Below are 141,937 nucleotides of genomic sequence, written 5' to 3'. Positions count from 1 at the left end.
GTTCCAATAAAGTGCCAAACCAGTGGAAAAAAAAGAACAAAATCAACGTATATGAATTATGGTGAACTTAGTATGTTTGAAATTTGCTCGATTATTTTGTCCGGTGTAAGTCATTTTCTGACCATGTGGCGTTTCGATTGTTGCAAATTCGTTCATTTTGCACCCTCGTTTTTTGGCCTCACGTGCTTCCACACAGCACTGATGTGCATGTCCTCTTCTCGGTCATGTCTCTCCCATGATTCCACAGTGACCGCTGAGCAGGGTCCTGTCCCCTTGCCTTCAAACTGTTTGTATTTTAAGTCGACCTGAAAATAGACCATGTTTTTTTAAATGGCGATGACTGCTATCTAAACCTTCATAGGTGTTTGTAATTTTATAACCATGACAACAATGACGACAGCCTCCAGTGCTAACAGTCCTAGCAGAAAGGATGGAAATGTTTTCTTTTTCTTTGGCTTTTTGTTCTTGGTTTTTCTGCCATCGGCTTCCAACCTTTCTGAATGACCACTGTGAACATGAGCTTTGGAAGGCAAGCTTACATGACATTGCTGACAGTTTGATATTATTGTTTCATATTTTTCCGATAACTTTGTTCCTGATAAGCTGCCAAAGTTATATAAAGTATTTGTACAAAAGCAATCCATTACATGTATGAAGATATATATGTACATGTGATCTTTACTTTTTCAATGCTTAATATTTGATTGTTGATAGGGTGGTACTAAGATTTTATTTTTTTTATTTCATGTGAAGCTGTTAACCGATACGAAAGTTGCACATGTTACTTTACACATTAGTTTTATCAGCTTCTGTCATTGGAATTATTTTTCTTCATAAAGGAAAGAGTCTAACATTTGGTAAATATGCAACATTCCTATGTATTGCACTGATGGCGAATTGTATGTCATGTAAATATATTTAGTGAGATATTGTACAAAAGTCTACTTTTCTTCTATGTGCATAAAGTATGTGCAAATGTGTTAAAACATCCGGGTCCTTTTGGAAATTGTCCAGTAAGCTTCCCTTTTATCCATCATAACCACCATGGAAATTACATTACCCCTTAAAGGGCTTCTGCATGCATTTTATTTCGCAGTCAAAAAAGGAACAAACTTAATGGAGCTGGCTCTGAGATATTTTTATATCCATAACACACGTTTTTATAAAACTCATAACATGATGCCTACAGTATCCACAATGCAACTCAACTGCCAACTAAATCCATCCTTTCTAAAACAGCCAAGTGTGTGGCATAAAGGTCTGGTGGAACAGAGATGCCAAAGATTCTTTTTGCATAAAAAAGTTTAGAAATCATAATTCGTTACATCAGAATATGTCACCATATCTGTCACGGATAAAAGAAAAAGTAAGTGATAAACACAAATAGACCATTTAAAAATAACCATTTTTGTGTAAGTGAGGCCATAAACTAACCGTCTTGGTCATTTTATTCTAAATACTGACGCAGTTGCTACATTCAGTCTTTTCCTTGTCCAGCTTGTCATGTGTGTTTTGGCAGAGAACTAGGTATATTCATAAATTTAACATGCTGTTTAAAGGCACAGTCCTCAACTGAGTACTCAGACACAGTCACCAATGAGGGAGAGACAACTGCTACTAAACTGCTACAGTGGAAGCAGATCTTTTCTGAAGATTTGGTATAGCGCCTTATAGGAGAGGTATATTTTTAACTCCTCCTCATAGGTGCAGGCACAGCTGGAAGCATTATGTTTTAAAAGTCCAGCTCTAATGAATGTGATATTTACTGAAGGAACTTCTTCAAATTTGGCACAAATGGCAAATGTTCTGATATTAGCTGATTAGAACTTGGTGGTTAAAAATCAACTCCCAAATTCATTTAACAATTCATATACCAATTAAGGTCAATTTCACACAATTTTTTATAATAATATTGACGTCATGAAGTTATGACGCCGATACCAAAATATCAGAGGTCAGCATCCAGTGACGATAACATCAGCATGTACTGTCCCCATTTCAAGGAGTCATGAAGCACATTTATGGCAGCACTGATATCAGTCAGACTTGTAATACTGAAGTTCCATTTTACATTAATACCTTTTACTAAATTCCCTTTAACTGTTTAATACATAAAAATGGATCTGGACAGGAATGGATGTAATTGGAACCATGCAAAGGCATACAGCCATGAGGCATGGGTTCTAGTTTAAACAAATGGGAGGCCTAAAAGTATGATTTTCATGGTGAGGGGTTTCAAGGTGAGAGCTACACTTTGCTGCCAATTGAAAGTTTCAAGGCCTTCTTCACATTCTCCCTACCTACTATACAGACTTCGGATTGACGTTTGCACACGGCAGAGTTACAAAGCTGACACGTGATTAAAGATATACACCCTTCTCATCATTTTTCTTTAAAAACACCTTCAAATCCTCCCACACAGCATGAAGACTTTACTTTGTATTTCATGGTGCGTGACATGAGTGTTTTCAGATCTGTTATGCTCTACTTACTTGACACCCACAAGAAGAATCGTACATCTAGAGGAAATCATCTCACTAAAGCATGTCACTTGGCAAACCCATAATGCCATATTTATGCATTTATCTGTGGGCTATCTGTATTTCTGTCTTATATAACATGGGCAAGACGTAAAAGAAGCTACATACTGTATAACTGTCATTCAAAATGTCATTCAATTACACTTTTGAAAAACTACCTCTGATTATTCTTGACTAAACCGGTCCTTTGGTCTAAAGCCCACATAGTGCATCTAATCGCCTGGAACCAGAACATAAGAGGGCTACACAAAGTAAGTCCATTTGTCAGTGTCACACTTTTCTTGAAATCTGTAGTTCAGTTATACGGGAATGGCCAAAGAAAGAAATATGTAAGAGGTATCAAGGGACATACAAAGGATAGAGAAATAAAGATAAAGAGTGAAGAATGTCAGGAAATGGGAATATGCAGAGGTTATTTTTAGAGCTAGAGCATTTCTATTATACATTTAGAGGATCAATAAAATTCTTTCACATGGGTGTGGTGACACTTTGTGTTTGAAAAATAACATATACTTCCCCACTGGGAGTTCATTACTCATTAATAATGACACATTTATGATTTTTATGTCTTGTAGCATTCTTTATGGATACTATTTTTTAGCAAGCTAAATATTGCTAGTAAATTAAACACTGTGAGAAGCTGAGAATGTAGTTTTTACAAACTAAAATTGATCATATTCCCTAAAAACAACTATGACATGCCTTTTAATATACTGGAGCTAATAGTTTGATGTCACAAAGGTTTTGTTTTAAAAGTGTGTCTGAAATGTTGCAGGAAATTTCATCATTATCTTCTAAAATAAAGTGCAAATCATCCCATTCTCCACCTCACCTGAAACTATGTCTACATTTTTTACAGAAGACTTCCATCATTGAAACTATTCCAGTCATGCCAGATTATTTTCTCTCCATGTAACCAAAGAAACAAGAAGAAGAGGAAAGAAGAAAAACTAGAGGGGTAAAATGTGTCAGGGAAGGAAAACACTGCTGCTTTCACTTATGTGAAACACTAACCTCACTCATCCTACAGTGGAGCTATCAAGATGTAAAATACACATGCACAACTTTGACCACTCCTTTACATACTGCCAGCCCCTCCAGGGAATTTTGGATGATCTGCAGCTTGCTGCTAAACACGAACTGATGCTCCGTGAGAAAGTGGTAGATATAATTTATGGCAAGATCATGACTTTCTTGTTGGATTAAATCAGTGAAAATACAGGCTAAATGTATTCCAGGCACAACTAATTGAGCAGGTGACAGGTGGGTAAAACAGCAGTAAAGATCAGCAAGAGGAGGATACATTTTCCAGTTCACAGAAACAGGTCCATCTGTGGGATAATGTAATGCTGCCAGCTGTTATATATGAGTGACAGCCTGGCAGGCATGAAGAATCCAACCTGGACTTGTGTGTGTCCTTCAAAGCAATCTTCCCCAGTTTGTTCTTCAGGGGGAGATTGATACAGCTCCCCTTTAGGGAAGGATTGTTCACTCACTGCATGGATTTTGATTTTAAATCACACAGAAGATCCAAAATGAAGTGATTCTAACCTTTTGGCAAACTGTATACTAAAATAGTTAATTCATGATACAAACTTTCTAAAATGACTTTATATTGCTAGAAATACAACTTCACCATGATCTATAAAACATAAGGCAATACTGCACTACAGCACAAAATAAAAATATGAGTATATATAAAGTATAGTTAAACAGAAAAGGGAAGCAAATGAGTCCTCCCAGGGGAAATGCTTATTTAAATATTTATCAATCTAGTTTGTATGAATGCGAACTAAGCTCAATATGTTACTGAAGGCATGTCTGTGAATAAATTTAGCTATTTTGATCTTAATGGTCCAAACATTATGTAGCCCCCAGGGTAAATAATATTTGGATGTATTTTGTCATTAGTTCTGAGCTCACTGTTTGTTGCAAACCTATAAGGAATTCTGAGAAATACTTGATGCCCATCATATTCAGATATTAGATCTTTAATCAGGGAAACCTGTAAGAGCTTGGAATTTGTATGTACAGGGAAAACAATAGTAGCTATTAGTATATTTAATAAAGTCATCTATATTTTATCTTCATACCATGAACGATTGCAGGCCTTCAGGCACATGGGTCAAGATCTGCCCCCCTTAATGACCAGAAATAGTTACATGAAATTCTCAAGACTGAAAGACACATTTTAGCCACATTTTAGTGCTTTTGTCCAGAACTTGGTAAATATTGTTGAAGTACCGGAGCCTGCTCCTGATGCTTAGCGGCTAGCTCCACCTGCATTGTCGCCTCGCCAGCGTTTCCACTGACTGAACCAATGACATGAATGTTCATCATTTCAACAACTTGTAAAACACCCAGCCGCTCACAGCATTGCAAGCCATGCGAATTTATCCACAAATAGAATTTTAGCCATTAGAGAAAAAAATACTCAAAATCATCTCACAGACATAACATTATGTACAGCTACTTTCAGTACCACTGATATTTATTTGGAGTCTTTTTCTAAACCATTAATGCAGAGCTTCCCAAAGTGTGGGGCCTTTGGGGGGGGGGGGATGAAAAGAGAAAAAAAAAACGCTTGGACACTGCTAGCACGGGGCTCCCACACAAAGGCAAAGCAGGAGATGAAGCATAGCTGAAACCAACTTCCTTCCAAGCCAAAGACTAGGAAATATGGTGAAGCATATCTTCCCTTTGGTTTCACCTGCATAAGTGCCAAGGTAGGTCTCCCCTGCATAATTGGTTTTCCCTGCATGGTAGCACGAGCTGGGCTCTCCAAATCAGGGACAAACAGTATCCCACATTCTTGATTTTTAGTTCACAAACACGTCTTGTAATGACTAACTACTCCTGACATTTTGGAAATGTTAGCTCTTTATACATAATATTAGGTTGATCCTGCCCTAATTTGTTCCCCGTCTAAATCACGGACAGACAGTATCCCACAGCTGTTTATGTTTTTAAACCCATTTTGCACAGAGAGGCATTTTTTGAAAAATGTATTGATAGCAATGTTGAATATTATTACACAGAAAAAAAACAACTACACGTAAAATAATCACACCGTGACGCCTCTGCCTTTCTAAATGGAGGGACAGTAACTGCGTGTGTACATATAAGCATGTAAAACCTGAAGATATAGATTAACAACATTTTGTCTCTATTTGCAATTCATCTCATGTAAACAATAACGTGGCACACAGCGTGACGTGAAAAAAGGCACATACCTTTGACATTGCCTGACGAACTCTGTATTCCTCGTCCACACTTAAACGCAAAAAAGGAGTTTTAAAAAATCTCCGTTTTCGGTGATTCCAAACGCCGTTTAGGTGTGGACGAAACAGTTGCGTTTTCAGAAATACCCGTGTATGTGTGGATGTAGCGTAAAAGAGTTAGTAGTTTATTTTCTTACTACCTGTAACTTATTGCAGATTACTTGTATTTGCTTATTTTTTTACTAAATGTTTGAGGTTACTAAATGAGAGCCACATATGAGGATATTCATATAAAATTTCGATAGAACGGTAGCAGTATAATAGTATAATATCCTTGTAAGTGGATATCAGGCCCTTGTAGAGCAAAATTAAGTATTTTGGTCTAAATAACCCAAAATGTGCACATATGTGGACGCCAGGTCCTAGGAGGTTAAAACATGTGAAAAGAATGAATTCTGCATATTCTTCCCACACATTCTTCTTTATAAATCACAGTTCATGTGTACATCTAGCCTCTGTTCTTTATCTGACAAAAAGGTGAATACGGTGCAAGTAATTTTTGCATTAATTACATTTAAAACGTAGAGACTCATTTTGTAGTCTATTTTTTGAAAGCAGCATTTAGCGGTGGGATCCACGCTTAGCTCATCAAGTATCGGTGTGACAAGATGTCCAGATCTCTGCCCCACTTCTCCCTATGGTTTCCCTCTCTCCTTGACTGGTGCCTGGTGATTCTCCTTTACTCCTCTCATCGCTTTAATAAATCATCAGCAACATTTGTCCAGGGAGGTGCTTGTATCTGTTGTAAGAAAGGTAACATTGTGTGACCTGCATGTGGATGCACTGTTGCTGTGTTGTGTCCCCATGAACTATATATATATATATATATATATATATATATATATAAAATGCACCTAAATATGTGTTTTTGTATGTGTCCTATGGGTACACTCTGGCCATGCCCTTTCTCCCTAACCAATCTGGCAGAGTGTAATTACAACTCCATGTCTCAGTGGGCACAGGGAGCCTGCTCCTCCTTATGCCATTAAACAGAGGAAAACAAGTCTACAGCCACAATGGGGAATGAGAGTCTGCCACTGAGGCACTGAGGAGAACACTATACTCGTTGAACATTAAGTGACCACCATAGAGGCACAATGTAGGGTCTGATGGACATTAGACACAGCAAGGCATTGCTGCAGTGACCTCTGTAACATTATGCAGGATAACAGCTTTGATAGATCAGATGTTGACATGAACTATGACTCTGGGCAGTCAGCCGTTAGCATGTAGTCAGCTCAAACAATTCAGTAATTGCTTCTGCTGGTTGACAGCTTTATAGCAAACACATGTGACAGGAAAGGAGGGGGGAACATAATTTATTTCCTTCTGTGATACATTCATCTGGATGCAGTTTACAGTTCACTGCGCACAATTCATTTTGCAGCTTTTGATTAAAAAGAAGTGTCTGGATCTAGAATCTGGTCACCAGATCACTCAATGGCAAATATATAACTGTGATTTGACAAATCATTACACTTTTAAAGCTGGGAGCTGTCCTATCTCTATAAAACAGTTTCACAAATACCACAAATTGAAACTAGCTTAGTGGGGTCTCAGAACAGTAAATATCTACTGTCTGCTGTTTGTTCCAAAACCGCAGGGCCCCTGAATCATTTATGTGGTGGCCTTAAATACTTTGCAGGCTTTATTTAAAAGTTATATAAATTCTCTCCCTTTTTGTGGCTCATTTTTATCTTTTTTTTTTTTTTTGCCTGGCACATCCTAAACTGAGGAATATTTCTGCCTCTGTCTACACTGGGCCACTGAAAAAAAACAGCAAAACATTCCCTCCTCATAAATCACCTGCATGATTTCAAAGAGAGAACAAAGGACATGGCTTGCACAGCAAATATCTGTCCCACTCCATCTTTACCTCATGGGAGACCACGGAAAGCCTCTTGGCCTGCTACCCTACACACTATATAGTTTTTTTTCCCTTAGTGCTGCTTTCCTTTACTTGAGTGGATGCAGTAACCTTAAAGGGATGGTTTTCATTTTATAGGCCAATAGGAGTCTGTACCCACCAACAAGAGATTTAATGAAATGTTCAAACCTTATGGTTTAGGGCTTTCTTCTGTTAGTGAATTTGGATACCTTTGTGCACAGGATGAGGCTTGTGTGACAGCCCCTTACCATTTACTTTAATCTATGTGAAACAATGCTTTAAGGGTGCTGAGAGCTCAGTACGCTGCAGGTAGTAGGTCTGAATGAAAGAGGGATTGAGCAAGGCCATCTGTCTGTGTGTAATTACAGCTTTGGGCCTCAGTTGGATCCCACTCTCCTCAGTCTGAATGCTAGGCAGCCTGGCCAACCTGTAGCCTGGCTGAGAGGTAATGCTGGCTTTGTCCACTTAACTACAGCTTACATGGCTGCAGGTCAGGAAGCAGCTCTCTAGCTCACCTGATATGAGCATGGGGTTTATAATTTAAGACAAGCCAAGTGTCACAACAAGTTGATTTATGTGCCTTTTTCCCATGACAAATTAGTTATTTATGCTTGTTCTCCACCCATGATTTTTATAATGTATAATCCCACAAACATTTGTGTAGCATTAGGGCCTGGCATGTGAAATGGATATAGCATGCTACTTGTATGCATGTCCTGCCTCACAAATCCACCATCAGTGTGACATAGCTTCGTAGAGTTGAGCATAATCTTATATGCAAGCACTCAGCCTTAGCTGCTATACAGTGACAGTTTTGCTATTAATCATAATCACTCGAACAGCGCCACCTTTGACACTACACACTCTGTTGTATTTGCCAATTTGCCAAGTGACACATGTGAAATGTCTATGTATATTTATGTACAGGGTTAAATGTGTATTCATAATTGTATCTTTTTGCATGTGTGTGTGTGTGTGTGTGTTTGTGTGTGACATTTGGGATTTGGGCAAGTTGTCAGACTTGCTAATATCAGCAGTGACAGAATTTAAGATGGACAGCCTTCCTATTGCTTCAGCTCTGAAGATCAATAACCAGGGAGTGTTGCACTTCACAGTTGGAAGGCAGCTATGTTTCAATTTCAACATTAGGTCACCACAGTCTGGCCCTGTTTTTGTCCAGACTGCAGAGGGTGGAGGAAAGCCCTCTGGCAGATGGTCAGAGAGAGGGGTTTCATCCCTTTCCACCAAACTGCTTAAGTGTCTGTGCTTCTCTAAATGGACATGTGGCATTACTGCATCCCAGGCCATTCATTATACTCGACAACGTGTTTATTTCCACATGACAAAAACTAGCACCCTGAAGCAAAGTAGAAGCAACTGACAAGTTTGATTCTGTATAAAATTTTGTATGGTGTTTTTCTGCAAGTGTTCCATAAGAAAGTGTTTTTAAGTGTTTTACATGAATAGAATTAAACCACATATAAAAATATTTAGCTTGTTTTGTATTTGTAGCTGATGATTGGTTGCTCTGATTCTAATCGGTATAAATGGCATTTAACACCCTTATGAATGATTCACTCCCAATGGTAATTGCTCAATTTACAAGCTTAACTCGGGATCTGAGTTAAACACACAGTCCCATAGTCACGCCTGCTATTATGGAAGTAGAGACTGGGGAGGAGGTGATGACTTGCCCATCACTGGGGGTGATGTCACAGATGTACTTAAAGGTGGATGAGATTGACCCTGAGTCCCTGAAGACTCAGGGCCAACCTCATCTACCAATTACACGTGTTTTAATGTCACGAAGAAGGTATTTGACCAGGTCCCTTCCTGTGGAAGGTGCCAGTACATCCCGGTACAACCATAGCAAGTTGGTTCGTATTGTTAGCAATAAGTCTGGCTCATTTCTGGTGGGTGTTGCACTTGAAGGGCTGCCCTTTGTCACTGATTCAATTAATAGTTTTTATAGATATAATATCTAGGTGTAGGCAAATATAGAGGGTCTCCACTTTGGAAGCCTCAGGATTTCATCTATCTTTTTTGCAGATGATGTGGTTCTGCTGTTGTCAAGCAGCAGGTATGAAAATAACCTCCAAGTCTGAGACCATGATTTGCAGCCAGAAAGGAATGGAGTGCCCACTCCAGCTATGGGACAAGTTATTACCCCAAGTGGAAGAGTTGAAGTATCTCTTAGTTTCCTAAGCAGGTGAGGGGAGAGTGGAACGCAAGATTGACAGACAGATTGGCATGGTGTCTGCAGTGATGCAGAAGGTGTACCGATCTGTTGTAGTGAAGAGAGAGTTAAGCATAAAACCAAAGCTGTCAGTTTACCGGTTATTCTATGTCCCTACCCTCACTAAGCCAAGAGCTCTGGTTAGTGACCGAAAGAATGGGATTGCATATACAGGTGGTAGACATGAGTTTCCTTCAGAAGGACTTGGAGCAGAGCCGTTGTTGATCCATATTGAAAGGAGACGGTGGTTTGGGCATCTGACTATGATGCTTCCTGGATGCTAGATGAGGTATTCTGGGCATTTCCTTCCAGGAGGAGGCCCCAGGACAGTCCCAGGACTTTCTGGAGTGATTATATCTCTTGGCTGGCTTGGATATGTTTGGTGTCCCTCTCGGATGAGCTGGAGGAGGTTGCTGGGGAGAAGGAAGTCTGGGTTTCTTTGCAGACTGCTGTCCCCGTGACCCAAACCGGGATTAGTGGCAAAAATCAATGACTGCATTGATGGATGGAAGCAAATCAGGACCAGTCACCTTTGCATTGGTAACTCTTATTTGCTTGTCATCTCTAGAAGTTCATGGTTTCTGAATACCACTATGCAACTGCTCTCTATGTGTATGTCTATGGGAAACATAAAGTTAAAACGCATTCAATACAATTTTATTGATATAACAAACTTTATACTTGTATTGAAAAGCACATAAATTTCATAAAGTCGCAGACAGCAAGAGGTCAAGCTAGGTAAAGTTTACCAAGAATAAATATATGGAATCCACCAGCAGTTTTTACCCTGAAGAGACGAAAATGCAAACATAAATACATGTAACAGTATGTGAGGCATTTCTTGGTGAACTGAGAGGCACTATAATAAAAAGAAGGTATGAGTTAATGGAACTATCCATCCATTAGGTGCGACAATGATACTCACTTATAGACTTTCTGCTCTTGCTGCACTGTCAGTGATACACAGGCGCATAGCCTGAAGTCACACGCAGATAAGCACATGCAATCTGACTCTTTTTTCCTTTATTGTCACTCTATGCAAGACACAGAAATCTATCTGCCATACACATAATGTTAGGCAAAGCATGGGTATTCCAATTCCCTCCTATTGCCTAGGTAACCTTCTATTATATTTACTACCAGGTCATGTGTTAATCAACAGTACACTCTCATTGATAGGCACTTTAGTTGAGAAAAGTTTTTCTCTGGTCCCACCCTATTCCCCTTATCTGCAGTTGTTTTGTCTGTGCTTGAATATCATTTAATTTCATTATGTTGTTATTATGTTGCTTCTAGTGTGGACTCAGCTTTAGGCTCCTTTTATTGCAGCTTGCAATTTAATTCAATATCTGTGTGAAGTTTCATGATTTGTGTGCTTAATGTTTAAATATGAAGATAATTATTTGACAGATTATGCTAAATCTGTATCTAATTTTCTGTCATTAGCTACTGACATTAGTTAACTATGCAGACTGATTTGTTTTAAAGTTTGCCCAAAAACGCTCAATGTGGTTTTCAGATCGCAACCGTGTGCAACACTGTGCATGAATCTTGAATCTTAAAATTATACATAGACAAAGTTAGTGTAAGCCATTTAATGAGCAGGAGTATTGACATTTTATCATTAAAGAAGTAACCCAGATGGATCAGCTGGTATTAGCTATACCTGGCATTGTTTAACATGAAGTGGTGCTAGATATTATGGTGCAACATGGTTGAGAGGGAAATTGGGCAGTTTTCTAATATGTGGAAATTGTCTCAGCTGTGGAGAGCATGTGCTGCAGACAGATGGATGCTTAAACTGTAATGCCACTGGCCTGCATTGACAGCATTACTATTGATACCACACATGTTGATGTTAGTATCAATACTTTAAAATAAGGGGATAAAGTGTCTGAATTCCTACCGGGAGCATGCAACACAGTTTCTCTAAAACAGTGCAGTTATGATTAAATAGATATACCATATCAATACTACAAACTAAAATAGTTTATAAAATGATAAAACCAATAATGAAAACAATAAGTGTATTCTAACGTTTATGAATTGTACTTAAGACAATAAGATAGTTACAGTTAACCCAGTGCCCTTCAATCTCAAAACACAAGCCTGGAAATCAATATTTTTATGTGGATTTAAGTGGACCTATTTCAAATTAGAAAACAAAACTGAAACTGAAATTCTTAGTTAAGAAAATAAACTGATAAAAATGCAATTGAATATTTTTAGAAAAAATCTTCAATTACCTATTTTAATCTGAATTTCTACAGAACTAATGCATTCATTTCAGCCTGCAAATTTGCAGATTAGCAGGGAGAAATTAAGGATCTGGATCATTAATCTTTATAAGAAGAAGAGAGTGCAAGGGAAAACAGGACATGATAAGAAGCTCTTCTCCTGGGATGATGCATCACTATCCACAACTTTCCGCTTCTTTACTCACTCATTTTGTTTCTACCTCTGACAGAAAGCCAGAGACCATTATAATCACTATCACTCTATGGCTGGATAATCAACTCTTGTTATCACAGATATTATAATCAAAGTTTCTCTACGGAAACGTTAGCGACAAAGACAAAGTCTGTCATGCTGGACAGATGACTCAAAGACTGACATGATATAAAACATAACAAGACAGATAACTCATCTCTCGTCTCATGAACTGTTTTTGGTCAGCTTCTGGTAGTAGCTTCATATTTAGTATAGAGACACTAGAGTGCTAACAGCTAAGTATGAAACAGGCTACTTAAGTCAGCAAGTGCTCTCACTAGCTCGGTTGAGCCATTTGATGCAGCTGCCAGTATCTCCCATCCTTTCCATCATAGTATTCATCCCATCATCAAGCTATACTTGATTTTGTGTTTTTGCCTCAGGTGTTCGTTCAGTTTGTGGTTTTCATCTTTAGTGGGATGGATGGATGGATGGATGGATGAATAGATAGTTTTGCTGGAGGGCAAAATTCAGGACACTTTACAAAATTGCAGTACAAGCTAAATGTCAACTACATACTAGTGTTGACTGCTTTTGCGTGGCAGTTGTTCAGCAAAGTAGGACAGTAATATTTTATTTAACACAGCATGTTATGACATGAATGTAATCTAAGCATATTTTCAATGTCAGGAAAATGACTGCTAAAGTTAAAACGCCCACCATTGAAAACCTTTCTGTGGACAAGAAAGGTTGCGTGCAATTTGGCCGATGTATTAGAACTGCATACAAGCACACCCTGAATAAAAATCTGGGAAAACAAACCTGGTGAAATAACTTGTAGACAGTGAAAGACAGCTTAGCCCTCCTAACGGGTGTCCCTGAAGGTTGTGACATTTAAAACCAATGCAAAGACCTACATAAAAAAAAAGAGTCAGTGAAGTCTTATAGATAAAACAGATAAACAGCGGTATACTCTAGGAAGGATGCTTTGATATTAAGGGAAAAAACTATCTCATGGCAGCTAAGACTTGACACACTGCAGCTCACTCAGTCTTAACAGATGGTAGTAATTATCTTTCCTTGTTAAAGGGCCTCTGATACATTGTGACCAAAATGAGGGTGCTAATAGCCAACAACCTTAACTGTTTCTGCTGCAGTAACGGGCAACCAGGGAAGTTAGCTCTGGTCCAGTTGTTAAACTCGCTACTATACCTAGTGCTTATCAATTCTGTAAATATATAAACAGCTTGGGCAATAAAGGGAGTAAACCTTCACCATTTGTGTTTATAGTATCTAGCTGAATTACATATCAGATGAACTACACACACAAATATCTATTTTAAGGCATAAAGAAATGATCTTTAATTCACAGTGAAAATGAAGTAGAGCAGGCCTCATTTCCATATACAGCTTACTCAACAGGAAATGTTCTGGTGAATTGTTAATGACGACAAGGCTGGTTTGTTTGTTTCAGCTGGTGAAATGATGGCACATTAGAAGGTCGTTAGAGATATTGGTTGTATTCAGCCTAGGCTGCTGCTGCTGCAGACTAATAAAATGCTTTGGAATGAAGCCATAATGTGTTGAAAAGGGGTAGCCAGAGGCAGGACAGCTGTAATATCTCACACTATTGTTGTATTTTTGGAAGAGCGGCTGTGAAAATAAATCTCGCTGATGGCCGCCTAGCTATTGATTATCCACCACAGTTATCGGTAATGTATTGATCTAGCAATACGGGATATTCTAGACTGAAAAGGATTTGTCTGCAGTGATTTATTCTTTTTTTCCATAGTCATATATTTCTCTTTTAAGTCAATTTTAATAATGGGATAAAAGGTAAAAAGGAAAAAGTATCAGATTCTTACAGTGAAGAACTGAGAAAAAATCTTGAACCCTCTATCTTGTGTGTTCCCTTTAAGTAGATAAATGGAGCACATACAGTAATCATACAGGATTAACATGATACAGGATTTTCTTTTGATTGTCTGATCATTTTACGTATTGTAGAAAATATTGACAAATGTTAGCTTCACTAAATTTTTCAGTAAAATGCTCAGACAAAAACAAGCCATTGGGTATACCTTTAGCAATCTCATTTATGCTGATCCACCTTCCTAGTAAATATCCTCGGTTCACAAAAAACGTACATGGTGAAGAAACTGACTGCATACATACTGCATTAAGCACAAACAAATATTGCCAGCACCATATTGATTTTTCTTCACTCCGGGGGTGATGGAAACAGTCCTTTAGAAAGCGTTGGTTCTAGGTTCATGGTGGGAACCACTGTGCTGCACTGTGCAGTGAAAAGCACAAGCTCAACTTTAGATTTAAAACTTGTCTAAAAGAAAGAGAAATTGTTTGTTCTGTAGTGAATTCTGCTGACCAGCTGTATAGAAGTGATCTCAAATTGCTTTGAGGGATTAGATCCACAATGCAGCAGTTAAAGGTTCATCCTGTCCATGGTCTCTCCATGTGGCTAGATGTAGAGTAGGGGAGCACCTCTAATAACCTTTATGATGTTTCTCAGGACCCAGGGAGCTGGCTGCATAATAGAATAGAAAAGAATAGAATAATCCTTTAATTGTCCCACAAGGGGAAATTTGGTTGTAAAAGCAGCCAGAAAAACACATAAACAAACAAACAGTACACAGGACACAGAACAGAAACATACACAATTTTTCTTACATATTTACACAAGGACCATGGTTACTATAAACAGAGTACAGTTATTAAATTAAATAAATATAACTACAGATAAGAGGCAAACCAGGTTGCAGTTTGAATCGGTTGATTAACTTATTGCAGTTACAGTGCAGATGTAAACATCTATGTTTGTTGGGAGCAGTTCTGATTGTACAGTCTGACAGCTGCAGGGAGGAAGGACCTGCAGAAACGCTCCCTCATGCATCTAGGATGCAGCAGTGTCTCACTGAAGGAGCTCTGCAGTTCAGCAACATTCCAGGCAGTGCTGAAACCATAAATCAGCCGAGCATGCACAGAATGGGCTAGTGCCATCATGGCCTCGTGGCACAAGGTATCTGCTTGTCATGAAGGATCTCAGAGTCATCTGCAGGACTGTGGTACTCTTAATGTCCCTTCTTGAAAAATCAGTCTGACATGTGATGCAAAACGATTAGAGCCTTTCAATATGTACTGTGTCCTTATTGTGTCAACTGATCTTAAATTATGCTAAAGTCACTCGAGAGGTTTATTTATAAACTATGTTATTCATATTCTATAGGCAAGATCATCATTATCATCATCATCATTAATGAGCTCACAACGACTCACAACAAGATCACCAATCAACTTCAAATTGCATCAGTTTGGGCAACCACCAATACACAAATCCTGTCTGGAGTGGATTTGATTAGCCCTTCCGAAGGAAAAAGGAAGGACTGAGACATGAGCACTTGCACAAAGATGAATTTATGCAAGATTGTTGAAATACAGAAATAATTAAGTAACATCTACTTCTGGAGATCCTGATTCGACATTCACATTGGATATGCAATCGTTAGTGACACCAATTTGTATGATAAAAAAAATCTGCATTGTTTGCCTTTTCAAAAAAAAAACCCCAAACAAACAAACACATAAAAAAAACAAAGATTATATGATTGTGTTTGAGTACAAACTAAATACCTTCATCGTTCATCCACTCTAACCTAGGATGGACTGAATTTTTCACACTGCCTCCCTGGAAAATTTGTTGAAAACAAGGAGTAGTATATTTCTCCAGGGTGTTGGGCAGGAGCCAGATCTTAGCTTTAGGATAGCTACAGAAAATGAGGGCCGGGCCTTTGCCAATTCTGCCTCAAGTCTCAGTGAGATTGCCAGCAGATGAAAACTGATTAATAGAAAACCACTGCCAACATTCATGATTCAGATCACCCAGCTTTTCAGCTCTTTTGTTTTAATTGTCTTGCATTGCAGATGCCCAGTAGCAGTCCTCCCTCTGAATTAGAATGAAGCAAAGGAACTGACATAATTCAGAATGCCCTCATTTGCTGACTCTCCTGAAAATTCTTTGAGATCACTTAATTCAAAACCAAAATCAGAGTGTTGAATGAATAATGCAGAACAGGCAGTACATCTAAAATATATCATTAGATGTCAACAGTTCTATGTTTTATTTTTCAAGCATGTGAAAAGAATCGTCTCATTTTCAGTATTTAAAGCTTTTTATGGATATCTGTTGTTTATCTTTGGTATCTCAATGCTGAGACATGTACCTATTCTATAGGTCTCCTTATCTATTGAGCATACTGCAGTGGTGTCAAAATCTAAGCTCTGCTGTTGAAATGTAGCACCTATGGTGCTCAGAGGGTAAAACAATGTAAAGCATCTAATTGCTGTCATTTTGAGATAGTTGTGTAAACTACCTAAGGCAGGGGCTAAGCTTGGATAGCCTTTAGAATAAATAACCTTCTACGTTGACAGTCCTTTTGCAGTAACATTTAAATACCAGATTACATAGACACACTGTTTATTGTATTAAGGATATTTCTCCACAGCACCGCTTTATATCTCATACATTAAATAGGGAACTAAGCTTTATTTTTTTTAAGTCATGGCATTCATATTTGCCATTACCCCTAATGACTACAATGACACATAAAGGTTGCCAAATAACACCACCATTATTCCTATCACTCCTATCTCCACACTTTATCACCTATGTGTGAATGATATGTCTATAATAATAATAAAAGGGTAGATACTGCTGCAATTCCATAACACATGTTACGAACACGTGGCCCTAGAAGCATCTCATGAGCATCTACAGCAAATACACCCAGCAATAAGCAAGCCATGCATAAACTGCTTAGCCCTCGGGCCATTTTTTTCCCTGCTAGTTCAGCGTAGCTTGAAAAAACTCATGGAAATCCAAGATTTATTGTGTTTTCGTATTGTCCACTATGGCCTGAGAAACGGTACCTAGCGTGAATTCTTCCAAGTGAATTCTTCCAAGTGAATTCTTCAGTCTCAGCTGACTGCAGGTTTCCTCAGTCTTATAAACAGTACATTTGCATAAGTGGGCTGGTTTCAGTCGTTATGCAAATATACTGTTTATAAGATTGAGGAAACCTGCAGTCAGCTGAGACTGAAGAAGTCACTTGGATGAGTGACGAAACGTTTCTCCCACAAAACGCTACGTCCAGATGAACAGAATCAACTTTTGAAGATTTACTTTCCTGGATGATTGAGAATGCATCAAGACAATATAAAAGGTTTTGTTTTGGTGCACATTTGCAGGGACCATGAGTTAAGTGTTACAGAGCAAAAAACTCCCTGTGTTTAAGGAAGCTTAAAAGCAGTATTGGCACTGTCACTGACTGCACTGCCCATACACAAAAGTATACTGCACATCCTGTGTCATGCAGGCTTTATATATATATGTAATGTGAATATTTGTATGGTGCCATTTCTTAAATATCTTCAGACTGCTGATTCTGACAAGTGAGATCTATGATTGCTGTACGTTGAAGTGCTACAGCGTATTCTTCTACAGAGCAGATATAATATATAGCTGTACTGTTTTTGTGTCTTGTGCATGCATGCATGTATGAAAATATACGTATATGGAGATATAACACAGTTCTGAAAAAAGAACCGTGTGTCCGTCCTAATAAAGGTGTGCTCCAGTATTGTTGGAGCATGTTGGCACATGCATACATTTTTGGTAGCTGTTACGTGTTGCATAACAGCAGTAACCAAACAGCTTGCTCAGTGACATCGGTGGCTCTAATCTTCTTGCTCACTGTCCTGATTCTAAATTCTAATTCTGTATTCTTTGAGAACTAGTATGTTTTATCAAAATCAGACACAAATCCAGGACACTGGAAGCAGTCTGTTATGCTGAAAACCAAAAGAGTGTCTTTAACAGTTGCTGAGCTGTAATTTCTGTCCTGACAACAAAACAGGCCAAACAAAGGAATCCAGATTCTTTGAATGGCATTAGAAAAAGGAGAAAAAACTAGACACATCCATGTGGGCAGCTAGGACAGGACCTACACAGGCAAACAGATGGACCAATTCTTGGACATGCTGTTTTATTATTATTATTATTATTATTATTATTATTATTATTATTATTATTATCATACATTGTCATGTTCCTCAAATACAAGTTTGCAATATTGCACCAAATCACAATGACTATCACCTCTAGGAACTTTACAGTGTATTGTAAGTTTTGTATTGTAAGTATTGTAAGAAGACCCACTCCACAGTAAATCTGCAGGACCAGATGGGGTAAGTCTTCAAGGCCTGTGCCCCCCAGCTTTGTGGAGTCTTCCATAAACTCTTCATGATGAGCCTGAGCCTGTAAAGGTCCCAGTGCTGTGGAAGACATCATGTTTTGTTCCTGCACCAAAGATGCCACGTCTCAGTGGGCCCCAGGATTACAGAGCTGTGGCACTGATTTACTGACTGAATGACACTGACCGCATCACGAAGACCCTGGAAAGACTCATCATATTGAGGGTCGTGGATGCCAACAGACTCAATAAACTAATCTGCAAGGCCAGTAATGTTTCGGGGTCAAGCTGGAGCTACAGTGTTAAATAGATGAACTCCCGCATTCAGACAATTACCTAAGCCACTTCCCACCAATAGTCGATGGTGGGAAAGGAAAAACTCCCTTTCAAAAGGAAGAAACTGTTGGTAGAGCCAGGCTCAGTGAGGGGCTGTCATCCACCACAACCATTTGGGGGTTTGGACAAACTTTATTTTCATGTCCCTGAACATGGATTTTTTTCATGTTTTTCAAAGTGTCTACTTCCATTTTAAGCTTTAAAAGCCTCAATGGGTTAGTGGTAATAAGGTGAAATGATTTATGCAAACTAAATCATTTTTAGCGCTTATACCAGAGACCACAGTTTGAGATGAAAGTTTAATTTAGGCAATAAAGGCTAGTTGGTCAGATTAAGGCTTCAAAAGCTTCTCTTTTAGGTTTCAGTTTCCACTGTCTTCAAAAGTGTAAATGCTGAAGACTATTGAGCTTATAAATGTTCAACTTGTTAACTTTTTTCTCTTTCCACTGAACTCCTGTGTCTGCTTTTGTAAATTACCACAAAGTAACAGTCCCCTTTGCCAGTTTTGTTTTCTGTCACAGGGAGGTCATGTTGGATACATGGGAGGCCTTATTTTTTCCACCAATGTTTCTTGTATTGACATGCGCTGCTTTTTCTTCAGCAGAAGCTGCCAAACAGACGTCCATCTTTTTTAAAGCTTTCTCTATCTCTGCTGCAGAAGGAACTGGTATTGGAGGCGCATCATTTTTTGTCATCAGAAAAAAATGAACTCTTTAAAAAACTATTTGAGAAAACACAACACTCACACACCTTATTGTGTATAGCAGAAGTATTCACAAAGTTTCACTTGTTCCACATTTTGTCATGTTTCGGCTTTATTCCTAAATCGATCTAATTCATTTTTAATCTTAAGATTCTGCACATAATACCCTAAAATAAAAGTGAAAAGAATTAGATTGAAATTGCTTCAAATTTTGCTTTTTTTAATTCTAAAATTAAAAAAGCAAATATCATATCATATATCGTGTAAATTATGACTCAGTACTTTGTTGCAGCATCTTTGGCAGTAACCATAGCCTCAAGTCTTTTTGAGTTTGGTGTTACAAGCATGGCCCACTTATTTTTTTTTTTTGGCAGTGTCTCTCATTCTTCTTTCTTCATAGGTGCATGGCCATTTTCAGATCTCTCGAGATGTTCTGTCGAGTTTAAGTATGGTCTCTAGTGGAGCCTCTCAAGGACATTCACAGAGTGGTCCCAAGGTCTCTGCTTGTTATCATGGCTGTCTGGTTAGGGTCATTATCCTGGTGAAAGATGAACCTTTGCCCCAGTCCAAGATCCAGAGCAGGAGCAGGTTATTATCAAAGATGTCTCTTTACATTGCTGCATTCATTTTCCCCTCTACTCTGACTAGTCTCCCAATTCCTGCTGCCAAAATACATCCTCACAGCATGATGCTGCCACCGCCATGCTTTACCGTAGGGATGGTATTGGCAAGGTGTTAAATGGTGCCTGGATTCCACCATACATAAAATTTGGCATTTAGGCCAAAGAGTTCAGGTTTTTGTTTTGTTTCTTATGGTCTAAGATGGTGTGTTTTGGCAAATTCTAGGTGGGATGTCATGTGCCTTTTACTGAGGAATTGCTTCCATTTGGCCACTCTATGATACAGACTTGTTTATTAATGTTTGTCCATCTAGAAGGCTCCCCTTTCTCCCACAGAGCAAAACTGGAGCTCTGTGAGAGTGACTTTTGGGTTCTGGGTTACCTCCTTGACTAAGGTCCTTCTACCCCAATAGCACAGATTTGTCATGAAACTGTCAAAGTGTATATTTTTTGCCACAACCAATTTGGCAGTGACTGAGGATACACTTTCTGGACAGGAACTTCATTCAATTTTTTTTAAAAAATTTTTTATGTGTGTGTGTGTGTTCCTTAACATGGCATGTATTTAGACCACTTACAGCAAAGACCACAGTTTGAGTCAATCAATTAAAGTTTTGTCATTAGAAATTTGCTTATGCACCTTGTAAAAACATAATTTCAATTTGAAAATGACAAATTTTCACATTTTTAGTTTAGTATTTTTGATAGCTCAAAATTGATTGTAAGTTTTGCAGGTTTGTAGTATATTAAAATATGTAGTGACACATTAATGTATAAAGTCAGGTTTACTGTATTTAGGGTCTATATCAACAGTTGAATGTCACATACTTAAATGTACTCAAGGCAATGGGATTTTAAGCCATTTTATTTAGAACAACTTACAGAATGATGTTTCTTCTATTCTCTAATTTAATGTGTTTGGTCAGGTGCACGTTATTTAAATATATAGGTAAACCAAAATACATGTAAAATATGCGACCGTAATAAAAGTTATACCATATGAGTGTAATATTTGATTAAATAGAATCTTACATACAAATTGTTCATTATATACTTAAAGGGATGGATGGTGTCTCAATGTAGTATTACACTTTTTTATAGATGGTTGACTTGGCATCTAAATGTAAATCCATTTTGGTCTAACAGTGTGATAAAGTAAATCAGTCTGCCAACAGATAGCATGTTAGATAATACTGTTGCATGTAAATCCAATATATTATATTTAGGTTTTTTTTTTTTTTTTTGGTTTAGCAGAAACCTATATATTAGATTTAAAAAGCTGTCTGATAATGGATTTTATCTTCCTACATTCAGATCATCATCTGCAGTGCATCTCTCCTTTTACCCACATCTGTAAATCTCTGGACAAGAAAGGACCTGGCCCTGTTCATTTACTGAGATTAGCAGTAAACTTTCACTTTGAGAGTCAATAGATATGTGAGAAAATATTTGGCTCTGCAACGTGTTCTACAGCATCATGACCCAGAGGTTCCATATTGTGAATGATGCTGAGCGTGATAGTCAGCTTGGGGCTGATCTTTTCACATAGGAGTGTACCTACTGCATTAGTTCCAAAACCTACAAACTTTGTGTGTAACAGTTTTCCTGAGACACCTTCCATAAAAAGACTTTCTGACTACGGCATGTCACAGACAGCAGCTCTGGTCATCTAGATGAAAAGGTAAGCATTTGGGACTCTAGGATTTCAATATTTCTAGGATTTCATTGCAAAATCTGAATTTTTTATTTTTTATTTTTTTTAAATAAAGTTAAACAAGATATCAGTGATCCCTATAGTGTCATCTCTGTCACAAGGATTGAAAGTCAGTTTCTGACTTTGTGTTTGTTTTAGCTGCAGACTGTTTCAAGATGCAATGCTAAAAGTCTCACTGGGTCCGGGGATCCTGATTATACTGTACATCCTTGCCTTGCAAAGAAATTTGACATGGCTTGTGGATGTTGTTATACTAGACATTTAGTAGTTGGTACCAGTGCCAGCAGCATTATACAATTCTACCACACTCTTCCACTACCACTTTTACATTTGTTGTATCAAACTGTTGTGTAACTATCAGTTCTGATGAGGCTTCTGGCATAGTTGCCAGAACCAACAAAGGAAGAAATAATTTGTTATCAATAATCAACAAGAACACACAAAGTACTCTTTCTTTTAGTACCGTACTTAGAGTGCTTAGAGTCCATACTATTATCATATTCCATCACAAAGGTTCAAAAGTTCAACATTGCATATTAAGGCATCACCCCTGATCTTACTTATTCTTAGTTAGTGTTGCATAGCAACAGTAGCAATAATTAGGTCTTATTCTGTGACATAGTCTCACATTTATAATTGCCTAGAAGCAAGGAGAGGAAATTTAGCTGCAAGTTTTGAAGTGAATCAGAGGAAGAATTGTTGAGATGGAAGTGGACCAGACAGGTTTGCATAGATTAATGCATTTGTTATGTTATGTTATGTTATGTTATGTTATAATTGTGATTTAAATATAGCAAAGTAGTAGTGTGTTTTCATTTATCAATTGAAACACCAGTGAGACAGCATATGTTCTTGGTCATGTAGCTCAGTTGCTGCAGAAAGACACAAGGTACTAAGCAAGACAAGTTTAAAGATTTCTTGCTTCAGCCACATCTGTTCCTAAGAAAGTTTCTTCTCTAGGGCTGTGATGGTTGGACTGCGTGACAGTCCATGTAAGATGTAGAGGAAATTATTTTTAATGGTGTTTCTGATGCTCTCTGGGTTGTGACGTTAATGGTGGGCCTGCCTGCTATCGAACTCGCCTTTTGCTACAAGAGTGAGTGAATCTAGATAACGGCCGAGTGCTATGTGATTTGCAGTACACAACGCTTACACGTACTTGGAGAGCTGTAAAACTGGGTCACCCAGCCCACTGAGAGTTAGCCTGTACCATTCACTGATGTGGAAATAAGTCTTCTGCAATGGGCCCAGCAAGGCTGCACTACCAAACGCTGCCACAATCAGCACCCAGCTTTAAAGGCTTCTGCACAAACAATCAGTCATTTTCATGTCTTTGTTTTTATGGCAGGGCTGTGCATGCTACTCTAAACTGCGTTGAGCTAAAAATGCCATGTTGGTAATTAATGATTGATTTAATCATGATCAAAGGTATAAATGTTAAGAAGTAACCAAAATATGTAATTTTGGTTTTAAGACTCAGAATTTGAATCAGAATGTGACTGTTTTCATTGTGATTAATTAGCAATGAAGTTTTTATCACAACATGCACTGCTTGCACATAAATTGTATTTTTTATCTGAGGAACAGCTTTGTGACTTTTTTCTTTGGGTTTTTTTTGTTGTTTTTTTTTTTTTTTTTTTTTGGAAATGTGAGCGTTTTCATTATATTCTCACTGTGTTCCAGTGCCTTAGTCATAGATATAAAAGAAAATATTTAGGTTTGCATTCAAGTCAAAAAAAATTTTATATAGAGTTAGCCACATGAAATTGGCTTTCTCTTTTACTGATAAGAAGATAGTTGAAATACCTAACATTTTATTGTTATCAGTCATAAACACTGTGAGAAGAAGTCACATTTAAGGACTGTGTGTCTTTATATAACCCCATCAGATCTGCTGTAATCTATGGAGAGATTTTAATTCCTGCAGCTTTGACATCGGGTCAGAGTTGGATATAATGTAAGGGCGAGTAAAACCCTTGTCAGATTACTGATGGCCGGGAGCCAGCACTGCTCTCAGCAAGCTCTCACTGGCAGGCAGAATGCAGGTTTTAATCTGCATGCACCTCGCAAAGCTGGAGGTTCTCCTCACTGTGTTTGGCTCTCACCTATAGCTTGGCTATTGTAAATCCAGTGTGACAGGCTTATGTAAGGAACTTTCCTACAAGGCTGTGGAAGTGCATGGTTTGGACTGTAAGCAGGATGGGAAAATAAGCATAAGGCTGGTAAAAGCGAAAAAGAAGCAAATAACAAAAATAACTGAACCATAACCCAGCACTGTCACTTTTTACTGATACATTTTCACAGAGTGTTAAAACCTTTCCACCCAGTCTTATCACTTGTCTTAGAAGAAAGCCAAGGATGTGCTCTCTTTTCTAAACTTGAAAGGAGAGTATACAATCTTGCCTCTGCTTGTAGTGTAGAAAATTGGCAAACACTGCGTTTTATAACGGCTCCTCCTTGGGGTCCAGCTGGGGGCAGCCAACAGTGAATGGATAGTGGCACATAGAACGCAAAAACAGAAGAACCTGGGGCAAAACAGTCCATACCTATTACTGATAGCTCACCACGTCTTCTTTGGTTATAACATGCCCTGTGGAGTTACCTTTGACAGCTACTTTATAGTGTCTTTTAAAGCTTACTGCAAAGTGTACAGGACCGACTATCATTTCAGATATATGTAGTCCAAATAATCTATGTTGCTCTCGTCCTCTTATATTCACCCCTCCCTGACTTCATTCAGAAATCTTCCACTTCATCGTTCTTCATTCTCTTTCTCCTCGTCATCCTCTGTTTAGTTAGGGGAATATTTGATTGGCAGGTGATATCCTCTCAAGATGGCTCACATTGAGAAAATGTCCTGTCTGCAAGTAGTGTTAATTCTTATGTACAGTTTCAGTGCTGGATGATTACAATAATATGTTACTGAAATCACATTACCTTTTTGTGTAACACAGTATACCACTCCCTAATTCCCTAATTCCATTATATTTATATTTACTTGTGTGACAAAGGTTTTTCTTATTTTTATGTTATTATTATTTATTATTGGAATAAAAGTGTGTTAGTGGTATTTTTATTGCACAAAATTGAGAGAAATGATGATGAAAAAGTGCAAAGTGCATCGAGGACAGAAACAACTATTCTCTGCTACTAACGCAGTGTTGGCTCTTTGCAAGAATTTGCAGAGATCATGCTAACACAAAACTTATGGAAATCTCTTTAAAACTGAGTAAGTGCAAATCAAAAACAAAGCAACCAAAGGTTGATCTTCAGCAGTATGTAGTGATGAGCAGTGAGACTCGTCGATCTGTAACCTCTCTGTATCGTTTTCTGCAGTGAAATTGATGTGAAATACTCTTTGGGCTGGTTTGCAGCTTTGTGGTCAGCTTTATGTTTTTACTTAAATACTAGAAGAAAGATCTTACATGTATCCTCATCCACAGGAATTTTTGCAGAACTGAAGAAATAACTATTTAGTATACACCGCAACATATGTAATCCTATGCACAATGTGGGATTTATTTCAAGACTCCTGTTGCCTCCAGTCTATTTATTGGTGAATGCCAAGAAAGACAGCAGACATAGAGTGACATTCAGCTGAAGTCATGGGGCCATATCTTTGGAGGATGAATTGATTCATGTTGTTTACAGAAAATTCTGACCCTAAATGTTCCAGATGAACTCGAGACTCATCAGATCAGAAATATTTTTGTCAAAAAGTTGAGCATTCAGAGTTGTCTTCCTACCAGCTTGAAGCAGTCTGGTCATTCTCCTCTCTTCTGATCTATGGCATCGTCAAGACATTTTTTCCAAAGAACTGCCACTAACTGCATCTTTTTGCTTTTTCAGACCATTCTCCGCTTGATGGTTGTGCAAGAAAATCCCAGTTGGTCCACAGTTTCTAAAATACCCAGACCACCTCATCCGACACTAACCATGCCCAACTATGCCACATTCAAATTCACTTAAAGCACCTTTTTTTCCTCACTATGATGCTTTGTTTGAACTTCAATAGGTCATCTTGAACATGTCTACATGCTTAAATGTACTGAGTTGCTACTGTGTGATTAAATAGTTGTGTTAACAAGCAGGTGAAGAAGTGTACCTACAAAGAGTCCAGTGAGTGCCTGTACTGACTAGATGCTACTGGTAGTTATTCAATTGACAGAGCTATTAACAACACAATAAAAACAGCTGATTTGTTATCATAGCTGAAATGACATGTAATAAATAAATAAACATTTGGTATTTGTTTCTTATAAAAAGGTATTTTGTAGTTTGTGTTATGGTCTTAGTGTCTGAAGCTGTTTTTCTTGTATTCCCAGTGTCTGCAAACAAAAAGATTACTTTGCAAATGCTTGCCAACCCAGGATGCCTTCTGTTGTATACTTTGAACTGGCAGAGCCCACACAATTTAGAGGTGAACTGAGCTGGAGTGGTGCTGAAATACAGTGTAGTAGTCTTAGAACTTGTAGTAGAACAGTAGCAGGGGCAAGAAGAGGCAGAATGAATGGGCTGATTCAAGAACTTCACACAGGTATTTCCCCACAGGCACTGAGCTTTACCTCGTTAGTAAAGCCCTCACCTGACTCTCTGCGCTCCACTTGCCTGACTCGCTGATGATATGAGGTATGCTGAAGTAGCCTGGAGACTATGCCACTGCTGGAGGACAGAAACACAATATGCTGCATTGATAAGTACAACATAGAATGAAAATGCATCCACATATGTTTGCCTATACACATGGCAGTGTGATCTATTGTGTTCATATGTGTCTCCATGTTTATTTGAACCTTCCCACCTTTCAGACCTCTGCAAAGGAGCCCAGCCCTCTGATTAGCAGTGATGAGTGGCTGGAGAGATAGTGAGACCAGACCCCTCTGTCACTAAGTGAAGGCTTTTATCTAACCCTTCAGGGGATTCTGCCACGTGATGTTGCCTCAGTGCTCCTGTCTTAACTCTCGTGCCCTCATCTCACCCTATTATCTCTATCACCTCCATCTTTGCCTTTTTATTGTTTAACTCTTTCTCTGCTGTGCACACACACACAAACGCACTCTCATTATCCATCCACACAGATATATGTGCAAATGTAGAGACACAGATTTCCTCCACCTTTGGTTATTTAAATATCTACCTTTTTGTACAGTATCCAAAACCAGTTTTTCTTCTTTTCCTTTTCTTCTTCTCCATGTATAAAGATAAAATCAAACAGTAGGAACACACAATAATGTTTACATTATATATAGCATATATAAATAGCCAAACCAGGTATGAAGTCACAGCAGCATATGTGCTCAGGCAGCAGTCCATGGTGATGGGAGTGGCACACACTTTAGTGCTTTTCAAGAACTATCAGGAATGACCACACTGCCCTCCAGTGGCTAATCTAAAAATTGCAACTTTAAATCAGAACAATACAAATTCCTGAGTCTGTGATGGGGTGGGGCAATTGATCTGGTTCTAATCTGGCTTAAATTTATTAACAGTATTAATTTAAGAGACCAATTGTCACTTTGTAAACTATAGATTCAGAGAAATGTTTTTATATATATACTAGGTTTTTCTTTAATTAGGCTCAGGCAATAGCGAGATCCTTGTATTTTTCAGCACTGTTACTCATGTACAGATGGATAACAGTGCTGCACTATGCCATCAAATAAGTTTCCAAATGACTGACAGGCGCATGCCATTTTATCGCATTAATTTGTACTACCATAGTCAGCTCTGTTTCTCCGGTAATTCGATTTTGTTCAGAGCTTAATTTTCACTAGAAATAGTTATAACCCACCTTAATATTACAGTGAATAATAAATGCATCGTACTATCAGAGTAAGTTAAGTGATGCTTGTATGAGCCAATGTCTCTCCAGATATACCCTTTTGCCCAAATGTCTGCCTAAAAAATAGATGAAAAAAGGAGGTGGCAGCCTGTACGACAAACTCAGTGATATGAAGTCTAAAAACAAATGGGTGACAATAGTTACATTTTATATTGTAAATATTACAATAGATAATGCCATTTGTTGTTTTACTTGATCTAAGTGGAGCATTTAATACAATAGGTCATAAGCTGGTTTTGGTTGATGACACTTCTGTATGTACTGAGAGTGAATACCTTAAAATTCACTCTCAGTATAAAAATCACTCTGGGTGGAAAGAAAACATCCCACACTTGATGGTGACTTCCTGAATTCAGTCCACACTTGTATAGTTTTAAGCATTCCAGGATCCATGTGTGAGGTATTGAGCTATAGGCTGTCTTGTTGTCAATCCAGGTGGTGGGACTACCTTAGTCTACCAGTAGCTGGTGTGTTTCCCCAGTGGCATTTTTAACTGTTCATTTGTGGGATGGACTGAGCTTTGTGCCTGTTCATCTTAGCCGCTATGATGCCTAACAGGACCTTCCATGTGGTGCCAAGGGAGATGATTGGTTGGATGGGACTTGTCCCTTCTGGGGATCGTTGTGGATCAGGACTACCCAGCCTTCAATTAGCCAAGAAGGCAAGCCAACAGAGGCAGTGTGATGCTACAGGCCATGTTCTCCTGGGAAAACATCCATGTGGATCTTCCTTGGACATACACCGGTTCATGGAATTGGTATTCTCTGATGGCTGACTTGGCCTCCAAATTGACTAGATCTCAGTCAATCCAATCGAGCATCTGTGGGATGTGCTACACAAACAGTATTTGTGTTTCTGACTCTGTAATTATATTTTTTGATTATTGTTGTTCATAGTTTTGGTTTTCTTTAGTTCTTAGTGATTGTAGTCTTTCCTCCCTTAGTAGTTATCTTAGCCTGTGTTTAGTCTCTGTCTACTCTATGCTTTTACTGTATTCCATGTTTCATGTCTAGTCACCCTTGTCGCTATGTTCCCTATGTCTCCCCAGTTACTGTGTTAAGTTTGGGTGTCTTGAGTCTGAGTTTCGGTCTGTGTGTTTCCTGTTTTATTTTGATGGTCCTCGTCCTACATCAGTGTATCTAGTTTTGCTTTCCCTCATCTCATTATTTCTGATTAGTCCCAGCTGTGTTTCCTCCTGGTCCCCATCCTCTCGTGATCCTACCTGTGTATCTTAGCTTATCTTTCCAAGATGGCGGCGCGTGCACACGCAGCGGCTTCTCTCTCTCCCAAACAAACTACTTTTTCGTGTTTTTCGTCCTGTAAGTTGCAGTGTTTTTGTAAGACTTTGTCGCGTCTATCTCCCTTATATTGTATATTGTATAGCTTTCTTGTTATATGTAAAATTGTATTATATTATTTAATTTTAGTTTAATTATTTTTTACTTTAAAATATGTTACTTGCATTTTAATCACTCTATATTTAAATGTTCATTGGTCTATTGTATCTAGGGATTGAGAGGAACGAAGTTTTGCTATTAGCTGGATGTCCTGTACATGTGGCAGAATTGACAATAAAGTTGACTTTGACTTTGACTTGACTTAGTCCTCAGTCTTTCCCCTGTCGTTTCGTACACTCTCCGTGCTGTGTTTTGTCCCCTTAGTGTTCTAGATTCATTCTAGTTCATGTTTCTTAGTTTCTTGAGTCTAGTTTAATTCTAGTTTCCATGTTCAAGGTTTTGGTTTGTTTTTGTGAGTTTATTTTGTGGAAACTTCTCCCAGCAATAAAGGCTGTTGCTTTAAGTTAATCCTTCAGTCTCTGAGTCCTGTGTTTGAGTCCTACATTCTGCCTGCCACAGCACACAACATGACAGACATATGTCTATAAGTTTAACTCCATTTTAATGTGTTACATTATGTTAATTTTACATTTTTCATTAAAATTTGGAATCGCATTGTCTTACATGTCTTAGTTTAATTGAAGATCCTTAAAACTGCATACTGTGCATTTAAATACTAAGCTAAATCCAAAAGGTTTCTTGATAGATTAGCATAAAGAATTACAGGTGGGCCACCTGCTTCATGTCAAGATTTTAAAAAAAAATCCACTCTATTACAGCACCTCATAATTATTGAATGTTAAAACTCTTTAGGGGGTGGACTTTAAAAAAAAAAAAGGAAAAAAAAAGGATATGTCCTGTCAGCTAAACAAATTGGCAGTAGCAGTAGCTTTGAAAGTGTTGCTTTCAGATTTCTTTTGCTGTTATACGTGTACTACTGTACCTACTATAAAAAAAGTAATGTTTTTTCAATGCATTTGTTCTGAACAGACATTTTAATATTGTTAATTAGCTACATCCTTATTCACATAGTCATCTGCTGAGCTTATTTTTTACATCTCTCAAACATTAGGAGATAGGATAAATTTTAACCTCTGAGTGTAACACATGCTCACATGCAGCGAGCTTCCCTAATTTCTTAAAAGTCATTTTACAGAATGCAAATGCCAGAAATAGAAATCAGACAGAGTGAAATTGACTGACAAAAGTTATAGGAAAAAAAATCCTTATGCATACACAATTTGGCATAGACACAGAATCACACCGAGTGTTGTTTATATATGTATTTTTTTAAATGTTTATTTACAGAAGAGAAGTGCTCACAGTTGCTGTGAGTTTCGACATTTTCACATATGGTAACACAGCGGAAATATTTCTACAAACCACAAGTAATACCTATTCTGTGACTGATTCCTTTGAAATAGCAATGCATCTATCACATGGCCAGCATCACCATGACTAACACTGAGTAATCCATCTCTTGTTTTACACACTAAGAAAATTGCACTTCTAGAAATGTAAAGATGACAGACCAGATTTGCTTGTGGCCAAAGATGAAATGCTAATCTATTAAGTGCTCCTACAATTTGCTTCTACATTAGCATATGCGATTAATGACATTTTGCTCGGCACGCAATGATTACAAAGGTGTCTGAGTAGCTGCAGAGCATCGCTGGTGGCACATGACTATAGTCTGTGCATACATAATAAAAGAGGCAGAACTGGGTGGGTACACACAAAACTAGAGATAATGTACCACAAAAAAGTACAACATTGTGACATCACTGGACAAAGCAGCTCACCACAAAGCACCAGAACGTACAAAGAAAAGCTAGAGATAGAAATGCACTGAGTGATTTGTACAAAACAACGTATCATCTGTGCATAAGATTTTCCTTGATTTAATTCCCAAAAAGACAAAATGAGGCTTTGTTTGACAACACATGACACGTATCTGAATTGAATATGCAGGCATGATCCTTTTATGCAAAGATGGGAGACCTGAGTTGAGAAGAGACTTTTATTTCTATAGAAATCTATCTGCACTGAGAGGTATAACCTGCCTCAGGAGGGGTTCTCTTTAGCCCTTCTCCCTAGGAAAAAAAATACTTTAGTTTACAGTTTAGCAGATTTAGATATTTTTATGATTTTTGCCTTTAAACTTTTAGAAATTCTTGGTAATTACTCATATTGCCAAATAATAAACAACATTTGAATGGTTTCCTTTAATCCCTCCTCTCATGTGTTGAACTCCTCAGTGCAGGACTAGACAATCCAAGTCACTATAATGAGTAAAAACTCACACTGAGGTAAAATGAAACACCAGTCCCATCCTCTGTGAAAACACTTGGCTAACAAAACAACAGCATTCTTACCTTTAATGTTCTACTTGTTTACAAAATGTGCAGTATCAAGAGACTGATCAGAATCAAATGAAGTTACCAACATGAGGTATAGTGTTTTAATTAACCCTTACAAAAAGAAGACGAAATCAACATAATTATCAAAGTAATTATCTTCTCTACAAAATGAGAGAATGAGTCAATTTTTCTCTAGAAATGTGATTGTTCTAGCCAACAAAAAGGTGTACAAAGAAAGCAAGGTTTTATACATATATTCAAAAGAGTGGTTAATAGTGTTAACAGAGCTCCTATTAGGAGAGTATACATCATTTATGCTGCAGGCAGGGTTATGCTAATCGCCATTTCATATCCTCTGTCACCTCCACACACCATAATAATTCACTACTGCATCAAGACTTAATACATAAGTGAAACAACCTGATAGAAGTGAAATATCAGTTGGGGGGGGAAGCATTAAACTATGTCTACCTAAGATTTTACATTAGATTTTGGCAACTGCAACATCATGAAATTAAATTCCTTCATGGTGGATGTGATGGTGTCTTTACTTGATTAACTCCCAAGCACAAACTAACTAATTTTCAATTGTTTTAAATTGTCCATGACAAAAAATGGTGCATTGGTATAGAGAATATACCATCTCTATGTTTACACTTTATGTGCAGTGACAATAGAGTCTGAAAGAACAGCACCTATGTTCAGTGCAGTGTTTTGGAAATGAAAATGATAGTTGTGAGACAACTTCACAACTTCATTAAATCTTTGCTCATTTAACTCATTTAAAAGTTTTTTTTTTTTTTGTCATTGTACATTTTCACTGTGATTTTCTAACATTGCCTTGATTCAGTGATTTCCATCCAAACACAAAGCTTATCCAAACAGAAGTTGCACATTATGAGTGAATTAGTACTTTTTTTCTGAGCATGGCTCATCGTGGCTGACTTGGACTGAGAGAGGTATGTTGAAGATATCAAACTGGAATGCTAGAATGTTTCTGCCAGTACTCAGGACATACATGCCTTTTAAGGATACCTACTTAGAGTAGGCGCTAAGTAGAGAACAGTAACAGTGAATATCGCGTGTAAAATTAAAAAAAAAAAAAAAAGTCGGTGCTTTGCTTTAACTTTTATAAAAGGCAAATCTTAAAGCACGAGTCAGGAAGCTGTGGCTGCATTGTTCACTAAACCTTTAAATTGTATATCATAGCAGGTATGCTACTTTACTAGCAAAAGGAAACCTGCTTTGAAATCACTGTTTGGAAAATGGTCACATGTAAAACATGCTTACCAGTTTAGACTTATGTGCACAATAGTGCAGCAGCAATTTTTTTTACCATGTGAGCATTTGGTTGATTTGCCTTCTATGGACCACTTAAGTGGGTTAGACAAACCTTAAACTGAGTGCCAGACATTTTTATGGTGGCATTTTGAAGATGTGTAATAATAATTTCTGTAACTGGCAGTGAATCATCCAGATGTAACGAATATCACTTTCTTTCTTAATGAATTTCCAATCAATGTTTCACACAGGTTTTCCACACATTCATTTCTGTCTGTAAATGACTGCTATTGTATGTGAAAAATAAATAAATAAATGGCAGTCATACTTTGATGTTGGGTAGATAAAGGTCAAGGAAAAAAATTTTGTTGAGAAATTTTGGCAAGGAAAGCATTTTTAGCGGGAACACTGAACACACTGAGCTTTTTTCATTAATGTCAACAAACAACAATTTCCATTTCTGCTGCTGAAGTATTTGAGCTCCTTTATCACTGCTGGAAAAACAACCTGAGAGAAGATGAGACATCATAAACAGGGCTTGACTCAATGCTAAGATTATATTTTGAGATAGATGACATTATTATTACTGCTCACAAGCTCTGCGGACCTGCTATTGTTTTAGAGTTGAATCTACAGAAAAGAAAAAAAAGAAAAGAAAGAAAAGTCCCCCCAGAACAGTATTATCATTTTAAAAACTCTCTTTTTGAAGTGAAGCACCTGATAAAGCCTTTTGAAAATGTAAGTTGTAAAAGGTATGCAAAGACTTGAGCCATCTGTAGCTATGAATTACTTTGTCTAATGAGTAATGAGTGTCGCACGTCCTTGTCATCATGCACTAAGTATCCAGGCCAGAACTCTTATCATACATTAGTGACCTGAAGCAGGCAAGAACAAAAATAATTTGATAGCCTGCTTCAAGTATTTTCACAATTTTACCTTATATTTAGGGCAACTTGAATTCAAAAAAGTCATATTCCAACATTTTGTTTATCATTAGAACCCAATAAAAACCCTAACATTGGATTGAATGACCGGATTACAGAAACTGGTAGAACGTTCTTATATTTGGTTCTACTTTGACTGGAAGTATAGTTCTGAAACCACATGCCACTGGGTGGACGAGTTTCAGATGCATCACATCAAAGCCATAGGGTTATGTATTTTTTTGCAGTAGCGCAATGTTGCAGGAAAGGGTAACTTTACACTGACAGACACAATCTATTAGAAATCTGAGAGGAAGCTGCAATGCACTAAAGAGACATAATTTCCAGTTTGACATAACACATACAGTCACTGCAGGACGATTATTCCTTCAAATATTAAATGCTGTAAAATCAGACAAGTTAAGAATAAGATCTCAAAAGGTGCTAGTTACATAAAACTACTTAAATCACACTGGAAACCGTCCTGAAAATAAATGAGGTAGTGCTGTTGATAAGAAGTAGGGATGCACCAGTCTCTACCCTCCTTGAACTGATGCTGAATCACTGCTTGTAATATGAACGTTTTAATTTTGAAAATGACTGATTGAATATATAAGGAACAATTTCAAAGATAAAAAAAAAACAACATTAAAAAATGGATCACATATAGTGCTGAACAAATTTATTAGATGACCTGTCATAAAAACAAGAAAACAGAAATATTTTAGAAGTCTGTTAAATACACATTGAAAACTAAATATATAATTTTTGTATTTTTATACCCAAATGTCGACCAGCTCACTGAACATCTCTGAGAAATCAGAAATTTATAAAGCATATTGTAACATCCAGCCCCTAAAACTACTTTTTTGTGTTCATGAAGGCTAGATAGCTGTAATTTGGCTTTACTATTCTTCAGCTTTTTTTTTGTATAATAGTAAATTTGAAAATTCATTGCTAAAAACTATATTTATAATTTAACATAAGAAATATGATTTCAATTAGAGACTGTACATACTGACCGTTACAGAAAAAAAAAAGATTTGGGTAGGTATCAGTACTGTTAGTCAGGTTCAGCAATGGCATAAACTACACTTTTGGCTGACTAATAAATTTGTTAAGCACTGTATATTTTTTCCTTCCTTTCTAGCTGATCTTGTTGAAGTCTGTCAAAATCAATGCAAAGAGTTGTGGACATTTCGAGTCAGGCAGAATCAAGTCAAATACACTATATACTTTGGATTGTGGCAAGTATTTCATATTAAAAATACGTTTACAGAGGGGAAAAAAGTATCTTGACACAATGGCACAGTATCTTGACAATAGTAGGGACAATGGTGCATCCCCATTTAGGAGCTAAAGAAAGGAGAGTGGTCTACAGATGTACAGTTGTAACACCTCCTCTAGTACTCCCATCAACACAAACCAATACCAAAATAAACATCTAAATACTATAATTCCATAAATGACATATAAAAACCAAAAGAAAACATGTTTTACTTTTCAATTGTCCCTGGATTACAAAACCACACCACAGGGATATATGGCATTTTGGAAAAGAATACTTCACGTTCCACATCTGTATACTTCATATGTTTCCAATTGACATTTTTTGTACTTGGACTCATTGTAATATTTAGAAATATACAGAGGTTATAAATGCACCTAGAATAATTAGGCACCTGAGACCCCCACATTCCAGTCATGAAATGTATCTAAATGTGTGTTTACACATGACTGTTTGAATTTTACATGCAATATCAAGGAATTAGCGAGGTTTTTAGCTTTCTGTGTGTTTGTATGTGTGTGTGTGTGTGTGTGTGTGTGGCTGTGGACCCTGAGACAGCAGGTGGCTGGAGAGAGGCACAGGTGTTCTGCACTTGCAGAGTGTGAAGATACTCTTTAAGGCTTATTCCTAAGTGCCACACTGAAGTAGCATCCACACTACCAAACCCAGGGAGACCCTGTGCTTCCAATCCATTCATCAGTGATTATAACCTGTCCAAGCACTCACTCACGGAAAATTCCTGGCCTTTTCTCATTCCTGAGTGGAACAGAGCCATTTACGACACAGTGAGAAATGCCTTCTCCAATTCATGTCCGTCTGCTTGGTTAAATCTTTTTCCTTCCTATGGATAGGAAAGACCCAGAGGAAACTGTGGTTGCAATGATAGAGAATGCATACCCATATACAGTACTCTACCACTAAAAATATACCGTATATGTTTACTCTATATACACAAGTATGAAACAATGGATTCAAAGTACCTATAAAACTTTGCAAGGAAGAGAAAGAAAGCTAATAATGAGGTGCATAAAAATAATCCTTGGGGTTTTTTTTCCTGGGTACATAAAAGAAAATCCATATGGGGTTGATGCCCTGCATGCAGAGGCTATGGGCACAGATAACTGTGTGCTGCTGAGGTAGAGTGGACAAGTCCGGTGCTGACAAAGGGGGAAGGGGACAGGCCAGGAGAGATGGCTTTCCCTGCTGCAGATGGACAGTGTCTAGAGTCCCCATTTTCCAGACGCTCTGACCTCAGCACAATCTTAGGAGAATGGAAACCATTGGTTAGACCCATTTCCTGATGTGGTGCTGTGTCTGCAGTCAGCTGGTGTCCTGTATCTTCAATTTCCCCATTGTAAGTAGCCACCAGCTTTACTGAGGGAAGATTTGAGGAGCTTTGGGATAGTGACAGTTTTTCTAGATGTTCCTCTTCTTCTTGCGAACTCGGCTGGCTCAAAGAGGAATACTTTTCCTCTGACAATGAGGGTCCCAAGGTGGTGTTAGAAACCGTGTTTTGATAGCCCTCCTCTTCTTTCTCCCTCCCTGTGTCCAAAAGCTCAGAATGAACAATGACTTCTGCCTCAACCTGGTTACTGCACATGGATGTACTCAAATTATCTTCTTCCTGCAATGAAACAGTGTCACTGTTACATGAGATTTTCTTTTTATTAGTTTATCACCCCGAACAAATGAATTCTCTGACAGTTCCTCATTTGTTCATTTACCCACAATGCCTGTGCTAATGTAGGATGTTACTTTTCTTAGCATACCCAGCTAACTAGCTTCATCAGCTAAAAACAAAGTACTTAACTAACTACATTTAATAAACAAATTATTAATGTTGGAATTAACTAGCGCTGAGATTAAATGCAAAAAATATGCTTTTTTTTCCCCCTTTTTTTTATAGCTCAAAGAGGTGAATATGCTGCCCTTTAACTGGTGATGTGCAACTTGGGACATAGTCTTTGAAAACAATATTTTACTTTATAAAAACAATATTATCTACTGTTTAAAGCCATCCAATGCACATTAAAGTCCTCATTTAGAGACTGGATGCATTAAAAAGTCAATTGTCGCAGCTAAATTTAGCTTAATTAGCCTGATGTTTATGATAGCATCTGGCAGTGAAAATAATGATTTCAGGTGGTAAAATCAATCACCAGTCACAAATTTTGTTAACCTCATTCTGAAATGTATTATTCATTGATTTAAAAGTTTAATAGGGTGTAAGCATGAAAGATTTAGCAACATGTGACGTGCGGCTGGGTTTACTAAACTGTAAATTAGAAATACAGTTGGAGAAAGTCTTTGAGAGAACAGTTGTTGCCTAATATAGACAATGTAAGTCATATTTTGTTCAATAAATTACCATGCCATTATCAGTGATTAGCATGTTGAGAGCTCCATTCACGAGTGTTGGAGAATCTTCTATTAGGGTGTCTTTGTATCTTGTGATTCTGTTGGCCCAGTTATGGCTTACAGAGCCGTTCCAGGCAGCCTATAAAATGAACAACATAGTTGAAACACCAGAATCAGTATTTTCCCTCAACAAAATGTGAGAGTTATAAAGAAAAAAAAAGAAAAAAGGGGAAAGTTTCTATATATACAACACATAGAGAGAAAATATCCAATGCCCATCTAAAAATAAACTTTCCCCTTGAAGATGTAGACCTTGGGTTCAGGTGCAGGGGCATCACCTTCCCCATTCAATGGATTATCACTTGCCATCAGACTCTGCTCTTCTGGGGCCTCTGCTGGCGGTTGACCAGACTCTTGGCTACCTGCCGGCATCAATGTCTCCAACTCATAGCTGTTGCTGCACTCTGGTATGTTGGAGGGAATGGGGCAGCCTCCTCTCTTATACTGAGGTATCACAGCTGTAGAGTCCAGAGCCCCAGATAGCTCCCTATTTAGAGCAAACATTAACACACAGATACATTCTATTTTACGTGTCCTTTTGTTCATAAGCAGTAAAACAAGTAAGCCACTGTATGAGTGCTAAAACTCTAGAGTAATCATACCTGGATTTGCTGTTACGAAAGCTGAAACACATGCAAAGGAGGATGCATATCAGTCCTAGGCACACACCCACTATAATGCCTGTCACTGCATGGATGTCCAGCTCTGTTAAAAATTGAGATAACATGGAAAAAGAAAAAAATCTATTAGTATAAACAACAGGGCTTTTTTGCCCTTCCAGATATACTGACTATAACTTTTGATATTTGATCTGCTACCTGAGATTCATGAATTGTACAAAAAAGCCAGTCTTAAAAATACTATTATTTGTAAAACTTGTGCAGGTCTGTTATATAAGGCCTGCTAAAATGCACTGATTTCTTCAGGTAAGTCAAGCTTATAGCACCAAAGCGATGGGCAACATTTAAGAGCAGACCTTCATTAAAATGAATTTATGCTGGGTGTTTTTGGCAGTTTAGATTAGAAGAGGAGAGGAAACAGATGGCAGGAGTTCTCTTTCCCAGCCGACTAGCTACCTGAGTCCCACTTCCACTGCTATCTGCAAACACTATTAAAGCCCATATGAACATAAAAAACCCTGTTACTCTACCTTTTTTATTAGGACAATTGCCTGAAAAGAAAAAACAAAACAAAAAAGCATTTTGTTGCTTCTAGCACTGATAAAAATATTCCAGATAGCATGTCCTCAGCATAACTCCTAACTCTTGCTTTAATCCTTAATAGTTCTTGGGGAAGTTAATGGCTCTGTGTTTAAAGAAAAGCAGGGCATTTAATAATTACGAAAGCTAAAACGCTGACTGATGGAATTAAAAAGTATGTAGTGAGACTGCACGCCTAATCACAAATTGACATGAGAGTAAAGAAAGTACATTCATAGCAAATTCTGTTATGTACACAAAGCAGTAATTGAAAATTAACCCTGGGGTCACTGATGAAGCCACCCTTTGATATCTGACATTTTAATATATTTAAGATGCAGACTAGGAGAAGAGAAATAACAAGCTTATGGAAAGCTAGTCTTTCTCTGCCAGCTGAGACAAATTACTTACTTTAATTAGAAGGACTATGTGCATATACAGGAAGTGTGAGACTATCATTAAGAGTGTATGTGTGCTTGTAACACAGCGAGAAAGATTAGAAAACAAAACAGAGGAAACCGGTATGCGACAATGAAAAACACCCACAGAAATGCCCAGAACTTCTGCTTTCCCACAGGACTATATAAAACGACATTAAATCTTTTACAGTAACAGTGCAATGAAAATAATGCATTTTCATGGTTTGCAAAACTGCAGTTTTATATAACCCATATAACCTCTGCTTGACACATACCTTGATGGCTTGTGTGAACTTCCTTTATAGGTGAGTAAGGCCCTGGCCCCACCTCAGTAGATGCCCCCACCTTAAAAAAATATCGAGTGCCACTGGCCAATCCCTGGACCTCTACACTGGTAATACTCCCTGTGAGAGAGAAAACAAATCTTAAAATAGGCAAAATAATGTGTATCATAGAGAGAGCAAATATTATTGTAAATATAAAAATAAAATATACATTTAATGCTGTTAATGTGTCGTGAAAAGAAACACCCACCATCCTGGGAGACGTTCTTCCATAAATGCTCTGGCTCACTGAGGTTGCCACTGTACAAAATCCAGTAGCTGATGATGATACCATTAGGCTCCAGTGGAGGGTGCCAGCTCACCAGCACCGACGAGGAGTCCAGCGTAGTCAGCTGCAGCTCCTCGGGAGGTGTGGAAGGCCCTGAAGGGGAAGGGAGGGTCAGGTCAGTAATTAGAGCCCAGAAATGAGGCCTCACAGCTGGAGAATGTATATTGTCATTGTGGGGGATTTGATATTTGTGTGACAACCATCTGTGTCCTCATGTCCCTCCCACCTGGGTACAGGAGAGAGGGACGTGCAGGGCAATAGGAGAAAGGACAAGGGGCCCAGGTGATCACACACAGTAGTGGAGAGCATGATGGGGTTACTGGTGTCAATGTTATTATTAAAAGTGGCCCACTCAGCACTTATCACTCACATCTGGGAGAGAAGTTGTTGGCCAGAGTGAGAGCTACTACTACACTTGGGTGTTTTATTAGAGCTGGTTGTCAGTCATTATCACCGCCTGCTTATTTCTATGTTTGCAAACCACTAGCCAGCCAACATGCTGATTTTTACATGAATGAGCACACACTCACTTGCATCCACAAACGCACACCTTCATACCCATAAGCTGCACCATCTGAGGATGAACTGCATACAATTACCTTGCTAGCTGGAGAAGAACATTGACACAATTTAATAAAACTGGCATAATAATCATAAGTTAATCCAACAAAAAGTTCAACTTTTATAAAGGGGTGTGTTGTTACAGTCATATGAAAAAAGTGCACTATTTTTCAGTTCTGTGGTTTTGTTTATCAGGACACAGAAAAAAAAAACATCTGGTCCTTAGCAGGTTCTAAAATTATTTAAACATGACCTGAAAGATGAACGACAACACGTAACATAATACACCAAGGCAATATCATCATTATGCTATAATGATCGGAGCATATATGTTTGTATGTTCCCCATCTCCTCCAAGATAGGTGGATCAGTCTTGATGAAACTTTGCATAAGCCTTCCCTAGGACATGTTATATACAAATATTTTAAACAAATACTGCAATTGTACATATTTGTACATTTGAAGGCTCAATAAAACACTAAATGGAATGTAATAATATATAATAGTATGGCACAATATAAACATATCGGCATCAAACAATAATGATCGTAGGGTATGTATGTTTGTTTGTATAGGTTTGCTAGCAGAAGCAGTGTGTGAGGTGCACCCTTGCTGCTAATCAAGTGTGTTTGATTAGCAGCACCTGGTTGCTACTGATGATCAGTCAGCAAGTGTAAGTATAAAAGCAGGGGTTTTAGTAGTTTCCTACTAAGATAGTGCCTTTTGGAATATGTTTAAATCAAAAGGTTAAATCTTGCACATTTTCATTATGTTATTTTCTTTAGATGCAATTTTTAAATTATTATTATTTAGAGGTAATTCTGAATATTTGTTGACTTTTGCTGCTGTAGCAAACAGTAAATAATGTCCAAAAAGGGTAAAAGAAAAATATGAACAGATTTCTGTTTATGCACAGCAAATAATGCACACCATTATATCTATAGAACACCAAACTGAGCATATCTTCACAAAACCTTTGTCAAATGTTAAGCCGTCTGCCAGCTAAAACTTGGCTGAAAAGGGACATCACAGGTCAATCTGCAAATCTACAACAGGATTGCAAAAACATAAGGTGCAGCAAGTTTCTGTTAAAGTCATGACCTCAATCGGATTGAAATGCTGTGGCAAGACCTTAAGCCGTGCATAAATATATTCTCACAAACCTTAAAGAACTGAAGCAACAGTGTAAAGAAGAGTGGGCCAAAATTCCTCCGCAACAATGTGAGAGACAGATTAGTTTAAACAGAAAATAATTACTTCAAGTTACTTGAATTTATTGTTGCTAAAGGTGGTTTTAAACGTTACTGAACCATGGAGTGTACTTAGTTTATCATACACTGCTTCTGCATTTTGGCTGACATCATGTAGTATGTCATGTGTTGTTCATCTGAGGTTGTGTTTAAATCATTTTAAAGGGCTAGATTTTTGTTTTAAATTCTGCTCTCATGTGTAAAACCTTAGAAATGAATGAGAGTGAACTTCGTCTGCCACCTGTTAAAGGGTAGGAAGGAGATTTTATAACTCTATTATGAGATGAAATTATTACGGAGGGCTTAAAATATACACAATTCCTTTTTTTATTTGCCCACTTAAAAGAAAGAAAGAAATATTGTAGTTTCCTTGTCATGTACTCTCTATTTTTCTGCAGGAAACAGGGTCCCACATATCGATATGCATTTAAAAGCACATTTTCTTTTTTGGCTCAGAGTAGTTCTTCATGAGATGTTAAGGTTAAGTGACTTACTCAAGTGGACCGCAAACAATATGAAAGAAAGGATTTTTCATTTCTCTGCTTCACATACATGAAAGAAGACCTGATGGCTGGAGGATTCACTTGAAGTGCATATTTAATATGAGTTCTTGAACCAAATATGTGTCAAGAACCATCTACAGTAGATTTAGTGCTTGTTTTTTTTTTCATCAACAGCATACAGAAAACCAACTCTGAAATATCCAGGTTGAAGCTGAAAACTTACGGTCAGTGAGAGTGGACTCTTCCACAGTGCCGCTAAAGGGTCCTACCACATTTGCTCCATTAGACTGCACTGCCAGCTCATAGCGAGTGAAGGGTTTCAGTGCCCCAAGCAAAATCTCTTGTGCAGAGCTGGAATATACAAAGATGAGAGTCCTGAATGGGTAGTAGTATAGGTTATGTCAAAATCACATGGAAAAACACACATGTGCTGTCTTAAATGACAGTGGTCTTCTGCTACAACAGCAGAAGACCACACCAGGTGTCACTCCTGCCTAAGAAGAGGAAACTGAGGATATAATTTGCACAGTCTCACCAAAATTGGACAATAGAAGATTGGACATCTATTGTCTGGTGTGATGAGTTTTTATTTCTGCTGCAACAGAAGATGGTAGGGTCAAAATCTGAAGTAAACAAAAAGATAGTTTGACAATGTCGATAGTTCAGCCTGGCGGAGGCGTAATGGCTTCAATCTCATAGTCTACCCGAGTATTGTTGCAGATACTGTTTGTCAATTATTGACCTCAGTGTGCTCATCTTTCGATGGCTACTTCCAGCAGGATAACGTGCCATGCCACAAAGCTCAAATCATTCTGGTCCTGAACATAAGCTCGCTGTACTCAAATGGCCTTCATAGTTACCAACAGACAACCTTTGATATGTGATAGAATGAGAGAGTCTCATCTCACATGTGCACCTGACAAATCTTCAGCAACGATGTGCTGCTATCATGTCAATATAGACGAAAACTTGTAGAAATACGTCTAAGAACTTTTAGAATTAAATGTCATATTATTTTTAATATGACATTTAATTATATACTCTGAAGACTGATAATGAAAATGTCTGCTAGTGAATAGAAAACAGTTTCTTTTAAGAAATGAATCCAAGCTGCTCTTAGAAAAGAAAGCAAGCAAACAGGTGTTTTTAAAGCGTTTTTCAATTGGAGAGGGTTAATCAGTTCAAATACCAAGAGTGTACAAAAAAACACAGGAATCTGTAATTCTTAGGGCCAATTTCATTCTAACAATATTACATCTCTTGAGGTTATACGTTATTTCTAAAGATGTTTATCTGAGTATTAGAGTTCTTATTAAAGTCCTTTTTATAGTTACTAAGACCACTTTTAAATAGGCTTAGTCAAAGTGACTTTATCAGGATTTGCGCCATTCAGGTGCAATATCGCTTACATATTGCAAACATCATTGAATTTCACATGTGTAGCCTGGTATTCTGACCTGGTGTAATAGGAAACCATGGATGCGTTGGTGGTTCCTGCTGGGCTGCAGCGCACTGTGTAGTCGATGATGTGTACATTGTTGAACCGCGGTTTCTCCCATCGCAGCCAGATGGAAGTAGAGCTGTTGGCTGTGGCTTGGATATTGCTCGGGGGCAATGGAGGTGGTGGCCCAGGTGTTGTTGGTGCTTTAACATGGAAGTGAGCTTTACTTTCTTTGATTCTTGGAAAGTGTAATTTTTGTTTTCTTTTTCATCACACCATAGAGGTGATGAAGGTCAAGACATAAATGTGTTGCATTCATTCATTTATTTGTGCATGTACAGATTCAAAAAGAAGGCTTACGTGCATGAGGCTTTTCTGTCTTTCCCTTCCACACTGCAGCTGCTCCATCTGTCTGTTTATTGAATGCCCATAGCCTCACCTCAAACTGTCGGTCAGGGCCTGATACCAATATACAGGAACAGAAGGAGACACAATGATATTCCTATTATGCACAACTAGAGATCTCTAAGGATGGTGCATGCTAACAACAATGGGCATTTGTGGTGGTACCTGTAGCCAAATGCTCTAACGTGAATGATATTTTTCAAAGAAATGTTGAATTTGTTTTTTGTTTTTTACTTTTCATTTTACTTTTCTGCCAAGGACAGGGGTAAATAAAAAACCCAGCAGTCATCTGCCTTGAATCAAACATTCCAAAAACGTACCCAGCCCAGTGAGGAGATGATATCTAGCCTTCTTACGGAGCCTGATGGTGTGTGTCTGTGTTGTCCTTTCCCCATTGGCCGTCTCTTCAGCCTCGACTTCTCGACAGGACAGCTTGTAACCAGAGACCAACGTGTGATTTGGTGAGGGCTGCCATGTGACATTAAGTGTGTTCACACTGGCTCTAACTTTCAGCTCATTAGGAGCAAAGATCACTTGAAAAAACAAAAAATGGAAAAAAATGAATTAATTCCCGATACATGTATTATTTAAATGAACCATCAGACTTTCATGACAGCTATAATTTCATAAGATGCTTATAGTGCTGCTACCTGATATCCCATGAGTACAGTAGGCAGTTCATCTATTCTGTGTTTTATAGTATAGTGTGAAGTTATGTGAGTTCCAAAACTAGGAGAAAGGAGAGTGAAGGGTGTGCCCATGCATGGATCTAATTACTTAGAGTTGTTAATGTTGTGAGACATGTTACAGAGGGATTTTTCAGTCCAATATTATTTTTCAGGCATCTAATATTATCTATCTGGGACTGTTGTTGATGGCTTATTGGTGCGGCTCTCCAACACAGTCCCAGTTTCTTATTTAGCTCCATTGGAAAATTAATTTCCCATCATTGATCTGGATTATTTAGGTGTGATTTACTTGATTTTGGAGCTATTGTCTGTATTGAGATGTCTGTCCTCTCTCTATTATGATGGAATTAAATGGCTCAGCTTGAAAAATTCAGCAGCCTCGGCTCTTTCATGAAATGATGACCAAACTAAAAAAAAAACTAAAAAAACCCAAAAAACATCCTTGTTGTGAGCAATTTTGTGCAAGAATTGTTTTGTGGTGAACTAAACCTGCCAATGATGTCAGAATGTGCAGAATTAAGCTTGTATCTATCTGTGATGAGAGGCTTGTGACAGTATGACAGGATATAAATATTTAATGGCATCGTCCTTTGCAAAGCTTCAGTGTTAGCTAACACATTGGTAGGTGAGCTAGCACACTAGATATAACTTATATTGTATTTGAAGATGGTGTTAAAAGTAGTTAATATGAAGATATCCTGGCAGTTTGCCCTGAAAATCAACCCATCATTTTGTACTGATAGTGAGCCAGTTCAAATTGCACCAGAACAATCTGGATAAAGAGTTCTACTGGTAAGAGAAGAAATTCAAGATGAACTGTGCCTTCAAGAAGAAAGATGCAGTTTATTGCCTTACTTTAGGGAAGTTTATTTCAGTTTATTTTAATCATGTAGAAAATATTTAACATTTCACTTTAAACTATGTTTGTTAAGCAAACTATTATCTAATGTCTTTCTTACCCATGCTGTCATCGCTATCAATGGGAGGTGTCTTGTGCTGAACCCACTCGGAAGGAACCCCAAAGCCAATGGCAGTTCCAGCAGCTATTCTCAGTAGGTAAGTCTGGCTGGGTTGCAGCCCTCTCAGTGTAAAATGTGTCTCATTCCCCCCCACCTCCATGGAAAACACAGAGTCCGCTGTGGGAACACATACCAATGATGTGAGCCATGAATAGAGCACGACTATTATAGGAATTTTAAGACTGATAAAGATATTTGATGATTAAAAAATATTCTTCTATGAGCAGACTGTTAGACATATGAAAATGTATAAGTTCCCTTTATGTTCTGTGGGATGTGGGCTCTATTTTTCATAAATATGATTAACATTACTCCTATTAAGTTGTTTTGATAATTATTTGAACTATTCTGCATTTAATAACTTACACACTAAAATAATTTACATTAATAACATGCTTTGTTTACAAAGAATAAGAGGTGCGTCAAAGGTTTTCGCATTTTGTTTTGGCAACTTACACTGTCATTCAAGAACTGAGTAAATGCAACCTAAAGAAACTTTAATGTATAAATCAATGGAAAATGAAAAGTATTGAGAAACAAAAAGGTATTATATTAAAAGTCATTAAAGTGGCAAACAAGAAAGCAACAGAAATGTAAGAACATTAACCAAAGTGCTATTGGGCAACAGGTGCGACGAGTCAGCTGCTAGTATTTCTTGTTTTCTCTGTGCAGCTTATGTTAGGACACTTACGCTGATCTAAAATGCTGTACTCAATGCGGTAGTGGGTAACAACTCCACGACTCTGCTCTGAGGACAACGGATGCCACTTCACCTTGACGTCTGTGCGGGAAGTGCTAGCTATATACAGCTGAGGAGGGGCACTTGGCACTTCAAGAAGGAAAAAAAGAATCAAGTGAGATTTCTGACACATATAAGAAACCTATGCTATAGATGTGCATGGTTACTGGACAGAAGAAAAACACAAGTTGTCCAATTCATATTTTGTCAAACTTTAAGCATCACAAGATTTTTTTTAATGTTTAAATGTGTACTGCATTTATGTGGCAATGGTATGGAAATTTGAATTGCACTTTGAATAACAGATGAAAGGAAAATGCTCAATTGAGTTTACATACTACGTCTTTTTCAGTGATACCACTAATAGTAATGACTCATGAGCGTTTAAATGTCCTGAGTAGTTGCAAGGTTGACAAGCTTATAATATATCTTCTTTGAGTGACTGAAGCAACTCAGGCTGTTCTTACTTTACCTTTGCAGCTCTATTTTATCTGTATATCAGTGTGATTACTCACCATCCTCCAGCATCTCTACAGTGATAGGCAGAGACGGGCTGCTAGCACCCATGGGAGAGTAAGCCACCACAAATAATGTGTAGGTAGTATGGGGCAGAAGCTCTCTGAAGAGATATTCAGTGGTGTCATTGTTCATTGCAAATTCATATTCCCCGTTATCAGAGCCTGAAAGATGAAAACGTTCAAATCAAATGTAAGCATGCTTGCCATGTGGCCTCACATACACAGATTTGTGACACAGAGACAGACCTGCAGTGCTGTGGCAGTGCACCGAGTAGCCAATGATTTGATCTGAGTTGTACTCAGGTTTCTCCCAGCTGAGCAGGGCAGTTGTGCTGGAGTATGGTGTAGCAGAAAGGTGGCGAGGAGGGCTGGGCAGACCTTCCCTCACAATGACCGTCAGCCTGGCAGTCGCACAGGCTGTGCCAAGCCAGTTCTCTGCTATGCATTGGTAGTAGCCTGCATCTTCCAGAGCCAGCTGGTTAATTAGCAGGACTCCGGGGCTTTGGGTCTTTACTCGTCTGAATGACTTTATAGGCTGGCCATTCTTCAACCAGTGCAACACTGGAGGAGGTTCTCCAGAGCTGTTACACAAAAACCTGGCTGTGTTTCCCCGGGAGAGGGACACTGTCTCTGGGCCCTGAAGAATCACTGGGGGGGCTGGAGAATTAGAAGAAAAAGTCTGAGGTCATTCCATGTCAGTTCATGAAGTGACTACCATCTGAACACCTCAGCTTTGCCTGAAAAAATTGAAAGATACACTTCGTAACCCTTTTAATCCCACCGGCAACAATTGTTGCCGTTTTAACCCCCCTATTACAATTGCACATATTGTGTGTAGTGCATGTAAAGTGCATGTAAAATGCATGCACTTATTTTGCAAGGAAAATTTTGGGATTAAGTGGGTTAATAGGAACTATGGAACATTTCAGGTCCCTACTGTCAAGTATTTCAACAGATGTAGGTAGGCTTGTTTATAGGCATTTTTATAGCCTTGTTTCCTTAAGAAGCTTTCTCTAAAAATGCTCATTTGGATTTGGTACATGTTGTCATACTTGAGGAAAAGCATACTTTAATGAAAATTCATAGAGCCAGAGTACCAGATCTTCACCATGAAAAAACTGGAGGGACCTAGCGCTTGTACTTTTTTCATGATAATGAGATTTTAATGTGGACCCTTAGAAAAAGAAGAGAAAACATCTAATAAAACATTTTTGAGAAAACTAATAACAGTAGGTGCATGGGATTTGCAAGAAGTGCATCTTTCAGTTTTATTATAGACATGTTTTTTAAAGTAACATGAAGCTATCACAACTCTAAGTTTTAGCCTACACTTCCCAATATGCAATGCAGCAGTCTTTTTGCCTCCTTTACTTGCATTGTGAATGACATGTCTTACAAAACAATATACTGCTAATCCTACTACTACTACAACTACTATTAGTAATAATAATATTAATAATAACTACTTAATTATTGTCAAAAAATGAGAAGAAGCATGAACCAGAGAGTGAAGAACTTCCTGTACCAAAAATCAAACCGAATGTCAGTTTATAGATATTCACCAGCAAGTGAGAAGGCCAGACACATTTATGTTAAATGTTTCAAGCCAAAGTTAAAATTGCTAAGTAAAACACATTTTCAATTTAAAATCAAAATGAGCTTTGCTAGTTTTGGTTTTTAATAGTCCATCTTTAATATAATATATTAATTTATCTAATTTAACAGACACCAGCTAGGCATGCCCGTCTTTTTTAAAAGAGCTCTTTGACATTAACATTAGCAGTTAGACGAACAATTCCATAACGGAGAGTGTTATATTTATTGAAGATTTAAGAGACTGTAGGTTTATGTATGATTCCTTATTTTCTTTCTCCTCCTCCTGATTAATGAACAGAGGTCTATGTGAAAGCCAGTGCTCCTTCAGAAATGCCTTAAATTGAGAACCAACCTTTTGACATTGGTGTCTCCAAGAAAAAGCTTTAATCTTAACATATAGAGAACATAACACAACTCCTACCGGGTACTTGCAGCTCAGCAGCAGCAATGACAAACTCTCTGGTCCTGGGCTTGTTGGCTCGGCAGACATAAACACCAGCATGGTGACGCCTTGTGTCTCTAATCACCAGGTTTGTTGCAAGGACGACCACATCAGTAGACATGGGCTTTCCGTCTGATCAAAGAAGAAAGCAAGAGAGAACAAAGGAGATCGTGCTGATGGGAGAAAAAGGACACTGGCCTTGAGAAAAATTGAGCTCATTTCGCAGGCTTTCAGTTGCCTGAGAAACAGCACAAAAGACAGAGATGTTGCTTTGAGCATGGAGGGATTTGACCTGTAATCACAAAAACTGACCAACAGGTGGCTCTGTGACTTTTCAGTCTGGGATCACTGAGCTCTCTGCATTGGCACACTCCTAGGCTCTGTGTGAAATCATTCCCTATTCACTATATAGACCCTTATTTACTTTGTCCGCCATTTTGAGGAGGATTTATGGCCACCAACTAAAAAATACGAGGTGAAAAAGAAATGGTCAGTATTTAAGCTCCAACCGCCACGTTGCAAATGATAACCAGAATGACCAATGCATATATAGTCTTCTAAGAATTGATTCTAACAATGATTCTTTGCAAATTCAAATGTTGCTGAGTCACAGGATGTGAAAGGATTTTTTCCCCATTAACATTTCATGTGTGTGTATGGGTGGGTGTGGACAAATGGTGGAGGTGTGAATGAATTGATGTGACAAATCACCTTATGTAAAGCATGACTCAATGCAGGATAAAGCAGTTGAAAAGAGACAGCTAACTTTACACCTGCAGCTACTGCAAATCTGATCCTCACTTGCTGATGTTTGTTCTTTGCGTGTGTTTGGCAGATAAACGGCGAGTGAGGCACTGATAATGACAGACAGATGCAGTAGAGTACAAAAACAATAGGCTAAGAGGCACAGAGAGAAAAGTGTAAGATAATTTGCCAGTATTACCTTGTCTGCTCCAGGACACCAGTGGTTTCGGCTGGCCTTGAGCCATACACTCCATCACGGCAGGATGTCCAAGCACAACTGAAGCATTCTGAGGTGGTGCCACAATCACAACTCTGTTCAGGGCTTCGGTGGAGCCTATGTCAGCGAAAGAAATGTAAGCTTTGGCAGTCTGGACCAGTAAATATCACATTAGACAGTGGTGAACCCATTGATCCTGATCTCGTTCTTCAGGGTTGCTGCCAAGATTTACAGCTCTGTTAGCAATTCAAATACACACTTTTTAAACCAAGTAGCTGTCACAGCAGTTTTGCATCAGTCAGATTTGCATATATACAAATAAAATCATTATCAAGTATTTAGAAAAATTGTGTTCTGTATTTCATTTAAATCCTACCCTGCATTCAGGCTAAACTGCAGAGAGGTTTGAAGCTGTATTCAGAGAAATTCATACAGCTTGCATTGAAACGGCTTGATGCATTCTCAATCATCCAGGTAAGTAAATCTCCAAAGGTTGATTCTGTTCATCTGGATGTTTCTCCCACTGAAAATGCTACGTCCAGATGAACAGAATCAACCTTTAGAGGCTTGCATTGAAACATTTGAGTCCTCCAGACTCATTAAAATGGTGGATGTAGATATGACCAGAAAGTGTTTGACATTAAGCATTTGGTAGGATGGACACTGGAATGTTATTATTTACATGGAGCAATGTGAACCTTCACTAACAGATTTTGGACATACACCAGAAATCAAGCCTACACAGAACGCTTGACTGAGGGGAGAACATAAGTGATGCTTCTACAAACCAATTTCTGAAAAGGTTGGGCGCAAATCTCATAAACCCGCATTTAATTCCCAAAAGCACGTAAAAACATATTGAATGATAAAACAGAGGCGGTTTCTTACTTTATGAAATATATTTGAAGAGCTCATTTGCTTTGCAACAGATCGGTAATGCAATTGGGTATGAAAAGAACATCTTGGGAGAGGAAAATTCTCCCAGAACTAAAGATGGCAGACATTCAGCAATCTGCGAAAATCTTTCTATGAATTATGGAACAATTTCAGAATTATGGTTCTCAGGGTAAAATTTTTAAGACTCATGCCTTATTATTTACAGCATATAATATCATCATAAAAAGAATCTGAAGAAATATCTAGGACGAGGCAAAAAAGGAATACTGGTTGCCCATGATCTTCGGGCCCTGAGGGGGCATTCCATTAAAAACAGACATGATTCTGTTATGGCCTCACACCCACATTTTCTAAACTAGAGGAGAGTGACAATCCAGCATGTTATCAATGCTCTGTTCAGAAGCCTGCATGTCTGCTGGCATGATGGTGCATCACTGCCAAAGGAACTGGAAGTTTGCACATGTGGAAAGGCACCATCTGTGCTGAAAGGTGTGGTTTTTATAGCAACATAATCAGACAATAATAAACCACATTCCTCTCCCAGAAGTCCAGTAACTGGTCTCCTCAGTTACCAGATGTTTATGGGCTGTGGTTAAAAGAAGAGGAGATGCTACACAATGATAAAGATGACCCTCTCCCAACTTTTTTGACATGGGTTGCTCTCCTGCCTGGGGCGTCTGTATCCAGTAAGGGTCCTAAGGCTAGACCCCCTATGCTAAGCGAGCCTACCGCAGACATGAGCGAGACAGATAAATATGAAGGCATGCCGGCTCGGACGTCGCCCGGATCAACAAGGTCCGCGTCAGGTGTTGAGGAACCAGGGCACCCTGACGAAAAGTGGGCTACTGGAACAAGAAGGCATCGGTGGGCAAGAGACGAAAACAGGGCGTTGTTGGAATGCTACTACGCAAGTAACCCCAGCGGAAGGGGCTACATGAATAGGATGAGGGACCTATGGATTCTTCGATACCCAACATCCACAATGACGGCGAAACAACTAGTAGCTCAGTGTTCCAACATTGGAAAGAAGGGACTGCTCTCACAGCTAGAGATTGACGAGGTACAACACAAATGCTACGGCAAGGAGGAGTCAGGACGCCAGGTCAGGGGGGAGATATCATCACCCCCACCCGAGATTGGGTACATAGCCCCAAGTGCGATAGGAGAAGGACCGTTGAGTGCGAGAGGAACTGACCTGAAAAATAGGATCATGGCCAAGCTTGAAACCTGGATCCCCCGTAGCCGCTTACCAAGATTACGTGAAGTACCCTCAGAAGGTCTGCTAGATGATGTTAATGCAGCACTACGGACAATACCTACAACCACGATTACCGACACTAACAAGCTGATCTACAATACGGCAGCAGTGATCAGCGAGATGCTTGGCTACAAGTTGAACAGCAACAAGGGGCAGTACCCTCCATGGAGAAGGAGGCTAGAGGGCAAGATCAAAGTAGCACGGAGGGAGGTTAGCCAACTAACGGAGTTGCAGAAAGGTGCGACAAAGAAGGTGAATAAGAAATACAGCAAGCTGTCCATACCTGAGGCCTTGGAAACTGCCAAGCAAAGACTCACAGCCTTGGCCAGCCGCTTGAGGAGGTACACCAGAGAGATAGAAGGCAGGAGAATAAACCAGCTGTTCTCCACAGAACCAGCAAAGGTGTACTCTCAGTGGCAGGGGAACAATAAGAGAACAGCACCACCAAGGCTGGAGACCGAGCAATACTGGAAGAGCATATGGGAGAAGGACGCAACCCATAACGGCAATGCTCAGTGGCTAGTGGATCTGAGGGCAGACCACAGCGACCTCCCTGAACAGGGTCCAGTAACCATCACAGTGGCAGATATCCAAGAAAGGGTCTCCAGTATGAAGAGTTGGACAGCACCAGGGCCCGACATGGTTCACGCCTACTGGCTAAAGAAGCTGACTGCACTCCACGAGCGTCTGGCAGCACAAATGAACCAGCTGCTAGTTAACGAGAGACACCCGGAATGGCTAACCGAAGGTCGGACGGTCCTGATCCCCAAGGACCCCAAGAAGGGACCGGTCCCCTCCAACTACCGACCAATAACCTGCCTCAGTACTACATGGAAGCTCCTGTCAGGCATCATATCGGCTAAGATGAACAGGCACATGGGTCAATACATGAGCGGGACACAGAAAGGAATTGGCAAGAATACCAGAGGCGCAAAACACCAGCTACTGGTAGACAGAACAGTCAGCCGAGACTGCAAGACCAGACTGACCAACCTGTGCACGGCCTGGATTGATTACAAGAAGGCCTATGACTCAATGCCCCACAGCTGGATACTGGAATGCCTAGAATTGTACAAGATCAATGGGACCCTAAGAGCCTTCATCAGGAACTCAATGGGGATGTGGCGTACAACACTAGAGGCCAACTCCAAGCCCATAGCACAAGTCACCATCAAGTGCGGGATCTACCAAGGAGATGCTCTGTCCCCACTGCTGTTCTGCATAGGCCTGAACCCCCTCAGTGAGATCATTAACAAGACTGGCTACGGATACCGACTACGGAACGGAGCAGTTGTCAGCCACCTCCTGTACATGGATGACATCAAGCTGTATGCCAAGAGTGAACGAGACATCGATTCACTGATCCACACTACCAGGCTATACAGCAATGACATTGGAATGTCGTTCGGACTGGAGAAGTGTAGTCGGATGGTAACAAAGAGAGGGAAGGTAGTCAGAACTGAGGGGATTGAACTACCAGAAGGCAACATTGCAGACATAGAGGACAGTTACAAGTACCTGGGGATCCCGCAGGCAAATGGGAACCATGAAGAGGCCGCTAGAAAGGCTGCAACCACCAAGTACCTGCAGAGGGTCAGGCAAGTCCTGAGGAGTCAGCTGAATGGTAAGAACAAGATCCGGGCCATCAACACGTACGCCCTGCCCGTGATCAGGTACCCTGCTGGGGTAATAGGCTGGCCAAAGGAGGAGATAGAAGCCACTGACATAAAGACAAGAAAGCTCCTTACCATGCATGGAGGGTTTCACCCCAAGTCCAGCACCCTGAGGCTGTACGCTAAGCGGAAGGAAGGGGGCCGGGGACTGGTGAGTGTCAGCACCACAGTCCAGGATGAGACAACGAACATCCAAGAATACATTGGGAAGATGGCCCCAACTGACCGAGTGCTCAGTGAATACCTCAGGCAGCAGAAACCCAAGAAAGAGGAGGGAGACGAGGAACCATCATGGAAGGACAGGCCCCTGCACGGTATGTACCACCGGCAGATAGAGGAGGTGGCTGATATCAAGAAATCCTACCAGTGGCTGGACAAAGCTGGACTGAAAGATAGCACAGAGGCACTAATCATGGCAGCACAAGAACAAGCTCTGAGTACAAGATCCATAGAGGCTGGGGTCTATCACACCAGGCAAGACCCCAGGTGCAGGCTGTGTAAAGATGCCCCAGAGACAATCCAGCACATAACAGCAGGGTGCAAGATGCTAGCAGGCAAGGCATACATGGAACGCCACAACCAAGTGGCCGGCATAGTGTACAGGAACATCTGTGCTGAGTATAACCTGGAAGTCCCGAGGTCAAAATGGGAGATGCCCCCAAGGGTGGTGGAGAATGACCGAGCTAAGATCCTGTGGGACTTCCAGATACAGACGGACAAAATGGTGGTGGCTAACCAACCGGACATAGTGGTGGTAGACAAACAGAAGAAGACGGCCGTAGTGATCGATGTAGCGGTTCCGAATGACAGCAATATCAGGAAGAAGGAACACGAGAAGCTGGAGAAATACCAAGGGCTCAGAGAAGAGCTCGAGAGGATGTGGAGGGTGAAGGTAACGGTGGTCCCCGTGGTAATCGGAGCACTAGGTGCGGTGACTCCCAAGCTAGGCGAGTGGCTCCAGCAGATCCCGGGAATAACATCGGAGATCTCTGTCCAGAAGAGCGCAGTCCTGGGAACAGCTAAGATACTGCGCAGGACCCTCAAGCTCCCAGGCCTCTGGTAGAGGACCCGAGCTTGTAGGATAAACCGCCCGCAGGGGCGTGCTGGGTGTTTATATATATATATATAATTTTTCTTAAATGGTACATACTCTCAGTTTAAGCATTTAATGTGTTTTCTACATTATTATGTGAATAAAATATGGCTTTATAAAATTTGTAAATCATTGCATTCTGTTTTTTTATTTACATTTTACACAACACCCAAACTTGTTAGGAATTGGGTTTGTAAACGGTAAAGAGACTTACTATCCAAAGAAAAAGGAGAACACACAGTAAATGGGTCAGGCAATAGGATGGTTAAACTCACAGACCTAAGATATACCCATCTTCACCTTAACAGACCTTTACGTTATTATTCAAAGTGTATTGTCTATGGGTTGAAGAGACACAAATTGCTTCAATGTTTTTGCTCAAGGTACATCTGATGTGAGTGGGCCTTTCCACTCACTCACTCATCAGCTGCTCATAATGGTAATGTTCAGGACAGATGCCTGCCATTCTGCAAACACATTATAAATTAATAATCAGGACTACAAGGTTATGCCTTGGTTATGCTTAAAGCTTAAGTGGGTCATATTGCTTTTGTAAGGACTGCACTGGATGGTGTACCTTCATATAGGGCCTGTGTGGGTGCGGTAAAAAATAAATAAATAAAGACTATAAAGAAAATAGAGGAAACTAGAAATTGTTGGTTTAAAGCAGCTAAATGTCCTCTATCCTCTATGTGAATTAAGTATATGAAGTGATGACCTCAACATCAAGCTGTAAAAACTCCATTATGGGTGTTGAACTGTTCTATTCATAGATGTGAAAACAAATTAAGTGATGGCATTAGACCTGATATCTGTTTCATGTAATGAATTGCAATAAGGACTTAAGTAGTCCCCTCCTGCGACAGAAGGCCACAGGAAGAAAGTATCTATGCATCTATGTCATTTTAAATGTGAGCATTCATTCATTTCTACAGCAAATTTTCAAAATGATCCCTACCTACTCAGTAAGGAGAGAAAATTGATTCTGTTCATCTGGACATATCATCTTCAGTTGGTGAAATGTTTCATCACTCATCACAGTGACTTCTTGACTCACTTTTAAGCTGTCTGCAAGTTTCTGTTACCTTATTAACAGTACATTTGACCAAAACTAGCACCACTGACTAAGTTTTAGTCAATGGTGCCGTGCCTGACCTTCAGTGGTGCTAGTTTCAGTCATTATGCAAATGTAATATTTTAAAGGTTGGGGAAGCCTGCAGTCAGATGAGACAGAAGAAGTCACTTGGATGAATGAAAAAATCTTTCAAGGACTAAAAACGTTACCTCCAGATGAACAGAATCAACATTATGGGGTAGCCTTCTGACAGTTTTTGCTGTGGAGCATACAAACTTCCCAACAGATTAGCAGTGATTTAAGTTTAAACTTTGTTGTAATTATTCAATAACTTACAATATGTTTTATCAGATAGGGAGAATGAGCCTTGATCAGCGACTGACATTATGAACAAAACATAGTGCCAGACACTTGGGAGACCAAGACCAATGCCAGGAGCCATATAGAAGTATATTATAGTCTGCAAACGATCACAGCATGAAAGCTTCTTTTTACTGTATGTACTGGAAAATATGTATTGTGAAGGTCAGGCAAGGCAAATGCATGCAATTTCATATACAACATAAGCTTAAAGTGCTTGACATTATACACAAAAGCTTAGTCTTAGACATCAGTTCAGAACAACCATTTTGCCTTGACCCACTGAAGATTATCTTCATTATTTTCAGTAACTAAAGTAAAAAAAACAAAAAAACAAAAAACAAGAATCATAAAACAGCATTTATCTTCACATTTAAACATGCTTTTTGATTAGACTGTGCCAGTGCAGTAATGTTCTTTTCAACAAACATCACAGTGTTTTTTTCCCAGACTTCCTTGATTAGAGTTGTATAATTCAACAGAATTATACCAGACGCTGTGTTGGAGCGACAGGGTTGTTTTGAACGTCACTTGGAGGTTATTTGAAAGAGGCATACGGAGTTACTACTGTACATGTCAGATGGATGAGCAGAGGTCAGTTTTTGGCAATGATTTAGCCAAGAACTGAGCTCTTGCCTTAAATCCAAGAATTCTTAATCTTTCAACACATGCGTAATATGCACTTCTAGGCAGATACTAGTTGCTTTTGAATATAGCGTTCCTGCAAGATCTTATTGACCTTACTCAGTGAGTTCAAGTTAGAGTGGCAGGGTGAGGATAAATATGTAATCAGCATGATCACCTCAGTAAACAAATCTGAAAGCAAGCTACAATTGATGTCAAGTGGGCTGCAGTGCTCTTGCCTGTGTAGCTTTAATATCAGGACAAAATACATAATATGAAGAGTCAAGTTCAGAACATTTTACCTGAATCTAAGAAGTAATTTACTGACTATGCACCAAGCCTAGTTGGTTTGAAAACAGTTATTTGCCTTTTCAGAGTGGTGCAAGTTCTGATGTTGCATTACCTGCAAAGCAGTATCACCCTTCTAACTGGGTAATTCTGCTGAGAATGAGATTCTCACACTGCAAAATAACACTCGGGTCAGCTGGTATTAATGGAAAGTTCTAGAATCTACTTCAAGAGCAAAAGTATTCCAACCTTAGAAGATGTGCCTTGAATTTGAAATCGGTTTTGATCAACATATTGGTGTGAAAATATGCTGTATCTTCCAAGAAGATCATCAACTCAGTTTCACAATGATGGAAGAGCACCTTGAGGTTTAAAACAGACTCTTTCTATCCAGACTACAAGTGAGTAGTTGCCTCCTCTCAGTACCGGGGATTCAAGTAAGACAGAGAAATATATTTACATTCCATTTAGAGAACTTAGAGAACAAGCATTTAAGAAAACATTAATGGTAAATGGTAAAGGGCCTGTATTTGTATAGCGCTTTACTAGTCCCTAAGGACCCCAAAGCACAACCAGTCATCCACCCATTCACACACTGGTGATGGCAAGCTACATTGTAGCCACAGCCACCCTGGGGCGCACTGACCACTCCACTCAAAAAATGACCTCAATTATTTCAGAACTACAGCCATTTTATACAATTTTATGCAATTATCCATTTTCAGAGGCTCAAAATAGCTTCGGTGTAAACCGAAAAGTTTCTTTTTAAAAGCTTTTCCAGTCAACGACCACCTGAAGATTACGACACATGAACATCACCAAATACTGTGTTTCTTCACTTGAGATGGTCTGCTTGGCCTTTACTGGAGCCACCTTCAGTTACTGCTTATTTGTGGGTCTTTCTGCATTAAGTCTCATATTTAATGACGGAGAAACCCCTGAGTTGCTTTGGCATTATGCTTTGGGTCATTATCCATTGTGAAGCACTGTTCTATCAGTTTGGCTTAATCTGAGCAGAGAGTATAGCCCTGTGCACTTCAGAATTCATCCTACTTCTTCCTTCAGCAGTCACATCATTAATAAACACTAATGACCCAATTCCACTGGCAGCCATACATCCCCATGCTATAGCATTACCTACCACATATTTGGCAGATCCTGCGGTATGCTTCGGATCATTGGCTGCTCCTTTCCTTCTGCATACTTTTCCTTTCCCATCATTCTGGCACAGGTTATTTTTTTTCTGTCCAACCATAGTTTTGACTCTTTTAGATGTTTTTTTATGGCAAAGTCTAATCTGGCCATTATGTGCTTGAGTGTAATCAGTAGTTTGCACCTTGTTGTGAATCCAGTTTCATATCAACTCATTGTGAAACTGAGTTCTGGTCTGAAAGACCAGAACTGGGCTTTGCATTCCTCCAGATCATTGATTCGGCCTCTCTAGAGTTTTTAGAATCTTTCTGATAGGTTGATTTTGTTTGTTTTTACAATAGCGTTCCTCACTTGCACATCTCTCTGGACCTCATATTAGAATTACTGCTTCATTTCTCATGAAATAACAAAGTAACAGGATACACCTGGCCATGAAATTGCTTGTCGGCATTAATTTTGAGCCTCTGAAAATGGAGGACTCTCTGCAATCAAATAATGATTATGACTCAAGTGAAGCTGTTCTTGTCCAACATATTATAGACTTAACTGTATCTGTGCTGCTTTCAAATTTACTGTGTGCATGTTAAACATGTTGGTAGGCAATCAGTATTGGTTAGGGCTCTCTAATTGGATTGACATATCTTGGCAGATTGGTAATTTTAAAAGTAGATCATGGTTCGAAAATAGGTTGGAAACATCTTGTAAAAAATTAATGCACAGAGCTATATGATGTGCAGTCTCTATTCACTGACATTAGTTGGTTTACTGTATATGTATAGTATCAGCTGTTCCTAGAGTTAAAGTGACCACAGTCCTGAAATAATCAGAGTAAAAATATCATTTAGAAATGTATTTTCAACACCAACAGATGCACTGTACTTTCTTGTAATGCATTCCATTACAGTGTAAAGCTGCTGCCATAGAAAGTGCATCACTTGGATGTGTGACCTTCACTCTACAGATTGATGTTGGTGCAGTTTGAAACTAGAAGGCTGTTTGCTAATTCATCTGCTGAAGGTGACAAGTTTCTCTGTGATCACCTTGAGACATCAGCATGATGTACCATTATGATTTCTGAGCCTGTCATGTCAGAAGCCAATCATGTCCCAATATGCATATCCATTTCACACAAGCGTAAGCTGAAGACTTTAAATACATCAAATTGACTTTTGGGCAGAAAAAAGAAATGTAAAAAAAATAATTATAATTAATATAATAATTCAAAATGTGCTTTAAAACTCACTACAGCTATAAACTCACATGACATGAAAACTCCACAAGTAAAAAAGTGTCATTTTGTTAGCTGTAAATATATCCAATGAATTTTAAGCCAAAACTCATAAGAATGGAAAGATAGGAGTTCTCAGTGGTACCTGCCTGTCAATTCAAACACTATAAAGGACTGCAACAGGCCTTACCTGTGGTGACAGAGAGTCTGGCTTCATGACTGATGTCCTTCCCGGCAGAATTGGATGCAACACAGCGGTAGACACCCTCATCATCCTTGGTCACCTCCAGAATCTGGAGCACCCCATTAGGAAGGGAAATGAATCTGTTGCACACAATAAAAAATAGAGACAGACATAGAAAGAAGGATTTAGAAGGAATAGCAGAGAGAATGAAAGATAAGGTTATATAAATGGCTTAGTGCCCCATAGGATGAAGCATTCAGGTGATCAGCTTTGTAGGTTGCTGCTCCTGAGTCCCCATAAGACACCATCTTTGTTCAGGAGAAGGTACCTTTGTGTACAACCACTTTAGAGATGAGTCAGACAACACAAAATAACTGCAATTCTAGAACTTTGGGATGTAAGTTTTTCATAGTATCACAAAATACCCCAAATGAAGGCTGTTTTAATGGCTACACTGTAATATGTGTAATATGTGTTTTGCATACAGAATCTCTCTGCACTGTTAATACTTCCCATATTTTATATCATTGCCTCTCCCTCCCCTACAGAGGTCATTACTTCAGACAGGCAAACCAGACCAGTGGAACCCAGGCAATATAAAGCCATCACACCACCTCTTATAGCTGTTATCATAGGCTATTAATCTGACCATAATGTGACCAGCGGTAGTCTGTTCATGAAGGATAAAAGAGCAGGCGAGTGTAAAGGCGATAAGAAGAGGAGACAAGGAGAATAATAAGAGGTACCAGAAAACAAAGGATCCAAAAAGAAAGCGGTAATAAGAGAAAGCATCATTTATAATGAGAAAATTTGGATAGATAAATAACATTAAACACACATATTATGAAAGAGAAAAGCTAGTGATGCTTGAACCATTTTTTGGTTGATTTTAGTTTAACGACATTATTAGAGCCTGAGGTGGAAGAGCCATGTCCCACCAATAAGACCTTATGAGGAGCAAGCTGGTTGTGGGTCAAGCAAGGCTACAGCAGCCATTAACACTTTGCCTGTCGTAATAAGGCTGGAAACAAATTCCAGGGTCAGGAGAAATGTCGATATTGTTAAGTGATCCATTAAATGGGAATATATGCGTGAGAAAACTGAGAGAGAGACTGTTCAAGGATGTGGCTATCATGATGTGGCTGTTCCTTTATGAGAGATTACCATACCATTCTGCATTTCCATTAAAAACTGAAGCAGCTACATTCAGGGACAAACAAAATTCACATTCTTGTTTTGAACAAAAGACTGACATGTCTTTAGTAACTAGCAGCAACATCCAAACTCAAAGAATTCAAATGGAGGGCAACAACCAAACACTCTTGGACACAGTTATAGTGAGTTTGCATAAATTTTTCACTAAAATAAAATCAATATGAAATCATATACAAAATGCAGATCATTGGGAATATTTAACATACAATAAAAAGCCAAAGCAGAACTCCATAGTTACCTTGTTCCCTCAGGAATCGCTACTTCATCTTTTTCCCAGGTAATAACAGGGGTTGGTATTCCTTCAATTTGGCATTCAAAGCGGGCAGCCCCTCCTGTGGGCACTTTTTGGGGAGAGGGCTCCAGACGGAACTTCGACAGACCTGCAGGTACAGTAATGATATAGTTCAGAGGGTTATCGATCAAAGCGTCTGCCCACATCTGGTATTACACCTGGCCATGGTCCACAATTTCTCCAGCATATCTTCAGCATACCTAGTGCACTTATCCATGGCTGCAAAACCAGTGCAAGGGATCTACACACTCGAAAGCTCACACTTGATAGCTCAAGTCGTAACTTAATACAAACAGTACTAACCTTATCATTTATTCTATTTACAGCTTTGTTCAGACAACCCAGTGAATGTGAATTGTACGTGAATGTCACTTCTGCAGTCTGTATTTAAGACTTCCAGTGTTTGTATTACACCCATTGTAGGGCTTTCAGTGGTGCTGTTTTAATTTTTGTAATTTGATTAAAGACTTGTTGAGGCAGTTTAAATGCCCTTGAATGTCCTGATTAGGAGAAATTTAGGGACTTAATCAGGCTTGGCTCTATTTGTCTGTCCAGGTCGACTCTTGGCAGGACTCCAGTTTTCAGTCTTTATACAATCACAGACACGGGAATGCTTCCCTCTGAATGTAAAGCTGAGCACCAGGGGGCAGCAGTGAGTACCGTCTGAGGGCCTCTAACCTCTGACCCCAACAGGCTGTTGGAAGAGAGAACAAAACAGGCTGGCTGTCCCAGCCTCTTAGTTTGTAGCCCTGACTGAGAAGTAGGGGAGTGGGGGTGGATCAAAGGAAAGTGCAGAGAAAGAAGTTGGGGAAGGCAACTCTAAGAGGAGAAAAGTAAGAAACAAAGAAATAAGCACAAGGGACAATAAAAATGCCCAAAACATAAAATGGCTAGAAAATCCAGTGTGTAATTACATTAACCACATAATAGGCTGTAAAAATTTACTGTAATATCATAATAATATCATATGTGTTTCTTTGAATGTTAAATAAGCAGAGGCATCTAATCAGCCAGTCTTTCTGGTTTATGTAAAACACTTTCTCCTTGTGGAACTAATCGCCAAACTGGATTTGCACAGCCTCAAAACATGTAAACATCACCCAAAAGTGTTACAAACATAAATGTGTGAATGTGTGAAACAGCAGCTATTTATAAAGTTTTCTGAAACATTCTGAAGATAGACGTCCTACATTTATCCCCTCCACTGTGTATTTAAAAATAGAATTTCTGCTACTTATCACATGAAAGGCAAATGCCAGGCCATCTAATAAATATTAAGAAATTAAATTCAAACCCCAAAATTTCGACATGACAGGTCTATTGTTGTGTTCAGTAGATTCATTAAATTATCTAGGAATAACAAAGGTCTTCGTACAAACCCAAATTAAACTATTTAGTAGACTAGATGGATATTAGCATTGTAACCTTTCCAGTATCAGTTGAGAAACGTAAGTTAACATAAGTCTGCAAAATAAATGTAGAGAAATGACCAAAATCACTAAGCTTAAACCATAGCCATAGCTGCAGCCAATCACATGGTAGGCTCAAGATTTGTAAACTCACACCATCCTGATTTTTTGTACAAGATTTTCTCCAAACCACTGTAAGCTGAGGAGGAGACACTGGACAGGCTATCCAAAATCACCCTAGGCCCTATCACTCCAACTGTTAGTCATGTCAACAAACTGTCCATCTGTGTTTTCCCACTGTGCTGAGGGAACAAAGTTTCTCAATGAGTACACACAGGCTGACAGAGATGCTTGGTCATAGTAGCAAAATGGATTTGATTCATTTCAGAAAATCTCACACTGACTGTTGCGTAGCAAGTCATGGAAGAGCCGTTGATGATTAACCTCTGCCACTTCCAGCCATTACAGCATGATTCTCTCATGTAAACACACACAACCTGTAACACTGCCAGACAGCCTGATAGGATGACACGCTCAATGAGCGTGCGTGGGTGTGTGTACATTTGTAAATTTAAGTGCCGGTGTGCCCTGCTACTTGTTCTCTAATGCCTGCACACGGACAGCTTATGATTACATTTCTGAAGCACTGTATGCAGCCATGTTCACAAGTGTATGTGTGCACAGGAGGGTTTCTGCAGAGCGGTGAACAACAGCTGATAAGCGAGTGTGCATTAGCCATTCAACATTAATGCAAGGCGGGGGGAGACGAGTGTTTAGAGACGACACTTTACTCATGCTGGGATCGAACAATGGCGACTTGCTGGGCTTCTACGTCCATTGTGTCAGAGTATATTCATATTAGCCTTTTTTCCCCAGAGCTCCATGAGTGTCCTGACACCTGTGATGAAATTCCATGGCAGATCCATCCAGTTACATACAGATCACAGAGTCAGATGCTGCGGAGTTAACACTGAAAGGACTTGTCCTGACACACTGGGAAATTTTTCATTGTAACGTTCCCAGCTAAAGGTGGTATACCAAATCATAGGGTCGAAATATGACCAATTGTTTCCTAGCAACAAAGTCTTTCTATATAAGGAACATTTTCAGGCAAATCCTTGGGCATTGCTCTATGCAAACTTTAACCCCTCAATGTGCGTGGTAAAAATAGAGAAAAAAAATCTCACATTTCTTTGCTCTCTCACTCTCATTTATCTCATCTCAGTACTTGGCTTTTTTTTTTTTTTTTGTCACTGCTGCTGGTGATTTTACCCCAACTCTGTCTTTGTCCATCCCTCTATCCCTGCCCTACCCTTTGGCCCCAGAGCTATCAGATTGCAGTATTTTCCTCCTCCCCTTGTGAAACCAGATAATTCAACCTGTGACCTGTGTGCTTCCCAACTTTAAATCTGATTACCACAACTCAACAAGCATGCCACCCTTCCAGCTTCAACAGATATTTGCAATAGCTGCTGTAAAATATGTGCATTTCTGTCTGTTTTAACAAATAGGCAGAAATGTCCTTCAACCTCTCTGATAAATGAAGAACTCTGTGTAATTGTACGTGTGAGTATTCTTTGTCCGTTGCAACAACTGTCCATCTGATCCACTTCAGACTTGGTGGGTGCATTGAGGGACAATAGTAAGTGCTGTGTTGTGTTTGAAGTCGTTTGGGGCTTTTCCTGTTCTGCAACATCATCTATGAAATGGCCATAGATAGGTCACCTGACATGTGGTCTCAGAGATGAGATGATGTCAGACTTCTCTTTGACGCCTTTTGAAGTTTAGATAGCATTATATGCTCCAAAGAAAACTCAAATGACGGTGTTATCTACTTTTGCTGATTCTAACATGCCTTTGAAAGCAGGTACTGCACTAGTAGTGACAAAAGGAAACCTTTTACAGTATTTCTGCAATGACTTTCATTAAGTAGAAGCCTTTCAATGTAGAGTTCTTGTTGTAATGCTAGATGTCTTTGAACTAGTATTTCTTATCGAGCTTTGAAAAGCTATTCTCCACATTCTCTTTCACTGCTCGTATTGGCATGGGGTGTCTGCATTAATACCGAGTCGACTTATGATAAGACACCTTTTAAAATCATGTAATTACAGGCAGGAAAAATACTAAATACGAAAAACATTCATTGACATTATCCACAACTGAAGCCTGCAACAAGACATAAAATTGTGTGTTTTTTTTTTTCCTTGTTAAGACATCAACTGTTTGTTTGAAATGGGTTGCAGAAGCTAGAGTTAGAAAATATTGACATTCCCCGCAGCAGTCTCATAATAAGAAAGGTTAATTGCTCTAATTAAAACAAAAAGCAGCTTTTTTAACCATCATCATAATTTACCTGTGAATGGATTTGAAAAATGTGATTTGCACTCAGTATGCTGCCTCTGTCATTTAAAGAAGACGGAATTAGAGGCTGATTTGTATGTGACATTGATTTGTATGTACAGAGAAGGAAATCTCTTTCACTGTGTCTGCCTTAACAACACACATCATATATTTCGGCAGGAACGCCGAAGCAGTTGGTTTTCTTAATGTTTTGTCACAGATGCAATCTCAGCTACAGTCAGTTTTTCAGTGTCATTCCTACCAGTGCAGGCCCGTACTGTAAGATCTAAGAATATCCACTCAATATTAGTGCTGAGGCATTTCGGCTTCATCCTCCTTCCCAGTGGTCACATCTATCTCATAGCCTCTCGCAAGTAATTTAATAAAGACACCACACACCTATACACACATGCGTGCAAACTGAAGGTCATTCTTAATGGTCTCAGAAGCCTTTCCTTTCACCATCATCACAAACTCTCTTCAGCCTTGTCTGCCTTCCCACCATTCATCCAACATACCCCCTCCCTTCCCTTTAGTCCTCATTGTCTGTCAAACAAGAGATCCTTATAAATAGGCATGTGACAGCTGACAAAAGAAGGGGCATCCACAGAGGATACTGTCTCATTTTACACAAAGCTAATGGCTAAATAAAGACTACCACTTAGGAGAGTGAGAGAAAGAGGCCTCTTTGGAGGGGCGATTAAAAACTACAGCCTGTACTCTCATTTTTCATACCCCCATATTTCTCTTCTTCCTTTTTTTATTTCCATCCTTTCCCCCTCATTTACTCTGTTGCAGAGTATACCTCATCCCAAGACACTTGTTACTTCCTATCTGAGGCCGAAGAGAAGCAAGTCAATGCCCATCCATGCAAAAGAAATTCCCTTGATAAAACAGAAAAATTCAGTTGCTATTCTTCAATATACATGTGTATCCATGTATTCTACAGCAAGCAGATGCATAAAGGATACCAATATTCTTATTTTGTTTTATTGAATATACTGCAGCATTAAACATGTTGACCATTCAAACACTCGCAGACAAACAACAACACTTGTGTAATCATTTCACCATTTCTCAGGTATAGTCAGAAGTGGTCAGACTTGTGCATGCCTTTGTGAGACTGTGCTGTCACATAATTAGGATGATTTTGAAGCTACAATATGTCATGTTGGTTTAGAATAAAGACTGGAAACAGATGTCACTACAATTCACTAATTAATACTCAGGTAGGAAGTAAATCTTGGCATAAATGAGCAAAATTTCACAAGAGTCTTTTTTTTAGCACGCTGCAGTGTGTCATTAAATCAGTCTGAGAAGAAACTCGTCTTCTGCATCTTTGCTTGTCTCTGATTTCAGTCTTTAGAATATCTAGGATGTGACAGACACTATGGCTAATATATTTTTTTAAATCAAAATAGTCTTACTGGTAAGAAAAAGTAAACTATTAACAAACTTTCTACAAAATTTACAGACACAGAGATCACAATTCTCTCACAATGTACCAAATGAAAATTCTGAGTCTTCAGCAAACTTAACTATCTTAACTAACTTGACCATAGCCCTTAAAAGTAACCAGGGATACCTACTTGCTAGGAGCACATTCACAGTCCGGCTCATCAGCGCTCCAAGGCTGCTGCCAGTCACACAGCTGTAAGCCCCCGCCACACCATGGGGAGACTGGCCATCCCTAGACGTTGGCATCAGGAGAACGGATCCATTGACCAAATACTGAAGGTAGTCATTCCCCTCTGGAAGTAGTGGCTGTCCATCCTTTAGCCAGGAGACATTGAAGGGTGTATCACTGGCCCCCAGATTGCAGTCCAGCAAGAGGGGCAAACCTGGTTCCAACACTACATGGCTGGGTCCAGCGCCGCAGCTCAGCTCCACGGAAACCAGCTTTTCTATGCAGAACAAAAGAAGACAAGGTTGTTAACTTTGCTCTGTACTTTTAGTAAACCTCAATGTGTTTTTATTCTAATAAATAAATGGCATTCTTGTATTTATATTGCTCTGTGAACATCATCACAGCTATGCTATAAACAACATTAACTATGCTCACTGATCTGATTAGTTTTACTTTCTAAAAAGGCAAAGTCGTTTTATAGCATAGTCCCTCACCATAACTTCAAAAGAGTTGATAGCACTGGCAGCACAGATGGAGTAGGGTAGTGCATACCAGAAGTAGGGTGTTTTGGGGACAGAGAGAAGCCCAGAGGAGGAGGGGGAGAAACTCTGCAAATGAAATGGGCGCATAGGGCATGAAGGGATTTGTATGTCAGCAGCAGGACATTAAAGTCAGTGAGAGAGGGGAAGTCCTGGAGTGAGAGGTCAGAGTGAGCAGCTGAATGCTGTATAAACTGTAGTCAAAGGAATGTTAAATGATGATAAATTTTCCATGCAAAACAAATTGTCATGAAACAATGATTTAATGTGAAACACTACATACTTATCAGAGAAAAGCTTCAGATAACGGTGAAAGTAAATAAATATTCTCATAGAACATTTTTCACCCTCCATTGTGCATCAGCATGGTTTACTTTATGGCCTTTCTTTATTGCCTCACCCCACCACCTCCAGCACCATCCACTCACCCAACACACCCCCTCATTATAGAGAAAGGAGGGGAGAGGGTAGGCACAAAAACCTGTCCTTTGAAATACTTGTATAAATAACAAGATCAAGACAAAAAAAAAAAAAACCCAGAAAAGCTATCTAAGGAGAAAAAGAATTAAAGAGACGAAGGTCAAGAGATCTGGAGATGGAAGATTCAAGGAATATCTGCTTTTGCAAGACATTATAGCACATAATTATCATTTATGAGGTAGACGGAGTGCATTAGAAACGTACAGAGAAAACCAAAAAATGCAAGGGTCAATAATGCTGAAACACATTGCTTCCGTGAAGAAGTAGCAAGATGACATTTATGTCTTCAGTAGAGCAATACTGCACAGCATTTAGTGGAGCAAGTGAAACTTCCATAGTAGTATAAGTATCTAAAATGGTCACATTTAAACATGTTTTGTTCTTTTTTTTAATTGCTTGTTTTTAATAATTGAAAAGAAAAGAGAACATACATATTCACAAACCAACCACAAAAAAGCCTAATAAAATTAAACAGCATTCATCATCTTACTACAGGAGCACCTGTCAGGCTGTATTGGAAGTCAATGAGTTGGAAGCAGGAAAAATGGACAAGCAGAAGGATCTGAGAGATTTCGATAAGGACTAGATTGTGATGGCTAGGTCACTAAGTTGACTGTTGCATACTAGTTTACTAGGGCAGCAGTAGTTGTTGATCACTAAAAATGTGACCGACATTTTAAGTTTAACGATTTTATTGCTGCATGTAATTACATTTTTCATGTCAAGCCAGTGTTCCATCCTTACAGTCGATATCACATAACCCTATGAAGGAAGATGTATATACAGCTGAGAGACAAAGGGACCAAACGCCACAAGTGCATACAGGTCTTTGTCTGGGTGTTAGGTAAAATGTTGGCAAATTAAACATTTTTCCATTTAACAAAAATAAAGACTTAAGAGTCAGTAACTGACAAATATGACAAATTTGCGAGATGTCATATTTTGAACAATATCAATATATAAAATGAAGAATAAATAAATAAATATCGAAACATCAATTTTGAATCATGGCTATAAATAATTTAATATCCAATGGGTTGCTTGATGAAGTGTCTCCATGACATGATGGTGCTCACCCGTGCTCACTTAGTCTTTTTATCACTGGAAGAGTGTTGTCTGCATGTCTATTTTCTAAACTTTCTGGACTGTAAGCATTTTTATAGTGGTTTTTATGGTTATTTCAGTAACTTGATCGATAATCAGCAGACACTCCGTCACTTGGGAAGAGTAAAAAAAATTGCCTGACTGTTAAAGTACACAACATTCCCAAAAATGCATAAATAAAACAAAAGTAGCATGCGCACTCTAAACATCAACAAATGTGTGCACTGTGAACACAGTGCCTTAGGCAATGTTAATGCAAAGTTTGATCAAGACTGATCCACTTTTCTATCAGAAGGTGGGGACCATACAAACATAAATACATATACTGTGATCATTACAGTACGATGGCTACTTTTATTTGAGTCATTCTCTTTTGAATGACAAATGGTAAATGAACTGGTTCTTATATAGCGCTTTCCTACTCTATCTCAGCACTCAAAGCATTTTGCTCAACTTGCCGCATTCACTGATTCACACAAGCATTTTTTCTAAGCTCTGTCTATGTAAGTGGTTTCAAACTAGCAAATGAATATATAAATGAATGCTATAAATAAATATTTATGTTTACATTTTCATCCAGACACATGACTTAATGTATGTCTTGATGTAATTTCATATAATTTAAACATCTTCTCTGCAGATCTTATTACCACGCTTTGTGAATTCATCTTAAAAGACTCTCTCTACCTCACTCACACACAGTCAGGTTTCTTTCAGCTTGTCTTTCTCTGCTGTTGGATTAATTAAGTTAATGGGAGATGGAATTTTTCTTTGATTAAATGAGGCCTGACCCCCCACAGACACTTCCTGATGAAGAGGCTGGGTAATGCTGAGAAAGGTTGTTGCACAGCACTCTGATACACACACATCTGCCATTGAGACGACATTAACATGCATGCACAACCATGCACCTAAAACACATGCAGGAACCACATGCAAACAACTCGAAAAGATCAACATATTGTTGTGTGTCGTGCACTCACATGTGTGCAAGTCAGCATGCACAGTCACAGATCACCTCCGTGGCCCCTTGCTTTCCCTCTCCCATTTCAACTAATTAGGTCTCATTAAGTCATTAAAATGTTAGCAACCATTTCCCAGCTCACTGCCAATGGTTTCACTTGGTGCAAGGTGAGGATGTTTCAGATATAGATGTTCAGATATTATCCCACTGGTCCCTAAAAATGGATTTGAGGTATGATGAGGAATATGCAAGAAAGAATGGAAATTCATTTTAAAAAGGTTTAGCTATCTTTAACATTTTAAAACATTTTGTATCATAAAATTATTTCAATAGCTGCCTAATCTCGAAAGGTAGCTGTAGCAATTGCATAACAAAGAATTAGCATGACCTACTATCCTTTAAAGAAGTAGGCACAGTAAACAGTTATTCTATATTTCAAAAAAATGATATTTCATATGGGAATAAAACAACACAGTTGCACTAGAAACCTCATCATGTCCTAGATATGTGCCCATGTGTCATAAACACAGACAAACTAACATGTATTTGCCCCACAACACACTCACACATGTATGCGCTTCTGCTCAGTAACTCAGTAACTGTGTGTGTCTCATGAGGACACAATGTAGTGAGGAGGGGGGGGGGGGGGGGAATCTGTGAAGTGGCCATTCTGCCATTTTACTGTACAAGTGGGAGCTGTTGGAAAGAACAGGGTGCACTCTGGGATATAGTAGCGGCTGTGCAGTCTCGCTGAGCTGTAGTGAATGGATTGTGATGGCAACAAGCCAAGATGTTCATAGCTAAATGGAGAGAGGACAACAGTTTGAGAGGGAATGAAACTGAGACAGATAAATGAGACAAACACGGTGAAAAGAAATAGTGATGCAAACTATTGACCATAAATGATACACTGCCCTTTTGACACCACGCCTGAATTTTGTATGCCTTTTTAATTGCAACAGCAAGATACTGTAATTTAGATAATGTGACATAAAGTTAGATGTGTCACTACGATAAACAGAGAAATTGCTAGGCTAAAGGCTGATTTGTAATCCTGTTAAGAATCAGATGCACAAAGAAGAAAGAAGAGAAACGAGAGACACACTGACAAAGACTATCATTCAGTGAGAGAAAAGAAATAAAAGGCAGAGGAAATGGAGACGTTAGAAGGGCAGTCCACAGTATTTATCCCATTGGCCCATTTCTGTTAATGGATCACCTATTCACAAAATGTTTGGAAGAACAGAAGGAGAAAGCATGAAAGCAGCAGGGGGAGGAGAGTGACCCAACACTCCGAATATTTCACTCAGCCCAGCTCACTGTCAACAGAGACTGGACACCCAATGACCCTGAGGCCACAGCTCAGGTTTCCACAGCTTCTAAATTCAAGCTACACAATACCCAAGGCTGTTCAGGAACTCAGAGATACCAACAAAGAGACTGGAATGAAAATGAACAAAATAATGCTGCGTGTATAATGCTGCCCATATCCAAACACCTGTTATATTACACTTGTCTTTATGGAATAGTAACAAACCCTAAGCTCTATGTACAGGTCTTTGCTTTGGTGTTAAGCCAATAAACAATAACTGTCAGGAAAATTATAATTACATGATTATTAAATAAATAAATAAATATGCATTGTAACATTAATTTATTCATTCTTTTACTTGTAAGATGTGATCAGGCTTAATGTAAACAGATTTTCTGATTTTGTCCAGCCATCCATTCATTTTCTTTTGCTTATCTGGGGCTGCGTATCAGGGGCAGGAGCCTATGCAAGGATCCCCAGGCTTCTCTCTACCCAACCGCCTCCTCCAGCTTATACAGCGGAACACAGAGGCAATCCCAGGCCAGTGAGAGATATAATCTCTCCAGCGTGTCCTCGGTTTTCATCTGGAGGGACATCCCCAAAACACCTCACACAGGAGGCATCTTTGCCAGATGCCCAAACTGGCTCATTTCCATGTGGAGGAGTAGTGGCTCTATGCTGAGCCCTTCTCACTTGGCTGAACTCCTCACCCTATATCCAAAGGCCAGACAGCCTTTGGAGAAAGCCCATTTCCACCACTTGTATCTGCAAGTCACACGGACTATAAGTCTTTAGTAACCATAGATAGTAACCGTAACCAGCTTTAGAATGAAGTCATTGATCATGTGTCCATATGGACTGAGGCACTTGCTGGAGTGCATTTCCAGAGTTTTGCAAAGTCTTTCCCTGAAACTAACCCCGAAAATCTTTTGTTCCACTTCCAAAGTGCAACTTTCATAGCCTTTTTTAATTTTTAATCAGATCGATCAGTATTTTCCCATACTTATGTGCCTGACATTTTAGAATCTGGTATAAAAAATCTTCTTTAGATTGCATGAATCTTTCAGTGAACATCTGAATATTTTAAATATCTGCATTTACTGTTTTCAAACACATTCTCAGCCCAATAATGCCTTATTTCAATATAATAGAAAATGAAAAAGTAAAGCTTCTTCTTCATCATCAATCAAACACAACAAAAAATGTTATTTCAATGTTGGTTTTAAAAATAAGTCTAACGTGAAGTTATCAGGAATAAAGACAATATTAGGGCATCACTTAAAATAATAAAACTTTACTATTCTTACTACTCATGATTTATATTTGGGTAAATTGTCTGGTGTACTAACGTTATATTTTCTCAAATGGTCTTCTTACAGAGACCAATTTTTTCAGAGGCAAGACGTGGATGACAGAGACAAATGATGTGCTTCCAGCACAGGTTCCATCTGAAGCAGGGAGCTTTAAAAAAGATGCTTTCCCATTTGGCGCCTTCCACTGAAGAAAAAGTGGTCAGAAAAAGTCAAAAGAAATGTGTCTGTGAAGGTTCTCAGGCATCCAGGTCATCGTAGTCAAAGGAGCTTGCAAAGAAAAGCGTCTGGACTTCTTTAAGTTGCTTGAAGACGTTTCACCTCTCATCCGAGAAGCTTCTTCAGTTCTAAGGTCAAATGGTGGAGAGTCCCAGATTTAAACCCAGTGGGAGTTTCCCCCCAAAGAGGGACAAAAGGACCCCCTGATGATCCTCTACCTAATCACATGAGCCAAGGTGTGAAAACGGGTGTGGGTCACAATCAGCCAGGGTTTCGGGTGAGCTCATTGTGAAACCTGGCCCCACCTTATCATGCGATTTCCCGAGGTCAGATGGCCCAGGATGTGAGTGGGCGTTAAGGCGTCTGGGGAGGGAACTCAAAACTGGATTATAGATGGCAGAGAGTTGGTGTCGTAAACCACCGCCTCTGTTCAAAGATGGTCGTTCACAGTGGACATAGATGGCTTCTTTCACTCCTCTTTCAAACCATCTGTCCTCTCTGTCCAAAATGTGAACATTGGCATCCTCGAAAGTGTGAACTTTGTCCTTTAGATGCAGATGAACTGCTGAGTCTTGTCCTGTGGAGGTGGCTCTTCTATGTTGTGCCATGCGCTTGAAAAGTGGCTGTTTGGTCTCTCCAATGTAGAGGTCTGGGCATTCCTCGCTGCACTGTACAGCATACACCACATTGTTAAGTCTGTGTTTTGGAGTTTTGTCTTTCCGGTGAACCAGTTTTTGTCTGAGTGTGTTGCTGGGTCTGAAGTAAACTGGGATGTCATGCTTGGAGAAAACTCTCCTGAGTTTCTCTGATACACCGGCTACATAGGGGATGACAATGTTGTTGCGTCTGTCTTTCTTATCCTCCCTCGCTGGTGTCTGATCTTCTTTTCTGTGCCTCTTTGCTGACTTTATAAACGCCCAATTAGGATAACCGCATGTTTTGAGTGCTTCCTTTACACGCGTGTGTTCCTTCTTTTTTCCTTCAGGCTTAGAGGGAACATGTTCTGCCCGGTGGTGTAGGGTCCTGATTACCCCAAGTTTGTGTTCCAGAGGGTGATGGGAGTCAAAGAGGAGGTACTGGTCCGTGTGTGTGGGCTTCCGGTAAACTTCGATGTTGAGTTTGCCGTTCTCTTCAATGTTCACAGCGCAGTCCAGGAAAGGCAAACAGTTTGTGTCTTTGTGTCTTCCCTGGTGAACTTGATGTTTTTATCCACAGCGTCAATGTGCGCAGTGAAAGATTCCACTTCTTGTCTTTTGATTTTGACCCAGGTGTCGTCTACATATCTGTACCAGTGGCTGAGTACTCTCCCTTTGAAAGAGCCAAGAGCCTTCCTTTCCACTTCCTCTATGTAAAGGTTGGCTACAATAGGTGACACGGGGGAGCCCATGGCACAGCCATGTTTTTGTCTGTAGAAGCCTTCGTTGTATTTGAAATATGTAGTGGTGAGGCAGAGGTTTAACAGTGTGCAAATCTGATCGGGTGTGAAGTTGGTCCTGTCTTCTAAGGAGCTGTCTTCTTGTAGTCGTTTTCTGACAGTCTCCACTGCCTCCGTGGTGGGTATGCAAGTGAAGAGGGAGACTACATCAAAGGACACCATGGTTTCATCTGGATCCAGGGTAAGTTTCTGGACCTTGTCAGTGAAGTCGGTGGAATTCTTGATGTGAAATGTGCCAGTAAAAGAAACATCAGCAGAAGGATATCCTCCCATGCATCCAACACCACCAGTGTTGGGGAGTAACGGAATACATGTACCGCCGTTACGTATTTAAAATACAAAATATGAGTAACTGTATTCCGTTACAGTTACCGTTTAAAAAGGTGGTATTCAGAATACAGTTACTTTGTTGAAATAAATGGATTACACTGCGGTACTTTCCTGTTTCATATTGTGGCGGGTCAGGACTGTTTGGGTTTTGTTTGACAGCTACGTTCTGTTGTTCCAGGCGGCAGCGTTACGGTTGCCATGGTTACAGGGCGACGCTCTCTCTCTCTCTCTGCGACTGTGTGTTTCCTGGGTGAGAGAGCGCCTTTTCGTTGTTGTTGTTGTTGTTGTGCTAAGCTAACAGGCAGAATGCTACAAGCATAGCTCTAAAGAATGTAGCATCATGGGCAGTGTAGTCCGTGTTGCAGGGAGAATGGACTGCCATACACGTTATGGGTCTGTGAGCGCGAGGAGGGAGAAAAAGGGGAGTGGAAAGGTACGAGCTGTCATCGAGGAAAAACGGGAGCTGGAAGCATGTAAATATAATAATAACCACTGCAGCCAAGAAGAGTGCCTGACGAGCCCAGTTGTAAGTAAGCTATTAAGACTCGACTGTACACCGTGTTCGTGTTTTCCTCCGAAAACAATAAGTTCCGTTGGAGCAGCCTTTCAACGCCTCTCTCTGTCTCTCGCAAGAAAAGTTGACCCACACAACAAAGTAAAGCTATTTTTCGGCTACGAGCCGACAGGGACCCCGCCGTATTAGCCAGAGGTCCCTTTACTACAGTTCGGAGTCGCGGACCTTCAGTAATAGTAATAAATCACACAGCAATAGTACATTCACGTTGTTGTAAAAAGCATGATAATATATTAAGTAATCCAAAGTATTCAGAATACGTTACTGTCATTGAGTAACGTAACGGAATACGTTACAGAATACATTTTGGGGCATGTATTCTGTAATGGAATACATTTTAAAAGTAACCTTCCCAACACTGAACACCACCTCCCAGTGATGCAAGACAAACTGGGAAGGCCATCCAAACACGCAGGGTGTCAGCAGTGAGGGCTCAGAAATGCAGTAATGTGACCACTAATGAAGTCAAGATAATACCAGAAATCCGTCAGCCGATACCACCACCAAAAAAAGAAACTGGAGAAAGGCAGAAAGGGGAGTATTACCTGTTAACACTGAAAAAAAACACAGACATAAAAAGGTTCTATAGAAAGACAGAGTAAAATGACAACAAACCGCTCAGGGTACAGCCTTGAGCAGGTCAGTTTTTGGAGCACCAGATATACCTGCTGAAAACCTATACCAACATTTTTCACATCCTGTCCATAGCATAAGATATAGACATTTGTGCGTTAAATCCTCAGAACTAAGGCCGTACTGTTCAGGCTGTTATCGTCACTAGCATCAAGGGCTCTGCTAAAAGAAAGTTTTAGAAGATTAAAATGCAACTAAGCTCTGCAGTTTCTTGAGAAATACAGTTTATTGTGGTAAGATTATTGGTACTGCCATTATCTGCTGTATTGTATGGTGCAGTTTGGGGTTAAAATTTGCCCTTCTTAAAAACATGCTTTGTGTCTTTGTAATGTTATGTAATGTAATGTTAGCTGACGTCCATCCATGGATGTGCGTGAGAAAGAGGCAGACAGGAGCAGCTAGGATTTAGCTTAAATACTTGAAATTATGTTGATTTATCTTAATTTTCCTGTAAACTGTAGCTTGATCTTAGCTAGAATTACTTAGCTTACTTTAATTCTGAAACTGTGTAGAAGTCCATTTCAGGCACTGCCTAACCATTTGTCTCAGACAGAGAGAAGCTGAAATTTGTGGCATTTATTAAGAATACTAAAAATAAAAAGTTTAAAAAAAAAAAAAAATAAAATAAAAAGTTAAAAAAAAAAAAAAAAAAAAAAAAAAGAATACTTTCATTGCGTTAGTTGCTCTCAGAAAACCCTTGTTGGTATTTTTATAGAGCTGTTGTGTTTCAGTTAAACCCACCAGACACGACTGAACTGAAAACAAGGGCAAACTTTACATCAGAAGATGTGCGGCTCTGCAACTTTCTTTCACACATTAGACTGACTTAGAATTATTGTTTTAAAACACCAGTCACACAAACAAAACAATGCACTGAGGCAGCAACATGTTGTTGTTTTTTTCAGTGGAGTCTGGTGGCTTTGATCAAAAGAATTGCTTCAGTTTCTCTTCACAAAATCTGTTCAACAGCAGACCTGAAAACAATTGAAATACACCCTACAGTTAAACATGATTTTGTTAGCCAAAATATATTTTACTGCTGGTCATTCACAGCAGTACACTTAGGACAGTGTTAGCAAGTTGTTATGATGCTCTGTTAAGCAATGTCACAGGACAAATAGTGCAGGGAGGGAGCTGGACTACGGTTTCTAACTGAAAGAGACAGAGAGAGCAGATTCAAGCAAATCAAATGATAATATTCAAATGAATCAGATCATCAACTGTCACTGGTTTGCACCTGTGTCAGGGGAGCAGCAGTTAAAGTTTCCATGGTGATGGCATTCAGTGTGTGCACTGTAACCGACTGTCTCGAAAATGGGCTTGGCACTCACAAAATGCCTTATAAAATCCAAACTGTCTATTGTATCCACCTGCTTTAAAGCTGCTCTATTTAGCTGTGATTTAAAAAAAATGTGCTCAGGTGTGCTATGAAAAAAATAGATTGTTTCTTCTTTTCTCCAAAAGTTATTGCTCAAATTATTACGTAAGTATATGGAGAACTTAAATTGCCCTCCTCCTACTCAAATCTTCTATATCCCAAAGTGTACATCTATTGGCTTCCAGAGAAACCACGTCTGAAAGAAAACAATTTTTTCCAATGATTTGTGGGTAAAATTATTGTCATAGAGTATAAATTTTCACCTCACCGACAGGTTAAAGAGAATTTTTCCATTAGAATTTTTCTGCTTCTGCCATTCTGTTTATTAATTAGTCCACAAATAGCTCTCTCATCCACTTGAATGGAGAGGGATTTATTTTTTTGGCAGCAATTTGAAAATAATTTACATGTGTCTGAAAAAGTAAGTCATCCCACCCCCGAGCTAATCAGTTTGGTGCAAGAATGATGTCTCTGTGTCAAGCAATGTGGGAGGATAATAATAATATTAATAATGCCTTATATATGTTTGTATGTTCCCTGTCTCCTCCAAGATGAGTGCACCATCTTGATGAAACTTTGTATAAACATTGCCTATGGCACTGTGATGGTCAACATCTAAACTTTGTATACAAATATTTTATCCAAACTCCATAATCATAAATATTTCTTCATTTGAAATTTCAGTTGAGCACAGAGTGGAATGTCACATTACAAGGTGTGTCACAACATAATGAATTGTAGCCTCACACTATAATGTTTCTATGGTTGTATGTTCCCTGTTTCCCACGTGTAGCATGGGGGTTTTCTAGTATTAACAAGAAATTTAACCAACACCAGAAAAGTTGCAGAAAAGGCATTCATGATTTAAAAGTCACAAAAATGACAGAAATCTCTTCAAATGTACTTTCAAAGTATGACTGGAGAACTTGTTGAACACCACATTCCCAGCTGTCACTATGCATGTTATTAATGTGTGCTTTTTGGGCACCATGCAGTTGAAATGCTAGTGGATTGTGGTTATATAGCAAAATTGCCTGACTTTTGCAGAAGTGTGACAGTTAATGTTGATTTGTGACAAACTCCCTTTTTGTCAGACTACAAAACAAACTGTACCTTGAGCCTCAGGAGCTGTGAGTTGTAGAAAACATGGAATCTGCAGTTTGTTGAGCAAAGAGATCTTACGGATTTTTATGCTCTGGCTGTCTACATTCTAGTAGGAAGAACGCTGGAAACCTTGAGGCACCCCATGTGCCTCCCCTCTTAGATAACACAAGGTTAAAGTTGTTGTGCTGTGCTGCAGAATATATTTCAAGTTGCAAAATTCCTCATGCCTGTATTTCTCATGCCACTTACACTTTTGTGGTGAATACCCCAACAGAGCAAAAGTTTATTTTAAGAGATTACGACACTCACAAACTGGTTCTACCTTCAAGGATCCCCAGTACATTTCAGGAATTTAAAAGATGTTTTGAATTTCAGGAGTGTTTGAAGGATAAATTTGTGGAGTTTTCCACTTGGAGCTCCGTTGAAGAAGTACAAGACAAACCCACACTAAAAGTTCTGATAACCACTTATGAGGACTTCAAGAAGAAAAATAATGACATGTTCATTTGTGTGCTCATGTGGTTCACAAGAAACCATTGGTGGTTAAAAGCTGTTGTCTTCTTTAAAAAAAAAAAACTGTTGGAATTATTTAAAGTAGTAAATGACCGCCTAAAATTGTAAAAAAAAAAAACCAAAACAATTTTTTTAAAAAATCCTTGTATGTTATTGTAGTACTTACAATTTTTAATTTCCATTAATGTCCACTTTTAAAAGACCTTTACTGGCATTTTGTTGTTGTTTTATCCCTGCCTTTAATGTGCTTTGAGATTAAGAGATCAGCAAGGTCAAATTTTTTTTGACATTTTTATTTTTACTCAGAAAACGACTAATAAAATTTGTTCTTTACATTTTTAGGGCAATGCTTATTTATAAATCACTTAAAGGTTTCAGGATTCAGAATCCTTTCACTGCAATGTCTCTCTCTTACATCACTGCTACAACCTAACCTAGCAATGATACATAACCTCTGAATAATCTGTAATTATTATCTTTTAGTGTTCTGTCACACACAGACACACACACACACACACACAGAGAGAGAGAGAGAGAGAGAGAGAGTTTCACAATACCAAAAAACCCACAGCAAGCCAAGTCAACAAAATATAATTTCACTGTGTTATTTAATTCATGACATCAAAGCCGTGATGATGGGAAGCAATAAAAAATCCAGCATATGAAGAATGAGATACGAAGAATGAGAGTATATGAAACCCACAATTTCAAAATGAAATGAAGGACTAAATTAGTGCCCATAAAGGCGCATGTTAGGAAGTCACTCACTGCTTTCTCACTGAAGATCAGTCACTGTCATCTCAGAGTCCTGTTGCCTAGGTAACTCTCTAAAGTACTTGCCACACTCTTATATGTCAGTCAGCGGCGTCTTTGGCTCTCATTGGTAGTTGCTTCAGTTGCCTGCCTCGAAGTTGAGAGAAGTTTTACCCACTTTTGTTCACCAGACGTTATTTCAGCTTTGAGAGTAAAGTGACACAGAGCAGCTAAATAGGATTTAAGACACTTTCTGTGAAGACAGACAACCACAGCACAAAAAACAACGATAGCCACTTTTCTTTGTACCAAACCAGTAGATAATTGATACGATTGGTTAGTGATGTTTATATGTAATGTGCAACTGGGTAGTACTTGTGTTGGAAACCCAATACATGGTAATGATTTGTAGGACATTACTGTGCACTGAATAATAAATACAGGCTGAGTGCACTGGGAACCTGGTGTAATAACAATAACACTGAGCAGGCTTCAGTGAGTAGAACTAAGTATGTGTGTTTGTGTGGTAAGCCTGGATGGCTGAACCCAAACCTCAAACCAAGTTGGTTTTCCTTTATACTAGTGTTTAGTTTCAGTGGTACCTTATTTTGCCAATTCAATTAACTTCCATCAATAGATACGAGGTACAAACAATACCCCCACCACTTGCTTTGTTTGTGGCGAAAAAATATCCAGCATATGAAGAAATCAATATTTTGAAGCCGCAGCTTGAGAGATCATCTGAGCGGAGAAGCAGCCAGTGATAAACCCTGCAGGGAGACAGACATTCTCAGGTTTCAGTGTGCAAGTAGAAATGCTTGTGTAATAGCAAAAACAGAAAATCTCACTGACAGATGCACTTTAGCGCTGTCTAAATATTTAGGCTTTTATTTTGGTATAGTGTAATTCGAAAAAACTGCTTTGGCTATATTAGGTTTGTACTGTGAGAACAGACTGCATCTGGATCATGGTATACAATCCATTGTCGTTGAGACCGCTGATCTGCTTGTTTCTCAAATTGATACTATTTATTAGGTAAGCAATTGTACGTATAGAGGGCTCAGTATTTCACTGAACCCATAGTGAGGTCACGAGTCATTCAGCAATGTGAACAGCTGCCGTGTCAAGTGTTAACTGTTCCAGCTGTGTTTCCTCCCAAGACGATACACTAAAGTTCTTCTCACACCCAATCATGGGCACAGATACATGGTCACTTCACTGTTGAAAAGCAGATACAGTGAATTAAAGAATTAAGACAAGCAGATACACAAATCTAACTCAGTAAAGTATATTCTGATGCTCCATAGGGAACTCTGGATTTCTGCTCAGTTTGAATTGTATAATTATTTAACTCAAAGCCAACTATCTAAGTGGAAGACACGTTAAATGGCCTCGGGGCCAATTCAAACCCAGGTTTCTTCATTACTTTAATTGCATATGTGCCACCTGTTAAACCAAGTGAGCTAAACCAGCACCTGGAAGTTGGTATGTTATGTAATGACTAATGAGTTTCTATTCAGTTAATAAGATTAGTTGTTTGTGCTAAAAAAAACAAACACCAAGCAATGTCCTTCAGAACGTCCTAATCAAAATAGAGACTTTCTTAGTGCTTTTCTCCAATTTTATTAAAAAAAAAAAAACACATTAAATATAATCAAAAACTTAAAAGCTGATGAGATTTTGTGATTTTTTTAAACAAAAATCACAAAACCATCATTTGGCTTAGTAATTAATCACCTAATCATTTCAACTCTAAATGGTTTCAAAACTTCTAAGTTAACACCTCTTTCTCTATTTGTCAACTTCTTTGCACCTCATGCGGTAACTGAGGAGCACTGAAATTTTTATAAAGTGATGAGCTATGAAGCTTAACATGTATACTTTTTAAAAATAGTTTGCTGTGCACATATTCTCACAACCAGCGTAACGACAATTGGCTTGAAAGGGAAAAGAGACGAACATGGGAGCAGAACAGAGAATAAAGGATAAAGAATGAGAGAGGGGGCGTATCGTTGCAGTCCCTCATGCCTCCTGCTCTATGTACAGTGCTCATTCATCCCATTCTGGCTTCCTCCAATCACAAAGCAGCTTTCTTGCATGTGGGGCCTCCCAGCAGCGTGGGGCCTCCACATGGCTATGTCAAGTGCCAGACCCTCTTGCATGAGTCAACAAAGCAAGCAATAAAACCAACATGGGAGTAACACGGGAGATCCAAGTCGGAATCTATTTATTCACACAGCAGACAGTGAACTTACAGGAGAGGACTTCATGGTAACATCCGTGGTGATGGTATGAAAACAGACTAAATGCAGACAGGAGATGATACTCCTGCAAGGTAGTTAAAAAAAAACACAACCACGAGAAAACTAACTCTTTCTTTGATGCTTCTTTTTCAAGTGAAGCACATGTTACATTAAAATGCTCATGCACAAGGATCAGGGTTGAGCATCTCACACTATGTCATGATGATGAATGAGACTGTTATGTGGCACTACCTGGTACACGCACTGAAGAAGGACAGACTGCACTGAGCAAGCTTCACGGATTACGCTCGCACCAGGATTCTCAGTAATGACATCTCCATCACAGAAGAGATGTGCTGTGATCTTTAAATAATATAGTGCATTTGAATGAGAACTAAAGGGTGTGAATACTCAGTATGAATTCACAAATGACTGTTCAAGAGATTCCTAAATGTATGCTCTCTATTGCGTGATGGCAGAATATATTATTGAGTAATCTAGGAACTAAAGTTCAGCCCTGCTTTGAATTTCTAGTGGAGCTTTTCCCACCGTGGTATGCACTCAGTATCACTATAACTCTACAGATAAACCAGCATCTTCCCACCTACATGGCCACCTTTAGTGTAACTCCTCCGCTCTCATGTGACCAAGCATACAGCCGGGAGGAATGGAAGGAATGTGAATGCAGGTTGGTTAATCAAGTGAGCACAACGCGACCACTGACACTGTCATAAAAATGAGCACAGGAATGAAAAGAAGCTTGCCAGTGTGATAAGTAGAACTACGATCTAGTGGTCATCATTTAGTGTGGCTAAAGGTTCAAGTTTGCACAACACCTTAAGTCACTTACTTTGACCTGAGTAGCTCATATTCCATTATGTATATCAATTACACTATGAGGTAAACCTCACTGACCTAGTAAGCTAACAGGATAAAATTACCAGTTCTATATAGCATTGCAGTAAAGTCTCTATAATAACAGGTAGTAGTGTTGCTGGACAACAAATCAGAAAGAGCCTGATTCACTTAGATTTGATTTCCATATGTAACGGAGGTAAAACTCACTGGAAAAGCTTATATAAGAGAAAATTACTTTGAGCTCTTCACAATATATGTTTTACTGTAAGTTGTGAATTTTTTTACATGACTAAATATAATAAAACAAATACTGTATGTTCTTTTTCAGATGATGAAAGAAAATATTCTATAACCTAAATGGTTACTATCTAAAATTAGGTTTAACCATATTGTAACGTAAGCCAGAAATTGAAAAAGACAGAGAAACTATGGACACTTAAAGTAAAATCATATAATTTCATCTCACACATTGATGTCTGTTGCAGGCTCAAGATAGAGAAAGCAAATATTATATGATCTATAAACTGTTCTTTTATAATACACATATGTATTCTTGGTGAAATTAACACCTCATTAGTTTACAAGGTCTTGTTATTAGATGTTTTAAGAGGTCACGCTATTCATAACTGAGCAAAAGCAAAAACAAAATACAGTCTCACAACAACAACCCAACCCAAAAGAGCAAATCATTTGAATGCATAGCAGACAAAATCAAGCTCAAGGCTTCCTTTCCTTTCATGCAAAGATTTCTGTGCTTAAGATTGCTTTTCTGGCAGCATGAATAGGCACACACAGGGCAGCACAAATAAAAAAAAATCAACATATTCACTACACAAATATACCCAGCTGAAACCCAGCCCAGGGCATCTTTAAATAATATGCATCCTAATTTAGCATGTGCTCTCTGGGGACGGGATCAGGATGCACACACAAATCGCAGCTGACACACCCACGCTTACACACAAGTGAGCGAAGCAGGCACACCGGGTGCACTTTATGTACCTTTAGCAAACACACACACACGCAGATACTTAATTTAACGCTAATGTATAATTAGGTAGTCTCAGCAAGCACTGCTGTCCAACATGCTTAGATTTGTACCTCTCAAGAGATCTGCATACATATATTCACAGAAATATTGAAAGACAAAACCAGAACATTTGTCCTTAAAAGTACTATTTTACATAATTTACAATTAAATCAGAAATTGCAACTTCATGCAATTACATGAAGGCACAACAGTGATGTTTTAAGAAAGATTGTATATACAAGATTGTTTATGCACAGACATTTATAATAATGTTAAAGCTGTTCCACCCATAGCAGTAACAGTGCAGCAAATTGCTAAAGTCCTTCTCCAGATGGCTTGCATCCATCTCCAAAACCAGTGCTTAATATTTTGTAGGTGCCATTATACTGCAGGTTTAACAACTGTCTCTAAGGTGTCCTTACAACAAAACAGAGGTGAATGCACTCTATACATTAAAGATGATGCTAGAGTTCAGGAGAGGCATAGGTGAACATCCCTAGGAGACCTAAAAGTGCAGGTCAGCATCGACTCCATCATAAAACAACCTTGCAGGAAATAAATCATAGGGTTTCTTAAAGTTTTATGTTTTTTTGGAGTACGTACGTTAAATCAGCGGACCCCAACCTTTTTTGCGCCACGGACCGGTTTATGCCCGACAATATTTTCACGGACCGGCCTTTAAGGTGTCGCGGATAAATACAACAACATAAAACTAGTACCGGTACCGAAAAAAAGAAGATTTATTCATAACACACGTGAAAAGACCCAGGGAAACCGAGTTAACGATAAAAACAATAACAAAATAACGCTGAAAAACGATAAAAACCTTGAAAACCATACATTTCACACCTGAGCCTCAACTCTCGCGGCCCGGTACCAAACGACTCACGGACCGGTACCAGTCCGAGGCCCGGGGGTTGGGGACCGCTGCGTTAAATCATCCACTTCAGCTAAAGTTGTGATAGAAGTTCGATACAAAAAAACTCCAGATTCAACTCAAAAGTGCGACAAATAGTGCAGTGACAAATAAAAAATGACCTAGAACTGAAGAAAGACCTAGAGATCCTGTGTTTGTGTGTGTCTGACAGCCAAATCTTTGTGAGCTGCTCAACCTAACAGCAAACTCAGGATAATCTTTTAAAGAAATAATGAAACTGTCCCCTTTTTTAATCTGAGTTGGCAAGAATTTTGTGTGTTGTTTCATGATACCCGGACTGTCATGAAAAATGTCATTCAACTTCATCACAGTCAGTGATGCAACATCTGTGACGGTGATGACTTCCCTGTGCAGGAAATGGAACTTTGTGATTGGAGTTATAATGTGAATTTTATATCTAAAAAAAACCCCAATCTGTACTCTGCAAACTTCATAACAGACTTCTTACTGTGAGTCAGTGCCAAACTGAAAATCTCGCCCCTTTGTGTAACTTTACATCACCATGACATTTAAGCTAGACAATGGACTTTGCACCACAGTACCCTGTTGCAGTGTGTGAAATAAACTGTTGACTTAAAAAAAAAAAATCCCTCCCACCACTATTCTTAGCACCGCAAACTCATTTAAGCAATAAGAGTTTTGCAGTAAAATTTCTATCGTGAAAATATTAACTTTGTAACAAGCTGCTGAGATGACTCTGTCTGACCTGAGCATATTGGTGGAATAAATCTGTTATTTGTTTTGGGGGGTTTTGAAACTGTGAAACTGACAATTCAAATGATTCCTAGAGAAATAAATCCATCCTCTGCTTCAGCATACGAGGTTCTTCTAAAGATTGCTCATTCAGGTAGTCTACAGAGATTTTTGAACTAAGCCAAAAATAAGACATCTACAATGAGGAAATGCTGGTGGGCTGGCTTGGAGCCTTCAAAGGTATGCCAAGAGCATATCAGAGATGTTTGCTTATTTGTGCAGTTTTCCTTACACGACTCCTTACACGGTTGTTTTGGGGGCTCCTTTATGAGCACTAGTAAGGTCAATATTACTACTTTAGCTTTCTATATAAGGTAACATTAGGTTAATACAGGGATGAGAAAGCTGTGGTAACTATAAAATAACCACACACATTAATTACTGCCAGTTTTGGCAAAGTCTAATAAGTGGAGAAGACTGCAGCTTTTCACTGTAAACTTTAGGTCAGTGGTTCCGTAACCTCAGGGTTCATATTTCTTAGTCAGTCATAAATAACCTAGGCTCTTTTATCTTCTTTGATTGAACTTATTTGTAATAAAAAATCAGGTTGTTTTAAAATAAAACAAAGAGTCTATACAAGCCTCATCAGGTTAAATGTTAACTTTCATGATGGTATAATTAGAAAAACACTGAACAAGTATGACTTGCTTTCAATATTTGCCTCTAAAAATAAGAAAAGCACAGCTTAGGTCTGAAAAGCTGCATCTGAACAAACCACAAGACTTCTGGAAATGTGTTCTTTAGACAGATGAGACCAAAGTGGAGACCAAAGTTTCACCATAATGCAGAATGCTATGTATGATAAAAACCAAGCACAGTTTATCAACACAAACACCTCATACCATCTGTCAAGCATGGTGCCGGTGATCATTTGAGCTTGTTCTGCAGCCACAGGACCTGGGGGCACCTAACATTCATTGAGTTAACCACAAACTTCTCTGTATACCAAAGTAATATAGAGTTAAATGTGGGACCGTTTGCCCAACAACTATAGCTTGGCCAACTTGTTTGTTGAAAAAAATTACTCTAACCAATCATTTTTTAAATGTATTAATTGACATTATAGGGTGCCGAGCTGTCATAGGAGCTATGCAGTCAGTAGGAATTAACAGCTGAAACTACAGCTCCCCTCAGCTTCAATTTACAGGCTTTACAGCAAGTTTAACTTTATTGTTTAGCTGTCGAGTCAACATTTCTATTGCTTAACTTTGTTTCTACTGCTCTCACAGCATTGTTTTCAGCTGAAGCACATTCTTGGATTTGACAAGAAAGCACTAAAAACCTTGTCAGCACCAAACAGCAGACACGTGGTTTGGTGAACAAAGAGGAACATTTTCTTCTTGAGCGAGTGGAAACTAAAAACTAAACTAAAAGAGACTAAAAGTTGGGCTTACATTCACCAGATGATGCAACTTCAAATGATAAAGTTGCTCCATAAATTATGTCAAATGAATTAAATCATTAAATTAATCTGACTGGGTAGTTTAATGGGTATGATACAGTACATGATGTAAATACTGATTGATATAAGAAGAGAACATGTAAAAAAAAAACAAAAAAAAACTTTCCTGCCTAATCAAGGCTTATGCTACTCTGTAACAAGTGCAGGGGACTGATGTAGGATGTCTAACTCCATATGACAAAGTGGAGAAGCATTACAAAACTTCCTAGTGCAAAGATTTCCATTTAGTAGGACCTGTAAAATGGTAAATTAACTCAAGTGTCATTCTTAGTCAGTGCCTAGGCTTCATTATACCCTTTTCACTGTGTTTATATTCATCAAGTGCTTATAAAAAAAGGGTAAATGCATTACAATAGTCAGATTCATTTGCTCATAAAGTCTTTCAGGACTGTGGATGTTGTTTAATTGTGTCTATTAATAACTGTGCAGTATTCTATGACTGTGAACACACAGACACATGGGCAATCTGGCTTCATTCATTTGCTTCTGATGTGTTAAGTGAAGCTGACAGATTTGCCTTTGATCTTTAGAAAGTACAAAACAATTAATTTGTACATGCAGACATGGCCCTTGGCCTCAAACATACCCCTTTAGCTTCTGTCATTCTATCCATGGCCCAGAATTAACACTAACCTCTATTCAGGAACAACCTCAGGTCCCATAAACACCATCATCCACAACAGTAATGTATACAGTAATGTACTTCCTAAACATAGCAAAATTCACACAGAGGGGAAAATGACTGAGTTGTTTACTTATCTTGATGACAAAAAGTATAATTATTTGGTAATAACACATAATAAGAAACCTTTTAAAGCAGCGGTCCCCAACCTTTTTTGCGCTACGGACCGGTTTATGCCCGACAATATTTTCACGGACCGGCCTTTAAGGTGTCGCGGATAAATACAACAAAATAAAACTAGTACCGGTACCGAAAAAAAGAAAATTTATTCATAACACACGTGAAAAGACCAAGGAAAACCGAGTAAACGATAAAAACGATAACAAAATAACGCTGAAAACCGATAAAAACCCTGAAAACCATACATTTCACACCTGAATCTCAACTCTCGCGGCCCAGTACCAAACGACTCACAGACCAGTACCGGTCCGAGGCCCGGGGGTTGGGGACCGCTGTTTTAAAGCATGTTGCTATCAGCAGTGCTGATAATTACAATTGTGGGATTTGATGACAAATGTTAAATATCACAATGGATCTTTAAATGTGAGGTTTTTGTTGATGCAATTGATGCAAAAAACTTACAAATGTATGATTTTATTGAAATGTTTGAACTGCAGCACGGTGGCACGGTGGTTAGCACTGTTGCCGCACAGCAAGAAGGTCCTGAGTTCAATTCCATCATCAGGCCGGGGTCTTTCTGTGTGGAGTTTGCATGTTCTCCCCGTGTTTGCGTGGGTTCACTCCGGGTATTCCGGCTTCCTCCCACCGTCCAAAGACATGCAACTTGTGGGGATAGGTTAACTGGATAATCCAAATTGCCACTAAGTTTGAATGTGCGAGTGAATGTGAGTGCGAATGGTTGTCTGTCCCTGTGTGTTGGCCCTGCGACAGACTGGCGACCTGTCCAGGGTGTACCCCGCCTCTCGCCCTATGACAGCTGGGATAGGCTCCAGCGCCCCCCGCGACCCTGAAAAGGATAAGCGGGAAGCGAATGGATGTTTGAACTGCCTAATCCCAAAATGTCCAAACTCAAAACTTTGCTGATCTCACTGTACAAATAAATCAACCTTTTCCCAACTCTTATCATGCATAACCTCCACACCAATCAGTATTTACTTGCAAAAGATTTCATCATCTCACTGTGACTGCCCACAAGTGTGGCACTCACTCTCTTGTCAAGAAGATCTCAACAGAAGTTATTCCTTATTCTGTATATTCTGGAATCTTCAAGGCTTGGTAATCTAGCTCTATAGCATTTGTACCCTCTGACCTCTTACTGCTATATCAGATGGAAGTCAAGGAGGCACACCTCTAAGTGGCCTGCTTCTTAAGGCCATCGTGTACATAATTGAAGAATGAGTAATGGAGCTTATGTGTTGAAACTACAGCATCTCAGAGGTAAGTGATGTCTGCCTGGATACAAGCATGGTTCTCATATACATGCATTCCATTACACTTGACTTTTCGCTGCCACACCAATCCACCAAGCACCAAACTGCCTTATTTCTCATCACTGTTGGTAGCAATCACTGCAGGCCATAACATACCACAGCAGCAGCAGGAAACCTTTCTGCAACTCCCACCAAAGGATAAACTACACAAGCTGTTCAATGAGACTAAAGTAAAGAAAGAGGCATAGTTTTCATGTAAGTTTACGGTGATATTAATAGCTTGTGTATTAGTGCCAGTTTCCAGATGGAACTTTATGGTGGATCAAAATACCCCAACATGGAGACTGAATGCAGCCTCAAAGCATAACAGAGCCTCCACTGTGTTTTGCACAGTGATGATTGTAGACACTTACTGCTACACCTCTCTCCTGACCTCTTCTGTACATATTCATGATGATGACTCGAACCAAAGTTTTTCCTCCCTAACACCTGTTACCAACAATTTTCATATGAGTTCTTCTGTAATTTGGGATGGTTCAGCCTCTTCTCCTTTTTTTCTCTTTCACAGCATCCACAATATGCTGAGATATGCCTATTTTGTGGCAAATAACACTTTCAGAACCACTTTGGTGTTGCAAAAATACAATTTTCTGCCTATCAATCTGTGTTGTCTTTGGCATTTTTATAGATTTGACTAATTGTAAAAAAAACTTTCACATGCCACTCTAACCTGCTCCCAAAATGTTTAATCTGTCCACACTGCCACGCACATACATACATGGCAGGAGTTACATACTTTCTCATGTCTGACTAGGAGTTACAGTACCCACTGATTTCCAATCCTCTGCAAGAATTTCAGTTTCTAGTTTCTGCTCCATGTGTTTATCTTATAATCCAAACTCTCTGATGAACAAGATGGAAACAGATTATGAAATTCTGATATGATGCTCTTCTTGAGCTGAATGTTGCCTCAGTGATTTCATACAGAAATGTTCTGACATGTTAGACAGTCATTAGACAAAAATCAGAAAGTTGGGCTTTGGAATAAAAGGTTTTAAGGAAATCAAACGTTCTATCTTTTTTGTTTCCTGACCACTGGTAAGCATTTTACTTTATAAGAGCCATTCGTGTTCTGCGCTGGTCTTTTGTCATGTAAATCCGGTGACCAGACAGTCTCTCACCGGCTCATCGCCACCACTGTTAGCATTTTCCTCTTCAACCAGCCACAGCAGTTATTAGGAAATAAACTTTTTGCTGTACAGCTATCATATTCATCATGATGCATCCATCTTTAAATTTCTATAGATCATACGGCAATCTATAAATATGTAGAATACTTTTGATGATGTTACACTGTCTTCAAAAACCTCTCCCTCAACTTTTCTGAGCCATGCAGAGGGGAAAACCATAACGTCCCTTGCGCACATCAGTGCACCGTAACAGAAAAAGTTATCCCCCCCAGCAGCAGAACATGGAATAGTGGTGTGCTGCAGGACATATTTCTATTTCTGAACGCACAAGCCCATCACACATGTTATTACTGTGAGTCCGATTCCCTGGTTTGGATCCCAAACTTCCCACGGTCGCTTCAAAGCCCCTGGCCGCCCTGTGGCAACATTCAACAACACTGTGGCTACTCCTTGGGCAATGTGCTGCAACTTCCCATCGCCAAAGCTTTCCAGCGCGTCCTGAGAGAGATACCAATGAAGTACCCTAACAAAACACCCCTACATCGTGGGGATTAGAGAGGCCAAATGAGGTGAACACTGAATATATTGCACAAACTGTGCAAGGTGCAGATTCACCCAGTAGCTCATATCTGTTATCGCAGTCTACTTATGTTCTGAGTAACTGCACTTCAGAGTAATACGAGAGGTCCGCTGGCTCACACATGCACCATACAAGAAAAAAAAAAAGAAGAAGAAGAAGAAGATTTAAGTGAGCGCTTTACCTTGCTTGGATGGACCACAAAACAGCGAAAGAAGACAGAACAGCCAAATTGTACTCTCCACCGCCATGTACAGCCTTTGATTTCCACCAGTGGGGTAGCAGCTTGAGTCTATACAACAGCTATACCGTTATAGCGACATTCATATGCTGGAATCCGCTATTGTCTCCGCCGGTGCGTAAAGGAGTCTCTGAGAATGTTTAGGGTTCTTTGGTTAACAGTCTCCCTGGTTTTCCTAACAATAAGGTTGCATTAGTCGGGGGAGAGCCGTCGTGTCTCTCGGCGCTTCAACGCCATGTTGCGAACGAATGTTAAGTGTGTGTTGGCTGCGGGTCCTAACACAGCACACACACACACACGTGCGCGCACTTTCACGGACACGCACGTTCACCAGACACTGGCTGGCTGGTCGTCGCTGGAGTCCTGAAAAGCTGTCGGTGATTCTAGCACACCCTTACTTCGTCCTTTTTTCAGCCCCATGCTTTCCACTAAGACTTTATTGGTCCGGAGCGAATGCGTTGTGAAAAGCACCTGAAACATCAAATATTTCGAAATACATGTTTATTCCAGGCGTCCTCTCTCTCGCTCTCTCTCTCTCTCTCTCTCTCTCTCTCTCTCTCTCTTTCTGTCTAAAATGATGAATTCGTTAGAGTTATGCCACAGTCTCTGCAAGAGAAACACCAAGTGTGGAGAATGGTCTGGCTAAGTGGTTATCTGTAATGACTGCTAATGCGTTGCCCTGAATGAACCCGATGTCGGAGGCACTTGGGATGTTTATGTGCGCTCATACATCAAAATAACATCAAACGTTAACCTTAATCATGCAACATCTACACTCAGTCATCCATGCACGCAGTATTTCTTCGTTTTTAATTATTTTTCTCCATTTCTTGTGTGTGTGTGTGTGTGTGTGTGTGTGTGTGTGTGTGTGTGTGTGTGTGTGTGTGTGTGTGTGTGTGTGTGTGCGCGCGCGCGTGCACCTTTGTTAACTACTGAATGAACGCCCGTGTGTGATAAAGCTGGTCAGTGTAAAGAAAAAATGGAGAGCTGGAGAGACACATGTGCACCCAAAGCAAGTGCAGCCAAGAGGAGGAGGAGGTGAGGAGGAGGAGGGGGCGTCGGTGGTGTGCATCCCAATCAATCAAACAGCTCGCCTCCTGCTCCGGGTACTGGGGGAACCACTGACTTCTGCATGCAAACACATAGCAGGAGCCAGCTGGAGCCCAGCCTTCCCGGAGCAGACAAAGACTCGCCTCGTGCAGCGCGCTCAGCATCACTGACACCAGCAGTATCCGCACATACACTACCATACAGAGAAGCGCTGAAGGAAAAACATAAATAAAAAGCACATGCTTTACCTGTTACATGTGGTTATACAGCAGTCCGAGTTGATGTGGCATAAACTGCTAAATTGCTTGCTTGAATGAAAAAGAAATACGACTGTGATTCATTGTGGGCTCAGCTTATTCCATAATGTGTGCTTTCAAAGATATAGTTGACTCTCAAACAGGATCTACAATATGTATACAGAGGATTCTTTCTATAGAGGAAAGACAAGCAATCATAAAAGGCTGTAATGAAGGACTTCCCTTTGGTAATAATATCTTGCCCAGCCAGATTTCTGCTCTCAGTGTATTCATTTAATACTGATGGGAGATTGATTTGAGCTGATGAAATGAAATGGGATGGATGTATTTCCCAGGTGTCTGATTAAAGCAAATGTCTGGGCCATCGGATTATGTGATTGCACTGGAAAACTAATAGCACCGCTGTGTCCTCTGTGATTGTGGTCAAGCTGCAATTTCCCTGCTTTTCCCTTTTCCTTCCCAGCTGCTCTGAAATGATGAACACAAACTACCAGCTTCTTGCTAATTAAGAGTTTTGGATATGTGCCTCCATCAGTGACACTGTGTATGTGCAGTGTGTGTGTGCTTAGCAAAACATGATTATACAATACACCTATTTGTTGCATAATTCAACATTCATAAGTCTTACCCGGTGGAAGGGATGATCCCCTTTGCTTTAACCTATGTTTTTGCTTTTTGTTTTTCCTTAAGTTTAACCTGATTCCCTTACGCCACAAAACCAAAAGAACATGCAGCAGCAACAACCGAAACATCATCTGCAACTTGTTACCCCCAACAGACACAGCTGGTCACGCACTCAGACTGAGACTAGTTACTCTGTGATTGAACGTCATCCTCTCATTAAGTAGTTTTATCTGATGCGAAAATTGTGTGCTCTGGGAATTATTACAGAATGTCGTTCCAGCAGGCACAAGTTAGTTTTCACTATGAAATAAAAGCCAGGATACCAAAAGACAGAGCAGGCCAGCTGCTGATGAAATTATTTACACTTTTGATGCGTTGCCCACTGAGACCAATTAGGACAGTAAATTTGTCTGGCTTAAGTCAACAACAAGAGGTTTCAGTAGTTTATCTTGGCAGTAGAGGTAGGCTGCCTTTGCTGTGTTTCTTCGAAAGCAAATTAGGTTTTTCTACTACAGACAATGTTGTAATTGGTTGGTGAGGAGCTGAGCAACTGCGCTGAACTCCACAATATGTTCATCTTGTTAACTGCTCTTTTTACATTATTGGAAAACTTTTTTGTTTTTAATAGGTAGTCCGCTCACACTGCCTCCAGGTTGGCAGTTTTTTTAATCAAACTACCTCAATGCTGTTTGTTTGGGTTTTTTTTTTTTTGTAATATTAACATTAGTATTGTAGTCACCATTAAAATAAGGTTCTATATATATGCTTATACTTTATGTATGGTATATTTAGGATTTCTTTTTAATTTGCTTTCTACCAGTATATTAATGTTGCCTGATAAATATACTAAATATATCATCCTAAATATGTATTAGAGCAAAAGTCAAAATAAAACAATGGGGGCTTTCTCTTTTCTGTCTATGAGCTACAGGCTTATTTATGCAGCCTGCCTCATGATGACAACCTGTTTATTATTTATTAAGAAATAAATACTGCTCAATTTACCGCTGTTGCATGTCCATTATAGGTACCCATATCCAGTCTGTGTGAACATAAGATAAGTGTATTTTTTACTTTAGGGAAAAAAATACACTTCCTTCAGTGTTTTTCAAAGAAATGTATACTGATATCATCACAAGGTTCATTAGCTACTCTGTGGTCCAGAGTAGCTAATGTGGTTGTAAACTATTCATATGCCAAGATGATGTATGCACCATTACAAGTAATTATTGTGTGATAAATATGTATTTTGGTCTTTATGATAATGCATTTATATGACCAAGTAAAAGATTTGGAAAATACTATTTCAGTTATTTCAAATGCTTATTTTATTACTGTCATTTTTTTTACCAGGGTGAACTATGCTGTTTTGTGGTTCATTATATACAGCAATCAATAAGACTGTGTAGCAGTCAGTTACCGCCAAAATTGCTTTTTTGCTTTTATTATTATTATTATTATTATTATTATTATTATTATTATTAATTAGGAGTCATTTGATCAAAGAAGTATTTAAAAAGGCCAGAAAATGATCCTGTTTTCTACAGCAAGGCTCTGTTTAGTTTTATTTAACCATGCCAGTATTAAAGAAAGTAGTAAGGAAATGAAAGCAGTTTTAATTAAGTTAGAACAATTATGACAAAAACATTACTTTGCTTCTTTCCCACATTGTTCATGTCCTTGTCTCTAGACCACTATGGCTGGAGTCTTGAGGCTGTGTGGTTTGTGTATTTAAATGCTGAGTACAGTTGCCCCCACAGTGACTGTCTGTCATCGTCTTCAAGGTCAGAAACACTCAGTTCCATCTGACAGCAGAGAGTCTCCTGAATAGGTAAGGAAATACCAGAGAAAGATTGACAGACAGTGCCCCCATCTGGAGTTTCCTGGCAAATGATCACGTCATTCCGAGACTTTTACTGCATGGTCCATGTCAATAGCACATATATATGTAGTGTTTTTTACATTTCAAAAACTACAGTTGGCTGTGACTTCTCCTGTCTTTTTCTCCAATTAACTTTGCCTTCATATAATTTTAGATTCAACTAAACCTTTATATTATTTGTACTACTAACGAAATCGTACATGCAAGTATGTCTTCCACTTCAAGTTGGGTTTAATCAACTACAGTGAAATGTTTAGAGAACAAACACTGTATGTTACAGTCCATGGTTCATGTTTGTAAATGAGGTTGCTGTATGACTGCCTTACCACAATGCTATTCCACCTCCTTCCACTGGAGGGGTGCCCTCCACATGCTTGGTCTGGAGGAAAGTGTCTCCATAGAAACTAAGACAACGGTTGCACATGGGCTTAGAGGCTGACTGGGCAAATGGTTTTTCTTTTGGAGGACAATGACACCAGGGTGCACTGGCGCTGAGTTGCAATTGAGAACATCAAGCAGAGATATTGAGTGTCAAACAACAGACACTCATTTTTGCCCAATTTAAAGTGCATTTACACACCCAGTAATGAAGATAAATAAATGTATTCATGCATTCAGTACGATACAAGATGACTAGTGAGTGTTTGTGCACTATGCTGTGTGTGTGTGTGTGTGTGTGTGTGTGTCTGTGTGGTGGTGAAGGCTTATACTTCCACCTTTTAGTTACATTTTTAAATGAAATATTAGCACAAAATTGAAACAAAGTCTAACATGTTACTTTTTTTTTCAGAAAATAAAACACACTTTTAAATGAATAACATATAACCTATTATTTACCCATGCAAATGTTTGTCATATTTATGGTTTTCTTTTGGTTTAATTACAAATATAGGAAGCAGAGAAGAAATTTTCACTCAACATAAGCATTTATGATAACATGTCATTGGATCCTTCATTTCCTCTTTTCTTATCCACGTTTTTCTCTCCTATCTCTGTTATTATCTAGTTAATATCCTGCTTTTTATCTACACCCTAATCAAGTTGATGACAAAACATGACTTCCCCAAAAATTGCCCACTGTGTTGCAACAGTATCCCGCTGGCTAATCTCATGTAGGGAAATCTGACCACCACTCCATAGAGGAAGCAGCCCCTCTCTTAATTAGCTCAAAAGGTAGACGGAATCAAAATCTCAGCTGAAGAATATCGGGTGGGGGGGGGGGGGGGGGGAGGGGGTTGTTTCTTAAAAAGCTCATCCTAATGACATGATATTAATGTCATCTTAATGACACGACTAATAGGATGAGCCTGGCTTAGAATAAAGATGATTGAGGCAGAGTGAGAGATGGAGAAACAAAAACAGACAAAGAAAAGGGAAAACGAGACCACTCACAGTCGACTATACTGTACATTTCTTTGAAAGCCCAATAGCATGATGGCCTTAGAACCCCCTCGCTAAGCTTGTCTAGACTGAAACTGCTTCAGATTAATATTAATGAAGTGAGAGGACAAAAAATTACAGAGGTGTGGAGAGTGACAGTGTCAGATGAGAGACGTGAGAAGGGACAGCTTATTAGCTTTACATCTTTAGCGGGCTTGATTTGACAAGTGATGGCAGTTGATTACAATTTAGTTTTAATGATATGGTGATATATTGCAGTTCTTTTTTGTTGCAAAGAGAACACTAATTTAGACTCTTATGGCATAAGGCAGATCTGTCTGCTGGCTCTGACAGCTAACACTAATTTGTTTTCATTTACACAGCTACTACAGTTCAAGACATACCCTAAATTAAATTTGGAAATCCAGCGTTGCACTTTCTGTGTCATATAACTGTTTCCTTTAAAGGGTTAGTTGCAACATGGCTGAAAACAGTATATAGGTATCATTTTCTGAAGTAAATTATCCAATAACAACAGTACAACACACTTGTAATAATAACATCACAACAACAAGCTTAAAATTGGATCCTGTATATCTAAAAGAAAATCTTGATTTTTCAATGTTTTCTATTTGATGTCTGCACTTTTTATTTAGTGTTCATTTTTACAACTTATTACACTCATGAACAAGTTATCTGTGGTATTATCCACAGCTTTTACAAAAGACAAGTTACTGTGCTGTAGGAAAACATTAATGTATTATTATATTGTCATTTTCAGAATAAAAGTTGTCATAAACTACACACCAATTACTTTCCTTCCAATTTTGTAAGAATTTCTTGTTATAAAATGACATCAGGAGCACACCAGCATGTGATTGACAGATTATAGCAGTTTCTGTGTCTCTTTCTTACAAATGCAGTCTTATTTTTCTCCTCAGCTGCTCCTATTTAGAGATCGCTACAGCGGATCATCTGCCTTCATCTCACCCTATTCCTAGCATCCTCCTCTGTAACACCAACTCCCTGTCCCTCTTCAGTGCATCTATGAATCTTACTCATTTCATGACTGCAATCATGCCATTTTTTTCTGTATCAGCTAACTTCAGTTGATTTTATGACTTTGGTATTATTGTTTGAATCACTTTAGTGGTCTTTGTTGCTTAATTGGGAAATAAATAAAGCCTTTTATAGAGGTACACAAAGACAGTCTTTTGTTCTGTTTTATACTTCTCAAGAATTAAATAAAGACTAAATCTACAACACACTACGGTTAGAATTTATTACTATTACATCAGCCCTGTTTTTGGAAATAACTACCATTACAGTATGCTACCTTGACATATTTTTTATTGTGAAAAAATATTTCCTGGCCCACACTTGCCTAAGAAAAAGCAGACAGAGAAAAATCAAATTGAATTTACATTGTGTGATCAACTCACCAAGGTTGACTCTGACCCAAGATGCATCATGTCAGATACTTGAAGGACACATTTTTTTCGTCCGCCTCCTTCTTTGTCTGCCTCCGCTGACTGGCTTCCTGTTACTGAATACTGTTGGAGGACACCTTTTCACCTGCCTGAGTCTTGCTGTTGAGTTCAGCGTATCAAACTGAGTCGTCTGTATCAAACAGTGTCGGGGGCAGCCTATACTAAAGATGTGATGACTTCTGAAAATGTCAAGTTGAAAATGAAGTGAACAGACTGAAACATTATCCTGGGGAATTTGCTCATTAAAGTCAAGATTGATCCCGTGGTTTGCATCATAAATACTTCACTATTAAGTAAAATAAACAAATAGATGCAGCCTTGTTGGTGGATCTTTGCATAATATTCATCATTAAAAAAAAACAAACTAATTCCCCTCTGAAATCGTCAGCTCTTTAAATGATAGCAACTATGCAAAACTATGATCTTTAATCTTTAATTTTTGTTTGGTATATTAAAGGTTAATAGAGCAACTATGCAAAACAAGTTTGCATAGTTGCTTCATTAACCTTTAATATTCAGAACAAAATTAAAGATTCATGACGAGGAAAGAAATTCAGATTCTTTATGCTTTGTAAGGTCTCCAGGCTTCCTTTAAAACTACGCCCCACAGTAAAACCATGGTTCAACAAGATAATGCCCCACTATGAACAACCTAGTAATGCAGTCCTAGTATATTAATCACAGGTAACATTTAGTGTCGATTAAGTGCTTTTACTTTAACATGCATTACTATGCAAAGGTCATGAGCCACCCCTCATTTATTTATATTTTCTCATCATTTTTAAAATGTGACCTGACACAGGATCTGAGAGAACAGATGGATTATCTGGTCTTTCAGTTGATCCACCGAAGCCTCATCAAAAATGGTTTCAGTGGAAGGTGGCTGTCAACAAGCCATTCTAGAAGTATAAGGAGAAAGGAATGGGGCTTACCAAATTACTCAAGTAATGAACTGAAAATCTGACTGTAACTGTGTTAAAGAAGAAAGGTGACCATACCAAATATTGGCGATCAAGCTCGTTACAATTATACACACTCTGCTCTCATATAATGTATGTATGTATGTTTGCACTTTTTCTTTAGACCCGAGTTAGACCACTGTACCTATTTCTCATTTTTCTAACAAAATATAGAAATAGAGAAATTATCTATACTTTTACTTGGGAAAGAGTTTAAAGGTATCCTGGAAGGCAAAGATAGAAGAGATCGTTTTCCTCCAGTGTCGGTTCCTGCAGTGAAACAGCACCCCCACCTGGAGAGCTGAAATCATTTTAGTGTTTAGGCGAACAACTATCTCAAGCTTCACGCTTAGGTTTAGAAAGGAAAGTGTCCCGAATGGTGGTGTTACACCACGCGGAGTTTGGTAAAGCTGGATTTCTACATTATGAAGGAATTCCCTCTTGTCTTTTTTTCTTTTCTTAAACAGCGTACAATTATATATATATATTTTTTTTCAAACATCGCCACTGCTGATGTGATTAGAGGTGTGACCTGATTAGACGTTTCCAGTTCACAATTAATGTCTGCAAGTTGCTTTAGGACAACTGTAAATACTGAGGACGGTGGTTAACGCCACTTCTGTTTTAGCAGCGTGTTCAGCACCATGGACAGAGAGCCAAACAATGATTGGGTCAACAATACAACGTCAAGGATTAGAGTAATCAGGCCATTGGTCTGAATCAAAGTGACAGCAGATTGAAGCACGGTGATTGGCCGACAGACAGCATAGTTAGGATCGATTCCTGTAGTCATACAGAGCAAAACAAAGTCTTGAAATAGTTTAACAATTTACCTGTAGATTCCGTCCGATTGGATTTCATCTGTTTAAAGCGAAGGTGAAGCTTCGGTTGTAGAGCACGTTAAAGAGAGGAGCGGCTGCTCTCTGGAGGAGGTAAGCAGATTATGTTTCCTGCCGAATCCGTAATTCCTGGCTCTGCAGTTCAAATACATGTGCAGGGAATGTGTGTTGGAACATTTCATTCGATGAAATGCGGCTTGCTTGTTGATCGTCACTGGGTTTGGGGGCAGATTGCCTGATTTATGTTTCTGTGAAACCGGAAGGACTGCGTCGTTAAAGTGTTATCAGCACCACTGGGACATGACTGGGAGAGCACACACATTAAATCCCCCGGCAGAATGTCGACGGAGACGTGAATTTGTAACATTCTCCTTCCTCTAAAGTACGCTGTGTTTATGTGGCAGTGATGTAGAATCCATTCCTTCACTGTACTTCCTCCGTTGCCAGTGACATGCAGTTGAAACACATGCAAAGTGCTATACACACTATATTAATCTGAAATGTTTTCTAACTTCACAGGCTGAAGAGTCTGAAAGAGGGATTACTCGAAACAGCAAGCTTTACAGTATTTCCCAATGGCCGGTCAGTAAATAAACTGTGACGAACTGAAGTCAAAATTAAAACAGTACTCACCCGGATGTATTTAGTGTTATAACTGGTATTGAACTGTTTATTGCAGAGCCAAATTTCCCCCCACTGCCTGGATTCATTCCTCTCAAGCCGTGTTTCTACCAAGACTTTGAGGAGATCCCTGAACAGCATCGCAGCATGTGCAAGAAAATGTACCATCTGTGGATGCGTAAGTGAATAAAACTGAAGTTATATGTTATATGTTATTTTTTTTGATTGTCATGATGCAAAGCTGTCATGAAAATGCAACTCCTATACAAACTTCGGAGCTTATGTTTCAAGAGAGAAACTGTTTTTTTCTACCTTGGCTATAACAGAAAAACAGAAAAAAATAATTTTCCTGAAGGCCCCATAAAGTGTCTTATCCTCTGTGATCAGCTGATGATAACAACTATGAAACAGAAGGGCAGTGGTTTACAAGGGTCCTTTAGGTCCAAGAAGATTTTTTATGGGCTGTGGCTGTAATGTCCTGACTGGTTTATTTGTTAATGAGTCACAGCACTGACCAGATGGCCTTGGTTTGAGCAGAGCAGTAACAGTAAAATTGTGTTGAACAATCTTTGCCAGGAGCAGTTTCATCAAAGTTTACTGCACTATAAACATGCAGTACAGTGGTGTTTGCAACGTTGCTGTACTCTGAAACTTCCTGCCTGTTCATGAATTCATGTAAGAGAACTGAGGGCAGGAGGAAGGGTGCGAAAGAGCTCAAAATTGATGTATCATTGACGCAGGAGTCAGTGTCAGAATTGCTATAAGGAGCAGGGCAATACACCAATACGCAGTAAAAAGTATTAAAGGTGAAACAAGATTGTTAATACTTGCAAACAGTTTTGGTCAAATGAGGCAAGTTCAGAAGTGAATTTTGTTAGTTGGGGATTTGGCAAAAGGGCCATATTGTGATAGGGGTGAGATGAGAATCAGTAAGTGTTTTAAGTAAAGATAGGGAGGGATTCACCAGTAAAGACTGTGAATATAAACGGCTAAAAAACATAGTTTAACTGTGACATTTTTAATGGAAAACTGTAAAGAATTTATGATTTTCTTTATCATCATTGCATTATATAAGAAAACAGATTAAGAGAATCCAGACAAGTCTTTGACCACAAGGGACGAGGCTGAGAATCAGTATGGGAAGGCCTGCAGTTCAGATCTGTCACCCACTGAAAAAAAATTGGTGCACTGTGAAACAAAAAATACAATAAAGGAGACCACACATTTTTGAGGAGCTGAAATCTGACATCAGGCAAGATAGTGAAAACATGTAGCTATGAAAGCTACAAGGGTTGGTCTCCACTGCCTCTCTAACTCATTAAAGAGATTGCTGCTAAAAGAAGAGGTGATGCAACACAGTTGTAAACATGACTGTCTTGAAATGTGACGCAATAAATTTAAAAAAAGTTCTAAAATCAGTATTATAATTGCTCTGAATTTCTTTTTGCGGGGAACTTAAAAAAAAAAAAAGATAAACATAAGCAGGTTTTGAAAGTCCCAATCTGCTCAGATTTTTGCCTTCTGCCATGATGCACACACAGCTTGTTATTTTTGTGCTCGGGTGCTTTTTCTTCATTTAATTTGTGAAAATCATTCTAAGCTAACAGGAATTTTGCTGTGCTGTGCATTGGGGAAAGTGTTTTCCAAATAGCTGTCATGAGCCACCTGTGCAGTGCTTCACTTTTTTCTCTTTTTCTTGTAAAGTTCTTCAAAATTTCCCCAAAGACCAACATTTGAAACTGACATAGAGTTCTTGTTTAATTTAAAAACCAAAGCTGGAATGTGAATGCAGAGGCTGAAATGGAGCCAAGTGTTGGTAATAGAAAATGATTTCAGCAAAAAAGTTATTTGTGGCTGTCTCCTCTTTACTTTTCCAAACTGGTCCATAGTTATGCATGTTTATGTATCAGACAGGTGTTTTTTAGGGCTTTTTCTTTTGCATCAATGCTTGATTTTTTGTTGTTGTTGTTGTGTTCTTACAGTTAACAGTGCCACACTTGTTGTGAATCTTTTTGGCTGCTTTGCTTGGATGTTTGGTGGAGGTGGTGTGACAAACTTTGGCATGGCCATCATCTGGGTCCTCATGTTCACTCCTTGCTCGTATGTCTGCTGGTTCAGGCCCATCTACAAGGCCTTCAAGTAAGTCAAACATGAAGTAATACAATAATACCAAGCACTGTTTTTAACTATGTTAGTTGGAATGAAGTTGTTGTGTTATGTTTTAGATGTCATAGTATTAAGACCTTTTAAATATTATGTGTTATAGTTTCACACAAAAATAGTTCATGGTTGTTGTTGTTTTTAGCCCAAAATTAAGAGAGGTCTTTGAGATGCAGCTTTAAATGAGAGGTACAGATGTCTTTTCATATAAACAGGAATATGACATGAAATTTAACCCCTCTGGGTAAGGACCCAACTGTGACAAGGCAGCCCAAGATCCATCTATGTCACGATTCACAGGGAAAGAAAGAATTTTCCAGTTGTGGATAGCTCCCTGGGTCACTTCAACACACTATTCCATGGAAACAGTTAGCATTTGCAGTACATGAACCTTTCATAAATTGTTTATAAGATGAAAAAATGTATATATACTCTTTCATTTATGAACATGAAAATTGGACATTGTTAAATATGACAGAAAACAAACATAAAACAAACGCACTCTGAGTCTTACATAGATTAAATGCTAACTAAGCAGAATACACATCTAAAATAGTGGTCTGCTCTTGTTTTGTCTTTAAGCTAATTTGTCCTCCATTTTTGTAAAGTGCTGAGTAGCAACAGGGATAAATGTCCCTTCAGGGACAGAAGGACACTCAGAACATTCTCCAACCTTTCGCTGAAGGGTAGTGCAATTTTCATATGCTCTGCTGACATGAATATATTGTCTCATGAGCTGACACACTACATGGCAGCAGCATGTAGTTGCTGACTGGGCTGCCAAGAGAGATACTGATGTCGAGTAGGGGAAACGGTCTTTGTTTAAAACAGTAGATGATGCAACATGTAGACATACAGTATATAGCACTAAATTTAGCTTCACAGATGTAACTGCTTAATAGTGGGGGTTTTTTTTTTTCATATTCTTCACAGGAGTGACAGCTCTTTCAACTTCATGATCTTCTTCTTTGTGTTCATGGCTCAAGTTGGGATTAGTGTCATCCAAAGCATAGGCATCCCAGGATGGGGAGTATGGTAAGACTGGGCAGAAGTTTCAGGCACAACTTCACTTACTTTCAAGGTGCAGAGAAGAGTATAACGTCTGAAGAGAATAAAGCTCCAGCAACACTTCTAATATAAATTAATAACTTTATTTTTTGATTAACATGTTTTGGTTTGTTGGCTTAATGGTAACCCTAACGAAGGTTACAAGCCCAAACATGCCCGTCATACTCCAAGAGCAGATGGGACCCAAACGCAGACTTAGAATGCAGTTCGGTGAATTTATTTACAGCAGGGGTGACCAACCCGGGTCAACACACCTGAATCAAATGATTAGTTCATTACCAGGCTTCTGGAGACTTTCAAGACATGCTGAGGAGGTAATTTAGCCATTTAAATCAGCTGTGTTGGATCAAGGACACATCTACAACCTGCAAGACACCGGCCCTCGAGGCCTGGAGTTGGACACCCATGATTTACAGTGATGTGTTACAGTGTCTTTCTGTGGAACCTCCACAGATCCTATGCACAGTATCCAAGCCGATGGTCAGATAGATTTCACTGTCTTTAGACTCGATAGCAAAACAGTTCACACTCACACGCAAAAATCATCTTTGAGGAAAACAGAGAAGACTCCTTGAAAGAAGAGAAACACACAAGGACCCAGCTGATAAACTTACAGAACAGGAGTGAGTATCTACCTCTACTGAAGGAATTTTCTCAGTATTTGAAGGGGACTAAGAGGATCACACCTCTGAAAGGTAAGGTGTTGTTACCACACACACACACACACACACACAAACAAACAGAGAGCGAGAGCGCACCAAGGTGGAGAGCAAGACTGACAGAAGTACCAGGAGGACTGAAGGACTATGACAATGTCGGTCAAACAATATATTGTTTCTGGAGCGCTATCCTCTTCAGAGTCACAGAAGTAAACTATATACTTATATACTACTACTTATATATGTCATATACTGTATGTCTACTTTGTTTACATTTGACTTACAATGTTCAAATTTGGAAAGGCATATTTTTGTGTTTATTAATCTATTCAGATATTTGTTATGAAAATGAACATTATATGTTGTATAGTTAACTGTTCTGACACTAAAACAATTTTAACTTAATTCTAAAACAATAAATGGTATTACATAAATGCCACAGACATTTTTACCAGCATACGTGCATGTTTGATCAATTGCTGTGCAAATAAATCTGAACATTAAAATTGGACATTGTTTAATATGTCAAAAAACAAGCACAAAAAACAAACAAACAGTTAATCCCAACAAGTGTGTTTTAGGTGTATAAATAGTTTAAGTTCAGGTTAGTTGAGATGTATTTTTGAAGACTTTGTTGCTTTCATTAACATGACAGTGATGGACCATCAGATATGGCCCTCGTATAACTTTTATGATAGTCCTGTTATTAGATTTTGAGAGGCTGTTAAAGCAATCCTCAAAATGTCACCTTACTCAAGCTGATGATCACAAATTAATATTATGGCAGCCTCCATAAAGTTTATAAATGTCACCATGTGCAATTCCATACCCTCATGCATAAGCTATAAAACTTTTAAAATTTATACTAAAGTATTTAAAGTCTACAAAATCATTGCCATTTGACAGCCTGATGTTCAGTGGTAATATGAGTCAGTCCAATAGCAGATTCCTGTAGCGTTAAGATTCTAAAATTAAATCCTCTTTTTTTTTTCATTGCCGTAATGGTCCTTTCTATCTTTTTCAGTGGTTGGTTGGCTACTATCTCCTTTTTCAGCTATAATATTTTGATCGCACTGATCATGCTGGTCCCTACAATCATGTTCACTGCTGTGGCCTGTCTGTCCTTCATTGCACTCACCAGGGTAAGATTTTTACTGGTGCATTACTTCAAGGGAGGAAAGTAGATAGGTATTTCTTATAAAGGCTAATTCTATTAAATTGAATTTTTCAAAAATTATTTATCTGTAGCTTCAAGGCCATGTTCATTCCAGAAATTTGATTAATTTTATTCATTCCTGCAGAGCAGCACTGTTGGGTTTACCACTAAAATGAGAATCCTTTTAAGTATCTACAGCACTATACAAATGGTTTAGGTCTACAGAATTAAGGATTAGGAAATAAAGTATCTAATCTATGTCAGCATCAACTTAAGTAATTAAACCTACTTTACTTTTAGTCTATAATTGCTTCTTGATAATGACTTGTTATTCCACTTTGAATGCAGATCCATAATTTCTACCGGGGCAGTGGGGCTAGCATGACTAAAGCTCAGGAGGAATGGTCCACTGGAGCCTGGAAGAACCCTCATGTCCAAGCAGCAGCCCAGCAGGCTGCCATGGGTGCTGCAGCTGGAGCAATGCAGGAGCAGTACTCCAGCCCGCAATACAATGAAAACCAGATGTAGAATTTTCAAAACAGAAGGTCAAGGACATGAAGTCACAGCAATGCCAAAGGCTGAACAACCAGGCTGTGAAGATCTTAACGATCTCTATTGACAGGGTTGATTCTTAAAAAGCAACTCTTTCTTACACTATGCAAACAAATAGCTCTTAACATATATGGGAAGCTGGAAATTTGCCTTCCTCTATTAAAGGACATGCTAATTATTTGTAGTCTTTTACACGTGTTTCGTATGTGTTTTTACTCTTCAAATGAAAGTAGTTTTCAAGACGTAGTAGCTCCATTCTATGAGCTGGATATTAATATGTCAATCTGCATGTTTTTGTAGCAAGTTTTACAAACGAGGTCAAAAAGGATATAACCACCTTTGAAGTATTTAAATGAACGTATTATTATACTAATGTACTGTTAGAATGATGAACTATTTAGGAAGTTGCTTCATCTTTTCTTTTTTGACTTAAACCAAAGATCCAGTGTCACTTTGCAACTTTATATTAGATGATGCTACTCTGTAAAATCTAACTAAAACCTCATTAATGATTCTATGCAGTTCATCAGTGATTGCACTGTAAAATCAAAGGAAGCTGCAGTACTGAATGGTGTATAACTGTTACAGTAAGAAAGAGTATTATTACAAGCCTTCAGGTGGAAATATATTTGGAGGGCCCTCTTTGATGTCCTTGGTGCTTCTTGTTGACATGCTTATTTTCCACCAAAAAACATCAGATTTACATCACAGGTTTAAATGAGTTGTAATGGTTATTTTACTTTTAGAAAAACAAAAAGCATTAGATATCTGACATGTGTTCTGTGTTCTGATCTTCAGTTTGTCTAGAAAAGTCACTGTTTTGTATTGAATGTCAATTTAGGGTGTGCCCATTTGTAAGATGCAAATGTACCATTTGCCAGAGAATCAGCCTCTTGCTGTTTGGCAGGTTGACCACAGAGAGGCGCTGATGGTTTTAGCATGAAATAAAAAGCTCCAACACGTACCAATTACCTTCATTTATCCTTCACAGATTACAGTCTGCACTTATTGTATTGGGTTATTTTGTCATGTGCATGTTTTAGCTGTAAGATTCTTTTTTGTTGTTGTTGTTGTTACATGAATCACACACAAGCTTATATGGCCTGCTGATCAGGCCACATAAGCAGGAGTAGGATACCCCCACAAGCCCAAGAAGTGGAATATGGGATTAAAATATTATTGCTTGAAATCATTCCAGGTACAGTTGCTGGTGGATGGCATGGATTAGCAACCCTCACACTCACTCCAAATTCAATGTATTTATTTATTATTATATTTAAAGAAGGAAACAAGAGACCTTAGGAAGCTTCACTGTCAGGTATCATGATGAGCAAGCAAACACATATCCATTTCATGGCTTGTAACAAATTATGTTTCCACTGGAAATATATACTATATATACTGGTTATAGCATGGTGATACTTTACATACAAAAAGGATTTTCTTTGGCTGAAGTGAAAGACCAAAGTGCACCAAACTTTACTATATAAATGCAGGCTGTTAACTTTGTTCTAAGATTTTCCTTCCACTGATTGCAAATAGTTTTTCATATTATTATTTTGTGCTTTACTGAAGGAGGTTGCTTTGCAAAAACTCTATTTGTTTCCTGTTTGACTGTTTTCTCATATTTGCCCCATTTAATCAAGACGTTGTACTCAATCATTAAAATGTGATTTTAAATCGTTTCCAATACATTACACACAGCAAATGGTACTGCGGCCACCAGTAGCAGTTTTAGATACGGGCGACACGGGCGGTTGCCCGGGGCGGCATCGTGGTGGGGGGCGGCATCACGGGCATCGGCCAAAAAAAAAAAAAAAAGCTCCCCTGACGTCAGCCAGCGCATATTGGGAATGGCATACGCACCGATCGGTTTTCTATCGCCCATTTGCGGGGAGTAACGGCGCCCTTCGTTTGCGAGGTGCGCCTGCTGCTTGCGGCGCAGGGAGGAGAGGGCGGGGCGGCGGGGGATTCTCTGACCGGCTGGAGCAGCATCTAACCATCTCGCAAAATAAAACAAAATAAAAACAAAACAACAAACACGAAAACACCAGACATCATGATACAGATTTATAATTTGCACCGATGTTTTTTCGAAATTCTATACGCGAAAAGTGAGCGCGAGAGCCCTCGGTGCGCCTGCTTGCTGCCGAAGTCAAAGTAAACTTTATTGTCATCTCCGCTACATACAGTCCAGTATATAGAGAGACGAGACGACGAGGCTCCAGTTACAGCAGTGCAAGTAAACAAACAATATATATAAGAAGAGTAAGAAAATAAATATAGACTTTAGGACTAGGGGTAAAGGGATCAATAACAATTTAATATTTACAGTTTGATGATTTAAAGTCTCACACACAACCCGTCGAAAGGGGGGGGGGGGTCGCTGCTTCCAAATAGAGCACATTTCATTTATAATGTTGTAAATCCAAGCCCATTATGTATTTATGACTTGAATCCTGGGTTGTGTGAAATCTCAGAAATAAACCCTAGACAAAGTGAATCTGTGAACTAAGGTGTAGGTCTGTTAGGTCATGTTGTGGTGATCCTCGGGTTGAGAGATGGGTGTTCATACTGGAGTGCAAAATTAAAACCAATGGAAGATGGACAAGAAAAGTTCAAAGCCATCAGGTCCTCAGTTTAGAAAAAAGAGAAAAGAAGAGGAGGAGAAATGAGCAAAAGATGCAGGTAAGCAGATGTGTGATTGGATAATGGCAGGTCATCCTGAAACAATCAGAATCAGAATACTTTATTAATCCCTAAGGAAATTATGTGGGTTACAGTTGCTCCAAGGAGAAATGGTAAAACTAGCAACAGTAACAGACTAAACTCCAAACAATACAATATGTTACAGATTTTAGTATTAATTAGTCATTGTCAATTGTTGATTTGTCCTGTTCTCATTGCATGACGAATTATGATGGCTGTTTGGTATCCGTTTGCATACTATGCATACCCTCTCTCTCTCTTCATATGTGTGTCTGTGTACAACAGTTTTATGTTAGTGTACAGTCTTTAATATGTTTTGTGTGTCTGGGGGCGCCAGAGGGCATGTTCGCCCAGGGCGCCAACGCCAAACAGGCTAGGACCGCCACTGGCGGCCACATTTAAACACTGTTAAAATGGCAAATTAAAAAGGAACTTACTTTGCCTGTAGATGGCAGCATTGGCCCTCTGTGGTGGACCACCAGTCACACTGACTGTCCACCAGGGGCACTACATGACCTTTGTTTTTCTTTACAATTAAGTATTTATAAAGTCTGATCCAAAAACATGAAAATGGAGAATTGATATTACTTGCCTACATTGAACTTTGGATTTATTTCTGAACTTACATGCAGCAAATGCAATTTCTCCCTAGACAAACTGGTGACCATCCCAGATTCAAAATGCATTTTAAACGGATTTATCTGTGGATGTTGTTGTCCTTTATTGTTTCCCTCTTTTTCCATTTTAAGAGTGATAGAATTACTATGTGGAAAGAAATTATACAGTGATACAGAAGCCCAAAGGACCCACTGACAGCAACCACCAAACACTGTAATTGCCATACGCATGGAAATCTCTTGTGACAAGCACTGACAGCAAAGACTTGTGTCTTCAGGTAAACAGGACCGCTTGTCAACTACAGAATATAGTCAGTGATTCATAACAAATCAAGGCTGACGATATGTAGCGCTTTTGTATATTCTGCTTTGCAAATCATACTGCGTGCATCTTAGAAGTTCATTTTGCTTACAAAAAAGGAGATCTGACCTAATTGCCAACTGAATGAATAACATAAGTTTATACTGGACATTCAGTTAATGATGCTGAGTAAGAACCGCGGGGGTCAAAGTTATCCTGACTTGTAATTCTTATTGTAACAAATTTACTCCAAGATCCTGTACAGGCCGCTGCACTGGCTTGTTTGTGACATTGTGTAGCTAAAACAAAACAAACAAATAAATAATACACTGCTGCACTTTTTTGTCTTCAACTATGTTTCACTGTTTTAAACATTTCTTGGATCCTGGATTAGTGTACATAAACCTCACCATTTTAACAAACATGTGGCAACTTCCTTTATATTTGCTGAAATACGCTCACTGGCCACTCCATTAGATACAACTTGCTAGTACTAGGTTGGATCCTCTCAGGCTTCAGAAGTGCTTTGATCCATCGTGGCATAGATTCAACAAGGTGCTAGAAACATTCCTCAGAGATTATTGTCCATATTGACTTGATAGCATCACACAGTTGCTGCAGATTTGTTCCACCACATCCCAATGGTGTTCTGTTGGACTGGTACTAAGCCCAAAAAAAGTCTGCCAAGAAAATATCCCCTACACCATTACACCACCAGCAGGCTAAATCACTGATACAAGGCAGGAGGGATCCATGCTTTCATGTTGTTTACACCAAATTCAGACCCTATCATCCAATGGGGTGATAGGGTCACAGCTGAAATTGAGAGCAGGTAATGTGTTTTCCAATCTTCTATTGTCCAATTTTGGTGAGCCTGTGCTCAGTTTCGTGTTCTTAGTTGACAGGAGTGGTGTGGTCTTCAGCTGCTGTCGCCCATCTGCTTCTGCATACCGTGGTTGCAATGAGTGTAATTTCAGTTACTGTTGCCTTCCCATCAGCTTGAAGCATTCTAGCCAGTCTCCTTTTACGTCTTGTATCCTGACAACTGCTGCTCTTTGAATGTTTTTGCTTTTTTCAGAACATTTGCTGTAAACCCTAAAGATAGTTTGTGCGAACATTTCTTTAGATCACCAGTTTCTGAAATACTCAGACTAGTCAGTCTAGCACCAATCAAAATGCAACATTGAAATTCCCTTTAATTATCTTTCTTTGTCATCTGATGTTCAGTTTGAACTTCAGCAGTTTGTCGTGACCATGTCTAAATGCCTAAATGCAACGATTTGCTATCATGTGACTTACTGACCTAATAAAGTGGCCACTGAGTGCATTACCTCAGCAGGAACCACCTGTAAACACACTGATAATAGATTCATCCTTCAATTCAATGAACAGCTGATAAGAGGACGATTATGATTTATTTAAATATTCATATCTTTGAGTAATAAGTATCTGCTGAATCTGAAATGTGAATCAAACTGATAACGCTTTCTTTCAACTGAAACTGCTTTAAGTCATCTATGAAAGGCAATGCATTAGATTGCAAATGTGTTTGGGTTTCACAAGGAAAGATGTATTGTAGTTCAAACATCATAAAAGTTTAAAACCTAGTTTCGTAATTGGAAAAAGTAAAGAAAATCACAACTGAGTTAATTGCAAAACTAATACCACATTTACACACAAAGTTTATTGTTAAGCACCTCTTCCTTGTCATTAGTCATGCCAACAGTGGAGAACAGAAGGGTTGTGTGAAATGGCATAGTATGACAGTGCACAGTGGGTCTTTGTGTTTAATTTCTCAGCGATAGAGTGTCCTTTCATGCTCTTAAATACACCAATACACACACACACACACACACACACTCTCATTCACACACACTACTGACTGGACAAAGTTGTACTGGCATGGGTCTATGCAAACACATAGGCATGCATTTATGCTTGTGTTTCAGACACAGATGTGCACGTGGAATCCAAACACCCAACATTTTTTTATAACTGTTCCCTGATGTTCATAGACTTGAGCAGACGTTTGGGTAAAATGTGAATGTTCATGCAATGAAAAAGGCGTTCTCGTCTATCTGTGACCTGCAAATACAGCTCATGGCAAGAATTACACAGAAAATGTTCAAATTGAGTTTAACAAATGACCTAAAGAAAGAGTCAGTCAGCGTGTGGGAGTGAGTCGTTTAACTCTGCCCCCGTGAGTGTGCATCTGCAGCCTGCAAATTGGGCAGCTAATGATCATGCTGGCTTAAAATAGAATCAGAAATAAAACGGAGTAAATAATAATTATGCTCGTAATTATTTGAAAAATTTCCATTTGCCTCTCTGTTAAGTGGTTGCTGTTAATGATAGCCCTTAGATCTGGTGACCCAAAAGAAACCACTGGCTTTGTGCGTTGAATGATCTCTTTGCAAGATGCCATTATCACCCTAACAGCAACTAAAATCAAATGCGTTCACTGAAATCATTAAAGGTTGCTCTGACTTGAAGTAGGAATCAGCCTTTTATCTTTAATTTAAAACAAAAGCTGAAATTGAAAAGTTGAATGTGGAAATGATGATTGGGATACAGAAAGGTTGTTTATGATTTTCTAGCTTTAATCATAAAAATAGCATAGACTAAAGTAGCATCCTTTGTGTCTAATGTAAACATAACTCACACTAAAGTCTGGTCACAGCTAGGTTTTTCTTTTTTTAACATTTAGTTACCCCTCCAGTTGTTAGCCATACTAAAGGCTATAGATATTTTGTAAACGCCATACTATTCCCTAAAGCAAAGTGACAGGTTGTTCATCTTTTGAAATACAACATGGGTGTAGTCGCAGCTGGATTTTCTTCTGATAAAAAATAAAATAAACACATTTTTACCTCCCAAAAATATTGGCATCATTTAGAATAAATCCCAAACTAGATCATCTTTACATGTGCATGATGAGAAAAACCAGAGCCAGTTACTAAGGAGGGGTCACCCAGCTGTCTGGAGTGTGGCCATTTCAGTCATCTACAGCGAGGAAGTGCTGCTGCCACCAGGCTGTGAAATCACCGATCTGATGATGGGAGTCGCCCCCTTGACAATGCAGGGAACAGTGACGGTGGACGTTGGAGAATGAGTCTGGTGAAATATGAGCCTGTCATAAAGCAGAAAGGCTGAGCAGAGCGGTGCAGGGCCGTCGCTCTCCGTGGCTGACTTCATCATTGACACTCCCTGTGGAGCCAGTAGATGGGTGGGTTTTTTTGCTGGGAGATTGGGGGGACCTGATTGAGGCTGGAAGCCTATCATCCCTATGCAACATCTCCCTATTTGTTCCAAATGCTTAGGACCTTAAACCCAAATATCAAAACTTCAATTTCTGCCTTTCAAGGAAAAAAAACATAATGAAAATTTATTGCCCTGTTGTTGTAACCATGAAGTCTCCCAGGGATGCTGGAGAAACTGTCCATTTGCATACCCCTTAAAATTGATGAGTGAGGAAATTGAGGGAACTAAGTTGTAAGAAAGACTGCTTATGTTTGCAGCAGACACCAAAGACAAGCCAGATGTTTCATTGATGATGCAGGCAGTATTTAAACTGTCAGCCAGTACACTCCAGTGTGTCTTGTGCCTATGACACAAGCTTCTTCATTGTCTCATATAATGCCCAACGCTTTCAATGTGGTGTATTAACACAAGAAGTGAAATGTTTGTTAACTCAGATATATATGGTGGAGTCAGCTCTGTGTGCAGGATGAGCTATTATCAAAACAAATGAGCCAGCAACTGCAGCTGCATGTAAATCAGAGCAGTTTTTCCCTTACTATTCAAAAGTGTTGAGCCATTCACTATCTCCCAGCCAGTGGATTCTCTCCTGCCTCTATTCCTGCTTTACAAAGCCAGCCTTTCCTCATACCTTTCCCATCCAGCAATGTGTTTATCCCTACGGAAATGAAGATTTCTTCACATCTTTATTCATTTAATTAGGTTGCAAAGCAGGACTAGAGCCAGAAGATGAATTACCTGTGGCCTTGATATTTTGCCACAGAATCTCTACACAGTAGGCTCTGCAGAAATTAGACCTCAAGTCTGGAGGTGGGCTTTTTGGCAATGTCGACTCACAGACTAGCCTCTATTCTCTGTTTTCACTAAATTCAATTAACCCTGCATAAGCCTGTATTGAAGAATGGAGGTCTAAAGTCATACATTTTACCTATGTATCATTTTAAGGCAGCTGGTCAAATTAGGGTGGAGTAATCTGACTTGGTCAAGATTGGAATGTAGTGTGTAGGGCCAAGAAAGTGATTTAATAATCGTCTACAAACTGTATATTTATGTTATGCGTTGCATTCCATCGAAACTTAAACCCCCGAACATCCAGCATCCAGATTGTGATGGCCAACCACACTAAAACTAAAAGTCTGATTGAGCACAAATAGCAAATGTAATCTAAGCACAAAGCAGTCTGTGGTGATATGACTTTGATATGAACTGATGTGCACAATGGCTGTGGCCAAAATGGGATAGGTAGGTTAGGCAAATTAGTGAAGCTGTGTTGTCATCTTGTCAACACTCAGTGTCACTGTACAGTGTCACTGTAAACCTATAATTATGCACTGCATGAGCAAGATAAATGTCAGCTCAACTACACTATCTGGTTAAGAGGGAAGGAAAAGTGGAAAAAGAGGATGGAAGACTAAACAAGCAATGTGGGGTAAATGAGGAAAAATGTAACAGCAGTTTTCAGCTTTTCACTTCTACCACTTCCTGTTTGATTATATTGTGATCACCACTTAACAAAGATGCCAGTGGCTGTTGGAAAGAGATTAAAATAGTCTCCGTAGGTGATGGTCAGAAATATTTCATCACAACCTCTACAATCTGGCAGTATTCATCACAGATCCTCTGGGATTGACTCCTCTTGATGCAGTCAGTACAAATGTAATGTCCCACTTATACTCTTGCTTCACTGTTTATACCGCAAATTGAACCAATGTACACTAATGATATAAAGCCCTCATTTTGTAACGACCGACAGCTTCAAAATCCTGGAAAAGGTGTTTCCGAGTGCTTTTAATCTTACGTCCATGAATTCTAGTTCTGCAGGGGTTTTGTGTATTCAATGACGTCTGCCACTGAGAATGCTGGAAGATCTAATCAGTTCTGCTTCACTTCACTCGATCTGTTTCCTCAATTAGGTTGCAAGCTTGCAGCTGCTTTACATAGGTTTGCTGGTAAAGTAAATGTGGCTTGTTGTAAGGGGAAATATTTGTTTGGGGGGGAGGGTGTTAGCGCGCTCTCTCTATAGATCTTCTGCTTAGTGACTATCAGACATAACATTTTGCTGCTCAAAGCAGAGTATTTACATATATAATGGATTTGCTCTCATCGTGTTGCAGCTTGATCTGTGTGAGTTCTACAGAATTGCTCCCATTTTTCAGGATACCATCTTGCCACCTGATCTTTTAATCAGGTGCTAGCATGCTTGCAGAATTCATGCAGTGAACGAGAAGATATAAACAGCATCCAGCAGAAGGTAAAAGATGCCTGTTACATTAGATAATGTGTTATTAATGAAGCGCTTTTAAAATCTTTTATGCTGTTTGAATTTCCATTGGAAGGAGACTCTAGAGCAGAATATTTAATGCCACACACACTATCTTACCATGGGCACCTTGGATCAAGAAGAGCAAAATACTTCTCATCCCGTCTGGTGATAAGTATGATCTGATTTCACAATCACTGTATAATCTAACAAGCCTATCTGACCATTTTACCAACACCTCCTCCTGCTACATGGTGCTAATTGGGCCAATTTGTCCCTCCACTCGTCTCCTGTTCTAGTTTCTTAAAGCCCTGTGTGCCTTGGCACTTTGTGCACTGTGTACCTTCTATATCTCAGCGATACCATGTGTGTCAGCTGGGTTTTCTCTGATACACTCCTTGGGGTATTTTTATGTGCTCCACTCAAAATCTCACACTGTTCACTTGGGTAACATCCTGTAGCATAGTTCTGATAATCGTAATTGCATATTTGTTTATTGCAAGAAAAGGTCCTAAATCATTTATGTGAATGCAACTTAACAACTTTGACAGCCACTACAAATGCTGCTATAGGAAATGTGCTGCAATATATTCCTCTCATTAACAATAACACACAAAAAACATGAAACCAGCACTGTAAAAGAGCCTCATGGTGGATATTTTGTATTACTGCCTATACCCCACTGAGGAATATATGACTTCATCTAAGCTTCTAGAATTGCAGCTGCATTAAAATATGTAAATGCAAACACAGAGGAATACTTATGGAAAAACAGATATACAACAGAAAGAGTTCTCAACAGAAAAAACAAATTCCAGTCTTTCTGGAAAGACCTCTAACAATATAATGCATCATTTGGCTTTTCTTGCTCATTAGAAGTTATTCATAAGTTTTTCTCCAACAAAAATACACAAAACACTAACATAAACACAGTTAAAGTTGAGGTCATGCCACCACATACTGCAATATTTTCACAAAAAAGCGTAGAGCTAACATGAGGTGCCTTTGTGTGAACAGCCTGAATAAACAGCCGTACAAAGAGGAAGTCCCATCACAGAGGTCAGGGTTTTGTTAGGACAAACCCAATATGAGTGTGAGAAGTGCGTGTCAAAACAACAGGATAATGGATTCTAATTCCTCTGTGAGACAGGAAATCCGTCTACAAGGGACATCTGTGTTTTCCAAATACCGTATTTCACAAGTGAAACTCACCACACGGAGTTATCAGCCTATTACTTTAACTGCACACTGACATGTAATCTGAGACTGTAACACTATAATATTACCTTTGCAAAGATTGTCATATCTGTTATTCTGTTTCTTGTCACAAAAGAACTAATTCAGTTTTATTTTAAACCTTTAGTAAGGGGAAAAAGATTTTTTCCCACTGTCCATTAATGTTTGTAGCTTTGAATAGCAACACATGCCCTTTCTCAGTGAATAAAGTCTATCCATTTCTCATCAAGGTAGATTTTCAAATATACTTTTTTTTTTTTTTTTTAGCACAAAAGTGATTTTAAATTCATGCTGGCTTAGAAATTAGGTTATATCACAGCATTGTTGTTATGTTCCACCTACAGTATTTATTCTTTTCAGGAAAAAGACTTTGTTCTCTTTTGTGATTTCGCAGATGCTTTAGAGTCCTCTCCTGTCCTTACAATGCGTATCCTCATATTATTTTTTTTGATCTAGCCTATTTTTTTAAAACTATTTTTTAAAACTGTCTTGATTTTTTTTTTCTGTCACAGCAGTGTGATACACCTAGTAATCATCATTAGTCTATATTACCGTCCGTTCTGTCCAAGTCATTGTTACTATATTTGCTACATCACATGTTAATCTGAGTTGAAGAATTAGAGACAAAAAAATAGGTTAAAAACTTTAAATTGAAAGTTTAGTAGAGATCTAGATTATTTATTTGTCAGATGATTTGAGAGAAGAGTAAAAGAAGCCATCTATGTCCAATGTGAATAACCCTCATCGAACAAAGGTGCTGGCCTACAACAATAACTCAGCCACCTATAAGACAATCTTCAGATCCCTTCCCATGTGGTCTTAATAACTCACAGGATGGGAGGGTGGAGCAATGTCTCACAAAGGATTCACACATTGGCTCCTGACTGTAGTGACTCTTTCCTTACTTCCCACCTTGGCTCATGTGACCCTAAATGACTAGACTGCGACGAGGTAGGCCAACAACTCTCAAAGGGGTTAAATACCTGCTACTCTCTGATGAGAGGTGAAAAAAAGAAAAATGAAACTGAAGTCCAGTTGCCTTCATTTCAGACACTTAAGAATACCATGACCAAGATAACTGAGAACAGTAAAAGGATGGTGGTTCAGTGTTAAATAATGCCATCTCACACTATAAATTGGGTGTGTTAAAAGATGTTGGTTGTCTGAGGAGGAAGAAATGATGTATCACGTTTAACCATATTTAGACATGAAGGGACACCTTCGGGACTTCTTCAGTCTCAGCTGACTGCAGCTTTCCCCTACTTTATAAACAGTACATTTGCATAATGACTGAAACCAGCCCACTGAAGGAACAATGGGCTGGGAGGTCAGTTCCTTAATCTTAATTATGCAAATTCTCATGACCATTGATCAACAACCACTGACCAAAACCCACTGATCAAAGCCCACTGATCAAAGCCCACTGATCAATGGCCATGAGTACCATTCACAGAGAGTTGGGGAATGGCTGCAATCACAGCATTGTAAGATGGCAAAAGATGTATCCTTAGGCCCCCTCCTCGATTCAGAGATGGTCTTTCCCTTTTCACGTAAATGGCCTCCTTGACTCCGCGCTCAAACCAGCGTTCCTCCCTGTCCAGGATGTGTACATCCTCATCATTGAAAGAGTGTGCACTGGCCTGTAGGTGTAAATAGACTGCAGAGTTCCGGCTTGACGAGGTAGCTCTTCTGTGTTGTGCCATCCGCTTCGCCAAAGGTTGTTTGGTTTCCCCGATGTATAATCCTGGCAATCCTCCTGGCACTTGACAGCGTACACTATGTTACTCTGTTTGTGTCGGGGGACCCGATCCTTGGAGTGGACCAATTTTTGGCACAGCATGTTTTGGGGTTTTGGGCCTCAGAGACCCGGTGTTTAGAAAAAATGCGTCTCAACTGCTCCGATACTCCTGACACGTACGGGATCACTACAGGTTTTCGCTTGGGCAGCAGTTGTCCTTCTCTCCTGATAGAAATTTTGATAGTAGATCAGTTGGAAAATATTGGATGAAGTAGGATGCTTGATTTGCCTCATCGTAGCACATGGCTGAATGTAGAAAATCTAACCATGGTTTGCTAATGGTATTATGGAAAAATGCTAGCTATTACTGACTTCAGTGAAAAAAATATGAGTTTGTTTGTCTTTATTGTAAACAAATCTTATCCTTAGATAGTATAAACACACAGCATTTATTGTCAAATCAACCAGGACCGAGATCCAGAAGGACTAAAGCTATTTTTCTAAAGTCATAATTTGGAGTGCGTGCTCAATGATATTGCCAGTTGATTTATGGTTTTTACCTGTGTGTTGTAACAGATTGGTAGGCAGCCATGGTAAACCACTGCAGGGATATCATTTCAAAACAACAGCTCATGAGTTGGAGAGGTAGGTAGTGACAGCTTTCTGGCACTCTGCATTATCATATTAAGGCATAGCAGTAGTTTGTCTTTTTTCCAACAACATATACTAGTTGAATAATTCAGATTATCAAGAAAGGAAAAAATATAGGTATTCACTGAATTCACAATTACAGTAACAGATCGAAATGGATACAACAAAATAATATCTATTATTAAAAACATGCATCTCTGGAATATTTGTATACACATTCTTCACATGGTATTGATGACCTATGTATCATACTCCTGACACGTACGGGATCACTACAGGTTTTCGCTTGGGCAGCAGTTGTCCTTCTCTCCTGGATCGGCTGGAGCTTTCTTTAGGTGCCTTTCCAGCTTTGACAAAAGTCCAGCTGGGATAACCACATTTACTCAGGGCCTTCTTGATGTGCTGTTCTTCTGCTTCCCTGGCCGCTGTGTCAGTGGGGATAATGTTCGCTCTGTGTTGTAGCATCCTGATGACTCCCAGTTTATGCTCCAGTGGATGATGAGAGTCAAACCTTAAATACCGATCCGTATGCGTAGGTTTACGGTACACGTCAGCTTTTAGATGTCCCCCATTACTGATGGAAATCTCAGTCTAAGAAGGCTAACCTGCCACTTTTCATATCCTCCCTGGTGAATTTGATGTGTTGGTCCACCGAGTTAATGTGATCCGTGAAATGTGGTACATCCTGAGATTTGATTTTCACCCAGGTGTCATCCACATATCTGAACCAATGGCTTGGTGGTGTTCCAGGGTAGGATAGCAAAGCTCTCTTTTCCAGTTCTTCCATGTACAAATTGGCAATGATGGGTGAAATTGGGGAGCCCATGGCACACTCATGTTTCTGCCTGTAGAACTGAGCCTTGTATGTGAAGTAGGTGGAATGAAGACACAGTTCCAAAAGCAAACACACTTGTGAAAACTGTTAGTGATCCTTTATGTGCCAGGAGTATTGGAAGAGCTGAGACACTTTTTCTCTAAACACTGCAACTCCCTGGCTCGCAAACCCCAAAACACACTGTCCCAAAAATTGGTCCACCCCAAGAATCCAGTCCCCCGATACAAACAGAGGAATATAGTGTTAAGTGCAAAGAGAATTCCCATGATTTACACACTCCGGCTAAGCCGATGGCACAACAAAGAAGAGCTTACTCGTCAGACCAGGACTCCGCAGTCTATTTACACTTACAGGCCAATGGCCACTCTTTTAATGATGAGGATGCACACATCTTGGACAATCACACCATCTTACATCTCGCTGTGATTGCAGCCATTCCCCAACTCTCTGTGAATGTTACTCATGACCATTGATCAATTGTCATTGATCAGTGTTTGTTGATCAATTTGCATATTATTGATCAAGAAACTGACTTCACAGTCCGTTGTTCGTCAGTGTACTAGTTTTAGTCATTGTGCAAATATACTGTTTATAAGTTTGGGGAAACTGGATTCAGCTGAGACTGAAGAAGTCATTTGGATAAGTGATGAAACATTTCTCCCACTCAAAACACTACGAGCCGACAGTTTGTTTTTTGATTACATGACTGATTCATTTGGTGTCACCATGCAGCTGCATTCATTATTTGTTTTTTGTCAGTATCTTATATGGAGGGTGTATTTTTCTTTACTTGTAAAGGTCAGATTTGCATTCAAGCCAGAATTATGCCTGACAAAATAACATGCAGTACTTGGGAAAATGCCTTTGTGCATTAAACATATCACAGCTAATCTCTTACGAAGGAGGTGAATTCAGTAGCTTGTTACACTTGTCATAGAGCATTTCCCTTAGATCAGGTGACACATGCTACATGTGAGCTCACATGCAAACCTGCTGCATGAAGCACAGTCAACTATTGCTGTAAGAGCAGAGCATATAATCAACCTTATGTGCACACAGCAAACATGTAAATGTTTTTATTATACAAGACATTTTTGACAGGTGTTCACTGTTAGAAAAATACGGCACAGCCTCAAGACAGGTTAAAAATGCTGCATGTTAACCTACAGATAAGCTACTGCTCCACCGAATGTCAGAGTCACAAGTTGTTGGATTTTTCTTGGTAAGTGTACAGTACGATCATGATCTACAGACTGGATTAAAGAACTAAGCTTTTATAGAACAATATGAAAGACCTGCACAGAAAGGGGAAAAATTTGGATATGAAAAGCTTGAAAACACACACACAAAAAAATAACAGTAAAAATCACATTTTGGTGCTTTGTCATTTGGCCAACACTTACATAATAGAAACCAGATTCTTACCCCCCCAAAAATATAAATTTAAATATTAAAGTAACATGTAAGATGTTCTAGTTATGAAACCCAAGTTCAGCCACTACTTATGACTGAAATACTGTGTGCAAAACCCATTTAATCTTTTTACATTATGTATTTATCTCTCTATATAAGTACTGCTATTGTTAGTGGCAGGGTCTGTGAGTCTGTGCTTAAATCCAATTATATCATTACATGCATGCACGGGCAACCATGCATGCATGTAATCCAGCATTATTGTTTGTAATTTTATCTCACTGCATATCCTCACATTTCACTCTCTCTACACTATATCTATGCTTTATTAACTTACTGCTTACAGAACATTTGCTACTGTTGCTGCTTCACAATAAAAAATGCACCTCTGGCGAAACATGGGGCAACTTCTATTGTAGTGTGCACGCGCACAAATATGCAAAAATAAGCAAGTTTTCTCTTAGGTACAATCAAGTACAATCAATCATCGAAATTGCATCAGCAAGAGAAAAAATAAATTATGTTCTTTTTGGCTTTTTTGATAGTAGATCAGTTGGAAAATATTGGATGAAGTAGGATGCTTGATTTGCCTCATCGTAGCACATGGCTGAATGTAGAAAATCTAACCATGGTTTGCTAATGGTATTATGGAAAAATGCTAGCTATTACTGACTTCAGTGAAAAAAATATGAGTTTGTTTGTCTTTATTGTAAACAAATCTTATCCTTAGATAGTATAGATAGTATAAACACACAGCATTTATTGTCAAATCAACCAGGACCGAGATCCAGAAGGACTAAAGCTATTTTTCTAAAGTCATAATTTGGAGTGCGTGCTCAATGATATTGCCAGTTGATTTATGGTTTTTACCTGTGTGTTGTAACAGATTGGTAGGCAGCCATGGTAAACCACTGCAGGGATATCATTTCAAAACAACAGCTCATGAGTTGGAGAGGTAGGTAGTGACAGCTTTCTGGCACTCTGCATTATCATATTAAGGCATAGCAGTAGTTTGTCTTTTTTCCAACAACATATACTAGTTGAATAATTCAGATTATCAAGAAAGGAAAAAAATATAGGTATTCACTGAATTCACAATTACAGTAACAGATCGAAATGGATACAACAAAATAATATCTATTATTAAAAACATGCATCTCTGGAATATTTGTATACACATTCTTCACATGGTAATGATGACCTATGTATCATCTGACCAGTGCTGTTGATTGAAGAAGAGATCACAAGATAGTGTAAGCATAGTGCTTGTGAATCTTATTTGTTATTTCTGCCAGCTGAGCTTCCTGTTACTGTTAAACTGAAATAAGAAAGGAGAAAAGAGGACATAACTCAAATATCTGAGGTTTTGGAGGAAAACTATGTCCGCTACTGACAGTCTGTCTTTTTTGCTGACTTCAAATTTGATGTTGCCAAATGAAAATATGACCTGCTGTCTTCCTCTTGCTGTTAACACAACATTAAACAGGATGTGCCCAGAGAGTCACAGGATTCCAGCCTGATCCACAGAGGCAGTGAAGAGAGAGAAAGAGAAAAAACTAACACATTATAGTTCTTCTGAGTCACTGGGCATCTCTGTCTGCCCCCACACTGCATGGATGAATGCACCTGGGAAGACTTTGTCCCCTAATTTTATTTGTTGGATTCCAGCTGAACCCTGACTTGTCTGGAACACTCATTTCAGCATGGGCACCATTTCATGCTTTTTATAATTCAAACAAAGCCACTCTGCGGGGGTGGCACAGCATAGATGTTTGTGTGGATATACACAAACATAAACACCTCTTTGAAAGTTAGTGATGTGTCCTAGCATGTAACCAAGCCAGACTGGTACCGTGGCAATATGAGATATGTAAGTGGGTGGGCAATATTATAGAACAGATTACAGGGATGCGAACTGTTGGTTCATTATTGGGATACTGACATGCGTTATGCATTATGCAGCAGTGCATACTTGTACTACTACCTCAGCGCTGATTGCTGGTGGAACCTATGCTTTTTTTGTCTGCCTGGGATCCCAAAACAGTGCAAAAAGCAGAGACAAACGGCAACAATGAACAAACAAGAAATGGATTCCATTCACATTTCAATGGAATAGCGATCAGGGTCACTCTAATGTGGCAGCCTTCCAGTGTCTGATCAAGACCTGTAAGACAAACACATAAGAAACAACATCTGTGTTACACTTCTTGGGACGGGAAATTTGGAGATGCTCTGTCACCAGTGTCATTACTTTCCTTTTTGCTGTATCTTTCTCATACTCATTAATGCATACATATTTAGGACCTTCATGAATGATTAGTTGTGTTGACATGAGGATTTCACAGTGTTGAGACAGTTGTAAATGTACTCTACCTTTAAGTTTTGTCTGTAGTTCTTTGAGGTGATGGGAGGTTTGAAGGGACTGTTGTTGTGAACTGAAGTGAATTGTTCTGAATTAGAATAATTGCGTTATGAAAGGGGATATGTGTCAGCTATCCAGCTAGCTTAATAAAGTAAATGCTATTTGAAAAGATTTTTAAGGTATAAACTCTGTGCAACAAATTAAGATTGTGAGGTTCAAACCTGCTATCACAATAATATTATCTAAATGACTGTTTTCTGTTTTCTTTCTGCCGTCTGGGGGTTGTTTGCATCTGCAGCCTGAAGTAAAATTGGCAGACAGTGTGAGTCATGGTCAGATGCAAAACTCACAAAATGCTGATTTTCAGTTTACTTTAAACAATCTAATTTAAACCTTTTATTGCTCCGTTTATATAAACTGAATAAAAAAAACTGCATGACTTATGACTGTCTTTTGAGACAGAGACTGGTGGTCCATCATCTACTTTGGTTTGTGAGGTACAATGAGGCTTTATTTCACCTACTTCTAATGTTATTCTAAAGGCTGATTAGCTTCGAGGATAAGCTTCCATGTACTCAGCCAAATACTACACTGACTTGGTCTTTTAAATGTAGCTTGTAACTTCATGTGCCCAATATAGTTGTATGTAGTCCTTGGCTGTAGAACAAGGTGTACTGCTTTTAAGTAAGATGAAGAAGAGAAATAAGTGCCAGAGCCCTAGCATGAGGAGAGCCCTCAAAAACTGTCATTTTCAGCAAGATTTACATTTTTTGTTATCATCACAAAAACTGTAATTCAGTGGTTAAATTTAAAGTTTGACACGCAAACCTTTTGCAATAACATCCAAGCTTTTAGGGTCTCAAGTTTGAATGTCTGCTCTTCTCTACAGACTGCACCTTTAGCTTTACTAAGTTTTATTATGCTGCTTCAATGCTGCACAAACTACACTAGCACTTATTGAAGCTTAGTACCATTCTGCTAATAAAACATGATTAAAATGAGCACTTTAGTTTTATTACAATAACCCTTTCTTAGTGTAGTGCTACAAAATATACTTACATAAATCATGTCATTTGGATTAAAATGTAACTATAGACATCTCTTTTATGTGATCACAGATAAAGTGATGATAAAGAAAAAGATAGAAAAAGTGCAGATAAGGACACCTGATATGTTAATATCTATGACAGCAGGACTTTTAGCACCTGACTGCAGCATACAAATCTTTTATTGGTATCAGCAGTTAAAAAAAACTATTATACTATAGTTTGCTATTATATCCAGTTTTTATTAGTGTGAATATGCTTTGGCAAACATATTTTAAGGTTTTGTTTCACTGCACCAATGTAACAAAGGGAGATTAGTTGGAGCACTCAAACCTCTTTATATAAAGTCTTTTCAAGAGGATATGATAGTAATTCAGAGTGCAATGATACACTTCCTAATAGCACTATTAACAAGTTCAACACCCCTACATCTCCCTTTGAGGGAGAATATCAAAGTTTCAGAGGCTCTTAATCTTAATGGGAGAATGAGAGCATAATTCATTAAATCATCAAATATTTCAACCACGAACCCATTAAGTCCACTAAGTACTTCAAAACACTGTGCAGCTCTTCAGATAGTTGCATTCAGCCGCCACCTTATCATATGATTTAATGTAACTCAGTGGTGGGAAAGTGACACAAACCCTGATTTAAAGTTTTCACTTCAGTTTCCATTTAACAAAAGCATTTTCTTTCCAGGGAAATGTCTTTAAATTGGGAGAGCATTACAAATGCAATAATTAACCTCGCAGTGAATTAATGTCGTACATTTTGTCTTACTTACTGTGCTATCTTGCAGTTTTTCGTTGTAACAAACCGTCCTGTGTAGTGAATGTTACACCTAACCACATTGTTGGTAAAGTCTGACTCCAGCACCAAGAACTTGGGATTAACCTGGAGCTGGAGATTAAACAAAGAGGGAAGATTATAATTTACCATAAACACAAATCATTGCAAACACTGGCTGAAAACAATGGCGCTGGTATAGATGAGAATAAAATATTCTTAAATGCATTATGAATAACTCTCAACTGAATGTATAGATCTTTTTGTGTGGACATTGGAGCAATATTGATTAAATAAAATATGCATGAACAACAGACAATATGATAGATGGGAAACCAGTGGCACTGAACCATAAGGTGCTGCAACCTGAAAAACTCCAGATAACAAGAAACCTAAAAACTTCATGACCTGGATCAATTTGTTTTGGTGGCCTTGACCCTTTCTCACTCTATGAAATGTACTCCTGTGCTGCTTGCTAACTTGCCATGCCCATGGACGTCTGAGTCTCACTTGACTCTTACCTTTAGTATATAGTTTCCTGGTTGGATGTCAGTGATATCTATCCACTGGCAGTCAATATCAGCATTGTAAGTATCGTAGCAGCCTGGGCTCAGACCCTGAAGAAACAGAGGCAAAAAGAGAGGTCGTAAGGAATACTGATCTATGCCAAAAACAGCTGTAATGGTCAAAAAGTGAATACGATCGGATTATCTAATAAACATGAACAGAGCATAGAAGTTTATTGCTAATGTAACATCAACAAGCTAAATTTCATCAGGGACCATTTTTTACTAATACATCAATTGTCAGATGTATGTACTGGTGAAATACTGATATGTTTACTTCATTTTTAAAAGTGGACTAGTCACAAAATGCATACCTACAGAGGATGGATATTGGCATGGTTCCTGATAACTATGATGTGAACCACCAAAGAATAATTGCCATTATATCCACTTCTGATTTTGTTTCTTGGATTACCTGAGTGTGAGCAGTGCAGGCATATCGCTTCAGGTGACCAAAGTCACATGTGGTGTCCTCCAGGCAGAAGCTAGCCTTGTGTCCCTCCGCCACTTTACGACCAGTACTGACCTCAAGTAAATCATAATGGCTGAACTCATCCATACTATGGTAATGTCTGTCAGAATGAGCAAACACACAATCAAAGTGGGCATCAAAAAGTTCAAACCAATGCTAATATTAGCAGTTATACAGTGTATCTCCATGGTAAAGTGTCATAGGAGAAATTACAATTAGTTTATTAATGCCGTTATGCTGCTATTGTACTTGTTTTGCCTTCTTTGCTTAATTTTAAGTTATTCAAATTTAAACTTCTAAGACAAAAACTGAATTGATGTACTGTCTATTCAGCCCGGTGACCTCAGCTGTTAACATTTTGTAACTGACGTTGCACCTTGACTGAACACATCATAAATCATCAAAGGGTAATGATACTAATTAATGACAACAATAAAGCATTGCTGAAGCAAGGTATTAGCACCCTAATGATGTATGAATGTTACTAATTAGCTTGTACAAATCGGCAAGATCAGAGGTGTTTGCGTGTGTGTGTGGGTGTGAGTTGGTGTTTACGCTTTTTTTTTTTGTTTGAGCATGGTTATTTTTAAGCGTGCATGCACATATCAATGTGTGTCATTTGTATGTCACAGTATGAACACATTGCTATGCCTCTGTGTTTGTGTGTTTGCACAGCTTTAGCAGCTTAGGAAAGCCTGGATGCACATGACCACTGATCATCTCAACTGAACCGGAATATCAACCGAGTGGCTCTTAGTGTATGACTCTGTCAATGAGCCGGTCCATTTGAAATCATCTGCAATATTAACTGCTATGTGGCTTGATCATCTCCCAAATGTCAAAGTGACCCAGGATGCTATTCGCTTTTTACAAGCATGCTGTGCACATAATTGTGGTGCAAGCAGGCATGTGCATATTTGCATTGAGAGGTGACAACATAATTTGATGTTGATGAGGAAGCCCTACTTTTGGGTCACTATTTTGATGGATTTTTGCAAAACACTTGCAAGAACTGAGTTATTAAATCATAAAAAATAGAAATATGCATTTCTTTGCCAAATTCGTTTCACTTTTTTGGGGTGGGGTTACCTTTCTTTATTTTCCTTTTAAGTTTTAAGTTTAAAGCATTTTCTTTAACTTGAGTTTACATGGTTCTGTTTTCAAGGACAATAAATTACAAAGAAAATATCTGCACCAGCACTGGAACACAGTGATAAGTTTAAGGAGTAGTTGATGGGTTTCTTTACATGATGTTATTCGTTATACAGATACAGTGTTATAGCAGCAAGATTTATATTCTAAGTAGCTACAGTTATAAAACTATTAATTAATGTATAGATGTAGTCTAATATGGAGAATGTAGGGGGAAACTAAATTCAAATAATAAAAAAGCCTATTTAAAAAAACAAACAACTAATACATTATGCATTACAGGAAACACTTAAATTAGTAGTTGTAATATTTTTTTTTTATATCATTGCTAAGTTCCTCCATTGCTTCGTCGTGGTGGAGACTAGCTATAGCGGGTGAGGTAAGCACTGGATCCGTTACTCTCAGACACACTCAGACTATATAAATATTGCCCTTTTGCCTTACTTCATAGCCTGTGTTTCAACACAGCAACAGCTTTTACTGGAACAGTCATTAAAGATTGAAGGATGGCTTGGAAGGAAAAGTGGGTACTTTCCACTGATGGAGCAAGTGACCATTCAAGGACTCATTTGTTCCATAGAAGAGCCAACCAATTAGGGAATGATTTCAGGTAGAAACCTGTCTGTTGTTATCTAAGGCTAAACACTGTCTTCATTCTAACGCAGGCCATAAATTACTATTTTGTCTCTTTTGGCGTACAAATATCGTAGACTGTGGCTGTTTACATCCTGTTTTTTTATTGGGGGGTAAATGGGTACGCACGCAATTTGTGTGAGTGCATACATTCACATTTGTGTATAAAACAAGGAGGGAACTTGAAGGCCTGGAATGCTGAAACACAGCATTTCTTTGTGTTCCTGGAACTGGCATTCATTTCAGTGGCAGTCTTGAGATGATTATCTTCAGCAAGTGTGTGTATGTGTTTGTGAAATAGAAAGAAAGGGTGCAGGAAGCAAAGCTGGATGACGAGATGCCTGGAAGGGTCCCTCTCCTCTTTTGATTTTTGGATCCCCTTATTGACTATGTCAACTATAGGGAATGTAGTGTTGGAAGGACATATAGGGGATTTAACAAGAATAGCTTGTATTGGTAATGTACAAAACATTCCAATCCTTCTTAGTTGTGAGTCATTTTCCACTCGTCTAGCAACAAACAAGACTTTGAGGGTTCCTCAGATCAGAGCGAGGGTTATAAAACACAGGAATTACAGTAGGTTCTTTGAGAACTATTTAGCAGTGACCTGACATTTGCCTACCAAAATGTGGAGGACCAGGATATGAAGACATACATCAAAGCACCTGCATAAATAGTGGCTGTAATCTTTGACCAAAAAGGTCACATAGCTTAATACAGTTGTAACATATGAGAGTGAGATAAATAGAGCACAGGCTGAAGAATTCTATTAGTAACTAGTGAAAAATGAGTCAAACAGTTTTAATGAACTTCTGATTCTTTCACCACTGGAATAAAAACATGATCTATCTGGATTTCTTTGTTCTCATTCGTGTAAAAAAAAGATACAGAATTTCAACATGTTACAACAATTGATGCTCAGAGAGAGCTCCTTTTTTCATACCTATGTGCAAAAAATAGGAGTGGATGAAATGAAAGGCAAAACTGTCAACTGTCACTTGATTTGACAAAAATGTAGGGCAGGAAAGTTTATTGTAAGAATCTGGGCTAGAGATTTTCTTCCCCTAAAGAGGCTTCTTTGTAACCAAACACTCTGTCCCAGTAACCCATATCTGTGCTATCATACTTTAGCAGAAATTTGATCTAGTGTCATAGATTGACAGGAAAAATTGATTGATTTGTCATTCTGATCACACAGTCAGCGGAATGATTGCCTTGGCTTTCTGCCTCTTGGGAACCACTGTGTAAATGTAGACTGATGTCAAGCAGCAACAACACTGCCAATCTCCTAACGGCCAGTCAACATTCCTCTAAGATGAGAAAAGTAAGGAGAGCCTTGATCCTGTGTCAGCAAGCAGACTTGTTGAAATGGAGATTTAAAAAAAAACAGCCTTCATTTAATATAATATAAGAAAAGAATAATATGTCTCAAATCACCCCTTCATTACTTCTCATAAATTGTTTATCTTAGTCAGCTTAATTTATATATATACTAAATAAACTCCAGCTTGTCCAGAATGCAGCAGCCAGCTGGACATGACTTCTATTTTAGCTTCTTAGTTACTGGTTAACTTTAGACTTGATTTGAAGATTTAATTGGCAGACTTTGAGGCACAATCTAGACATTCTAGACTAGACTTGCACTAAAGTATAGTAAAGATCATCTAACACCTTTTTTGCCACGTGGCAGCCTGGGGTCCTCAGCCAAGGCTCTGTTAGTATGTCCAGAATCTCATCTGAGAACCTAAGGAGGCTACCAGCCTTATGTTGTTAGGGGACCTAGTCTCTAGAGCAGTCTTCATGAGGCGATCAGATTAGCGAGTTCCCTAATATCTCTTAAAGACATATTTCTATATAAGTTCTATGTACTGAGAAAGACAGTGAGAGTTCTGTTTGTCAAATTGGTCAAACCAACACAGCTGTATTCCATTATTTTTTGTGTAATGTGGCTTGGCTCTGGACTCCACAGGTTACCAACCTCTGCTCTGTAGTCAGATTACTGAAAGTGAAACAGGACTTTTTTAGTCAACCAGCTCAAGGTCTGTCCTTATTTGTGAAGTGATCATATAGGCTACAACACAGAGTTTTCATGATAGTATGACACCCAAGACAGCTGACCTCACATCGCACTGAAAAACTGAAAAAGAATCTTTTAGGTGTCCCAGTTGGATATGCAGTCCTATACCGATTCATGTGGCCATATGGCAATAAAGCTTTTTATACTGCCATTCACACAGTAGTTAAATACTGTTGCTTATGTTTTATTCCTTAGTGCAAAAACACAGCTTGCTTGGGTGTGATGAATATTCTTGCTTTGGTGGATTCAGTGTAATTAACCATTCGTATTTGATACTTCTCCGACTCTACATTTTTAGCAACTAATCCTTGTAAGGATTTCTTATTATTCTTAATGGTATGTACCTGTCTCTCATGCACAAAGAACAAAAAATGTTCTCTTAATTGAAGTTGAAATAATTAAAACTGACAATTTTAAGAAAACAATGAGGACATATTTTAAATATATTGGTTAAAATAAATGCATTCATTCAACTGAATCTGGAAATCTGCTGTGCACTATTGTACATTATTAAGCACTTACTGATGACAGCTGTGCCACTCCCAGGTATGACGTGGCCTGTTCGGCATGAAGTCAGCAGTTCCCTTGTTCTTCACTCGCTGTGGAAATCGTAGCAGGACCCTCACATCATAGTCAGTGGTCTCAGAGGTATAGGCAGAGCTAAATTGTGCACATATACATGAAGACAAAAATGATGAGGGGAAGTGTTGGATGCAGGCATGTCTGTTTCTCATAACTAAGACAAGGAAAAAAAGAGCCCAACTGAAAATCTTCGAGGCAGGAGCACAGTTACTAAATAATTCATTCTACAGATTAAAACCATCTCTCCAAACACACTGTTTCAACATGGGCAGTGGGGGGAAAAAACGCAACCTATACACAATTAACTTTTTGTGCGAAAAAGGAGACACAACCTCGAGTTCACAATACCACTGAAAATCTAAGCCATTCATCTTGTGACTGTTGTTGACATTGGAGTGTATGGCAAATTACAACAGCCCATCTGTGGGTGATTGCTGCAGACTCAAGCAGGATATGAAAGGGCTTTGAGGGATGGCTGTGCTTGTGATGGGAAGAGAGCAAATAGAGGAGCCACAGGGACAACACACTTCCATCATTTCAATGGTGTCCTTAGTGCAGAGGCAGTCAAAGGGCCCAGGCCTGAGGCTCAGGGGATGCTTTTCACCAACACTGAGAAATGAAAGTAAGGACAGCCTCTATCCAGTCTTTTAAAGGGACCAGGATTTAGCTCATGTAAGTTGTGCTGTTAGTCAACTTTTTTTCATTATTTATTTCAGAAATTATTGCACGGAATGGATATAATCCTGAAGGCTGAGTTCAAATAATGGATGGTTCACTCGCCGGTTAATGCTGCCCAAAGGTGAAGCAGCTCATAAAAACATGCTAGTCTTTCATAAAACTTTACATTTTGTTGTTAATGCATAAACCAAAGTGTGTAACCTGGACAGGACTCTAGCCTATGAAAAGTGCTACACAATTTAGTGTTCCCATTTACTGTTTTTGCAAACAGGCTCAATGCTGCCCTTAACCCCTTAATGCCCAGTGTATCATTCGATACATACAGATTTGTTTTTGTTTTTTATACACTTCTACATAAGAGTGACCCCCCCTCCCCAACCCCCCTGAAAAAACTAAATAAATTCTAACAATAAAAGGGTATTGTGGAATTTATTTAGTAGAAAATGCAATGCAAATTACAAACCATATATGGAAATTAAAATGTAATTAATTAAAAAAAAAAAATCAATAAACTCGATTTTCAAAGAAATTACAATATTTGGTAATTATTTCATGGTTCAGACATTAAAAGGTTAAGCTTTTTAAAATAAGAATTTGTCACAGGCACAAAAACTAAAGAAATATACGAATAAACAAACATAGGATGTCTTTACCTGGACAGACATTTCTCCTCAGCAGCACAGCGAAGAGAGTACATGTGGGCTCTCTGAATATACGTCGAAGCCTGGACATAGTTGGGATCAGGGACCAGGTCAGGCAAACCTGGAATAACATATAGACTGTTCAGCCTCTGTTGTCATTCACCAAGTTATCCAGTATCACACAATGCTGCTACAAAAGAAGTTCTAACATTTGGAAACAAAAAATATTTTTACACATATAATTTGAATGCTGTAGTAATGAATTCGTTGTAGTTCAAGCAGACAAATGCATTTAAAAAATCCAAATTCCAAGTTCACCTAGTTTTCAAAGTTTTTTTTTTTTTTTTTAAGAGAAAGGTAAATGGAGTGGTGTTGATGGAAGAGATAATGGGCAAAATTTCAGCAACATGGCCCACAGTTCAAGAGTGGGTTACACTATAGACCCAGTGACCACTAATTACTGTGCATTCCAGATTATTATCATGGCTTTCTAATGAGACACTTTCGCTGTGAGGGGCCTCTTTGACAGAGGTGAATTAGGGGTCAAAGAGCGCAAGGGTTACATCTGAATCCATTATCTACAAAATCCCCCAAACAAAAAAGAAGTATACAGCCTCACCCCGATTATATGTACTTATAGTGTCAGTCTTATTAAATATACAGTATCATTTATTTAAAAGGTGGAAAAAAATATATACCTTGCTCGCCTACTTGCTTGGCTAATATAATGTGATCTTCCAAAATACAAATTTTGACATGAACATGTCACTTCAGCTTAACCTTAAATGTAACAAACAGACAAGTCATACCTGCTGGGGACAAGGCTAAATTTGGAAATGTCTGAGAGTATTACAGAAGGGCTGGTTGCAATTCGGCCCAGGTTTTTCCACTATTTTTGTTTCTCAAAACAAGTGACAAAGATTAAGAGATGTAGCAAAGTAAACAGTGATACATAGAGAAAGCCAGACAGAGCGAGAGAATGTAATGTATGTGCCAGGACAAAACAACAATGATCTCACACCAACTTCTGTTTTTAAAGTGGGTCACTGACCACATCTGTTAGAAAAACTGAGGAATAAGTTGAAAGAAAAAAAAGCAGGCCTGACTTGCCAGCAATGGTCTGTGACATGGCTTATCACCTCTCTCTGTTTGGTTCGCAAAGGCCAGGCACATTTAAATGTGAGCTTGTTCAAACAACTGAAAGTCAAACCTTCTGACCTGTAAGCCTGGAAATCACCAAATCAAGTGCAATCTTTAATTCATGTTGTAGTGCGAGTGCAATGGGGGTAAAAAACAAACAAACAAACATATCTTTTGATTTAGGACTCACAATAATGTGTTTAGTTGTAGCATGTTGTGGAAAATACACAGAAATGTCCTGCCATCTAACATCCAGGTGAGTCTTCCCCCCCAACTTGCAAGTTTAAATAAGGACTTTCCCTTTGAGGAGGCTGTGTAAATATCCCATCTGACATCTCTCTCTGAAGAACACATACAAGACAGGGGAAGACTTCCTGCGCCAGACCATGTAAACACTGTAAACCAGTGTGAAACACAGAGGTTTTCCAACAGAACTCTCAACTCCAAATATTTTCTCCTCACCCTAGGAAGGCTTTGTTCTCTGCCCCCTAATCTTTTGAGATGTGAAAGTGGGTCTCTTTCAGAAGGATAAAGTGTATTGAGACGCCAAAGCTGATCGGCTCTCAACAGCATGTGACAAAGCCGCACATTACACTCTAAGTGGGGCACAGAGAAAAGAAACTGAATCTTGCCAAGCTTTTTATACCATCGAATATAGGATAATAAAAGACATGAGGTCTCCCTTTCTAGATACTCCCATGTTGAGCTAGAGCTGTTACTGCAAAAAGATTGGAATACTTAAAATTCAGTGTTCTCATTTGAATATGTAGAATCATAATCACAACATCTGACCCACATGGTTAACTCTAAACTCAAATATTCCTTTGTTGGTTTATTTATATTTTCCACTTCTCCTTGCAATATGGCATCTATGTCGTGCACTTTGATGTTTATTAAACATTTTAGTTTTGGTGGTCAGTGAGCATGTTACAGATTAACTTTAGTGAGATGTTGAAATCTTTTCCTTGTATGCGAGAAAATAGTGGTGAATGTAATGAATGCAATAACTGCAGCACTGTACAAGTTACTGTATAATTATTCTCACTCCTGACTGTAGGAGGCTTTGCTGGTGAATATGAGAATATGAATATTGAGCTATAAGCACAATATTCACTGCCAGAAAACTTCACTGAAGATTACGTAGTATTCACAAAAACACTGTAAAGGAGTAGCTTCCAAAACTAGAGGCACACAAAGCCTACACAGACAAAATCACATTTGTGGCAATATAAAGTAAATGGCCTTGGTTGATCACCTTTATTTTGCAAATATGTCTCCGTTTTAATCATAATTTGATAAAGTTATTATATGCTGAGGATGGCAGAGACGTGAGTTAAGCCTTTCCTCTTTCTAGGCCTGGGTTGTGGCTCATGTAAAGTGCCTCATAGCCAGTGTGGGTCAAGAAATATAACAAACTTGTTAAACTGTTGTAATTTTGCACATATGGTTCTAGGGCCACATATTGTAGTATGTCACATCCTATTGGCTGCATATTATCTGGCATTCAAGCTGGTGGTTGTGCACTACAATCAGTGTTAACACCTGAGAAACAACTGCAGCTATTTGTACATTCATGTTTTTGTTGCCAGTGATGACATTTACCATGTTGCCCACCTCCGCTTAACCTAAGACCTCTATGTGCTTGGTATTTTACTTTTGAACTGATTTTAGTAGAAATTATTTGTAATGAGAATTTTTGTTATTGCAACTGATACAGATTATACTTGGTGTGTATTCTGTGCTTCACAGTGTCTGATACAATACACGATTGAATTTAAAAATGACAGTGTAAATACACTTCTCTTCTTACATCACCTTTAACACAACTTTACTATAGATCAGAGTAGTTATTATGATACTCTGCCAGTTTAATGCCTTGCCGTGACGCAGTGCAATAAAAATGTCAGCTTTTCAACAGCTCCCAGTGACTGAATCTTTATCACAATGATTACTGAGAGCACTAAGGCATCTGCACACATGTTGGCTTTTTGTGCCTTGGAAATGGCTCCCAGCTCTAGAGTATTTAATGAATGAGTCTTGTAAGGCGTACAGCACACTAGAGAGACTGCTGTGCAGTATGGCAGATTATTGAGTAAAACAAAACGATAAACCTGCATTAACAGTCTGAGAATCTCATTGGAGGCCCTCATCTCCTCCCTATTCAAACCAGACACAGCTTCTGGCACGCAGAATATAGACACACATGTTGTTTGCATTGAACCAAGTCATTTCAAAATCTACATAGTGCTGAAAATAAACTTTTACCTATTGAGAACAATACTGTAATAATTTATGAAAATGAGTGTTATTAATTGCTAATAGTTTAAAAGAAATCATAACCTATGGCAAATAAACATTTCAAAGACAGTTCACTGCATGCTTTGACCCTCCTCATACTTCCCCCGAGGACTCTTACTAAATATTTATTTGATTTCCTGTAGCTGAAGCAATGGACCCCATGTGTTACAGGGACTTTCCACACTCTCCCTTCCCCTAAGGGAGTGGTGAAGTACTGTATCACCCTCCCTTGTTTCCCCTCAACTGCCATCAAACCCAGGAGGTAGCCACCAACACCCCGTCACCAGCCCCCTCCTATGAGGTCACCACCATCATTACTAAACTCCACACGCCTCATGAACCAGTGTACTTTGTAGAAGCACAGCACACCCCCACACAAAACACAGGGTTTCTTGTGTCTGCTCTCTGTACATTGGCAGGCTTTGCTCGGCACCTGGTTTCAATAACCATACAAGTGGGAAAAGATGAACCTTGTGTCGACTTTTCTTTGTTTGTAAACTGAAAGAAGTTGAATTTTAAACAGCTGTTTCATTCCGATTACTTCAGATTTCTGATAAACATGGAAGAAGATGACTGGAAAAACTTTACGGTGTACTTGAAAGGGTGGTGGCCTTTCTATTACTCTCGGTCTTGCATATTTTGCATTCATATCTAGAGCAACAAGAGAGATCAGATGGCCAGCTTTTCATTTTTTGCCTCACAGACTGAAATACCTTGGGTGAATGCCTAGAACTGAACATGTGCCCTGTTTGAACTGAAAATGTCAAATATAATAAGTGCTTCAAGATTTCCTTGAAAACCAAACACAATCTTGGATCTAAAGCCATTTCACTTGTGTCACAGCCTAGTTTAATATTATTAAGATGTAGCTAAATGCGCTAACCAAAGTGGTCAATGAAAGATACACTGTGTTAGTTTATCAATGCCAAAATAAACCATACTTTACCTCTCTGATTTGGTCGGTACACACTAACGCCATTCGAATTAGGGTTCTCAACGGCAGAATTTAGAGAATTTCTGCCTGAGGGAACGGATTGTACGAAGGGAGGCTGGGGTCTTCCAAATGGAGGAAACTGCTCATATTGGGGGCTCCTGACTGGCGGTTGATTAGCAGGTCCTGATCTGTCTACTATCACAGGAGGGGCCTGGTTGGCATCAGGGGCAGGAATGGCAGGAGCAGATTCCTCATTGAAGAGACTGTGAGTGTATCTGTGGTCCAGACCATCAGCAAATGGCAGCTGGGGAGCACGTGCAGGCACCACAGGATTGGATGCGTAGCCATATGACTGGTAGTAATGATAGCCATCATCAGTAAAGTCAGACGGAGAGCCTGGGAGCACAGGGGCCAAACCACCTCCATATATACCTCCAGTATACCCTCGCCCAGTGCCATATCCTGTTCCACCATACGCTCCACCAATAACAGGCTGAAAGGGGGGCTCGTAGCTCCTGACTGGTACATCCCCGAAACTGGGGTCATAAGGCACTGGTTGGAAAGGAGGCTGTTGAGGCAACGGGTACTGTGGGTAGGCTGGTATGTTATATGAAGATGAAGAAAAGGAAGAGGATGATGATACTGAGGAAGAGCCTGTAGATGGCCGGAAGCGACTGCTAGAGGATCCCTGGAATTGGCTACTTCCAGTGCTACCTGTGGTTTGTCTCCAATTATCAGGCACTTGTCCAAAGCCAAAAGGATGCCTTGCCTGTCCACGGACAGTTTCAGAGGATCCTCTTGAAGGAGCCTGTCTGCGGACATTGCCTCCTTGAGGTCTGCGTGAAGAGCGTGGACGAGAATCTGCCACAACCACCCTCGGCCCTCTGTCCTGGGTCCCTTCCCCAGCAGGAATGTATTCAGCTCCACTGTTCAGTAGGCTAAAAACCTGGCCATTGTTCTCCCACTGAATCACCTGCCTCCACGGGGTGGAAGAGCTGTCCTGCCCTTCACCCTGGCTCTGTCCCTGAGTCTGTGTGGCAACCTGAGCCTGCCCTGAACTCAACGGGATGAATGCCAAACATGCCACAAAAATAGAAAACATACTGGCTCCAACGACAGCACACCTCCCAGAAAACCAGACAAAAAAACAACAACCAAAAAGCAACAAAAACAAACTAACAAAAAAATACTTTCCAAGTCCACCAGAAAATCAAACTTAAACCACCTGCAGTTCTGTCAATAAAACATGTGTTTCCTCTTCCCGTGGGTAGAGCTTTGGTGCAAGTGTTGAGAAAGATGCAGAGTTGAAAAGCCTGTGGTTGAGTGCATCTGCGGTTCTTCACTGCCAGCAGCAGAGGAGGTTGAATGTGCATTCAGGAGCAATGACACCCAGGAGAGTGAAAATGGGGTTCAGCAGACCCACTATTGGTGTTACCCTCTGCTAGTGCTATGAGAATATGCCCTGACTTCTCGTGTGTCTTCTAGCTCGCCTGTCAGTAGACTGAGCATTGCTCTCTGCCTTCAAAAAAGAAAACCCTGTGCACTGCACGACTGCAAGCTTCTATTTGCCTGATTGCTTACAACGGGTTGTGAAAAAAAATCTCAAACTTTTTTTTTTTCTTTTTTTTAAGGGGAGGTCCTGCATGGCCCTAGTGCTAGTGATATTCCTTACATGAGCTTCCCCAGAGTCAATATTATTATCTTCAAAGGAATTCAGACATAGTAAAACATCTTTCTTTTATCCTTGCGTGAATTCTTATAAGCCAATATAGACAGTGTGACCTTGACTACTCCAGAGGCTTGTTAAATTGACACTCTGTTTTTAAAACTTTTGAAATTACAGCACCCTTGTGCAGATGGTTAATTACCTAATTGGTTACAGGAGTTGTCACAAAACCACTGATGCAAGCCACACAATAAATATCCTCTGGTAGCATAAAGCACTTCTTAACTTTGAAAGGCATTTTGAGTGGACTTTGCAGAGTGAACACAGAGTGAATATAAATGGGATATGCTCAATGTAATATAAGCTATTCTCAAATATGAATGAAATAATATCATCCTTCAACACAGTTCTCTCTTTATATGGTGAATTTTAGAAAATGTGTTTTGTATACCCCACCCAAAGAAATATCAAACTACGGTCAATTACAACAGTGTTCAAAACCCTCCTCCCATCAAAAACAAACAGTCCTCCCTTCTCCACCCCTCATTCCCTTTTCTACTTGTAGTCCCCTGAATGCACAAAAGACATGCTGAGAGTATATTCCATGTTCCCGAGCAAGACAGAACTGCGTGTGCTTTTGTCTGTGAATACTTCTAAATCAGTCATGCACTCTGAGGCCCTCATTTATACAATGTTCAGTGAGAAAAGTCATTAGTAAACACATTCACTTGGGATTTGAAACTGTTTGGTTGCTGCTTGCCTTGATAGAGTGCACGCAGAAACAATCAGATTTCCCCGTTATCAAAGTCAGCAGTTTGTATTTTCCTTGGCATGTCTCACCAGGGCAAATGGCCACAACATGCCACAGACCAAAGAAAGGACAACATTCTTCCAGAGCTGTAGTGGTAAACATTCACCATGGCTCTCTTAAAAAGGATAGAGAAAACAACCTGAAGCTGATTTCAATGTGTCATGTAAATGTGGTGCAAAGCATCATTAAATGTGTGAGTTTGTCTGAATTTTTGCTGTGACACTTTATGAGGTGATTTAAAGTGGTATAAAAAAATTCCTTTAGGAAGGACAATATCCAATACTTCATACCCACATTGCCCCACTTTGTTGAGTACTTATTAAAGCTGAGATTCTTTTTTTCTTTTTCTTTTTTTAGAGCAACCTTGTTTTTATGACTTGCATGCTCCTAGACTTCTTTTTTGGCTAGTTAAGCTTGAGGGTTTTTCTTTTTCTAATTACAGATTGATCCCAGAGGATTTTCCTGGGAGTCAGAAATTGCTGCTTAAAAGAGGAAGACCAATAGAAAGCCCCGGTGCCTTGAAATCTTGTCACTGAGACATTCCTTAGAGATTAAGCTAAGTTGTGAGGCAAGGTTGGCTGTTTTTGTGACTACTGTGTGCATCTGCTGTCTGCTGGAAACACCATGTACCCTGTGAAGTACGGTGAAAGAACACATTGATCTCAGTGACTATACAGCACAGGAGGAAAACCCAGGGAGTAGGTATCCTGCTGAGAGCAACCTTTAGTTGCACTGAATCAGAGCTAGGCATCCTCTTATATACTTAGAACTTTATCCTATGAAACAGTGTATGTAGACAGTACATACCGACGTTACTGAGTGTTATTAGTCTAGAATTATATTGAATGGAAGGTTTAGTTTAACTCTTTACAAACACTTTTAAATCAGGCGAGATTTCTTTTCTTTTTTTTTTTTTTCAAAAGAGCTGTCTCTTTTTCCATAGGGATGCTTTTTCTGCAGTGTAGATTTCAAGTTAATTTTGACAACTGACACAAGAACACATAAGCAAATCACAATATAATGAAAAAAAACCCTCTCTTTCTTAGAAGAAAAAAGTTTGCTGCTGACAGTTGGCATAAGACCTGGGTTTTCGCAATATATATATTTTGATCCTTCCCTTATTTCCAAAATGAAAGACACTGTCTGTTACACAACTAAAAGATAGATGAAAGCCATGCAGAAAAAAGACAAAAGTTATATTGGCTGTCAGTGTAGAACATCTACCTTCTTGCACATACCCACAATGCCCTGTATTTGTGTGATGTAAAATGGAACAACGCAGCAATAGTTCAGCAAACATGGTTTTATGAAGTGAGACTTGTGTTACGGCTAAATTTGTGTATTCAATGTCAAACATGAAAACCCCACTTCCTGAAGTCGGCTAAGAATTTGACACATTCAGCATTTTGTTGTCCTACAGCTTTCCTTCCCCATCTGTAATCTGCTTGAGAAACATAAAAGATTGCTGTGGCGGCATTTTTTGTGGAACATTTCCAGCTCTTTGGCAAATGATTTTTGGGTCATGTTGGGGAGTTTTTTTGTTTTGTTTTTTTAAATTTAATCCAAACATTAAAGAATACAGAGCCTTTGTTGTTGAGGAGCATTGATTTGATCTGTAACGTAGGTGTTAAAATAGGTCAGTGAAATTGTTTCAACATTCCTGCAATAAAAAAAGGGTTTATTATTTCAGTTAAAACAGGCCTGCAAGTACAGTACACCAAACAATAAGTTCATTTATAGCTTTACATTAAAAAAAATCTACTTTGTACTTGAGACTTGCAGCAATCCACAACCACAAATTGCAACTGTTTGACACTGTAATAACTGTTGACTCTTGAGGAACACATCAGATCCCCTTCGCTTTTATCTTTATTCACAGCATCTCCAATATTAAGTAATTATTTCCATTCACAACTTCCTCTTCACTACGGCAGGGATTCAACAGCTGAGGTAGGCGATTGCACGCACATTTGGTAATACCTTTGGAGCAGTCAGCCTTTGAAGTACCCACCTGCTTTCCATTAATTTCATTTTCATTCAAGGAGAGTTATCAGGCACCTGCACTCTGTTCTTGGCTCAATATCAGATACTAGGAGACAGAAACAATAAAAATACCTTCAATCACAGGATCACTTAAATTTGTTTTTCTTTCCTTGCTCAACATTAAAATGAACTTGTGATCCTGCTGTTAAAAAGACTCATATTGATTGACTGTTTCAATCTTAAATGTGCTGTAACAAGGTGCTATTTTTTGTGGAAAACACTTCTGTTTTATAGTGCCATTAGAACTGGGATAGTTTTCTAAATGTGTTCACACAACAGCAGTGCTCAGTTATGAGGTCCTAAATGCATGTTGTGAGTTTTTGTACTCCAAAGTGCAACACCATAAGGTACAGTTAAAGCTAATAAGCGAGCAGCTAGAAGCTCAGAGTCTTTTTAAACAATCCCTGTATCTTTAAAAAATATTAAAGCAAAACAGATCTTTTTTTTTTTTCTCTGTCAATCTGGAACCAGTCAGGACTTCATATAGTAATCTTAATTTTATATAAAGTTGTGACTCACCGCCCCTATGAAGATTTAAAATGCTGAGATAAATCCTAGTTGGATTCTTTTTAAAGCCTAATTCATCTGGAATACCAAATATTTTTATTATGAGCACATGTTGAAAAACCTCTTTTCTAATTACTTCACATAGACCTAAAGATCTGTTAGTGACCATCTCCCAATCCCCAGTCACAATTTAAAAAAAGTTTACATTCCCTGACTGGTTATCAGTGGTAACTAATGGTAACTAGAGGTTTCTGGCAGTTGCTGCAATGCTAAAGATCAGTTCATGTAGACCTAGACACCGGTCAGTGTATCATATACTACATATATCATATATAATTTTAGTATATAAAAGGAGCACCTATTATTTTGAAGGCAAACATATTATTTTCAGTGCTAACACACACGTTTACTTTGAAAAATAGTGTCTTTAGTTTTTGGTTTGTTTGACACTTTTTCAAGCTCCATCACAGCTCGGAAAGTGGATGGTGAGTTTTCTCAGACAGATCCACTTTTTCCATGGAAGCTACAGTCGACAGCAGCAATCTGCTAGTGATCAAAACAATCAAATCAAATGTCATCGTCCAGTAGCCACTCACTAACTGGTTAGGGAATACACGTTGAAATTCATATAACAACAGTGCATACGCACAAATCAGTGTGTAAATTGTGTGTACGAACATGTACAAATGAGTGATTTATCAATATGAATTTGTACTTGCAAGCATCTCTCTTGCAACATTGTGACTACTTTTACACTTCACCTGGAGGTAAATGTGTTTTCTTATATAAAGAAATGGGGCCATGGTAGAATGCTGATAGTATGTAGACACTATTTAGATATGAGCCTGTTGATTCAGAATGATTTTGTATTCTTAAAACACGCATGGTGGTAAGAACAAAATAGGCCAGTTGTTCCATACTTTTGTGTAGGGTAAGAATCAAACTGTGGCTGAGGTTAAGGGAACAAAGAGCTGTATGAGGTCATTTGTACTTGTTTAGTGTCAACAAATTACTAAAGAAAGAAATCCTCAAAAATAAGCAATTAAGCAAAGCACATATATACAGTCGCTGGCTCATACAGCCTTACCCAGATAATACAATAAATAGATGGAGAGTCTCCACATGAAGATTCAAACTCTTTAGTGATCCTCTCATACTCCTTCCATAAATAAGCCTGAGTCATGAGCACTCTGACTTCCTTTGCTACCGTACAAATGTCTGGAAGGAGATAGATGTTTTCACTCTTCACACATTGTATGTGAGCTCACTGGGGTATTAATCTGC

At 39.0% G+C, this 141,937-nt stretch overlaps 3 protein-coding genes and 1 long non-coding RNA gene across 5 annotated transcripts; 2 read left to right on the top strand and 2 right to left on the bottom strand.

Moving 5' to 3' along the window:
- Positions 1-33,540: 33,540 nt before the first annotated feature.
- Positions 33,541-91,080, bottom strand: igdcc4 (immunoglobulin superfamily, DCC subclass, member 4). Its single transcript, XM_040011535.1, has 20 exons — positions 90,488-91,080; positions 66,495-66,809; positions 61,103-61,244; positions 59,656-59,789; positions 49,800-49,934; positions 48,836-48,988; positions 47,065-47,475; positions 46,816-46,980; positions 46,253-46,390; positions 45,502-45,678; positions 44,174-44,386; positions 43,809-43,907; positions 43,465-43,651; positions 42,231-42,358; positions 39,616-39,786; positions 39,357-39,485; positions 38,066-38,168; positions 37,770-37,950; positions 37,414-37,542; positions 33,541-36,669 (listed from the first exon to the last, which is right to left on the bottom strand). The coding sequence occupies exons 1-20, from the start codon at positions 90,552-90,554 to the stop codon at positions 36,151-36,153; spliced, it is 3,696 nt and encodes a 1,231-aa protein (XP_039867469.1). The 5' UTR covers positions 90,555-91,080; the 3' UTR covers positions 33,541-36,150.
- LOC120721305 lies at positions 42,182-49,801 on the top strand. Its single transcript, XR_005693150.1, has 4 exons — positions 42,182-42,231; positions 44,117-44,314; positions 45,529-45,598; positions 48,945-49,801. It is a non-coding gene; the product is annotated as an uncharacterized LOC120721305 (long non-coding RNA).
- A 7,863-nt stretch (positions 91,081-98,943) lies between the features above and the next one.
- Positions 98,944-106,284, top strand: LOC120721667 (secretory carrier-associated membrane protein 5). Its single transcript, XM_040012166.1, has 7 exons — positions 98,944-99,118; positions 99,545-99,607; positions 99,705-99,824; positions 101,629-101,785; positions 102,740-102,841; positions 104,558-104,675; positions 105,038-106,284. The coding sequence occupies exons 2-7, from the start codon at positions 99,601-99,603 to the stop codon at positions 105,215-105,217; spliced, it is 684 nt and encodes a 227-aa protein (XP_039868100.1). The 5' UTR covers positions 98,944-99,118; positions 99,545-99,600; the 3' UTR covers positions 105,218-106,284.
- An 11,316-nt stretch (positions 106,285-117,600) lies between these two features.
- loxl1 (lysyl oxidase-like 1) lies at positions 117,601-137,210 on the bottom strand. 2 transcript variants are annotated; one of them, XR_005693143.1, is made up of 8 exons: positions 135,639-137,210; positions 131,267-131,375; positions 129,876-130,013; positions 125,435-125,591; positions 124,975-125,070; positions 124,452-124,567; positions 121,461-122,423; positions 117,601-118,250 (listed from the first exon to the last, which is right to left on the bottom strand). XR_005693143.1 is itself a non-coding variant. In XM_040011450.1 (7 exons), the coding sequence occupies exons 1-7, from the start codon at positions 136,726-136,728 to the stop codon at positions 122,417-122,419; spliced, it is 1,713 nt and encodes a 570-aa protein (XP_039867384.1). In that variant the 5' UTR covers positions 136,729-137,210; the 3' UTR covers positions 119,907-122,416. The 2 variants fall into 2 exon arrangements, 1 of the variants encoding a protein (XP_039867384.1); XM_040011450.1 differs by lacking the exon at positions 117,601-118,250 and having other exon boundaries at positions 119,907-122,423.
- Positions 137,211-141,937: the final 4,727 nt, after the last annotated feature.

Source organism: Simochromis diagramma, unplaced genomic scaffold (genome assembly GCF_900408965.1).
Source record: "Simochromis diagramma unplaced genomic scaffold, fSimDia1.1 OVJJ01000603.1, whole genome shotgun sequence".
NCBI classification, from domain to species: domain Eukaryota; kingdom Metazoa; phylum Chordata; class Actinopteri; order Cichliformes; family Cichlidae; genus Simochromis; species Simochromis diagramma.
This window is presented reverse-complemented; position numbering and strand designations above follow the sequence as displayed.

Excerpts from the sequence above, each read along its gene's own strand:
- loxl1 (XM_040011450.1), bottom strand. The coding sequence starts at position 136,728 with ATGTTTTCTATTTTTGTGGCATGTTTGGCATTCATCCCGTTGAGTTCA. Across the intron at positions 130,014-131,266 it reads GAGGAGAAATGTCTGTCCAG|CTCTGCCTATACCTCTGAGA; the intron begins GTAAAGACATCC and ends TGCACAATTTAG. Across the intron at positions 125,592-129,875 it reads GAGTGGCACAGCTGTCATCA|ACATTACCATAGTATGGATG; the intron begins GTAAGTGCTTAA and ends TCATTCTGACAG.
- igdcc4 (XM_040011535.1), bottom strand. The coding sequence starts at position 90,554 with ATGGCGGTGGAGAGTACAATTTGGCTGTTCTGTCTTCTTTCGCTGTTT. Across the intron at positions 66,810-90,487 it reads TTGTGGTCCATCCAAGCAAG|AAAAGCTGGTTTCCGTGGAG; the intron begins GTAAAGCGCTCA and ends TGTTCTGCATAG. Across the intron at positions 36,670-37,413 it reads TAATCACTGATAATGGCATG|GAAGAAGATAATTTGAGTAC; the intron begins GTAATTTATTGA and ends GTTTCATTGCAG.
- LOC120721667 (XM_040012166.1), top strand. Across the intron at positions 99,825-101,628 it reads AATGTACCATCTGTGGATGC|TTAACAGTGCCACACTTGTT; the intron begins GTAAGTGAATAA and ends GTGTTCTTACAG. Across the intron at positions 101,786-102,739 it reads CCCATCTACAAGGCCTTCAA|GAGTGACAGCTCTTTCAACT; the intron begins GTAAGTCAAACA and ends TATTCTTCACAG.